Source organism: Antennarius striatus, chromosome 2, assembly GCF_040054535.1.
Source record: "Antennarius striatus isolate MH-2024 chromosome 2, ASM4005453v1, whole genome shotgun sequence".
Lineage (NCBI taxonomy): Eukaryota > Metazoa > Chordata > Actinopteri > Lophiiformes > Antennariidae > Antennarius > Antennarius striatus.
Window position 1 is genome coordinate 22,382,410 of NC_090777.1, and position 115,091 is coordinate 22,497,500.

The 115,091-nt window shown below is 43.1% G+C and overlaps 6 protein-coding genes across 13 annotated transcripts; 5 read left to right on the forward strand and 1 right to left on the reverse strand.

Moving 5' to 3' along the window:
* The first annotated feature begins 6,194 nt into the window (after window positions 1-6,194).
* On the forward strand, window positions 6,195-31,495 carry kcnd1 (potassium voltage-gated channel, Shal-related subfamily, member 1). The gene is made up of 8 exons (XM_068337658.1): window positions 6,195-6,350; window positions 7,390-7,635; window positions 9,372-10,084; window positions 25,137-25,299; window positions 26,040-26,123; window positions 27,650-27,745; window positions 27,989-28,239; window positions 28,500-31,495. Exons 1-8 carry the CDS (start codon window positions 6,195-6,197, stop codon window positions 28,705-28,707), a joined length of 1,917 nt encoding a protein of 638 aa, XP_068193759.1. The 3' UTR covers window positions 28,708-31,495.
* A 1,831-nt stretch (window positions 31,496-33,326) lies between these two features.
* On the forward strand, window positions 33,327-43,742 carry LOC137607410 (suppressor of tumorigenicity 14 protein-like). Its single transcript, XM_068333158.1, has 19 exons — window positions 33,327-33,702; window positions 35,467-35,629; window positions 35,741-35,871; window positions 35,961-36,031; window positions 36,347-36,540; window positions 36,886-36,921; window positions 37,135-37,363; window positions 37,621-37,769; window positions 38,059-38,156; window positions 38,267-38,367; window positions 38,740-38,873; window positions 38,962-39,066; window positions 39,153-39,260; window positions 39,360-39,476; window positions 39,607-39,732; window positions 39,831-40,014; window positions 40,482-40,753; window positions 40,888-41,024; window positions 41,235-43,742. Exons 1-19 carry the CDS (start codon window positions 33,661-33,663, stop codon window positions 41,394-41,396), a joined length of 2,559 nt encoding a protein of 852 aa, XP_068189259.1. The 5' UTR covers window positions 33,327-33,660; the 3' UTR covers window positions 41,397-43,742.
* Window positions 43,743-44,671: 929 nt separating this feature from the next.
* LOC137587719 (tyrosine-protein phosphatase non-receptor type 7-like) lies at window positions 44,672-53,070 on the forward strand. 3 transcript variants are annotated; one of them, XM_068304334.1, is made up of 12 exons: window positions 44,672-44,884; window positions 48,447-48,707; window positions 48,839-48,988; window positions 49,078-49,258; window positions 49,359-49,443; window positions 49,524-49,603; window positions 50,664-50,801; window positions 50,886-51,053; window positions 51,455-51,648; window positions 51,827-51,940; window positions 52,057-52,141; window positions 52,393-53,070. In XM_068304334.1, exons 3-12 carry the CDS (start codon window positions 48,882-48,884, stop codon window positions 52,477-52,479), a joined length of 1,239 nt encoding a protein of 412 aa, XP_068160435.1. In that variant the 5' UTR covers window positions 44,672-44,884; window positions 48,447-48,707; window positions 48,839-48,881; the 3' UTR covers window positions 52,480-53,070. The 3 variants fall into 3 exon arrangements, with proteins under 3 accessions (XP_068160435.1, XP_068160420.1, XP_068160429.1); XM_068304319.1 differs by having other exon boundaries at window positions 44,673-44,884; window positions 48,447-48,988; XM_068304328.1 differs by lacking the exon at window positions 48,447-48,707 and having other exon boundaries at window positions 44,673-44,884.
* A 468-nt stretch (window positions 53,071-53,538) lies between these two features.
* Window positions 53,539-60,533, forward strand: LOC137613170 (ADP-ribosylation factor-like protein 8A). The gene is made up of 7 exons (XM_068342139.1): window positions 53,539-53,907; window positions 54,444-54,524; window positions 55,455-55,528; window positions 56,244-56,337; window positions 56,562-56,629; window positions 56,960-57,030; window positions 57,438-60,533. Exons 1-7 carry the CDS (start codon window positions 53,785-53,787, stop codon window positions 57,488-57,490), a joined length of 564 nt encoding a protein of 187 aa, XP_068198240.1. The 5' UTR covers window positions 53,539-53,784; the 3' UTR covers window positions 57,491-60,533.
* A 4,408-nt stretch (window positions 60,534-64,941) lies between these two features.
* On the reverse strand, window positions 64,942-70,570 carry gpr37l1b (G protein-coupled receptor 37 like 1b). 2 transcript variants are annotated; one of them, XM_068325139.1, is made up of 5 exons: window positions 70,362-70,570; window positions 69,465-70,006; window positions 67,815-68,123; window positions 67,033-67,404; window positions 64,942-66,629 (listed from the first exon to the last, which is right to left on the reverse strand). In XM_068325139.1, exons 2-5 carry the CDS (start codon window positions 69,939-69,941, stop codon window positions 66,456-66,458), a joined length of 1,332 nt encoding a protein of 443 aa, XP_068181240.1. In that variant the 5' UTR covers window positions 69,942-70,006; window positions 70,362-70,570; the 3' UTR covers window positions 64,942-66,455. The 2 variants fall into 2 exon arrangements, with proteins under 2 accessions (XP_068181240.1, XP_068181231.1); XM_068325130.1 differs by having other exon boundaries at window positions 69,465-70,570.
* A 6,437-nt stretch (window positions 70,571-77,007) lies between these two features.
* itpr3 (inositol 1,4,5-trisphosphate receptor, type 3) lies at window positions 77,008-113,621 on the forward strand. Of its 5 annotated transcripts, XM_068324949.1 has the most exons (60): window positions 77,009-77,365; window positions 81,691-81,761; window positions 84,255-84,376; window positions 84,456-84,542; window positions 86,776-86,934; window positions 87,088-87,186; window positions 87,277-87,360; window positions 87,428-87,574; window positions 87,798-87,893; window positions 89,674-89,718; window positions 89,826-89,968; window positions 90,186-90,285; window positions 90,457-90,617; window positions 90,725-90,866; window positions 90,934-91,098; window positions 91,373-91,545; window positions 91,636-91,755; window positions 92,383-92,461; window positions 93,168-93,283; window positions 93,380-93,631; window positions 93,930-94,074; window positions 94,166-94,310; window positions 94,612-94,826; window positions 94,900-95,020; window positions 95,105-95,159; window positions 95,241-95,406; window positions 95,620-95,787; window positions 98,661-98,732; window positions 100,930-101,049; window positions 101,302-101,424; window positions 101,920-102,120; window positions 102,193-102,308; window positions 102,625-102,760; window positions 102,918-103,043; window positions 103,122-103,247; window positions 103,458-103,578; window positions 103,828-104,009; window positions 104,121-104,269; window positions 104,373-104,481; window positions 104,884-104,977; window positions 105,230-105,405; window positions 105,492-105,651; window positions 105,751-105,959; window positions 106,039-106,239; window positions 106,323-106,433; window positions 106,527-106,622; window positions 106,729-106,830; window positions 106,959-107,042; window positions 107,145-107,255; window positions 107,501-107,693; window positions 107,783-107,902; window positions 109,012-109,187; window positions 109,296-109,460; window positions 109,563-109,752; window positions 109,843-109,938; window positions 110,045-110,163; window positions 110,389-110,554; window positions 111,019-111,179; window positions 111,246-111,407; window positions 111,961-113,621. In XM_068324949.1, the coding sequence occupies exons 1-60, from the start codon at window positions 77,274-77,276 to the stop codon at window positions 112,075-112,077; spliced, it is 8,058 nt and encodes a 2,685-aa protein (XP_068181050.1). In that variant the 5' UTR covers window positions 77,009-77,273; the 3' UTR covers window positions 112,078-113,621. The 5 variants fall into 5 exon arrangements, with proteins under 5 accessions (XP_068181034.1, XP_068181016.1, XP_068181025.1 ...); XM_068324933.1 differs by having other exon boundaries at window positions 77,008-77,365; window positions 109,563-109,938; XM_068324940.1 differs by having other exon boundaries at window positions 91,373-91,755.
* The last annotated feature ends 1,470 nt before the right edge of the window (window positions 113,622-115,091 follow it).

Consider the following 115,091-nt stretch of genomic DNA (forward strand, 5'->3'; position numbering starts at 1 on the left):
AATTAGTGATGTGCGTTTGTTGTTAACAGTGGTTAGGGTTCACTCACACACACACACACAGGCACAAACACACACACAGACACACACAAGCACATTTTTGCTCAGAGTTTTATTTTTAAAAATAGCTTAAGTGGATTTGCTTTAAAAAGAAATATTTAAGTAAGTTGAATATTTTTTATTTTATTTATGGAACAAAAATGAGAATTCAACAAAGAAACAAAATCAATGCAAATATCTGTGTTGAAGTATATAAAAAAAATATTGACATGAGAAATTGTCATGATTGTACATGAAAATTTTCAGAAAAAAGTTTAGATTGTTTTTGACACAGTCGGGGAACTTGGGCAAAAGTAAATTTACATAGAAAGTTTAGATGACTGAAATTTAGAAAAGTAATTTAAAATAAATATAAATTGCGCAGCTTCTGTTTTTAGTCATCGTCATGCCAACAATGCCAAACTTGTAAAAAAAATGTTTAAGTTTAAATTTTTAGGATAAAAGTCAGAGGAAATGTGAAATGTTTAAAGAAAATTAAGTTAAAATTTGTGATGTATCGAAAGTACACATTTACATGGTAACAGTAACAGTAGTAGTAATATTAGTAGTATTAGTTTTAGTACTAGTAGTATTAGTAGTAATTTTAAAATGAGAAATCAGAACCACAATTAAAGTATTTTATTTTGTGAGACAATGTTCTGGAATGTATTTAGTTTTGATTGAGTATGTCTGATGTTATTTGTCCTATCACATGTTTTGTTCTGACGAAGAATTTAAACGTTAACCAAATAAATTGTCAACATCCGAATGAAACTCAGTGGTTACACTGGTTTGTGCAACTGATTTATTCAACTGGTTTATTCAATAATTTTTTAGCTGGTTTATTCAGTAGTTTACTGGTTTATTAAATGTTTCACTGGTTTATTCAATAATTTTACTTGTTTATTCACTGGTTTACTAGATTTTTCAATGATATACTGGTTTATTCAACTGGTTTATGCAACTGGGTTATTCAACTGGTTTATCCAATAGTTTCACTGGTTTATTCAAATTCATTCATTCATTCATTCATTCATTCATTCATTCATTCATTCATTCATTCTTTTTCCTTGGCTTTATCCCCCTCAGCGGGTCACGGGGAGCTGGAACCTATCCCAGCTGGAATAGGGCGTGAGGCGGGGGACACTCCGGGCACAACGCCAGTGCACCGCGGTTTATTCAAATTGTCTCTGGTAAATTTTATATTTCACTGGTTTATTCACTGTTTCACTGGTTACGTTAATGGTTTTACTGGTTTAGTTAATGGTTTCACTGGTTTATTCAGTGTTGCACTCGTTTATTCGGTGGATTCACTAGTTTATTCAGTGGTTTCACTGATTATTCAATGAATGATGAGCACTGGGTGAATTGTAGCCTATAAACAAGCTAAACTGGCATTGGCGGCAGCAGCAGTCTGACGCTGGACACCCTAAACTGAACTTCAGATCAGTGACGGCATCAACGACGTCACATTACCAATGTGATCTCTATCAAATATCTTTGACTGCTGCATGGAAGGAATTCCTGTGATTGGATTGGTCAACGACTCAGTCAACCTGGAATGTAAACCTGACATTCATCTATGTTAAAAACAGTTCAATCCCATAATGCACTGGTTGAGTCTAAATGTTGTATGAAAAACAGTGTACTCCACTGTCTATTTCAATCCAGTGAATCTACTCAAGTGTGTGTGTGTGTGTGTGTGTGTGTGTGTGTGTGTGTGTGTGTGTGTGTGTGTGTGTGTGTGTGTGTGCGCACATTTGTGTTTGATGGTTGTCTAATGGTTTCACACAAACACTCAGACTGACCGACCATGTGCTGCTCTTCATCACTCTGTATGTATGTATGTATGTGTGTGTGTGTGTGTGTGTGTGTGTGTGTGTGTGTGTGTGTGTGTGTGTGTGTGTGTGTGTGTGTGTGCGCGCAGCAGTTCCCTCTCCAGCAGAAACACTTTTCTCACTCTGGCTCGCCTGACGGCACTTTTCCTCCATCTTTTTTGCTTTAAAGGAGCAGTTTGACAGGTTTCTGGAAACTGAAGGTGTTTTCACTCCAAAAACGCCCGTGGACTCCCAGAGGTTCTTAATCCTAATCTAGATTTTCCTCAGGTTTCATCAGATATAGCAACAATCTGCAGATGATCTTCTATCCACCCTCATTCACACAGTAAGATTAAAATAATGTTTTTTATCTCTGCAGCATTTCATTCAGGTTTGTGTGTCAGGAAGCTTGCAACAAGAATGCATGATGTAAACAAAATAACAGCTGATGTTGCCATAGTGATAGACCTGTGAGTGAGTGAGGAAATAACAAAACAGAAGAAAAAATTGTGTTTGTGTGCTAGCTAACATTAGCCCAACATGCTACAATGTTTACTGTTGTTTTAAGGACAGTCAACAGTAGCACCTCAGTTAACAATAGCATAAGAAGCCGTTTCCTGTTGCTAGGCATCAGATTTTTTTATGAAACACCAATAGGCTTTATGAACCAACTGGAACCACTGCTGATGCAACAAACCACTGCTTTTGCTCTAGGCGATCAATAACCAGATAGTAACATTTCTCCAATCAGTGATTGATGGAGCAGAAAACATGTGAACTGTTGGACAGAAGCAGGGTTCCATGATCACTGATCAATACCGAGACAGGGGGTTTAAATCTTGTTTAAAGCTTTACAGAGTTTGGTTTTGTTGTAGAGAAAGGTTAGCTGCTAACGCATTAGCATACTGTACCATAAAGTCTAGCATTTAAATATGGCATTGAGCATCTATTCAAAAATGTAACCCCGATCAAACGGCCAAATATCTTCAGGCCTCTAAACCACATCCAGAGCAGCATGATATTAGCAACCAGACAATCAGAAGTGGCACAATCTGCCTATCTAAAAACCACTGGAGCAAAATAACAGGCCAACGCTCAACCTTTTAAACTAGCGACATGTCGTTTCCAGTTTATGATAGCAGGACAGAACACAAAACAGTCTCAGATGCTAGCTTTCTGCTTTGGTTAAGTCTGTTTCATTTGACTTTTATTCTGGTTAATGACTTCCTGCTCGTCCACCAATCACGCTGGAGGTTGTGTCGTGTTCCACATCTACATACGGACTCTTTAGCGCTCCCATCTCTGCACGAAATGACACTCATGTTCACCTCAGCTGGACGGACCGTCGGAGAACAATCATCGTACATTAGAACCGATCTGCTGCCACATTTGTTTGGGGCTTTTAAGCTGAAACTCTGATGGTGAAATCAATAAACAGAGTTTAGTTTACTTTACGTTGGCCCTTCCAGGCTCTGAATACATTTGAAGCTGAGGCTAAGCAGACAGACAGGAAATCCACTGACTCAGGTTCAGCTCTTCCACCATAATAACCATAAAACCACCGACTGTCCCGTTACGGGAAGCTGCAGGCTGGAAGCGGCAGAAGTCCAGATCTAACGTTGGTCTGACGATCAAATAAAGCATCGTATTGATGCTGTAAATACGTCAAATGTTTGGAAACACGTGATGTCAGCAGGGATTTGCAGAGATGAGAAGATCTATCTTTATTTCCAGGAATTAAACCAAGATATCTGCGGGATGTTTGTTCTGAACTTCTCTTCATCTACGTTTTTGTTCTCGTAAACCTGAAAATTGATGGAAACATGTTAGAATTTAATACAAAATAGTTCTGTTAATGTTTGTACTGTAGCTTTAAGTCAGTCAGTCAGTCATCTTCAGATTACCACTGCTGTATCTGCTGCAGTGGGTCATGGGGAGCTGGAGCCTACCTTGGCGGCATGGGGCGTGAGGCGGGGGACACTCTGGGCATGACGCCAGTGCACTGCAGAGCCACACACAAAGACACACAAAGACATACAACCATGCACACACACACACTCATTCCTACGGGCAATTTGGAACGGCCAATCAACCTGAAGCGCATGCTTTTGGAGGTGGGAGGAAGCCAGAGAACCTGGAGAGAGCCCACGCAGACACGGGGAGAGCATGCAAACTCTGCACAAAGCGGGACTCGAACCCGGGTCTGCTGTCTTGTGAGGTGGCAGCGCTAACCACTGTGCCACTGTGCCGCCCCAGCTTTAAGTTTTATTGTGAAATAATATTTGACACTTCTTGCCTTTATCTTTCCATCTTGGTGAGTGTAAATCCATTTCTGCACCAGCTCAACTCTGACCTTAGTTTCAGGTCTTTTCAGTTCTTCTGAACCGTCCTTCATCTTTAGCCTGGTCCATCCAGTTTCATGACCCCCACACACACATACACACATACACACACACCTTGGTGGATTCTTAGCCAAAAGTTTCTTGGTTCTGAATATTTTCGGCCCAGAGCTTCTGAGATGAACTGTTACTAGAAAATACTGCAGTACCAACCCTGGTCACATGGCCTGTTTCTTTGTGTGTGTGTGTGTGTGTGTGTGTGTGTGTGTGTGTGTGTGTGTGTGTGTGTGTGTGTGTGTGTGTGTGTGTGTGTGTGTGTGTGTGTGTGTGTGTGTGTGTGTGTGTGTGTGTGTGTGTGTGTGTGTGTGCTCTTGCATGTGCTTAATGGTAACTGAGGCAGCTGGAAACGCAGCAACCAGTCAGGCAGAAACTTCATTCATAATTCATCGGCGCACAAACGGAGGACGACGCCTGCAGGTCGTCTGCGACACGTTTTCAAACCTGAACTCAATATTTATGGAACCGTTGGTTCTGACGTGGGATGCGTTTGGACGTAGAGTTTCTGTGATTGGACCTGATTGAGACTCTTCTGATTGGTTCGGATCGACAGCATCAGTCATAGTGTGTTTGTTGGGTCAGCGACATCATGAGCTAATTTGTGATGATGTCACTTTTGGGAGGCTGTCCCAATAGTGAGGAGGGGGGGTGGTTATTCGGGGGAGGCGTGGCTACACCTCCATCAGTGAAATGTAGTTTTCCTAGACTGAGTGAATATTCCCACGGCCCTGAATGCCTCACCGGGGTAATGACATCGTCCCGTTGATGAATCCATCCACCGCTGAATGTAGTCCCAGCTGACTGTTTAGAATGGAACATACGCAGGTCTGAGGTCAGAGGTCATGAAGGAAGGTTTTATGCTCTCTTCATCAGCTCCTTTCTGCCTTTTACTTTTGCTCTTCATCCTTTCTCTCTCTTCATCCTCCTCTCCTCATCACGTTACCCATCCTTTGTTCTACTTCCTCTTCTTGTCACTTCCTTTCTTTTATTCCTTCCTGTTTCAAATTTCCCTCATCTCTGCATCCCATCCCTTCTTTATTTCCACAATGCCTCCAGTTTTAATTTTCTACACACCTTTATTCCAGTTTTCATTTCTCCTTTTCATCTTGTTTCCTCTTTCTCCTCCTTGTCATTTTCTTTGCTTCTCCGCTCATGCCTTTCCCTCAGCGGTTCCTCCTCTCTTTCTCTTTCCTCTCATCCTATTTTGTCTCTCATTCTCCGTCTCTCCTTTCTGTTTGTGTGTTTCCTGACAGGACGGCCATAAATGGACATGGAGTGAGGACGGCCCGACGCCTCCTGTTCGCTCCCATTGTGGAGTCACCCTCTCTCCACCGCTGGCAAGAAGGAGACGAGAGAGGGCAAAACAGCAAGCAAAAGCAAAAGAGAGGAAGAGGAAGGCTCTCCATAATCTCCACTTAGAGCAAGGCGGCCGATTCTGTCTATCTTGCAACTTCAGGAACCATCATCACAATTTAATAAGAATGTGAAAGGCTGCGGCGCGGCAACAAATCAGTGTTCAGAAGGAGGAGAGACGGCGGAGAAAGAGGAGGCGCAGAGGGAGCTGGATTTATAAAAAGCCGTGATGTCACGTCAGTATTTGAGACGTGTTTCTAAGACAGCAGAGATGAGAATGATGTCACTGAGATAAAACACCGCAGGAAACAATCCAGATACTTCCTGTTTCAGACGTTTCACTTTACCTTCATTGCTTGGGTGGAGGTTGAAGTTTACTTCTCTGATGCACCAACTTCTCCGCTCCTTCACCGCAAATTTTTCATGGCTTGACGTCTGACTGTCATCTGACCCCTCCCTCACCCCGCCCCCCCATCCACAACATGTCCGCCCACCCAGTCTCCAGCTGCAGTTAAGACACTTCCACTCCTTTAGCTCCATCCACCCTTCAGGACAGAACCCCCCCCACCCCCTCAACGAGGGCTGATGCAAGATGGCGGCTGGCGTGGCAACGTGGCTGCCATTTGCACGGGCAGCGGCGGTGGGATGGCTGCCGCTGGCCAAGAAGACCATGCCCAAACCTCCGGTGGACAACTCATCCAGATCGGATGAGATCCTGTATGTCAACGTCAGCGGGGTCAGGTTTCAGGTGAGTACGCCCCTCAACTCCCCCAATGCTACGATCAGAGGGGTCTGCCCTGATTGGCTGACTTAAAGGGAGGTGTGAAAAAGAAGTCGTCCTTCATCCCTCTTCAATCCTGATAGTCCAGGAAATAACTTAATGCGGAGTTCATGTGCTAAAGATAACAATAGCTGATCCCAGTGACATCATCCTTGTGACATCATTACACCTGTGTGTAATTAGCAGTACTGATACTGTCATGGATGTGTTGGTTTTATGATGTATATCGTCAATGATCGCTGACCCAATAATAAAACCTCTTCATGTTTATTTATTGATGTTGCTGCTAATGCGCTGCAGCGCTGCCTCTAAATACCAGCTCTAATCAGACCATTGATGTGCATTTGGGCTTCAATAATATCAAAATGGCTCCACAACCAAAATAGATTTGTTGGCTTTCAGGAATCGAGGACTTTCTGCTGCGGTGGCAGAACAAGAACAAAGTTCTTGTCAGGACTTTGTTCGGATTTTTAAAAAACCAAAAAGCAGCAGTTTGAAGTTCTATAAATAGACACACACACACACAAAAAATAACGCCTGCTTTTGGTTCGGAAGTAATAATATCTAAGTATAAAACAGATCCTGGATCACTTTTAGCATCAGGGATGGTCCAATTCCGCCATCCCAACTTCTCACCTGGGACTTGACTTTTACTTGTTTAGTTCCACTCCACCGCTAGCTTAATGCTATTGTATGGTTTCAACACCATGCTAGCAGATTTTTGCCCCCTACACAAATCAGTTGCTTTAAATTGCCTGTGAACATATTTATAGGTTAGCTTTAAAGATTGAGTACAATCATGTGCATTCTATCAAGCTGGCAGTGTGCTAACATTGTGTTAGCAGTTGTTCGCTCTGTCTGTACCTGGGGTTAGCTTTGTGTGAGAGCGTCAAATGACCAGGCTTGCCAGGTAGTCTAACCAGCTTCTACTCTCAAAGTCAGCACCGTGGACGCCAACATGAGAACCAGTTCTAAGACATAGAATCTTTTCTACTCCTTTCTCCAGACATGGAAGAACACATTGGATCGTTATCCAGATACGCTGCTGGGCTCCTCAGAGAAAGAGTTCTTCTACAACGAGGACACGCAGGAATACTTCTTTGACCGAGATCCGGAAATGTTCCGACACATTCTGAACTTTTACCGCACTGGGAAGCTGCACTATCCGCGTCACGAGTGCATCCAGGCCTTTGACGAGGAGCTGGCGTTCTATGGTATTGTCCCGGAGATCATTGGCGACTGCTGCATGGAGGTAACCTTGTCCACACTAGGCTACATCTACGTTATGTAGAGGAATGCATGTGTGTTCACTATGTCCTCAAATCTGACGGGTCACGTTTGGCTGGAGCATTTTGTAGTTTTTGGGTGACATGATCTGAGTCTTGGTTCTCCTGCTGCACTCATTAAACCACTTTGGAGAAGAGCAGCATCAGCTAAATGACAACAATGTCAAAGCATCACTGGACCTGAGGGTAATTAGTTACCCTACAGCCACACTTTTAAACTCCATTATAAACCTAGAGTTGATGAAGACGGCGGCAATGAGTCCTGTGGAACACAGGTGCAGGATCTGATTGGCTCTTTGCTAATGATTTACCTCCATAGCTGCTGTAAGTGATTTCTTTAATGAGCCATAAACCATTCCCCTGCTCACTTTCTGAGCAACAAATCACCACGAGAGCTTCTTTATCTGACTATTTGTCATCTTCAAAGGGTTTGTTATCTACCGTCCGGCGACTCGTCGAGGGACGAGTGTTCTTTATTTTCTCACATTTGTTCACATAAGTCAATTCAAAGGTGAAAGATTATGATTTTTTTTTTTACTTGTTCAACACTTCTTGAACACAAAACATGGTCTAAGTCAGCAGTCCCCAACCTTTTTTGCACCACGGACCAGTGTCATCTCAGACAATATTTTCACAGACCAGCCTTCATTTATTCAATAATCATTAATAATGCCAGTTCAGCTGTAGTCTACTAATAAATTATCCCCAGTTGTTTTATGTAAAATGCAGACATCAACAGACAGGAAACAACCTTTTCTTCATAAATTGATAATATCTCTGTAAAAGAAATAATTATAAGAAATAATTATATTAAAAACCCAATTCAAGTGACTGCATTGACTAATGAGGTTTATTTTGAAATATAGCGACTTACAATCAGTGCATTCAACGTAGGAGAAATACTGATCATTTCCGATAGAAAGGTGAACAAGTCAATCAAATAATAACATTACAATAAGGAGAATTAGTGGTTGGGGACCGCTGATCTAGGGGTAACAGGAGACAATGACACCTGAAGTGTGTTCCGGTCTTCTCCGCAGTTTGGTTTTCTTTATGATCACTGCAGAAAATCCAGAAAGACGGGAGGGTGGAAATGGAAGCAGGGTTTTCAATACTTTTTGGGTGATCTCAGGATAATCTGCCTTAACTTTAATCCAGAACATTGATGCAGTTGTGGGCACTTAATTAAGGGGTAGCGGCTGATAACCTGTCATGTGACCGAGACCTGTCCAGTGGGACAGACGCACGCATTTGTCTGTGCGTCATTCCGCACAGACGTCACTTTTCAAAATAAAACATCTGTGGACTAGTAATCAATAAAAATAAAAAAAGTCAAACGTTTTGTTCTGCCCAGTACCTAATGTCCCGCAACCAGGTACCAGGTCGCAATCCGGTGGTTGGCGACCACTTACATAGACGGATGTAACAGAATATTTTTCAAAATAAAACATCTTTCAGACTCCGAAATAAATAAAAAGGAAATAATGTAAATTATTTTTTTCTTTCTGTGCGGCCTGGTACCATATGACCCACTGACCGGTTGGGTACTGGTCTAAGTTTCAACTACTCTGGACTTTGCTGGTTTCCAGACCCTGGACCTTACTGGTGTCCAGACTCTGGACCTTACTGGTGTCTAGACTCTGGACTTTCGCAGTTCTGGACTGAATCGGATTAATTTGCCCCTGTTTCCCTCTTTCTAAAGGAATACCGAGACAGGAAAAAGGAGAACCAAGAGCGCCTGGCAGAAGACACGGAGGCCAATGAGGCAATGGACGCACCCCTCCCCCCACACAGCACCTCCAGGGAACGGCTGTGGAGGGCCTTTGAGAACCCCCACACCTCCACCATGGCGCTGGTCTTCTACTATGTAACCGGTTTCTTCATCGCCGTTTCGGTCATTGCTAACGTGGTAGAGACTGTCCCTTGCCGGCCCCACAAAGGCAGCGTCAAAGACCTCCCTTGTGGGGAGAAATACCACCTGGCCTTCTTCTGCATGGACACGGCCTGCGTGCTCATCTTTACCTTCGAGTACCTGATGCGTCTGTTTGCCGCTCCCAGCCGCTGCAAGTTCATGCGCTCGGTGATGTCAGTCATCGACGTGGTGGCCATCATGCCCTACTACATCGGCCTGGTGATGCCTGAGAATGAGGACGTGAGTGGCGCCTTCGTCACCCTCCGTGTGTTCCGCGTCTTCCGGATCTTCAAATTCTCACGTCACTCGCAGGGTTTGAGGATTTTGGGCTACACGCTAAAAAGTTGCGCTTCTGAGCTCGGCTTCCTGCTCTTTTCCCTCACGATGGCGATCATCATCTTTGCAACTGTCATGTTCTATGCCGAGAAGGGCACCAAGGGCTCCACCTTCACCTCAATCCCGGCTTCCTTCTGGTACACCATCGTGACCATGACTACACTGGGGTAAGTGGAGATCAGGTAACCAGGAGAGTGCGGAGATAAGATCATGACTTTCAAACCTTCTGAAACTTTTCTGCAGTAATTGATTTCCCAACACCCAAACACACACACAGACAGACGCACACACATACGCACACAGAAATAGCGGTGCTGAAGGGGATCCATCCTGTAGATGAATCCCGTCGCCCTGGTGGCACGGACCCTTTGAGCGGCGGGACGTGGACGTCGGCGACAGAGGAGAGCCTTTCAGTCTGTTTCCGGCATGAAGAGAGATGAAGCGTGAAAACCTCAAACTGTCTGTGTGTTTGCCTCCCACTCGTTGCTTCTCGAGGACGGCAGTGTATCTTCACTCTGCCGCCGCCCACACACACTCACGGCTGCCATGAGGATGGTGTGTGTGTGTGTGTGTGTGTGTGTGTGTGTGTGTGTGTGTGTGTGTGTGTGCGCCGTGCAGCTCTGATCCATAATCTGCTGTTCAAAGAGATGGTTGTGAGTAAGGCTTTAGCAACAAGCTCTTGCTAAAGGCGCTCTGATAGACTGCTCCTACCTGTCCGTGAATGGAGGTGAGAGCTGACAGGTGTGAATGAGGCTAACAGTAGCATCAGGTTATTAGCAAGTGCTAACAGTCCAGTAAAGATCAGAGTCTAAATGGTGGTTGATCCCAACCTCGTGGATTTGCAGGCATTTTCTTCTTCTTTCAATTAGCTGCTAAGCACTACATGCTGTTAATGGCTACTAGCTGCTAACTGCTACTAGCAGCGGATGCCCTGCAGAAGGGGCAACATGCCGATGACGGGACTGCTCTGGTTGAGGTCCTGAAACAATTGCCACACCCTCACACAGGTGAGATTTTTGATTGGCTGATGATCAAAGTCTTTACATCCCTGATACTGACTTGAGATGGGAGACTTTTATTCTGAAAAGCTCCCACACTTCCACTGCTGTTGTCTCGGTCTATTGCTAACCAGACAGGACAACCTCTGGATGGATTTTAATTCCCCCTCCTCACCTTGACTCACCTACAGTCCTCTGGGGAGTAAAATTTTTCCTGTCGACCAATCAGGAGCTGGGACAGCTTCTCCCCTGGTGTCACAGGTTTAGACAGCAGAGATAGGAAGAAAATATTGATCTCGTTGATTGGATGTTTGGTGATCAGTTAGATTAGGGACACATCAAGGCGGCTGATCCTGTGATGAATCCAGATCTTCAAGAGATGTTGTGAACAGGAAAGTAAAAAAATGTAGAAAACCCTGAAAGAGGCAAGCAGTAAAAAAAAAAAAAAAAAAAGGCCGCTGCTGTTTACACTACTGCTGCGTTTTTCGGTTTTTACAGTAAGTGATCTTAATCTTTGGAAAGAAAGGAAGGACTTTTGCCCTGCAGCAATGGATGAATTGTAAAATAATGGGTGGTGCAAAGTTTTATTCTTTAAAATCCTATTTTAATAACTTTAAAATTGACTTTCATGACCATCTGATCAGATTCATTACGAGTCGGTTCTTCTCCTCCTCTCCTCTTTTCCTCCTCTCCTCCTCTTCCTGGCGCTGCTCATATGTTGCTCTGTGTTCAGGTAATCATCTTTTCCTCACGTTGCTTTTATTGCTTTGCTCCTGTGTTTCACCACGGAGCAAACAAACAAGGAGTGAAATCATAAACCGATCAGGAGCTTCCAGGAGCAATATCCATGATCCGACACTCTGTCTGCTGCAGATCATTCAGGAAAACTCGTTTCACGTCATCATTTCCACATCTGATTAAAACATGGTCCAGAATAAATGCATATGTAATTATTTAATTATTGCTATGTGTCATCTCTTCAGTCAACACAAACAAGTGTGTTACCATGGAAACAGGGAGAACTCCTGTGGACAGGAATATCCTATATTTAAATATATGTAAATGTAGTTTATCGAGATGTGTAAACATGTCATCAATCAACGACCAATCAGCAGAAGGATTGTCAACAATCACATTGACTTTAGCATGTTAGCTGGGTGATAACACAAAAATAACAGGAAAGCTTTCTGCTATATATCAGATAATGTTGAGTCTTGGTAGACACCCAGTAATATGACTTCATCATTTAGCATGTTTGCATGTAATGCTAGCGTAAGATAACCATTTCTGCATTTGTATTGGGATCCAAATCACAATTCCATCCGCTCCAACTTTGTCTGAGTCCTGCCCACTGACACATGACTGATCACATGACCTCCATCTCTTCTTTAAAATGTGTCTTATTCAAACGTCCTCTTTTCACTTTTAAAACACAGACGTTCAGTGTGTGTGAGATGCTGTGGAGGTCGGAGCTGCAGAGCACTTTACCATCAACATTATTTATAAGAGCGAGAAGGGAAGCAGCCATTTCCTCTCAGGAACAGGATGTATACTAGTCTGAGAGCGAGAGCAGCAAGCCGCCTTATAAAACCGCCTGGATGGAATTATAGACCGTCTCAACGCATGGCTCACACTGTTAATGTTTTAATAGAGAGAGGAAAGGAGGAGAGATGGCGAAAGGGAGGAAGAAAGGAGGAATAAGTGAATAGAAGTCCAATCAAACACAGAGAAAGGAACACAAAGGATTGGATGTTCAAACCTTTCCTGGTTTAACAGAGCTCAAATTGACCAGGAATAGTTCCTTCATTGAAAGAGTTCCCTCATTCCAAACGTTTCTTCATTCAAACAGTTCTTCCATTCAAGAAGTACATTCAAACATTTACTTCATTCGAAGGGCTCCTTCATTCAAACACTTCCTTATTTCAAGGAGTTTCTTCATTCAAAGAGTTCCGTCAAGCCAATAGTTCTTTCATTCAAACAGTTCCTGCAATCCAATATTCCTTCATGCAAAGAGGCATATCTGATACCAATTAGATTTCCTTCCATATCAGATTTTTAGGGCTTACTGTCCACACTGTTTTTAGCAAATGTCTAAATGCGATCTGGCTCTGTTCACACTGGGCCACATTGTTGACCGATCTGACAAGTTGCTGTCACAACAACGTCGGGCCGAAGGCGTCGTTCAGTGCGTGAAATGTGTGAGGTCATAAAATTGCGACAGTGGCAACAACAACGGACATAAAGTTTTGTTACCTTAACATATTGGCGATATCACTGTCTGGTGGAGGTGGAGAAAATCTATGACACATCAGACATTGTCAATTTCTTCTCCATGTTTTACTGCTCAGTAATGCGTAACACTCTTCCTTCTGGCGCCTTGCTCTTGACATATCCAATTGGAGTGTTTGGAGCTGTTCAGACTGAGACGCAACTGTCCATATCAGATACGAAACTACCTTCTGAATGTGGTTTCAATCCATCCCGCAAAAATCGGATTTCATGTGGTATGTGACTGTTCAGATTACAAAAGAAACATCCGATATCAATCTGGATGGGCTAAAAATCAGGTGGATTTTGGCAACTAGTCTGAACATGGCCTTTGACCCCTGCTAGCAGCAGAAGTGAGATCTATATAACAAGACTTTGTATCATGAAGGTCGGTTTCATACCCCGGGGCACGATGGAAAACCAAATACAAGCTTTGTATGTGTGTAGAACGTAACAGGTCAAACGTGTTTAATATAACTTTACACAGGGGAACATGACATTTACTCAGCCTATTGTGTAATGTGGAAATTATCCAAGTATGCAAATGAGCTGCACGCTGTAAGAAATGTTCATAAACAATTTCATGACAGAAAAAAACAGCCCACTTATCTTCATTCGTGTTATAAATAAACACAGACTATTTGTTAATTATTCCGTATAACAAACTGATATTTGAACAATAACAGCTGTAAGTCATTTAGTCATTGTGTATAAAGGTGTCGAGAGCAGCGGCTCTGTTCCTGTTAAGGTCAGCAACCTTCAGCGCTTTGTGCCAACATTCATTTAAACATAAAGAAAAAATACTTGCTTCTTATTCCCAGAGTCCATTCGTTACAGTCTGACTTAAAGTTTACCTGAGGGCTGAATCATCTGTTCAGACGTCAAAACCATTAATGGGCCCAAATGTTTGGAAATGGGCTTACCTGGACCCGGGTTTGGACTATCAGACATTTGAGTAGTTTTATTCTGGAATAAAGGCTCCTTAATTGAGTTTTTACGAGGTTTTTATTTTTTAATTGCCTTTCTGTCATTGGTTTTTTGTCTCAGATCATGACTACACCAAATCTGCTGAATGGATGTTAATGAAATGTAGAAAGGCATCTGATGGCTGATAGTTCAGTCACATAGTGGTTGGGCAGCTGTGATTTGGAGTATGTTGTTAGATTAGACTGGTAACTGAACTTTAGATAAGGAGTTAATAATTGTTTCTTGTTCGATGACGGACCTCCGCTTGGAGACTGTTTTGCATAATGTGTTTATTGCCTTGAGTTTCCTTCACATCTTTTCTTAATGTTGTTCTGTTTCCTCAAAATCTTGGTGCAATAACATTTTAAAGTACAGTGGTACCTCTACGGGCGGCACGGTGGCGCAGTGGGTAGCGCTGCCGCCTCACAACAAGGCGGACCTGGGTTCGAGTCCCGCGTCTGCGTGGGTTCTCTCCGGGTTCTCCGGCTTCCTCCCACCTCCAAAAGCATGCGCCCAAATTGACTGTAGTGTGTGTGTGAATGTTTGTTTCTATGTGGCTCCGCGGTACTCTGGCGTCGTGCCCGGAGTGTCCCCTGTGACCTGCGTTAGCGGATTAAGCGGGTTGGAAGATGACTGACTCATGGGTCTAGGGCCGAATGACGAGGACGCTGCATAGACACATATCTAGCTACAGACAGAGGTCCCTCTTATCCAATGGGATGCCAGGAAGATGCTTGGTAACACCAATGGCAGAGAAGCTATAAGAATGTTGGGTTCAGGAACCTTTGGGAGCTGCGAGTAGCAGCCCATGCTGTATTTTTACCTTTCGTAACTCAAAATTTCTTTCATAACTAGAGGCAATATTTTCCTGTTGAGGCATTTCGTAAGTAGAAAATTTCGTATATAGAGACATTTGTAAGTAGAAGTACCACTGTATTTAAGTATATCGGTCCAGGGTACGTTTCTCTTCAGGGACAATGAAATTTATGTTGCCTTAAGTTTATATTACAAACGTCATGTATTATTACCACTGAAACACATCTGTCTCTGTCCTTTAGCTCTGAATTTAACTGGGACTGTTTTCATGTAGTCACTTCTGGTCTCAGGTTAGGTCAGGTCCTTACCGGTATCCAGCTTTCATGTGAACATCAGTCCTCCACTCAGCAGATCACCGATGTTTTTACATGAGTATCTAGTTAGCTATGGAAGTCAGCTGATCACCAGCAAACGGAGAACAACACTGAATTTTGACCCTCTTTTGCCTCAATATGCTTTCCGTCCTTAGATTCTGTGACGTCAGCATTGAGGTTTTTATGACCTCATTGTAATCTTTGGCGTGTTACTTGGTGGATGTTCCTTAATTTCGGGAGCAGGAAATGGGCGGTGTTTTGTGGATCTGGGCACGGCCCAAACAACAATCTGGATCACAGTATGATCGGTTTCCGACTGGTTATTCACTCAGGGTATTTGGTTAATAGCTTTGCCTATAGTTCTCCTACCAGCATCATGCTGTGCTCCATTACAGATTAAATTAGAAAAGGAAGCTGTTTCTTTACGTTAATCAGGAAGTTCTGACTAGTTGATGAGTCAGAAGTAGGAAACAACAAAAGAATATTACACATACTTTATTTTACTGTAGGACGTAATATCTCATTGTAGATTGTGTTTACTGTCGGGGCTGCATAGACAGGCTAATAAACTCACCCCAGTGCTGCCGAGAGTCCAGAACAATAACAGCCTGAATTTATCACAACATTTACTGCTCACCAATAATCACAGTTTCAGATCCAGGGACATCAGAGGAGGCACATCTCCCGAATAAATTATTCCTAAACTAATTATCTAAGTGAACGAAACAGAAGCTGACTCCACGCTTGAGATAATCCACAGGGAAGCATGTCGCTTTTTCAGTTTTATGTCCCCTGGGTTTCCTGTCGGCGGTCTGAACTGGTGCTGGAGAGCCACGAAAACCACTTGGTTCACATCAGGCTGCCCACAGGAAGCACCCAGCAGGCGATTGGAAGGGGCTACAGCATGTCCAATCACTGAACTACACTGGTGGCACTTGATTTGATAGGCTGGGCAGACTTCTCTCCAGTCAGGCACCTGCCTACAATGATAGCAACCAATAACAGAGCATTCCACCAGTGGATCCAGCACTGCCAGTTGGACATAATTGTTCTTCAACAGGAAGTCTCTGTTTTTTGGCTGGTTATAGATCAAATGAGAAATAGCATTATTTTCTCATAAACTTACGAACAACCAGACTCCTTCTTGCAACCAGTAGAGTCGCCCCCTGCTGGACAATGGGCAGAATGCATCTAAAGCATCTTCAGAACTGGAGACTCCACAATGACTTGGTGTTTCCTGGATAGACACCTGCCAGCCAATCGGAGAGTAGGACTCTCCGTCTGCGATGTGAATCTGTGTGTCCTAGTTTTCCAGATGATCCACTGGGACCACACCTCGCCCTCCTTCTTTTCCTCTACCTCCATCCATTCTCTTCTGTCTCCTCATCCCTCCTTTTCCCTGCCCTCTTTCCATCCATCACCTCCCTTCCTGCTGTTTAGAGTTACAAGTACGAAAGAGTCTTACTTTTCTGCACCATGCTGGTCCCAGTCCACTGTGTCCACTTGTCCCAGTTTATATTTATTACTATTGCCGTTCACTGGTAGCAGAAGTGTGTTGCAATAAAGATAAGGGCAAAATGATATCAAAACTAGAGACTAATGCATAGGAATGTTTATTTTAAATTAATTTGTATTGCAGTGGGTAGCACTGTCGCCTCACAACAAGAGGGTTCTAGGTTCGAGTCCTGTTCTATGTGGAGTTGGTATGTCCTCCCCTGTCTGCCTGGGTTCTCTCCAAGTTTTCCGGTTTCCTCCTTCCTCCAAAAACATGTACTTCAGGTGGATTGGTCTTTTCAAATTGTCTGCAGCTGTGCATGCGTGCATGTTTGTTCATCTTTCGTGTAGTTCTGCGATGCGCTGCCAACGTGTTCTGTTTGTCTCCCTGTCTAATGCCCCATAAGACCAGAGGATACAGTACAGAAAAGAAATGAATAGTATTGGTGGTAGTAGGAGGTTCAGTTTCCTGATGAGGGTCTCAAGTGAAAAATAATTGAGCATGAATGAACCAATCAGATCAGAAGAGTAATCTGATTGGGCCATAGGGTCTGAACATAGAAAGAGGGGCAGGGTCTAACCTAAATAAGAAGATATTTTCCAGTTTATCTGCAGATTTTTTCATTTGTGTAAAGGCTGATGCTAAAGGACTACCGGCTGCGCAATGAGTGAAGGGGTAATAGATTAAAAAATCCTCTCTTTTTTCTGTTCAGTTGACCCCTCTGTCTCCTTTGTCCCCCGTTCCTCCCGTCCACAGCATCCGTCTTCCCCTTTCACTCTCTGGCTGTTAGCTACTAGCTATTTGCTATTAGCTCGGGTTGCTCAGAGTCACTGATGGGTTTCATTTGTTTGTTTGCATAATCCACATTTCTGTTTATTTTTACTTCACACACGTGACTGAAACAATCCTGTGTGTGTGTGTGTGTGTGTGTGTATGTGTGTGTGTGTGTGTGTGTGTGTGTGTGTGTGTGAGTGTGTGCCTTGCATGTGCGTGAGTTGTTTGTTTAAATATCACATGATGTGTGTTAAATGTTTCAGACAATCTCACCAGAGGAGAGAAAGAAGAAGGAGGAGAATATGGAGGGTCAATACGAGGAGACATAAGAAAGATGAGAAGTGAGGATGACAAGAGGAAAAGAGAAAATGGAGTACAGAGACAGAGAAAAGAACATATGGAGTTACAAAAGTGAGGATTGACTGTTGATGATGGGAGGAGAACGAGATGAGTAGGAAAGAGGAGACTAAAGGAAGAAAAGAGGACAGGAAGGAAAGATGAGAGGAGAATCAAAAGGAGTGGAGAGGAAAGGAGTACAGAGGAAGTATGCAGGAAGGTAAAGGAAAGGAGGAGGAAGGTAGAATTTAAGGAGAAGAGGTAGTGGTGAAGGAGGAGAAGGAAAAGTGAAGAAATTAATCTAGACGAGTAAGGAGCAAAGAAAAAAAGGAGGATGCACTCAGACGCTGAGAGGAAATAATTGATGAGAGGAAAAGTTCTCTCCTCGCTCTTTATTTTATCTGTTTATCTGCGCCTCGCTCGCCCAGACAGAGCAGCTGCTGCAATTAGGGTCAGGAGGGGAGAGAGAGAGAGAGAGAGGGAGAGAGAGAGAGAGGGAGAGAGAGAGAGAGAGAGAGGGAGAGAGAGAGAGAGAGAGAGAGAGAGAGAGAGAGAGAGGGAGGGAGAGAGAGAGAGGGAGAGAGAGAGAGAGAGAGAGAGAGAGAGAGAGAGAGAGAGATAACAGGAGAACACATTTTTAGAGCGTTCACACACTCCTATAAAAACACCTGAAAACATGATAACTAATAAAGAAGAGTGTCATCATAGGTCGGCCACGCCCCTCTTTGGGTCAGCATGGCTTCATTGTAAAAAATGAATAATTTAATAATGAAAGTTCACTGGGACAAATGGACATTCTGATATCAAGACTGGTTTTCCTGAAATGTCAAATTTTATAACGGGGAAACCATCGCTGTGGTTTCATCAGCTGATTGGCCGCTGCATGATGGCGTCGTCTTCACCTCCTCAACGCCCCCCCCCCAGAAAAAGTTTCTTTGAACATTAAGTCAAACTTGATTTTACCAGTCAAACCTCCTCTTAAAGGGAAGCTCCGCCCATTTACCCAACAACCTATGCGGTCACGTGACCTCCAGTTGGATTCCCAGGTCACATGTCTCTGCAGCTGTTCTGGCTCAGTCCTAATAGATAGAGACACACGAGTATCATGTTATATGATCCTTTAACTGATGCATCAGCAGCTGAAACATACTTCACACACTCACGCTAAGCCACAGGGACTGTGTGTGTCGGCGGTTAAACATTTATGTGGGCTTTAACTTGTAGCCGGAAATAGAAATAGAATAGAAAGTTCTTTAAATAGTCCTGCATTCAATAGTGGAGTCATTTTTACCAGCAAATATTCTGTCAGGTATCGAGACGGTTTCAATTTTACAAACATAATGACATAAAACCCACACAATATCTATTATTTATTTATTATATTTTACTGTTCAAACTGGTAAATGACGCACTCAGTTCTGATATCATCATACTGTCATCATTCTCTGACTTTAAAACAGCTACATGTAACTTGGCTTCGGACAAGTTATAGCTCAGCGTTAGCACGTTTTTATGGCTAACAGCTAGTTAGCAGAAGTTTAGCTACTCTGTCAGATAATTGGTATTAAAAAGAAAAGTTTGTCTTCATCCTCAGCTTCAATAAACTCCACCAGAAATGCATTATCCAATCACAGGAGTTTTACCTCTCACATGACCAACATGTGACATTGTATTTATTTAAAAATCACTTTCTCCTTCTCTCTGTAGTATCACCATCTACACGTCAGATTTGAAACTTTCACATCACGACCAACATCCCATAATCAGCAGAGTGTGTGTTATTTTGGGATCATTTGCTGGATTTGGTCTAATATTAGCTTGAGCGGCTTCCGGCTCACATGTCGGATTGATTGTCACATTATATTTATATTCCTGTTCTGATACACTTTCATTGACATTTTTTTGTGTTTATGCAGTCTTATTTCTAATCTACCCAAATCTAACGGTCTAAGGTTCCTGTAAGACATCTGAGGGGCGGAGCGTCCTCCACAACTGGACAGTCAAACATTAATAGAAGAAGAAATAGAAGGACTCTATCATTAATGGGGATGATATTGCTGATATTCTCAGACATGCAGGCAGAAGGTGATAGTCCAGGTTCACACAATGAAACAGTCCAGCCTCACATGGTGAAATAATCTAGGTTCATACAGTGCAACAGTCCAGGTTCACACAGTTAAACAGTCCAGGTTCACATGGTGGAATTGTCTATAGGTTCATACAGTGAAACAGCCCAGTTTCATGACTCCTACATCGTTGCATCTGACACATCATTTAAGCAGCAGTAAACCTGCAGCGATGACTTTGGAGCAAGTCTCTTGGCTTCTTTTCTCAGTTGGTGGTTCAGTCACTTCCTGGTGTCTCTAGATAGCAACTATGCAACAACGCTGCCGACCACACCTCATTAATATCAACATTAACACGGACATCTATCTACCCAGGGTCACCGGTCCAGAACTAGCATTGCCCCTGATACCAGTTGAGTCACCGGGACCCGGTTTTAGACCATCTGTTGTTTGTGCTCTCTGCTCCTGTCTGAACAGTGACGTCAGTTTAGTGATGTTTATCCTGGCTGAAGAAGGACCATCAGGAAGCAGACCGCAGGTCCTCAAAGTGTTCCACAACCACACTGTTAGCAGCTTCCTGATTACGATGGCGGGTCTTTGTTCAACGACGCTGTTTGATTCCATATTGGTAGAGAGTGGAATATTTTTAACATCTCCGTTCTGATAATTCCATCATCTCCTTCAGACTGAACGGTTTCATCTGCTGATTGTTTGAACGAAAACAGCTTTAAATAACCATCTTAATGCTGAAAATAGACTGTGACTCACGCTCGTCACACTTCTTTGTTTACGTCTCATTTTGCTCTGTCATGTCGTCACTGCTCGTCCTGTTAAGTTTGTTAAAGACAGCTGACTTTATTCACATGTTTATACTGACCTGTGGTTTCAATAACTTTTTATTAAATTTGAGCGTTAGACTGATAATCAAGTTGATCAGTTCATCTTATCACCAATAAGATTCATGTGGTGACCAATTGTAGTATTGTAGTAAAAACCACAATAATCCAGTGTTTGACCAGGGGTTTCCTCAAGTGAGACGTGCTAATGTTAGCTAGAGTATTTGACCAGGTGTTTCCTCAGGTGCGTTGTGCTAACGTTAGCTTTCTACTCAGGCCTTTCCGTTCAAAGTGAGTTTGGGACCGGACCTTACTGCTCCTCCTGGAGATAGTGATCCTGCGTTCGTGCTGCGACCTCCCATTATAGGAACACAAAGATGAAATAAAGAAAATATTTTTTTAAATAAAGAAATGAGAGGCAGGATTTCAGTCGGACGTCTCCTTCACCAGAGGAAGAGAAAACATGGAACAACCATCCTCCTCCTGCAACTTTCATCATCAGTCCATCAATTAAACATGCCCATAGATCACAGTGGAGGAGGAGAACGGAGAGGACATGAGGAGAGGATTTAGGGAAAGGAGGAGTGGCAGAGAAGGTGATGGAGAGGAGAGAGGAAAGAGAAGGAGAGGCTTTTAGCAGTCGGCTGCAACCCAGAATAGAAGAGAGAAAACAAAGTGAGCTGATGATCAAACTGGTCCGATCGATACTGGTGTCCTTGTGATCCCAGTTCAGAGGCAGAGGAGAGTCACGGAAGGAGAGGACTGACAAGAGAGAGCAAGAGAGAGAGAGAGAGAACAAAGAATGTTTAAAGAGAATGTTAGCATCAGCATGTTAGCATCAATCAGGATGTTAATGTTGAGATTAGTTTAAAACACTGCTACTCTCCTTCTTGGTTTCTCTCCTAGTGCTATGTCTTTCTTTCACCCTTTTTCCCCTTCTCATATCCCTCTATTTCCTTCTATTGTTTTTCTCTTCCTTTCCCTTCTCATCTCATCTCTTTCTTTGTCATCTTCTCCCTCCTCCTCCTTCCTTTCTCTCTTCTTCTTCCTTTGCGATCAGAGGGATCACCCTGAACTTTAATTGTCCTTCCGGCTCTCCCCTCTAAACTAATTACCATTGGTTGTCTGTCCCACTATTAGATTGTGATTGGCTGGCTCCTCTATTACAGGTGGGAGATAAAGATCTTTGTGTGCTTTCGATTGGCTGACTCTACACTAATGGATTCCTATCTGCTCCAATCAGGGAGCAGCAGTCTCTCAGTCTGCGTTGTGTGTTTCTGCTTTCAGGTAAATTTGTACCAGTGTCATCACTTCTTTGTTTTTCCTTCGCTCCATCCGTCCACTCTGTCTCTCCGTCTCCGGCTGCTTCCTCATTGCGTGGCTTTGCTGCACAATGACATAATCCTGACCATCAAATATTTAACATGCTGGGAGAGCGGCTCAGAATAACCGGGCTGACCCGGGCCTCTTGAGAGCCTCCCCCTCTGTAAAACCTTTATTTGTTATGACGGTTGACTCTGGCTGCTGTGCCTTGCTCAGAGGTCCATGGGCTGGCCTGGCGTCGACTGCCTATTGGATGCCGGTGAAACAGTCCTTAGTGAGTCAGCTGTGATGTCACACGTGGGGTTTGCTTTTGGAGCCTGATGGTTTTTGGCTCTGTTTGATAGTAATGTAGACGAGTGATGTCATTTATGAGTGAGAAAAGTTGAATGTATTTACTCGAATAATATCCATGAGTATAATCAATATCTGAATCTAGAAAGGAACTAATTAATAGAGGACGTAATCAATAAGGAATTAAGTTACAGCACAGCATCAAAGTCTACAGAATAACATTATCAAACTACCATCAGTCAGCTAGTTAGCTTCTCTAGCTTCCTGTCACAGTGAACACTTCCTGTCCATCTGGTGATGTCATCAGAGGGTTGTCCTGTTGCTGGTTGCTAATTTTAATGATTATGAATCTGTAAAGAACCAGCAACCTCCTTCCTTACCTCCACCCACACCTCCTCCATCACTTCCACCACCTACCTTCACCCCTCTCCACCACTGCTAACCTCCATCATTCACCTCACCGCCGTTTTTTCTCCTCCTCTCCTCCCCTGTCATTTCTCCTGTCCTGTCATCTCCTTCTCCTCTTCCTCCCTCTCTTCTCTCTTTGACCTCACTCAACCTCCTCTGGCTCAGAGTCAGGATGTCTTGCCCTCCTCTTTCCTATCCTGCTGCGGGGGAGAAGGATGGGGATGGGGGGTGGGGGGTAGATAGACAGAAAAGATGGGAGGACAGATAGAAGAGAGAGAGAAGAAAGAGGGAGGAGATGTATGGAGCAAGGAGGAAGAATGATATAAAATCTCTCCTCTTTCTCTACTAACCAGCTACAAGCCCTCTAATGCTGCCATCCATTATTTAACATTAGCAGCTACATTAGCGCACGCACACACACACACACACACACACACACACACACACACACACACACACACACACACACACACACACACACACACACACACGCACACACACACACACAGGATTTAATCACCTCTCTGCAGTCACAACCTCCGACATTTTAAAGAGGAGTTGAATTCAAGTTACCGCCCTCTGCTGGTCTGGTGTCTGTTACCACAGAAAAATAATAATACACTAAATAACATAATTGCAATATGATCTCGGATGAACTTTAGTCACATGATTACGTCACAACTATTATTATTATTGTTATTATTATTTGCCTATAATAAGTTCATAATTCAGGACTCTGGATTATCAAGGACACAAAAGTGCTGTAACCTCCCCCCTTGGCTTGGGCTTTACTCTTTACATTATATAGGTGGGGGCTGTTCTTTATGCTGAATTGCTGTAGGCCATTCTGGTGCATGATTGGTTGGACTGCTGACCTTCTTTTCTTCTTCCTCTTTTTATTTTTGTGCATGTTAGCTTGTCTTTGGGGGAAAAATCTATACAGAACCATTGAAGATGTTTTCAAACTGCAGTTATTGAATTCATGTGAAGTAGTTCAAAATTACTTTAATCACACACGCGCCTACACACACACACACACACACGCGCGAGCGTGCACACACACACACACACACACACACACACACACACAAAGCTAATTTACAGTCCATTAAAAGTACATTTTGTGTGATGTACGCTGTCGACCCAAGACTGCAGCAGAATTAATGCTGCTCTCTGATAGTAATCACACACACCCACCAGCAGCAGGGAGATGTAGTTCTGGTATTAGATGGTACCAGATGTAGTTTAAGTATCAGGTGTAGTTTAAGTATCAGATGTAGTTTGTTGTTTTTGTGTTTTTTATTATTCAGTGCTGATTTTGTGCCTCTTGTCCATTAAAGTGAGTAAACCTGTTTCTTCCTGTTCCCTGTTCAGATGAAATCTAATGAAAGCATTCATCAAGTGAATATGTCTGGGCTGTTTCTCCTTCCTAAAAACATGGAGCACAGGGTTCATTAACTACAGGCTAATGAAGCTGGTGCTGCAGCTGTACTGCTAACAGTTGGCAGATGCTCCAATCGGCTTTTAGCCTGTCGCGGCTTCATTTACATTCTGAGCTGTGCACCCTGTTAGCATTGTCTGCATCTTGTATTACAGCACCCGGACATGTAGCAGTGAGGAGATGAAGGATTTGTGTTTTTGAGCTAAGAAATGTATTTACACTGACAAAGGAGCCCAGAAGAGTTATTGTACATAAACCACTGCCATGATCAAACCTGTGGTGCTGGATGGGTTACAACAAACAAATCGACTGATCCATGACCTGCTGACGGTAAATGTAAAGAACTAATCACCTCCACATATGGCTTTAAATAACAGGAGACTCCTGATGAGCTCTCAGGGCGATGCTGCACAACTTGGAGATTAGCTTCAAGCTGTATAAAAAAGTAATTTAGCTCTCAGATATGAGCATTAAAGCAGCCACTGGGATCATGACCTCATTCTGAGTTGACCTCAGAAGTGATCTGATGCAGCTGAGAGCCACTGTTAAAACCTGGAAGTGGGATTTAGATGAGACAATTTCCATATCTGACTATAAAGACTTTAATTATCTCCTCTTTGCGCCTTGTTCAACCAGACTCCGCCTACAGCAAACCTTTAATGGAGATCGGATTTTAAACAACTTTACTTCACCTTCATTAAGACGTCAAACTTTAATCGCTTCTTTCTTGGCTGACAGGCAAGAAAATCTTCAGGACTTTTGATTTCTTTCGGTCCCTGGTGCAGCTACTTTGCTGGCAAACACTGAGACACCCTGGACTACATATCCCATCATACCCTGAATGTGTGGTTCATCCAGGTGCTGGTCTGTGTGTTGTCCTTCCGCAGGTATGGTGACATGGTTCCCAGCACCATCGCAGGAAAGATCTTTGGCTCCATCTGCTCCTTGAGCGGCGTGCTGGTGATCGCCCTGCCGGTCCCCGTCATCGTGTCCAACTTCAGCCGGATCTACCACCAGAACCAGAGGGCAGACAAGATGAGGGCGCAGCAGGTCACATGACTTTACCCCAACTCAAGCTTTAAAATATTTCCTGAAAGAAACTGGAGAAAAAACTCTCAGTCGGGATTTCACGATTTTGGCGCCATTACTTAGTTCTAATCAGCAGCTTGTGGCTAACAGTTAATTGTCGCATGTCTACAGCAATTCCCAATACAAATGTGTGTTACCGTGGAAACAGGGAGACCGCCTCCCCACAGAAACCTCCATTTAAATTTACTGTTTACCTCATAGATGTGTAAACATGTCAACAATCACTGTGGCCAATCAGAACCAGGACTACAACATTCATGACATGACATAACTTTAGCGGGTTAGCAGGATAGAAGACAACAGATTAGCATTTGGCTATCAGGCTATATTTAATATCACTTTACAGTTTTCTTTTTGACACAAACTTTACTGTTTCTGTTCCTTTTAAGTATATTTTTAGATGGTGTTTTGCAACTAACATCCAAACTTGTGTTGTTTGGAGTCCAGATGTTCAATAAATTATTATTTACATCTGAAACCAGCAATGACTGATGACTGGAAACCAGTAAATACCAGTAAGAAGCACCTTTAAATCACTAAAGGCAAGAAGAAAACAATTTACTTTACAGACAGTCTGACACTGTGTGTGTGTGCGTGTGTGTGTGTGTGTGTGTGTGTGTGTGTGTGTGTGTGCGTGCGTGCGCGCGCGCGCGCGTGTGTGATATGCTGACGCTGCTTCTTTCTGTGTTTCTCTACAACAGAAAGTGCGTTTGGCTCGGATTCGCATGGCAAAGAAAGGAACAGCCAACGCCTTCCTCCAGTACAAAGAAGACAGGTCACTAGGGGTGAGACACACACACACACACACACACACACACACACACACACACACACACACACACACACACACACACACACACACACACACACGCACACACACACACACACACACACACAGGTTGGTTTACAGTCTTTTCAGTCTTACACACAGTGAGGTAGAAACAGAAACCACCTTTCAGTATAATAATAATAATAATAATAATAAGAAGAAGAACACAACAACGATGACATAATAATAATTCAATCAATCAATCAACCATCTCGTTATAGTTGGTCAGACATTCGGGCACTGATCTGATTTAATCTCAAAGAGAACTCGAGACAGATGAAATTCTGAAAGGATGGAGGGAGAGGAAGAGGAGGAAGAAAAGGAAGATGAGGAGGGCTGATCGTCTGACACTGATGCGGATGATCACATTCTGCAGATCAGTCAGAAAAATGATCATTCTGATTAACAACTGATGGAACGCAGTTGATGCAAGAAAATACTAAAACTGTCCAGGTCCACAAAGTGAAACAGTCCAAGTCCACACAGTGAAATAGTCCAGGTTCACACAGTGAAACAGTCCAGGTTCACACAGTGAAACAGTTTGGAGTAAAGCTTCCTGCTTGCTCCATATAGCAATGCTAACAAGCTGCTGACATCAGTAACACCAACACCAACATGGACACTAGAAGATGTGAGAAGAAGACGGACATCTTAATGTCAGTCCTTCCCCCATAGAGAAGAGACCTAGCATTCTTTCTCTCTCTCTCTCTGTCTCTCTCTCTCCCTCTCTCTCTTTCATTTTCTGCTCCTTTCTCCTCTTTTCTTCTCGTCTTTCAGAACAGAAACAATTGTTTTCCTAAAATCTGAAAATTAGAAACTTGATCCTGCGCTTCCTTTCCTCCCTGTCTTAATCCTGTCGTCTTTTCTGTCTGTCTCATCTTCAGCATTGTCCTCCCTTCAGCTATAATCAGTCTTCAGAGTTCAGCTCTGCAGAGGGATTAAGTCAAGACTCACCCTTATCTCTGTGAAAGTTGATATCTGAAGCTGTTTTAGTGATGAAACCAACAAACGTGTGATCCACAGAGTCGTGAGGAAGATGAAATGAAGTTCATCAGATGTTCAGAGACATCACCACACAGAAGTTTTTTTTCAGGACATTTAAATTCTTTGTTCGTCCTCCTCCATCTCTTCCTCCTTGGTTAAACATGGCTGACTTTCCTCATAATGCAGTCAGAATGAGTTGTGGATGGGGCACAGGAATGGAGCATGGTGGAGGACGGCATCCACTCAGGGCCCACATGCAGCGCCGACAAAAGGCAGATGTTATCAATGGGGAAAACTGGACCATTAAAAACATAGACCTGGATCAGGAAGCTAAACAGTGTATGTGCTAATCAATAGAATTAAAGTGTGTGTGTGTGTGTGTGTGTGTGTGTGCGTGTGTGTGTGTGTGTGTGTGTGTGTGTGTGTGTGTGTGTGTGTGTGTGTGTGTGTGTGTGTGTGTGTGTGTGTGTGTGTGTGTGTGTGTGTGTGTGTTTTTAGGACCATGACAGCGACAGCACAGCTTTGTGTGTGAAGAATAGATCAGCGTTCGAGCATCAACACAACCACCTGCTGCACTGTCTGGAGAAGACAACGGTGAGCGTCCAATCAGATTACAGTTCACCCAAGATTAAGAGTCAGCTGTGATAGTTCCTGTAGATCTGGATCTGGATGATGTCATCCTCCTCAGCAGATATTGTGTTGCAGAATCATTTGTTCAAGCCAAGCCTTAACGTCTCCCTGTGTGTGTGTGTGTGTGTGTGTGTGTGTGTGTGTGTGTGTGTGTGTGCGTGCGTGCGTGCGTGCGTGTGTGTGTGTGTGTGTTTGGTTGCCCCACAGAACCACGAGTTCACCAGCGAGATCACCTACAGCGAGCTGTGCATGACCGAGTCGGTGGGTTTCAGGACCAGTCGCAGCACCTCCCTATCCAGCCAGCAGGGGGCGCAGAACAACTCCACTGGCTGCTGCCCCCGCCGGGCCAGGAGGAGAGCCGCCATGAGGCTGGCCAACTCCACAGTGTCCGTGAGCCGGGGGAGCGTCCAGGAGCTGGATACCCTACACGTCAAAACCACGTCCATACCCCCCCAAACGTAAAGAGAGACGACAGTCTGTCAAAATATACAAAATGTAAACAACAGAGTCAACAAAGAGAAGTTCAGTGGGCCAATCACAGAGCCCTGGTGGACGCCATTTAATATAGAAGTTATAACTCGTTATAAAAAAGTCAGTACAGTTGGATGTTTCAGTTCAGTCCTTAGAAACGTTTCAATATTTCTATCATATGAAAACATGTTTGTTTCTTCTGTTCTTCTCTTATTGGTCATCTTAAAACATTTGTCTCTCCTCGTAGTCGTTCCAGTCTGAACGCTCAGACGCGCGACCTGAAGCTGAACTGCGGGGAACAAGACTTTTCTGCTGCCATCATTAGCATACCCACGCCGCCCGCCAACACGCCCGACGAGAGCCTGCCTCCATCGCCGGCGCCTATACCCGGTATTCTGCGCAACACCCGGGCCACCGCCTACACCCAGGACAACGTCAAGATCTCCTCCTTATAACGTTAGAGCACATATGCGACGTCCTGGATGCCCACCCTGCTGCCACCCCACCAGCCAACCCCAGTGAACTTCCTCTGAACTGACTCTGAAGCCAGAGCACCGCCAATGGAGACGTCAAGGACGAACTTTGAGGACAGCTTTGGCTTCCTCTCACCAATTTTGTGGACAATGTGAAACAAACCAAAACGGAAAGGTGGGACGTAAAAGACAACAGAAATACCCTCCGAAACGAACTGAAGACCACCCCGTCCTGCATTTCAGACCCAACATGCACTTCCCTCCCTGCACAGTTTGACCTTTTAGATCTGGTCGTACCAGCTGGGTGGAAAATGGACACGGTGCTGGACAGGTTCAGAGGAGGAAACCTAGCAGAGTGATTGTATTTCGGCTGCCAACCTTTTGAAGACCTCAAAGAACCGACTGGTTAGAACTTATCGGAACAAATTGTGATGGAGAGGATGGACCTCAGCGGCTGGAGGTTGTTGGATCGTTCCTGATAGTTGATGTCTTCTTTAAGCTATTTCAGGTCACGTTTGAAAGACAGTAAGAGGCTTTTAGCAAAGGATTTGAACAAAAAATGAGAATCTTGGACGTTGGTTCCAGACTTGATCCTGACCCTGAAGCCACAGCCATTCATTCTAGACTGGTTTAATGTGGTTTGATGTGAACTGGTCTGGTCTGGCTGAATTCCGGACCAGGAAGGAAAGCCTTTTACTTTTCAAAATATGCAACATTACAACAAGCAGGACGAATAGCAGCAACAGACGAACAGAATAATACTAACAACAATAATAATGTGTGTGCTATAATAAAACTAAGGTTATTAATGCAGGGAACATTAATGTAAAGCAACTGAGGAATCTATTTGTTATGTGATCTTTTCAGTGAGAGAGGAAACACAACAATTATTCTGCAATAGATTTTAATGGGGAGAGAAACGCGGTGCAAAACACTCATTAGCATTCAAACATGTTTGGCCTGATGGCGCAATTCCGGAAAAATAGAACAAACTTCATCCCCTTCAGGAAGTAAATAGTTTCAACCAAACTCAACTAACACAAGTAAATCACAAAGGACACAAAGGATATGTTTAAATATTATTCCTGCAAATCAGGGAGTTCTATAACACATGAAGAAGAAGAGGACTAGTTTAAAATACACACAAAAAAAGAATAGTTTAAAAAAAACAGCTGAAAAAGAATAGTTTATGAATAAATGAAGAAGAAGGCTAGTTTATAAGCACCTGAAGAAGAACAAGAAGAAAAACAAAATAAGAAGAGGAAGAAGGAAAAGAAGAAAAAAGAAGAACAAGAGGACTTTGAAACACTTGAAGAAGGAGACTAGTTTAAAACTACAGACATGACTCCTTGGAGCTCACAGGATCTGACCCTAATTTCCAGACCGATCCAAAGTGATTTAATAGTTGACATTATCCAGCAACCCCTGTGACCCGCAAAAGTGTTGGAAGCAGTACAAAAAATGAAGGAAGTCTTTGGCTGAACTCCTCCCTCTGTAGCTGCTAAGCTAACAGCTAAAAGGATCAGTGAGAACAACCTCTCCATACCTCAGTGCTGTCCTGCTACCTGGTGCATGCTAATGCTTTTAGGCTAGCAGCTACAGAATAGAGTTTCTGAAACGAGATGCCACCTGTGGGTAGAAAAGGTCCCGCCATCGGCCACATGTGACATCAGCTGTTTTGGTGAAGTGTTTCCTCAACCAATCAGAAACCAGTGTGAATGAGTGACACACAGACTGGAGTGCATACTGTAACATATTTTGTATCATAAACTTTCACCTGCATCATCCAATCAAATCCTGAAACAGAAAAAAAGAGCGATGAGTCGACCGGCGTTGCATGATCCTTGACAGTAGAAGTAGCACTGCTGATCAATTTATCAATCATATCAGAGAAAATAAAAAAACACACACAACACAACAGGGAAAACTCTCATCGTCCTTCTTTTGCATGACGAATCCTGTTTTTTTTTCTCTCCTCTCCTCATTGGTTCATTCTCCTCCTTCTCCTCCGACCCCTAGACTTTTCAAGACAAGTGTTTGCACCACGAGAAGAGTTCGTTAAAATAAGAGTATATAAACATTCAGGCATGTCCCTCGCCAGAATGCTGAGTGAATGAGTGTTTGAGGATGAACCGGCACAAATATGCATGGATACCGTTGTAGGTATTTTATCTGTTTTCTCCTGCGGTTAAGAGACGAGCGACCGTCGCCTTGCTGGACCTGTATTTTATTCTTCATCAAAGATTCATTGGCTGAAATACGTCTCCTGTCTTTGTTGTCTTTTTGGTTTTGACTGTGGTTGAATTCTGAATATTACGTTTGTAATTATAGAATTTATTACATCCTATAACTACACAGACAATTTTTCATTAAATTATGATGCAAATTAATTGAAAACTTCCCCTTTAACCCTTTATTTGCACGCAGTTTAAACATCTTGTTGTATTTCCTCAAACACTGAACTAACTAGTGAAATGACTCAATTGCACCAAGATGACTAGTATTCCCTTTGTTCAGTTTTTAAACAGCATTTTCTGGTTTTGTTCCACGATTTAGACCTGGTTTGTTTCTTTAAATTGAATTATTCATTTAAAATAGGAGTTGTTGTTTTCTATCTTGTGTGTGACATCAGTGTCGCCTGTCTTCAGGGCATCTGTAGATTTTAATGAATGATTTTTCACACCTGTATTTTGTCATAGTTGTCGTCTGGCGAGCTGACGGCCGCAATGTGAAGCCAGGAGGAAACAACATTAAAGCACAGAGGTGTATATTCCATTCCACTAATAAAGACAACAGAAACCAGAACGCTTGTTGTTTTTCTGTTGTCCTTGCTGTTTCCTGTTTGTTCACTGCTGTCAGGTTGTTGGGTCCATCCAGAATATCTGGATTCATCTTACCTTTGCCTTCTCAGGTGAACTGTATAAGGTACAAGCTGGTGGAGCAGCGACCTCTGTTGACCCTAATATGGGTTACAAATCCTCACCTGGACAGAGGGGGCTGAGATAACCCACAGGAGCCTAAACGTCTCACCAGAACTAGGTCTTGACCTTCTAATGGCCACAGTAAAACAGCTTTATAGCTTCCTCATCAATAGAGAAGACGTGGGTTATGAATTGAACATGTGACTCTTATGAAATCATCTATGTCATATGACATCATCCTCTGTTGGTTGGTACTTAAATATTGCATTTACACCTTTTTAAGGTGGAATCTTGACTGTTGCTAAGCTAATGTGAAAGTTAGTTTGCGGCTTTCTTAGCTGAGGTGCTAACAATTTTAGCTAATGATTGAAATCCACTTCTTGAATGTTCTGATGAAATATACTATACCTATACCTTAAAATATACATTGAAGATATAAGAATACCTTATACCTTAAAAATAATTAAACATTAATATTGAATCAAAGTGCACTCATTTAGAAAAAGATTATTTTGCCTACCTGGAAAAAATATTTTTATCATCTAAATTTTTCTTAGATAAAAAAAAAACAGGAAATTTGATTATCAACATTTTTGCCACATTTTTATTCATGCTCTCTAAGAATTAACATTTTTTTAAACCAAAAGAATGACTCATGCTTTTGTTGAAATAAATTGTTGTGATCCGAAATTCCAAATATAAATTTATCATTAAAAAAAAGAAAACCAGGTGATTGATATACAGTATTTGATATATGACTTCAGTTTAACCAGTGAATTCACTGATCATTTTGTGTTGAAGTCTTTTAATTCAGTATTCAAACACAGCAGTAATTGATTCACAACAAATTCATTCATGTGGTTAATCAATAAATGACATAATGATTAAACACGATGTAACTTTATTGAGACAGTTCTGGGGGGCAGGACCATGTCCAAAGTTAAGGCCATCATGAACAACACCAGCCACCCCCTACACACCACCTTCTCCCAGCAGAGAAGCACCTTCAGCGGCAGACTGCTGTCACACAGCGCCTCCACAGAGAGGCTGAGGTCCTCCTTCGTGCCCTGTGCCATCAGGGGGTACAATGACTCTCTCAGGAGGAGCGGGGGGGAGGTGGCGAGGGTCAGCATGCGGTTGAATGGATTTAATTTAATTCTATACAGTTTATATTTTAATTTTATACTGTTTATATTTTAATTTTATACTGTTTATATTTTACTTATTGTTTAGTATATGTCCTGTTAATGCTGCTTGTGTCTGTTAGTGTACTGTACGTCTTTTGTATGTCCTGTGATGTCAGCGTTTCTTTTTCTCCTGGTGTTTATCCAGTATTTATTCGTTATGTAATGCCTGAGCCGTGGATATGTACAATTTCCTCCGGAATTAATAAAGTATCTATCTATCTATCTATCTATCTATCTATCTATCTATCTATCTATCTATCTATCTATCTATCTATCTATCTATCTATCTATCTATCTATCTATCTATCTATCTATCTATCTATCTTTACTATTATTATTATCATTATTATTATTATATATAAAAAATATATATAATAATAATTCCATTCTATTTACGTGTGTTTATCTTGTATTTCTACATCGAAACAGTTCGTTCTTTTTCCCCCATTCTTGTTCTGCAGAAAAATGTAAAAACAGGTACACAGTCGCAGGTTTCCAGGGTCGCAATGACTTATGGGAGATCAGGTGTGACCAATCACCGCTCATTATCGCTGTGATACATTACTTTACGTGGTTCTCACCCATCCGAGCTGCCGTCCACTTTTCCCGTCTGAATCCGTTTGACCCGGTTCCGACCCGGCACCTCGGTGTTTTACGCGCAGAGGTTTTTGTTTCCGTCTGATTGTCACCGTACCTGTCATTGAGTCACCTGTCTGCTCACCTGTCGTCGCCATGTCAGCGCGGCTGTCATGAGAGCGCGAGACTCGGTGGGAGAGGGCTCGAGACAAAGGTTATAAGGAGGAAAAGGTGAAGAAACGCGAGGCGACATGGATTCACTGGACTCCGGACAGAAGTTCAGCCCGAGACACGTGAGATTTTACCTACGATTCAAATCCTCTGTGACGTCACAGTCTGTATATGTCAGTTTCACCTGAGATTGAAAACAGAAACTCTGCTCAGTCCTATTGTTAACAACTGGTTTCCGCTGTACTTTAGTGGGTTCAGTGATTTCTGTGATCGTGGCCAGTTTCACCATTTAAGTGATTTAAGGAGCTGAAAATTTGATTTATCGTCTCATTATTTACAGAAACTGTCAAAAAGGAAAAAATATGCTGTCAATCTTATTAAATATCATAACAACTAGAAGAAGAATCAAAGTGACCCCATATTGATTAAAATTAATCATAATCACAGGCTGGAAACATGAATTAATTTATTAGACGGGATTCTGTGATGACATCACAGCATTGGGAACTCTTCTTAAAGCCGGGGGACCACCTGAAGTCCAGACTGTCACATGTTGTTGGTGGTTCTGCTCAGACACGCCTTCAAATAATAATAATAATTATAATAATTATAATAATATACTGTAATGACAATGTAATATATATATAATAAGTATTGTAAAGACAGAGAATTTAGTGCCGATTCTAAAGTCATCATGTTCCTCACTGGTTCAGGTGATGTCGCTGTCTAATAAGCTACACAGATTCAGATCCTGGTCGGTCCGGTCCACATCTGATGGACAGAGAACCTCGCTGGCGACCCCTGTTTTTACCCTTGTGCTGCTGTGCTTGTTGCTGAGCAACATTTCCTGGAGTATTTTATTAGTAGCTATGGTGAAAGACATGTAAAACAAGGAGTACTAATAGTATTTAGAACTGAAACAAGAATGGAACCACTCTCAGTTCATTGGTCCTGAATTGAGACCCGGTTCTGTTCTGATTACTAACGTTAATTTTTTCTGAGAGTGTTGAAGAAGTTATTGTTTGGATGGTTTGTGCATTTAACTTTGTGAAGTCATTTTTGTTGATGTAATCAGGTGATACTGACTGGCTGATTAAACTTCCAGTCAGCTTGGTTCTCACCTCTGATTGGTCCATTCTGGTTCTGATGATTTCTGCAGTTGAAGGCCTCAAAGGGAAACTAGACCCTCTCCCACTACTAATGGAATTACTACAGCTACTACTACTGTTGGTAACTGTGTGCCTCTTTCAACGTTTATCACTCTGTACTACTTCTACTAGTACTAGTTACTTTAACTAGTACTACTGCAGGCTTTACTGTCTTCCATAGCATTAACTGTGCTTTGGTTAATACTTTGAGTACTGGTAGCATCAGGATGCACAGCTCCAGTAGTTCTGTTTGAAGTTCTCTGCTTAAAGATCAAACACTGGAGCTTAGCTTAGCATTAGCATCCACCAGAGATGTTTCTGCAGCGGCTGCTTTGGCACTGCGAGTTAAACCGCCCTCACACACTAGATACGTGTTTGACACGCAGCAGGACGCGACACGCCGACACGCCGACACGCCCCACGCGAGTATGAGACACATTCCATCCGGTGGCCACACCCTCCTTCAGGTGTGACGGCTGCAGTTCGATGAGACATGACGATGTGTGTCCTCTGCAGCGACATAGATCAATCTGTCAGCTGATCGATCAGCTGATCAGCTGCAGCTAGAGATGAATTCTCCTCATGGTGATTCTGGTGCTCATGCAGGCCTTCAGACTGCCTGTCCTCTGGTTGTTCTGGTGCGGCTTCGTGTTTCACGTCTGGAAGAGACAAATAACAAGATCTCCCCCTCCATCCTACCTCCTCGCCCCCCATCCTCCACTCTGTGCTTGTCTTCAGGACCCGGAATGGGAGTCGGCCCTCCAGTTCCTCCCAGCTACTGATTCCAAGCCACTCGAGAAGAAGCCTGGCTGCAGGCGGAAGTTGTGGACGGGCATCGGTTTGGTGCTCGCCGCTGCCGCCATTTCTCTACTCACTGGCCTGCTGGTGTGGCACTACCACTGTGAGCTTTACCAGCCTTTACCTGTGTGTTGTCAAACATTGAGATTAAAATCTGGAGGAAATATAATACAATTTATGTGTTTTGTTAATGTCATTACGAAATTAACTTCAGTGCGTAGTGATGTCAGAGTGAAGAAGGTTTACATCGGTGCCATGGGGATTCGGGATGAAAACTTCCTGCCGTCCTACGAAGATTCCAACAGTCTGGAGTTTAAACACCTGGCATCTCGGGTCAAAAAGCAGGTGAGATGTCGCACAGCCCCAAAGCACCATGGGAGCTGCGCTCACTCATTGCAGCTAAATGATATCTGTGTGACGCTTCTATTTTTCAGCTCAAACTGATTTATGCCAAAAACTCAGTGCTGGCCAAGTCCTTCCTAGACTCGACAGTCCAGACCTTCAGGTAAGCGGCAACACTCTTCATCATTCTCTTCATCACCACATGAAGACCAGACCAGTTTAAAACAGGTTGGTAACTTCCTTTCATAGGAGGAAGTCTTCACTTCTTACCAATCATGTTAGCTATGAATGTATTAGTATTCGGAGTGACTATGAATGCTTCAATTTTTGTGTGTGTGCAGAACTATGACTATTATATAATAGGACTATTAACGTGAGTTAACAGCTAAGCTATAGCTTCTGCCCCCTACTTCCTGTCTTTTTGGACGTTACAATAAACATCTTAATCCTAGTCATGATCTTGTCTGTGTTTCTGTAGCGAGGGAACTGGTGGGGACGACGGCGTTGTGGCGTATTACCAGTCCGAGTTTGATGTCCACATCTCCCAGCAGGACTCGCTGGACCAAGCCATCGAATCTCTGACGGTGGTGGCAGAAAGTCAGAAGGGTCGCCAAGGACGACTGATGCTAAGACCCACCGATGCTCTGAGCGTCAACAGCGTCACCTCGAGAGGTTTGAACCAAACTCAGCAGCTCGTAACATGGGATAATAACGCTAATTGTTGCTAACTACTCCAACCTGAATTATGGATCGATGAGAATTTGTGAATATGTCAATAATAAATAATAAAGAAGAATCGTTTTTATACTTCCTGTAAAATTAAACAATTACTGTTTCTTGTTGTTGTTTTTTTCATTTTCCATACATAAATTTTCTGCTCTGGTCAGGGGCAGAAAACTAAACCTGCATTCTAAAGTTTTATGAAAGAGGCTTCAGTTATTCAAATGTTTATGATCATTATTAGCTGAGTCATGGCAACGACGGCTGAAATAAAAGTTTTAATTTACCTATTTACAGCTATAGACCCACGGATGACAAGGACTTCTTTATTTGGTGAGACATGTTTATTCTCATTGAAGGAAATAAAATTATTTGTTCTTTAAACCAAGTTTTTTCAAAGTAAAGTTAAAATGAATGTTTTGACTAAGTGAATGTTAGTTTAGAATGATCTTCTCATTACTTACTTTATTGTGCATCCAGTTCTGTTCTTCTAGTTTAAATCCAGGTTAGATTTTTATCACAATCGCATTCTTACTAAAATTCCAGAAAGGCAGTTGTTCAACATCCACGTCCGTGAGCCGGGACGCATTCAGTCTCCAGGTTTTCCAGACTCTTCATACCCGCCAAACGTCTACCTGCAGTGGAGGCTGAGGGCCGACCCGGGCCACCGGGTCCGGCTGGACTTCCATACCCTGATCCTTGAGGATGACTGCCAACAAGACTTCATCAGAATCTATGACTCTCTGGCACCAATGGAGAACCAAGTCCTGACAGAGTGAGACAGCTTTAACCCTAAAAAGGGGACAAATACCCCAAACACACCTCATAGCAGTATAAAAGTTAGTAAACAGTATTTAGAGTTTAAAAGGTTTGAGAGTTTAAATGATCTGGATCCAGAACTTATGGAAATATTTAGAACTGCTTCTATCCCTAACCCGCATCCTCATGAAAACAGGGAGACCCGATCGATGTCTGGCCAAAGGAAATAATTGCGATGTCAGTAACAGCTCCTCGTTTCTGTGTTCTCTGCAGGCAGTGTGGATACCCTCATGACTGTCTGTCCTTCCTGTCGTCTGGAAACGTCATGCTGCTGACGCTGGTCACCAGCGAGGACAAGAACTTCCCTGGTTTTAGAGCCAACTACTCCCAGACGGCTGCGACCCAACAACGAATGTCTGGAGGTCGTCACTCTGTTCCATCAACCAAAATCCTGTTTAGAGCTGAAAACATCAGTTGCATGTTATAAGAGATCAATAATATTAGTCAGGTTCTGTCTATGAGGAGTGTAATTCAGTATGTCAGCGTTTTTTGTTATATATAAAGAACCAATATCAAGTTAAATTTGGAATATTACTGTTTTATCTATTCGGTTTTTAATCACGTAGCAGCACTAGGTTGAAAGTGTTTGACCTCTGACCTCGGGAGTTTCTTAGATGTCTAACATATCCTTGTGAACTGTGTGTCGTTCAGAGTGTGGTGGGACTTTCTCGGGAGAAAAGGGCTCCTTCTCTTCACCTTTCTATCCGTCCAACTATCCTCCAAAAATCACATGTGTCTGGAAAATCCAGGTAAGTTTTCAAGTTGCTGTGTTTGGTTGTTGTCAAAAAAAGTCCATATTTAAAGATAGGTCTGTAATCAAATTTTTAATTTTCTTTTCTGCATTACTTTTGTTTTTCAGGTCCCCGTCGAAAAGTTTGTGAAAGTTCAGTTCAATAAGTTCTTCTTGGGAAACAACAGCAATGAGTGTCCCAACGACTATGTTGAGGTCAACGGTCAAAGGTCAGCCATATTTGTTTTTGCCTTTGTTTTTGCTAACGCCTCTTCCTAATATTCAGTCATCTCCGGCTGACTTCAAACTGAATTGTAGTGATTTATTTAACTCTGACATGATGATCATAGACTCAGACTCAACCAGAAACGTGGGAACACCTGCAGTGACAAAATAGTACTAGTAGTTTCTCAAGTCTGAAGTCTCTAGTCTCATGTCTAGTCTCTTGTCCCATCCAGTAAGTCTCTAGTCAATTAAGAAGTTCCCTATCCCTATCAATGAGTCCAGGCAAGGAGCAAGTTGTGAACATTATTATTATTAGGATAATATTTAGAAGTGAAGCAGGGCAGTTATTTTTAAAGCTCCTCTCCTCTGATTTGTAGACTGTGTGGCAGTAAACCAGACAGCACGGTGGCCACCAGCCAAAGCAACACAATGACCATCAAATTTAACTCGGATTCGTCTTACGTCGACCAGGGTTTCACTGCAGAGTACGAAGCCTTTGTCCCGACAAATCGTAAGAACTGTTATTTTATATTTTGATAATCCTCATTTTCATTATCTAGTGCATTCATAATCTTTTGTGCTCGCCTGTGATTGGTCAGCTTGTCCTGGACGGTTCCAGTGTACCAACAACCTCTGCATCAACAACACTCTGCAGTGCGACGGCTGGGACGACTGCGGAGACGGCAGCGATGAGGAGAAATGCAGTGAGTCAAACCATAAATCACATATAAGTCGGATAAAAAGTGACGTCCAGGGACGCACTGATTTGTTTTTGTGCGTCTCCTCTCAGTTTGCGAGGCGACTCAGATGAAGTGTAAAAACGGCCGATGTAAAGCAAAGTTCTGGGAATGCAACAATGTTGATGACTGTGGCGACAACACGGATGAAGAAGACTGTGGTGGGTTAAACGGATGAAGTTGCTCAAACCCTCAGAAGTAACTGGTGGCTATTTTGACAGTAATATCTGACTGCTAGTGACACTCTTTGTACCCTTCAGTGAAATGTCAACCAGGAGAGTTTTCCTGCAGAAACAAACGCTGCATCCGAGAAAAGCTGGTGTGTGATGGAAAAGACGATTGTTTAGACGGATCGGATGAGTCCAGATGTGAAAAATGTAAGAAATAGTCTCAGGCTAATGCTAACAGTCGTAATACACCTGTAGAGCCAAACCGGTTTTACATAGCAAACACAGTCATCTCAACACATTAGTGTGACATCCTGTGATGGTGTGTCGTGTCCCTCAGCTCTGGTGTTGCAGAAGTGCTCCCAATTCACCTTTCGCTGCAGAGACGGACGCTGCATCAGCAAACTGAACCCGGAATGCGACTACGAGCGGGACTGCGACGACGGCTCGGACGAGGAAGGCTGTGGTACGTTACATCATCAACAGTTCTGTGTGTGTGTGTTTATGTGTGTCTGTTTTATTGGTGGTGTATTTTAAACGCTGTTTGTTCGTGTGTGGTTTCAGAGTGCGGGATAAGGCCGTACCGCAGCTCTCGTATCGTTGGTGGTCAAGTGTCGCGGCAGGGAGAGTTCCCCTGGCAGGTCAGCCTCCAATCATATGGCTCTGGTCACGTGTGTGGAGCATCTGTGTTGAGCAACCGTTGGCTGGTGACCGCCGCCCACTGTGTTCAGGACAATGGACCGAATAAGTAAGAGTTTCATCAGAAGTCGTCAACTACACCAAAGTGTGGCTAGCCAATTTACCGCTAGAGGCCAATGAATGCTAGGATTGTGTTTCAAATCTGTGCGACACGTTCAAATAATATTGGACTGTGGAGGAGAGGCTCACGCTGAATGATTGAGAAGTTGTGGTTCCTGAGGCGCATCAGAGCTCACAGATGCCAAGTCACTCCTGCGAGCTTCACTGCACTGCTCTCTGCAGTAGCAGCTAAAGTTAGCATTCTGCAGGTGGCATCAGCATGTATGAGCCACGTCTGATGACATTAGAAGTATTTACAACAAAAATCATGGAAAAATACATAACCTGTAATGTTTATTATTATCTAGAATCACAGAATTATTATTTACATATAGAATATTATTGTTTCCTTATCTTTCCCATGATGCTTCCTCCATTGAACGTGACCTCTGACCTCTTGGTTGTGTGTTGATGCAGGTACTCCCAGGCGGACCAATGGGAGGCCTTGTTGGGTCTGCATGTGCAGACTCAGACAAATGAGTGGACGGTAAGGAGAAAGGTGAGACGGATCATTGCTCACCGCGATTACGACCGCGTCACCTACAATAACGACATCGCTCTGATGGAGCTGGACGCCAACGTCACCCTCAACCAGAACATCTGGCCCATCTGTCTGCCCTCGGCCACCCACGACTTCCCAGCAGGCCAAGAGGCATGGATCACGGGCTGGGGCGCCACGAGAGAAGGAGGTGAGTTAACGTAGAACAACATGGTCCAGGTTCACACAGTAAAACGGTTCAGATTCAGAAAAATTCAGAAAAATGACGGTTCAGTCATTTTTCTCATCTTTTAACATGTTGTTTGTGTTTGATGGTCATGTCAGGCCAGACCTCCCTCATTCTGCAGAAGGCAGAGGTTCGCATCATCAACAGCACAGTGTGTAGGAACCTGATGAGCGATGAGGTCACCGATCTCATGCTGTGTGCCGGAGTCCTCAAAGGAGGAGTGGACGCCTGTCAGGTGACACCAATCACACTCAATAGAAGACCATGTCTTAACAGTGTAAAAACCAAACAGCCAATCCTTCAACAAATATTTAAATATTAATAGTTTGTTTTCAAGTCCAACTGATCTTCTAGAGACTCAGATTAAATCTTTTAGCCGCAGAAATGTTTTTCATAAGAGGACTGTGAGGTGACGATGGCTGAATTTGCTCTCCACCTCTCTCAGGGTGACTCTGGCGGGCCGTTGTCGGTCACTTCCTCCGGAGGGCGGGTCTTCCTGGCTGGTTTGGTGAGCTGGGGCGACGGCTGCGGTCGCAGGAAGAAACCCGGCATCTATACCCGAATCCCCAAATACCGGCAATGGATAAAGGAGAATTGTGGCATCTAGAAGATGAACTGAAGGTTTTATCTTTAATTTGTTTTTCGACAAAAATCTGATTATCAATATTCACAGCAGACGAGAAAAGCTTTTGCCATCAGTGAATCCATGAAGTGGATCAGATCTCCTCTTATTTTATTCAGCTTGTCATTTCTAGAGCAAAACACTGCATCATCACAAACATCTGTCTTTAGATAATCAACAGTTGGATGAGAAATAGAATCAGCAGACATCCCATCCTTTACTGCTAAAAATACAAAACTGCAGCTTTTTATAATTATGATTTCATATGAAGAAAGAGAAAATGAACGAGTGATGTCAGATGAATGTTTTTTTAAAGACTCTTTTTACAGTCAGCGTCACCACTCATCTGCCAATCAGCTGCTCCTGACCAGCCATTAGTCAATCAGATGACACTTGAGTTTTTTGTTTTCACCTGTGTTCATACAAACAGCTGGATAAGAGAGTTTAGTCCTTTCCTTCAGTGAAACCTTCAAGCTCTTTGGTGTCTGTTGGCAAGATTGTACCTGAATTACCTACATGAAACCTGGTGTTAAGGGTTTGTTTTAGTGGTATAAGAACCCCATAGATTTTGGAGTTTGTTCTGGATAAGTAACAACCTAACCAAAACAGCATGAGCACACGAAACATGAGCGTTAGCTTTACATGGCCTTAGCTTCACATCTTAGTTGACCAAACAGCATGACTTACCATTAAGTAGTGCTCAGATTGTGCAGTGAATGGCCCGCTGTAAGTAGGTTAAGTAAGTTTTATATTAAGCAGCTGCTTTGCACCAAAGACAACATTGTGTTTACATGGGTGTAAACTCACCACTGTCTATAATCTGGATCAAGTTGGAACCAGAAATACTCTCAGGAGTTTGTTTGTTTTTGTTTTGTTTTACCACCTCTTTCAGCCTGTTGTAAATATTAATTAATTAAATAGGGCTGAAACTTGCTTCATGAACAGAAATCACAAATTTTCAGTCAGCAAACTTTTAATCTACTCAGAACTACAGATGGCCCATAATTGTAGTTACATAATACATAGACACATGGATAGTAGCATTCTTCAAAAGTGGTTTAACTGAATGCTAAAATGTTTTTTTTGTTGTTTTTATTTTGTATACTATTGTGATCCCTGAAGGGAAATTAAGAGCACACCTAGTTTCGTGAAACAAACATATGCATATATATATTAGCGTGTTATTTTTAGTTAAAAGAAAATGATCGTTTCACATTTCGCTTTTAGAGCTAACTGTAGCAAGCGTTGGCTATAGTGAACTCCAAAAAAAAATTGCAGTGTAAGAAATTTTACAAAACCTAAAAAGCTGAGGCAGAAAAAAAATTGATTGGGCCAACGTTCACTTGTTAGCAACATGAGCTATAATTCAAAACATTTTAGAGGATGTTATAAATTCCTGCTTTTTGTAAATGTTTGAGCAGCGCTACGCTAATGCAGCTGTCTGTTACATTTCCTGTTTTTGAACTCTTGTTTTCACTTTGAATTCTGATGATTTACTCCTGAATGTTTTCCTGTTTTTGGAATTTCTTCATGTCACTGCTGGGCGTTTGAGGTTTTAGCTCCTCTTATCTGTACTTAATGAGTTATAGTTGTTTAGTTAAGACGTAATTCAAATGAGTTTTGATTGGAGAAAATACTGTATTCAGAATGACCTATTTAAATGTTCTCAATCCAGTGGAAGGAATAAAGACAAAATTCTTGTGGGACTATTTTGTGGGACTAGTTTAGTGTTAATCATTTGAAATTGAATATTTATTTAATGCTTTATGAAAATACTTTAATGAAGGCTTATGACCATGTGTTTTTTTTCTTGCAATGGTGTTGATCGTAGGAATGTTGGCGCTAACTGCCAAATGCCTTACAATGGCTTTCATAATTAAATTCCCACATGGTGTTTTAAGTGTTTTTAAATAGAAGTTGAGAATTTGGAATCAGCTGCTCGTTTTGGGCCACTAGAGGTCCCTGTTATTTCAGTTTCTGTCCTCACTTCTTGTTTTTCTGTGGAGTATTGTGTCTCAGTAGTCATCTACAGTATATTCAATATATCATCTATATCTGTTGGGTCTGCCAGTGCTGTCTATTGCTGTCTATATATTTTAATTGATAGAGCTGTAATAAATTTACAGAATGCTTGGACTTAAGAGCAGAAAAAATCCGGCGACAAACTTTAAAAATGGTACGGAGCCACTTCATGTCATTTCCTTCTTACTTCCTGTTTATCTACAGCGTCATACTCTGTGCGTTCTTTATTTCTTGCCTCACTTCCATTATCAATCACATGACAGAACAATTGCTTCTTGCATCATTATCAGATTAATTAAAATATTTCAACAGGGAGTCTACAGTGAATCGTTTTCTAGCTACAATGCCGAATCACCATAGAAACTAATGAAACCAGTTCACGGGGAGCCACTGAAGTCGCTTCTAATTCATTCAGTCGCTGCCGTTAGTGTTCATGGGGGAAATTACTTTTGCAGACAAGCTTCAGAGATGAGCAAGACTGAAAACATGTACAGCCATATGGCGATGGAAGAGATGAAAACCAACATTAAACATCACAACAGAGAAAAGTCAGAGACTTAAGGGTCCCTCGGTTCACGGAACATGAAGGACAACCAAATTCTGTTTCTAGTCAAAGAGCATAGAGGAGGCTGTCATCTAAACGACAAACATTCTAGAAATGGACTCGAAAAACAGGCTTTAAAGAAATGAACTAGACAAACAGACATTAAGGAAAAGGACTAAAGAATCAGACATTAAAGAGGCAAACTAGAGAAACAGACATTAAAGAAACAGACAAGCAGACGTTAGAGAGACAGACTTGAAAACAGACATTGAGGAAAAAGGACTAGAGAAATGGACAAGAGAAACGCACACTGGAAATATGGACTAGAGAAAAGGACTAGAGAAACAGACATTGGAGAAATGGATCAGAGAAACAGGCATTAGAGAGATGGAGTAGAAATGTACCAGAGAATCAGATACCAGGCCAGAATATAGACAACAACAGCAAACAGGCCAACATCAGGATTTTCAGTAATACACGCTGTCTCATGCAGCCCATAAAAACCCCCCACGGCACGATTATCCTCCCAACTAATTTTATTTCTATGGCGACTGCTAATATCAGTAGCATGTTAGCTTTCCTGACTGCGTCCCAGTAGGACTGTGTGCTGCTGTTCAGCTGACAGCTGGAGAGAAAAAGACACATGAACACACAGATACACGATGGTGGAGCCTGTGGCGTTCGGTCTGAAGGGGACCCATAACCTTGAATGAGGGGAATAGAAAGTGGATGTGTGTGCAGAATGTGTGTGTGGTAATGAGCGAGTGGGTGGGTGCAGAAAAGGAAGTGGCGGAGAACAAGGTAGAAGACAAAACGACAGAAAGCAACAGATGAGAGAAAAGGAAGAAGCAACGAGGACTGAAGAGGAGAAGAGGAAGACTAAGAAAACACGGAAGCAGGAAAAAAGGTGAGGAAGAGGGGGACACGTGAACTTTATAGTTAACTTTAAATGGAGGAGGAGAAAAAGTTGTTTTTGTCTTTGTGGCGTTGATGTTATTGAGATGGGAGAAAGGTTCCGATGCTTCACCACAGTAGGACGACTTTATATGACATCATGACGACTGGTGTTCACACGAGGTACGAGGGAGATGCTTGTTGGTTACTCATACATCAGAATAAAAGTAATAAAGGAACCAGGTGTTTTATCTCACACCCTTCCCCCAATCCCCCAATGTCCACTGTATTGTTAGCCTGTAAAAATAACTGAAGCAGCACCAGGTCAAAACTCTGAACTTTAAATGTTAAAAAGTTTTATTAAAATACTGGAATGCTGAATCGCCCCACTGACCTTATCTGTACTCAGAATGGGCGGTACTCCACTAAAAAGTGGGCGGGACTCAATGATTAAGTAAATATTGTGTCGGATCAGAAATTTCAATGTTCTTTTATTCTTTAGGAAACTTTAAAATATCAATGATTTCTGTCACTGGTAATGGAAATGTAGAAAAATATTCTTGAAAATGTGGATTTCATACAGCTACCCAATCAGATGATTCATCATCGTCGTCATCATTATGTAAATACTGAAGCATTTAATCTTTATCTAAAAAAAAAGTTATTTATTTCTTCTATTTAAACAACAATCAGATTTATAGTCCTAATTCGCGGTGTAATTACCGAAAGTAGAAAAACTCTGTGTAAACCCCGCCTCTTTGAAGCAGACATGGATACCGGTGACGATAAAATAAATAAAAACACATTCTGGTGCTATGTGGATCCGGTTTTAGGAACTTAATCCAGATCTGATAATTAAACCTGCTTGTGTCCATGCTGGGTCACAGTAACAGGCAAGGAGACATGACACCGCCCCCTGCAGGTAGCTGAGGTAATGCAGATTAATGGATTAATGTACTTGTGAAAGTACATTCTAAACCAGGAACAGATCCAGATCCCAACTACAACCAAAGCAGTCAGAGACTACAACATCCCGCGACTTACCCAGATTTATTTTCAGGGTAGGTCAGGGTACCCTGAAAGTAGTACCTGACTAGTGCATAGACTAGTGCATATGGAGAGGGCCAGTGTGAGTAAGACCATAGATCAAAGCTTGGTAGATCAAAGCACAAGCTTTGATCTATGGTCTTACACTGTCCTTCACCCTCGTCTTTCTATCTTATCCGATTCCTGAGTGTACAAAAGTTGAAACTTGACCTTGACCTATAGTTTTCTCAAGGTCAAGGTCCTCATTTCATTTTCATCCCCTTTGCCACCTGAGTAATCTGCTTTGTGTTTCTTCTATCTGTAACGGTTGCGATATTTGGTCGACATACTAACTAATGGACGGACAGACGGATGACACTGACAATCACAACATATCACCGCTTTGAAGTGGGATGGCTCAGAACGGCCCGATAATCAGGATGATTCCAAATGTAGGAGGAGCTTTACAGAGTCAACCAATCAGGTGGTGTTGCTTCATTCAGCAGATCCTAGTAAAACAATGTTGTCTCATTCGGTGCGATGCCTGCGTGGTGATGATGACGTTCATGAAGTTTGCAGGTTTGAATCATAAGTGGTTTAACTTCAGGAGAGACTGACTGGGGCGTGTCTGTTTGCTCATTAAAAGGTGATTTTCTCCTTCGCCTTGCGCTAAACAGCCTCGTCTTTTCCGTGAATGTGTGCATTTCCATCCTGTTTCCACTTAGTTATATGATTTGACATTAATGATTCATGAGCAGCTGTTGTTGGCGTGTTAATAATCAACGCCTGCAGCATCTCTCTACCTCCAGGCCGCTATCTTTCCACCTATCTTTTCATTTGTTCTCTGACTCACCCTCTCCCCTCAGGTCTTTCTCACCTCCAATCCAGTTCACAACGGACAGGAAAAACAGGACGTGTCTGTTCCTGCTTTTCTCCTTCACTATCACTTTCTCTCTCCACGTTGCTTTTCATTCACTCATCATCGATTTCATGAGTGGAGACCAAGACGAGGAGAAACGGCAATCTCCCTTCTTTCACGTCTTGTTTGTAGAGTTAACCAACTCACTGAAGTCGGTTTTGTGCTTGAAAAAGGAGGATTCACACATCATTGGCCTGAATTAAACAAATATAACATCATGGCTGTCAAATAACTGGTAAGCCTAATCCATATATTTTCTGTAAGAGCAGTGGGCATCTAGTAAAACCTCCTGAAACGTCTGTTTGGTCTCCTGTGATCTGCAAACTTCCTTCAAAGTGTTTGATTGATTGTTTCAAATAATCCGGAGCAGCAACGAGAAGTGATGGAGATGTTTAGCATGCTAAGTGTATCGCTATGCTATCAATGCTAATACTGTATTGTAAGTGTTAACAGCATGATGTTCTGCAGGATATGCTGTCAACACTGATATTTTAAGTGTAAACAGCATAAAGGTCTGATAGCTATGTTCTTTGTGTTCGTGTAAATAGTGCTATAAGCATCAGTGGCAGTAGCGCAGCTTCATGTAATGGGTTTTTTTCAGCCAAGTCGTTTAAACAAAACCTGACCAAGCAGCCAAAGCAGCACCAGAACCTGACAGCCTGATCCTGAACCTTTAAGTTAAATAAACAAACCATCAGCAACCTAAGAAGCTACTGGTTGGATTTAAGTTAAACATGTGATCTTTACAGCCAGACAGAAACCTGCTGCTTTCCTCCATCGGCTCTGAGTTACAGATGTTATAGGTTAATATAAACTTGAACGGTGCCAGCACCTGTCTCACACCTGTCTGTGGAGCTCACCTGGCCAATGCCCCGCCCCTCCTTTAGGTTTGTGGTAATTTAAAAAAAAAAAAAAAGGCTTAACCTCATGAAAACACGAGCGGAGGTGGAGGAATGCGTGCTGCTCCTGATGTGAATCTGTTCTAAACGATAACAGAAAAGCCTAAATGTTTGGTGTTCAGGAATAAGAGTCAGAACAGCTTCTGCAAAACAATCGAATCACATTTAAAAATTATAAAAACACACTTTTAATTCCTGGCCTGAAACTGTGTGGGTGTACCGATTTCCTGCTGTGAGGAAACTTCCGATGGAGACACACAGAAAGGCTTCAGATACTAACTGGTGTGGAAACACTGTATCTCGCGCGCGCACACACACACACACACACACACACACACAGATGATGACATCAGTCATTCCCTCATTGTTTCAAACTTTGTTCATGACAACGAAATGATTCAGCTGCAGAAGAATAATCTGAGCGTTAAGGAAGCCCATCAGGGACAAACGAAGGATGAGAACAGAAGGTTGTAATAATTCTACTGGGCAGAGTTTGAGTTGAAAGCTAACTGCAACTGTCACATGTGGATGATGTATTCTCACTGCATGAACCTGGACTGTGTGTGGAACCTTTTAGACGTTTAGAAGAACACAGAACACTCATGAACATCAGATCCTGTTGGCGTGTCAGAGATTTAAATCATTAATGAAGCTAAGCTGCAGTGCATGGTGGGTAAATGTCACACATTGGGGGGATCGCTGCAGGTGATGTCTTCAATATCTTATTTCAGGGCCTGCATCCCCCCAGCTGTTTATCGCTATGATAATTTTTCTGATGGATCTGCTGTATCAATGGATCTATTACACACAAGGATGAGGAGCATCTCCTCCTCTTTCTCCTCCTCCTCCTCTTCCTCAGTTAAGTATGACTGACTTTGCTCACAGACAGTCGGAGGTGTTGATGGTGTTGACAGATGGTCCACCAGGGACCAGATACCTGTCCATCAGGTAGGCCAGTGATGCTTCAGGTCCAAGAGATGAAGGTTTAGAAGGTAACCTGTTTGCATTTAGATTAAATAATAGGAAACATTAACTAGCTAAAATCCCGCCATGGATCGGTTGTAATCAATAAAATGCTGTCGTATTCACCGTCAGGGTTTCTAACGCTATTCCTCTCTTCCAGCCTGCTGTTCTGATGAACAGATCAGCAGTAACAGAAAACCACCATGAGTACGTCGGCAGTCCGGTCCCCCTCCTGTCCTGCTGACGCCCCGACCACGCCCCCGCCCATGACCACGCCTCCACGAAAAGCCTCAGTCCGCCTGCAGGAGAGGTGGGCGTTACCCACTAAACAGAGCTGACCCTACCCTACCTTCCAGAATGACAAGCATCACTTTTCTAACTATGGCCTTTGTTTTGTAGGCGGGGCTCTAATCTGTCTTTGCTATTGGATGTGAGCACTCTGGGAGTGGAGCCAGTGTGTTCCGTCTCCACGCCAAAGGAGGTGTGGCTTCAGCTCCTCCACACCTCATCCCGACCACTCAGACACGCAGCGCTGTGGGAGGCGGCCGTGGACACACCGGCACTGAACGCAGAGTACCAGGTAAGGCGCCACCATCATCATCATCATCAACATCGTCATCATCATGGCAGACGGGGGCGTGTTTGTTTTCAACTTTAGCTCCTCTCTGTCTCCTCCACAGAAGATCCCTCCAAACTTCGTGAGCCCAAGCGAGCTCGATGTTCCCGGTCACATGATTAAAGACAGATATAAAACCATCCTGCCCAGTCAGTAACTCTGCCAGCAATCCATACCAGACCACACTTGACAGCCTTGTTTACACAGTTGTTTATTGTTTACTGTTTAGACCCCGAGAGCCGGGTCATCCTGAAGAGCCCTGAGGAAGAGGAGGGGCCGGACCGCTACATCAACGCCAACTACATCAGGGTTAGAGTCTCATTATGTCACATCGAGCCCTGAACCGTGACCTGTGTCAGGATGTTGCCTCGTATTGAAGGCATGTTTCCAGAAAATCCAGTCAGGATACGAATAAAGTTTATTCAAACAGGACGGCCCCGAATAAACCTGACAGATCCCTGTGGTTCACCAGATATAAAGTGATACCAGAATAAAACTTAGTCTGAATCAACAGCAGGAATGTTTTACCCAAATGACAAGAAATTTAAATTCAGACGGAAGAACAGAGTTTATTAGTTTATTTGTTAGGTTATCAGTTATTGAACAGCTGGTTTACAAAGTAGAACAGACTGACAGCGCTCCCACTCAGCGTGGGCGTTTGCTCTGTGTGTGTGTGTGTGTGTGTGTGTGTGTGTGTGTGTGTGTGTGTGTGTGTGTGTGTGTGTGTGTGTGTGTGTGTGTGTGTGTCAGATATGAGCTGTCTCAGTATGACAGTCTGACAACCAGGAAAACCACAAGTGAGGGAGGAAGTGATACGTCCGTGACTCCCACTCTTCCTCCCCCTTAACACACACACACACACACACACACACACAGACACACTGCTCTGACACTTGGTTTACTTTCAGAAGCTACAAGCGCAAACATGTTTAGTTGTTTTTCACATGACAAATCCAGTGTTAGATCCAGATCCTGAACCGTAAACCAGAATGTTCTGGTCCAGATCGGGTTTGAAGCGTCTGCATCCTCCAAACATCTCAGAGGTAAATGAAGGTTCGCTAAATCTGTGTCGGAAACGTTTAAGGGTTTTAAAAAGTGATGTGGTGAACCAGAACCAGGTCGACCACCGCAGAACGATGTCTGTCAGTTCTGTTTGAGCGAGGAAACCCCACAGACATCGGAAACTTGAAGGACGGAACCTGGCGGCCACGACTTTCCGAACCCTTGATGTTTATGAACTGTCGTCATGTCAATCTTGTAAAAGCTGTAATTTTACAAAACCCTGGTGTCACATGACCACCACCGACCCACCGACTCATTGACACACCCACCCATCACTCACAGCTCTGCCCTCCTCTCTGGGCTTCAGGGCTACAAAGGAGCTCCCCGGGCCTACATCGCCACTCAGGGGCCGATGCTGCACACCGTTGGGGATTTCTGGGACATGGTGTGGCAGGAGAGGAGTAACATCATCGTCATGGTAACCAGACTGAAAGAGAACAACGAGGTGAGAAGATACGACATCCTCTCTAGCGCCCTCCTCTGTTTACCCCAGACACATCCTGGTATCCATGTTGGTGTTTGTTCCCAGAAGTGTGAGCTGTATTGGCCACAGCTGAGGGAAAGGAGGAAGGAGGAAGAGGAGGATAAAGAGCAGGAGGAAGAGGAGGGAGAGACGGGTCGATTTGGCAGATTTCTCCTGAGAGTGAAAGACAGTCGAGAGAAAGACGGGTTCACCGTCACAGATATGGAGATGCAGGTATCATTCTGTGATGACTGTAGAACTACAAACGCTGTCGTTCAGGAAGTCGGCCATTTTGATTGTAGTTTACATTTACTGTGTCGTTTGCTGTTGTTAACCTTGAACAAAGTATACAGGGAACATTAACCTATGACCTTTGTCGAGTCTCAGGAAAGGAAATAATTTGATATGAGGACAAATTTAACTTATTTGCCCAAACTTTGCATGAACAAGGGTGATGGCGCCCCCTGCTAGCAAAGCAAGGAAGGACCAATTGACATGATTTTCATGATCATTTCCTGTAGTGACCATAGAATATGCGGTTGTTCTCTAGCGCTACATGGTGGACACAGGAAGTGAGAGTGTACACCTTTGTGTGACCTGATCAGCTTTTGTCTGTTTTGTTTGTGTGCTGGAAGCTTTGTGCAGAGCGTCGTCCCATCAGACACTACTGGTTCACCTCCTGGCCTGACCATCACATCCCACAATGCACCACTCCTCTCCTGAAACTAGTAGAAGAGGTGGAGACGTATAGAAATTCCCTGCTGCTGAGCAGCTCTCAGCCAATCACAGCCCCCTCCCTGGATCCCGGTCCAATTGTTGTTCATTGCAGGTGGGTTCGTCATCCAACAGTTTCTGGTCCCTTCAGAACCCTTTTTTTTTTTTTTTTTGTGGATTTGCCTGTGGGAGTAGGTTCACCTGAACAGGTGATTCTCTCACCTCAGTAGAATGAAATGCAGAAGAGTTTTTTTGGATGCGGTGCCGTGAAGCCTCTCATCGTGTCTCCTCAGCGCCGGGATTGGGAGGACTGGCTGCTTCATCGTGAGCAGCATCGCCTGCCAGCAGCTCAGAGACTGTGGTCAGGTCGACATTCTGGAGACGGTGTGCCAACTCCGACTGGACAGGTGGGCTCGATTCTTCTTCTGCTCCCTACCTCCTCCTCCTCCTCCACCTCCTCTTCTACCTCTTTACGTCTGTGGAGGAGCATTGCGGTTATTCCCAATATGTCCCATCTGTGCAGGGGTGGGATGATCCAGACCACAGAGCAGTACCAGTTCCTGTACTCCACCCTGGCCCAGTACAGCTCCCAGCTGCAACACCCGCAGGTACAACAAGAATATTGGTAATAAACACCACAATACTAGCTATGAACACCTGAAGACTAGTTATAAAGACCTGAAGACTAGCTATGAACACCTGAAGACTAGTTATATACACCTGATGGATAAAATGAAAAAGTTATGAGGTTTCTGTAACTATGACCCAAAACCAAACCCAACCACAAAACTGGTGGTTCAGATCTGACAACTTACTTTGTTTGCAGTGTTTGTTCAACAAGGTGTTTCCTCTTCCTCAGGTGCAGAACCAGCAGAACCCAGAGGACCAGGCCAGTGAACAGCTACAGAACCTCCAGCTGGAGAACACAGAGAATGTGAAAAACTGATACTATCTAGAATCCAGAACCAGGAGAACCCACCATATTCATGAGGACAGCAAAGCTAAAACCAGCAGGATCCTCAACAAATATTCTAAACTGAACCGAAAGGCTGGAGCTGAAATGGCCACCAGTAGCTGAACCGACACAGAACTCTGAGGTCCGGCAGTGACTGAAGTGTCAAGACCACAGGACGTATTTTAGTCCAGTTTAGAGGTTCTGGAAATCACACCATCGCGCTCATTGTGGACCGAAGAAAGGAAATAATTGATGAATTGCTTTTGAACGGATATGAAGATATTTAATGACATAATTTTTATTTCAACAGTGGTTTAAAATTGCATAGAATTGCACTGTTTTTAAGTTGACTAATGTTTATTCAGAGTGTCTGTGGCTGTTCTAAACTCTCACTTTAGAAAGGAACTTAAGTTACAAAATCACAGACCTTAAAAAGTAACCGGTTACATTTCAAGAGTACAGCCAGTAAAAAGTAAGTGGTCAGATGTCGTGTTTACCGTCACTACCTTCAGTGACCCTTGGACATTAGATAATATAATTTTAACTTTTGACCAGTTGAAATAAACAAAAACAATAAACCTCCCCAGTGTCCATATTTTGTCTTTAGGTAAAAGTTAAACAATTTAAAGAACTTTTGTGTTGAATTTTGTTTTAAGCCTTTTTATACAATCACAAAACCACCCGAACAAATCGTTCCGATTGAAGACCGTGAGTTGAAGAATCATGTGCGTCCAGCAGAGGGCAGTGTTCCAATCACAGAGAACTCCTCTGTTGTAAATTGTTTCGTCTTTGCTCTCCTCTGCTTTCTCTATGGACCACACCCAGTCGGACGGAAACTGCTCACAGATTCAATTATATCAAAACAACATAACTAATAAAAAGAGACCTCGAGATAAAACGCTTAGTTCGACGTTAATTTGTATTCAAAAATAGTATTTATGCGCAGTTGAGTCTCTATTTAATTAACAAAAGCAAATTATCTTCCTGTTGGCCTTTAATTTGAAAGGTCATACCGGATATGGTAGTGTATATTATTTCCGTTCTGACAGCGCCGAACATCGAAGGCGTTGCTAGTTGATAGAAAAACACACAACGGACATTGTAGCCGGAACACACCGAGGATTCTGCCCGTTTTATACAACTTCTGCCGGCGTCGTCCGTTATCCCGTTACTGTCAGTGGTTGTCGCTGAAACTGTCAGTGTATAGCAAACAGACTGTCGGCACCACTACCGTAGCTAGCAAGCATAGCCACCTAGACGTAGCAGCCGCAGCTAGCATTAGCATCAACGAAAAAGATGATAGCGCTGATCAATAAACTGTTGGACTGGTTCAAGGCGCTCTTCTGGAAAGAGGAGATGGAGCTGACCCTGGTGGGGCTGCAGTACTCCGGGAAAACCACCTTCGTCAACGTGATAGCGGTAAGGCTAAGATGCTAACTCCAGCTGTCATGTCATCTGGTTTCATCCATTGTTATCCTGCGTTGATGAGATCAGCTTGGAGATGTGATTAACAATCAGGCCAATAGTTGTCGTCGGACAGGAGGCTGCTGACGCTCCGTAGACACCAGCCCTCTGATCAGAAGCTGGCTCCTCATCACCGGAGGATGTTTTTAGTGTCTGTTAGAATAAAGGGCCTTTTCCTTGGGAAGAACCTCAGCTCCGGTGCCTTCTGCAGGGCCGGAGGTGGAGAATCGATAAACTTTTAGGCTTTTTCCTGTTCTTTGTCTACCTTTTCCTTCTGCAATAAGTCAATGGCTTCATTTTATGTGCTTTAGTCTCATACAGTCACTCTTACTTTAACAGTGTCATCTATCTGCATCTATAAATGTATCGTATAAATACTGAATGTTGTATGGTTTTCTGTGTGTGTGTGTGTGTGTGTGTGTGTGTGTGTGTGTGTGTGTGTGTGTGTGTGTGTGTGTGTGTGTGTGTGTGTGTGTGTGTGTGTGTTCTAGTCTGGACAATTTAGTGAAGACATGATTCCCACTGTTGGATTCAACATGAGGAAGATCACCAAGGGCAACGTCACCATCAAGGTTGGTAATTCTATTCTCTTCATGTAATCCATGAGTGTCTAAACTTTTTGGAGGCTGGGCCAGACTTGATGATGTGACAATATAAAAACGATTAAAGATGCACATACATATTTTGGTATTTATATTTAGATGCAACAATAATGAAGTTACCAAAAGTAAGCATTCAGATGAACGCATCAGGGCACATGGAATACCCTGTAAAATACACCTTTGTGAAAACAGACATGTTGCTCTGATAAAACAACAGATAAACCACTTACACTTATGAGAAGAGTGAACTTGAGCTCTGAATCTCAGTACTGATGACAGTAGATGTACAACATGTCATGTAGGTGGGAGTTACTGTAGCTTTGATCTCAAACCCTTCTTGTTCAAGTTCACAACAGAAAAAGTCTGCTCATACACATATATGAACCCAAACAAGATTAACATTTTCTTAACATGTGTGCGCATCTCTGGAAATTCGCTCGTATCCAGCTGCTGGTAAAAAGACACAAGAGAATCACTTTCTGTCAGTGTGAACCCCCATCAGCTCTATCAGGTGAGATGGGGTCTACCAGGATCCACGGTGAAGGCAGACGAGAATGAGAACAAGTCATTTTCGATAGTGCCAAAATCCCCTAAAGCAGTCATTGAACTCACCAGCTCGGGATGCGATGTCCGCTGCATACTGCTTCATTTACATGCCCGTATAGCCACGTTAATGTCTCAGAGCTGGAAATGTGTGGCTCAGGGCTCCATTAGTGACCAGTGTCTCTGGAAAAGTCGTAGCTTCGGTCCAATGGCCTTGATGTTTGCAACTAGTTGGCTCACTACTGTATCTTTTCCATGAAGGCTGGAAAAGATGCAGTACTGTTATGTCAACCAAAAAAAAAGTCAACCAAAATTTTTTAATGACAAATGTTGAACTCTCTCTCTCTCTGCTTGCAGTTGTGGGACATCGGCGGTCAGCCTCGCTTCAGGAGCATGTGGGAGCGGTACTGCCGAGGTGTCAGTGCCATCGTGTGAGTTCTGGTTCCCTAAACTGTTATAGGGGTGATATTCCAGAGAACTCTCCTGCATGCTGGTTGTGTTATATTGAATCTGGATGATGTGTTCAGATGTGGAGCACAAGAGATTTGTTTTGAGATCAGAAGGAATCATCTAGCTGAATGTCTGATTACATCCCACAAAGCGGTGATGTATTGTAATTGTCAGTGTTCGTATGTCTGCCCGTCTGTCGGTCCACCAAATTTCTCCACAACTGTTGCAGATAGAAAGATGAAACAAAAAGCACATTACTAGGGCAGCTGAGGATGAAAATGAGATGTGGAACTTGACCTTAAGAAAACTAGATCAAGGTCAAATTTCAACTTTTGTAAATTTTTTGCACATATCTCAGGAACCAGATAAGATAGAAAGATGAAACAAAAGGTTATATTCAGGGAGGCAGGGGGATGAAAATTAGATCACAATCTTGACCTTGAAAAATTAGGTCAAGGTCAAATTTTAACTTTTATACCTTTTTAGGTACACATCTCTGAAACCTGATGAGATATAATCACAATACAAAAAGCAACATTTTCAGGAAGCCAGAGGCACAAAAATGTGATGATGACCTTCACCTGTGGAAAACTGGGTCAATGTAGGTCAGGGTAAAATTTTATATTCAGGGGTGTTGCAGTATGCTGCAGTCTCTGACTGCCTTGTTTCTGTTTTTAACCCTTTGTCCTCCTACAGCTACATGGTGGATGCAGCAGATCCCGAGAAGATTGAAGCCTCCAAGAACGAACTCCACAACCTGCTGGACAAACCGCAGCTGCAGGGGATTCCTGTAAGAACCACCTGAATGGACCAGAGAGACGGACGACAGACCAGACAAACAGACGACGGACTGTGACCTGGGACTGATCTGACTCTCAGCATCAAGGCGCTTTGCTTTCCTGTCAGCCACATGTTTAAATCTCTGTTGAGCAGATGCCATCATCGTGTCATTCATTAGCTGATTGGATGAGCTGGTGGGCGGACCAACTGATGGCTTTTTTTGTGTGTGTTCAGGTTTTGGTTCTGGGGAATAAGAGGGACCTGCCAGGAGCTCTGGATGAGAAGGAGCTGATAGAGAGGATGTAAGTCCAAACTGACTGCTGACATCGCCATGACAACATGCATGAGTACAATTTCCTCTGGGATTATTAAAGCTATCTATCTATCTATCTATCTATCTATCTATCTATCTATCTATCTATCTATCTATCTATCTATCTATCTATCTATCTATCTATCTATCTATCTATCTATCTATCTATCTATCTATCTATCTATCTATCTATCTATCTATCTATCTATGACATCATTTTGGACAGATCTTATCTGTGGATGAACTACATCCTGATATAAGAGTCGTATTGCCGTTAGTGGGGATCATCTTCATTTGTTGTTTGATTTGATTTCATCAGGAACCTGTCGGCCATCCAGGACAGAGAGATCTGCTGCTACTCCATCTCCTGCAAGGAGAAAGACAACATTGGTAACACACACACACACACACACACACTGAAGCTGACTGTCCCTGTTTCGTGTGCTAAAAGCAGCTTCATGCTTCCATTTCTTTCGCTGCAGGAAAGGCTTTGTTTACTCATTTTATTATCATTTAATGGGTTAAAGGTCAACTTTGTGCTTGAATAATGTGCAGCTAATAATGTGTGTGTAGCTGTTAAGTGGCTCCAGGCGATGTTTCATATTTATGAGCCAGTTCCAGATGGAAGGCCCCACTGAGCTGGATGATCAGGAACTGATTATTGATAAGGTGTCCCCACAGGATTAACCTGGAACAAGACTTGAGGTCCTCGGGTTTCATTTCCACCAATCACTGGCTCTGGTGAGAAGACACACCCACTGTTATCAACCGGCTCACACCTGTCCTTCTCTCTGCAGACATCACTCTTCAGTGGTTGATCCAACATTCCAGGACCAAGAGGAGTTCCTGAAAGCAAGACATGTGCTCCACAGAAACGGGCCACGGCCACCTGAAAACCTTCCTCCCTATCACCCCTGTGTGCCCCCCCCCTTCCCTTTCTACCCCATCTTTGCATAAATACCCCCCTTTACCCTTACCCACGCAAACACACTGGGATGTACTGATACCTCGTAGAAGTGAAGATCTGTCACTTCCTGTCCCTTCCCCCACTCCCACAAATGACGGCTGTTTAAGTTTACACTGATAGACCTTGTTAGCGGGCTAATGCTAACCAGCAAATCCACGTCCCATTATGTGAGCAGTTTGAACCTCTTAGCCTGTTTCAAACTGTAAGTCAGGAAAAACGTAATAAAAACTTTCCTATCACCATCACACACTAACATATCCGCCGTAATTCTCCATTCAAGCCTCAGTGTTCTGACACGAGGCAGTGCTCCCGTGAATTTAACACTTTTGTGATGTGGTTGAAGGCTTTTCCCTGGTTACATCTGCGGTGGAACATTATTTATTAGCAGATAAAGGTGTTTGCAGGACAGAAACCTTTTGACGTTTCTCCCTGTGAAGGTTTTAAAGGGACGGAACGTTGCCATCATCACAACTAAATCCTCCGTTGTTATTTTGTGTGAAATGAAGCCAGCAGGTTGCTGTTGAGCAAGAAGGTGGTGTCAGTGCATCCGTCCACACAGCAGCCTCCACCATTACTTTATAAACTCTACATCTATATAAAGACACATTTAGCATCATTAGTTGTTAGCTGGAGCCTGTTATGTGGACCCTCTTTTCCTACCTCCATCATTTCCTCTGTTACCCCCGCCCCCCCTTCCCCTCCACCTACCTGTCAGACCTCCATTATTTCATGTTTATATAATCCTCCGTCTATTGTGAACTGCTTGTCCTCCTGATTCCCTCTATCTTACCTCTCCTTTTTTGGATGTTAACTTTTCCTCGTCGCCAAGCCCTGCCCCTCCTCCTTTCTCCAGCCGAGTGAGGGGTTAAAACCTTTTTATTGCACTGTTGATTTTGTTTTGTAAGATATTAATAATGAGAATAATGTTAATAATCCTGTGACATAACCTGGTCTGGCCAGATGTAAGAGCGTGGTACTTAAACTGCAGAAGAAGAAATGTCTGGTCATATCTGTGTAATGAGCTTTTTTATTTCTTGTGTTTTATATTGTTGCTATTTTTTTATTTGACTTCATCAGTCGACTCGTTTCAGTGTTATCTGATTGGACCAGGGGTGTCACATGATCAATGGCTACATTCACATCATGCAGATGTAATGGCTCGATGAAGCTCCCTCATATTAAACCTTTATTTTAAAAATTGATTGAAAAGTTTTCGTCACTTTATTTATTCTTTGACACAGTTGGATTTGTTCTTTTTTGTTTCGGACAAAACTAAATTTATTTGGTTACCAGATCAAAATGCGTTGGTGGTTTCTCACAGATTTATAATAATGTCGTCCCGAGTTTAATCACTTCAACAAGGTGGCGTGGAAATGGAAGGCAGCAAAGACATTTTTGTGACATGAGCAATTTTAGGGTGTCGTTCTGTCATTCAGGGAGGCTGTTTTCACACACATTCATTGGTGGGTTGGTTGTTTGTCTGGTTGGTTGGTTGTTTGTCTGGTTGGTTGGTTGTCCGCCCATTCGTTCCATGAAGGTTCCTCTCAGAACCGACTGGGCTGCAGGCACTGTTTACAAACTGTTGGTCTTGCATTTGCCAATCAAACAACACTTGAGTCTTTCTGGGTTCCTGTTTTACGGGTAGAGAACTTGAGAACTCACTCTGAAGCAAGAACGTTCCCTCAGACTAAGAAGTGAAATGTTTCTAGTTCTTGTGTCATGACAACTGAGGATCTGTTGGCTGAAAATGACTTGAAGGTTTATAGTTTTATGACGTCACCAACCGTCAACACTCATTTTGGAGCTTTATGCAGAAACAGAGTAGACAGATGATTGTTTTTCGTTCTTGGAGGATGTTTCCTTTCAGAGACACCCCAGAACCGTTCTGGCCAAAAAACACTTTGTTGGTCTTAAACCAGTGCTAGTTCTCCTTGATTCCGTCTGACTGGTCTTTGGCCCAACAAATGAAGGCAGATTTTTTTTTCCACATTAACCATCCAGGGCCATGGATCTAGAGCAGCTGTGTTCAAGAACCAGTAGAACCAGTACCTCTCGGATCCAATATTGACAAGCACAACTTTGACCATTTGGATGAATGTGTCTTAATCCAGCTGCTCCAGTTCCAGACTCTTGAGTCCTGATGTCTCTTTTAGACAACGTTTGATTTTCTAAAAATTGTCCAGTGAAAACCCTGTGAAGGTGTGGATTTGAGGAAGATTGGTGTTGTACTGGGCTTTTTAATGAATTTAAGGGAATATTTATCTGCTGAAGATGATGAAGTGGAAGGATTTGTCGATCAGACTTGACCACGACAGAGAGCTTGAGTCCAGCGGCAGGTTCCTGTTGGATGGTGACAGATTTGAAGTCTTAATTTGATCCACATTCTGCTAAGATGCTTCACCAGAGTGTGACACATACCTTTGTAAAATCTCAGGATGTAAAGTATCAGATTTCATACATTGATGCGAAGCTAGCCACGGGATCTGCTTTCTTTCTCCACGCCAGCGGCGGAAACCCAGAGGTTGATTAAGTGATTCTGAGGGACCCTTCCCAGCCCTGTTTGTCTGGTTTTTAGCAGATGACTGAAGGTTTTGTGGGAGATCAGGATGAAGGGTGCGATTTTCTTAATTCAATTTCCAGACACATCTGTGAAGGTTTGATTGTAGTGCACTTGCTCTCGTACTTTCTGCATAAAACCTCTACCAAAAAGAAATGGTGATGTGTGAAAACAACCTCCTAGACCTCACAGTCTTCATCGGCCGTGAAACTGAAACAAGTAAGAATCAAATGTGACATGATAATTTTGCAGAAGAGCTGAAACGATTCTTAAGCTGTTTGTACATTTAGTTTGATTCCGTTCATATATGATGTGTTTTAATAGAAACATGCTTGTGTATGATACTAATTAAAACTTGAAGGAACACGAGTCTCCTTTCTCTTCAGTCATTCACAGCAATCAGTGGGAATGCTTGTTGTAAAATTCTGCATGAATGTTTCAGAATTTCAGTGAAGAAAATGGATGGATGGATGGATGGATGGATGGATGGATGGATGGATGGAAATGAGCTCTAAAGGAAAATGTTTAGTTTAAGGAAGACCAGAGGAGTTAGTTTCTGACGTCAGGTTTTTGATTGCAGGGTCACTGATGGGCAGCAGGGGGCAGCACTCACGTGTCAAACCTCTTCCTCTAATCAGTTTGTTCATCTGGCAGCTGATCCAGATTCTACGAAATTAGTATATTAAAAGTCAGAAAATATTCATAATTTTTTAAAATAAATTCCATGGATTAAATTTCAGAAAATTTTGAATTTTTTATTAATTATTTGTTATCTTCCTGTGGTTTTTAAATCTTTAGGCATTTTAATCTAGTTTTCAAGTGTTATATAAACTGGCCTTCGGATATTTTGAACTAGTCTTCAAAAGGTTTGAACTAGTCTTCAGATATTTTGAACTAGTCTTAGGGTGTTTTGAACTAGTCTTCAAATGTTTTGAACTAATCTTGGGGTGTTTTGAACTAGTCTTCAGATGTTTTAAACTAGTCTGCAGTTGTTTAAAACTAGTCTTCAGATGTTTTAAACTAGTCTTCAGGTATTTTAAACTAGTCTTCAGGTGTTTTAAACTAGTCTGCAGTTGTTTAAAACTAATTTTCAGGTGTTTTAAACTAGTCTCTTGGGTGAACTGTTTCTTTAAATACACGTTAAGTTATTTAAATATGTCAATGAGCCTTTTTACTGTGTTATCGATGACAATGTGAGTTTTGTACTCGTGGTGTTACATCAGTCCCGGTCTCAGCTCTTGCGTTTCTGATTGACGGGTCAAAGGTCAAGCAGCTTGCCATTCTCAGACTCTCCAGAACCGACGGACAAAAAGAAGTGAAGGTGAAAAAAAGATGCTGGCTCTTTGGTCATTTCACTGTGACGTGATCGCACTGACAAAACTTTATCCTCTTCTCTCCGTCCATCCATCGTCTCTTCAGGCCCCCCTTCCCTCCATCTCTTGTGTGTGTGTGTGTGTGTGTGTGTGTGTGTGTGCGCGCGTGTGTGCGAGCGTGTGTGTGTATGTGTGTAGCTACTTTTATAGCTGTCAACAAAGCCTCAGTGTTTCCTGTCTGGTGGACAAGGTGGTCCCACCACTTTGTTCCGATGAGAGTCAACCTAGCTCTCCATCGGGACCCCATGCTCGTCGTCATAGCAATGGTATCCCCCCACCCTCCCCCGCTTCTTCATCGGTTTTCCCACAGAACAAAACCAACACTGTGATTGTGTGTGCGTGTGTGTGTGTGTGTGTGTGTGTGTGTGTGTGTGTGTGTGTGTGTGTGTGTGTGTGTGTGTGTGTGTGTGTGTGTGTGAGAGAGAGAGAGAGAGACATTCAGGCCAGATTAGTTTGTTCATTGAGTTCAGAGGAACACAAGCACACTTCTGGGTGGGTTGTGTTTCATGTCGCTGGGATAAATGAAGTTGGATGTTTAACGGTGTGTTCAGTGAATCAGTCAGGTGAATATCGTTGTCCCGGTTCGGTTTGTTTGTCACTTTAAATAAATATCGTTGCTTCCATACGTGACTTCAAAAATAAGAAAAAGTGAGTCTCGTTTTTAAAAGTGACATCAAAAGCAGTTGTTCCCTCATGGCACTCTGATTGGTTCAGTTATCGTTCCTCCCCTTCTGTAGAAACCTTACAAAGGGTCAGCAGATCATGTGACGGTGCTGGGTCAATGGTGATGGTGGTTTTTGGAAGTCACAGATGAACAAACACGCAACACCCTACTGGTGTCCCTGGAGTCACTTGTCCTGTTCCTCTAACTTTATTGTAAGTGTTTATGATGAGCCATGGGACCAGGGATGACGTGAACTCTGAACTCTGAACGTGAACTCTGCGTGTGACCTCTTCAGCTTGTTTTCGGTGAGGAGGAAGATAATGTTCCAGCTCCATATTGCCACTGATATGAAACATACAGTATCTGCCTGTACAGGTAAAAGGAACCAGTACTCTTTGAGACAACCCGCGAATATAAGCTAAAGTTAGCAGCCATTAGCAACAAAGTTGCGATCTGAGTGTTACATTAAAAAATCAAGTTAGGGACATATATTTTTATTAGGTCTTATTGTCTTGTCATGAATCCAGACCCCCCTAACCCACCCTTAAAAGAAAGAAGTGGGTATGGGATGTACACACCCACCTGACAGATGGATGAGGGACTCGAACCGGTGACCTTCCTGTTACCTAATGCTGGGTCCATCCAGTCTGATGGAGGTCTCGTCTGGACAGCGCGCCTTCATTAGTGAACAGAGGCGGTCTGTTCTCGAGGAGCTCTCATCACTACTAATGAGAACAACCTCCTCTGTTCACTAAGTCTGAAAATAGATTTTAAAGACTTCGTAGTGAATCCTACAAAAAAATAGACATGAAATTTCAGGAAGCAAATGTTTAATCTGTTCATCATATGTGGGTGAAAATCATGTGGGTTAAAGTAAGTTTAACCAATCACAGGCCATTCCCTTAAAGACCAGATGCGTCTGCTAATTAATGATGTAATGCTATTTAACCAGCATCACTGCATCGCTGGTCTATATACTGTATATATATATCCCTCATTTATATATCTGAATAAGCTCACTTGAAAGTCTAACGCTGTCACGCCATCACCAACTCCACCAACTACCTGTCAATCAAGCGCCCAACCAATCACGGCGCATCTGCCAGAAGGAATCACATGAACAATATGGCGTAAGGCATCTGCTATGTTAGGAGAAGAAACAAGCTATAAAAATAAGATATAGAAATAAGCTGTACATGGACTTCCAGTTAACGTAATTTTAGAGTGTCATAACTGTTCCAACAATTTTTTAGCAAAGAGTCCAAACAGCAGGAATAAGACAGAAAACGGCAACGAATTCTGAGTGAAACCCCGACTGAAAGAGAGGAAAGGATTGCGTCACAAAATGAGAAGTACCACTAAGCCAGAGCCAATTAATGTGGGCTTCGCTTTGCACGTTTATTAAGTTTCCTTCCAGCCTTGCTCATGTATGCAATCAACAACCAATCTATGGCCAAAACAACAAGGAAAAATCATCAGACCTTCCAGTTGTGTTTCTACTGCAGACTCTGTTTAGTTTATTGATGCTCCTCAGATGAAGAAGAGCTGAATCCCTACTGTGATCTCTCTCAGACTCAACAGGGTCAGGATGGCGTCGGCATCGTAAAGGATGTCCTGCTGCTTTAGGTTCCTGGTGTCCAACGCTCGCAACAGGATGTTTCCAACTCTGGAAAGTTACATTATCAAAAACTTCAACTTTTATTGTTCTGATAAAATGTGGAAATCACTGTTCAGGTAGTATTTCCTCAGCCCCCATTAATGATTTTCTTCAACTTTGATCTGATCTTTAAGATGTCTCCTAACTGCCCTTTAAATGTGTAAATCCCCTTTATGGGTTGCCTCGGGGTAACCAGGCACCGGTGGGGGGAGGAGAGAGGCTGGGCTGTTTGTTGATTAGAAAAGACTTTGGGTTTCTAAATTAACAGAACAGTGTGTGTTTGTTCTCGGATGTGAATTTGGGCTCGTATCCCATGGCGACAGGACAGTAGTGAGGTCATTGATATGCAGCACAGCAGCTCTCCTCCTCACTCCTCTAAGCAGAAGGACAAATTCCTTCACACCATTTCAAACTGCAGGAAAGTTTTTCATTAGTTTCTCTGAACCGTTTCTTGTTTCTGTGTTTTGTTCCTCCTGATGAAAGGGTTGATGTCAGTGCTGTTGTCTCCTAAACTTGTGGTACAAAGATCATAGTTTCTGTTCATATCATTAATCATTAATCTTAATGATAGAAGTAAAAAATGTTACAGAAATTAACACAATTTGGACGTCCATGAAAACAGGTTAACTGTAACTACTCTATATTAATTTGGAAATAGCTGAATGTGGAATTCTGTGTGACCACAATGTGAAAACATGAAGAACCCCAGCCTGTTCTTTTCCCTAGTTTGGCACATTATAAACTATCAGCAACCAGAAGAATCAAGGGATTGGAGACTCAGCAACTCATTCCTTCCTGTTTTGGTTGCTTTTTCTCCATGGCAGTAAGATAAGAGGATCTAGTCAGGTCTAGATGGTTTGCTTAGTATTTTATCTCACTGAGGTTACTAAATGAGTCTATTGTTAGGTATACCAGGGTATCATCTGCATAGAGGAGACGTGAATGAGTGACTGGTTTTTATACCCCGCTGATTGTTATCCAAGTCTTTTCAGGTTGTCATGACTGAGAAGTTAGTTAAAAAAAAAACCCACCTGACACAACCCTATAACAAAAAAACACTAAAAACAATCCAGGTGCCAATGTTAATGTTTGTGTCCCTTTATTAAACAGTAATAAAATATTAGTTTGACATTTGAAGCCAATTTTTACGCATATTCACATACGATCAAACAATAAACTAACAGGATATTTACCATCAGAAAACACGATTGCTACCACGTACAGGTCAAACATGGAAGGTCATCGTGACAGGATCATTTTGGGGTGTGACTCCGGCATCTGGTTGTCATGGCTGAATTGCTACAGAGATGTTTTCGAGGGCTAACATCTTTTTGTTTTTACCTAACTAGCATCTTAGCATTAGGCGTTTAGAAAAGGCTAACACGTTAGCATGAGGTCTTTTTACAATACTATTTTGTTAGCATTAGCTCTTTTTTAACAACTTAGCATTTTAACATCAGTTTAAGTCAGTCTGGTCCTTTTCAGTGTTTAACAGGCTTAAATTAGTGCGATTTCAGTGATTTCCTGATGAAACCTTTCAGGATATAAAATCAAAACCTCCTCTAGTGACTGAATCATCTGGTCTCCATGATTCAAAGTGGCATCTCGTAACAGTCCTTTGTGGAGCTCTTGGGTTAGGGTTAGGGTTACGGTTAGGGTGAACCGGACCCTATGGATGGCCAGATTATTTTTCCCCAGTTAACACCATTTACAATAATGCTGATATTATTTGAAAATTTTAAACAGCTTTAAAATCCTTTTTACCTGATTAAATTGAAGGCAGAATCACTAAAAACAGCTGCCTTCAGATTCAACAGGTGATAAGGAACATTTCTGTTCTGATTGGTTACTAACTAATTTGGAGGTTGCACTGCTGTCAGGGGTTAACCTCAAATTGTTACTTGAGGAAAATCTGCATCACCAAAGTGTCCATGAATAATCGCAACTAGCACTTCGTTATTAATAATCTAATGATATTGTTAGCTGTCCTGGTAGCATTTAAAACAATGCCAGCATTTACACAGGACGGACATCAGGTGGTTGTTTCTGTCATGAGAAAGCAAACATTCTGACAAATAACATCATTTTTACAGTGACGAGGATTGCTGCAATGATGTCATTGATATCTTCCTCATAAAACATGGATTATTTCATCAGTTGTTAATCAGAATGATCGTTTTTTGTGACTGGCTGCATGAATAGACCTAGTACAAATAGGAATGAGGAGCTTAATGCTGTCAAACATACATCAAAACTTTCCTTTTGACCCATAAAACATTTTCATATTTTACACCATAACTTTCCCACACGCAAATCAGCCAAAGACGTTACATCATCCCTCAATACAGCAGCAAGATGGAGGGTAAGGTCTAATCAGAGTCCTGCTTTCATAATGACGGACACAAGAACAGCAGCTTTTCTAATCTCTACAGATTAAACACCACCTCCTGCAGGAGGAGGAGTCTGGAGAAGTGATGGTGTCCATGCAGAAATATCATACAACAGTACTCTGGAGGAAAATTAAAAGACTGGCGTCAAGAAAGAGGGGTTGGAAAAAGAAAACTCATTAGGCAGGGGTTCTAGAGGGAGAGATGGCTCTAGCTGGTGACAGATAGGATGGCCGACGTGTCTTTCGCCTTGTCGAAGAAGATGGACGTCTCATTGTCAGCTTTCAGTTTGATCTGGGTGGAGCCTGGCGAGCCTTGCGCTGTGTTTGGCTGACACTCCTGACAGCAGCAGCAGCAGCAATCCATGAAGGCCTGACCGAGAGCCTGAAAAATGACGACATGATTTAGCCCAGTGCCCTCGATGTGACATAGAAATTTGTTCAGTAACCAGGACTCTGTATTTTTCCTGATCTTTATGAAACTAGAAATGCTTGACATTTTCTTTACGCAAAGAAATATAAATATGTCCGTTTTAAGTAGAGACATCTGTGCAGCCACTAGAGGGCAGTGACAACTCAAAGTTTTCAACACTTTTGAAATTGGTTGCGTTAGACGGAAACAGGTCAATTAAACACAACCAGGTGAGCAGTACTTTTAGACTGAATGTTGTTATCACGTAAACATGTTATGTTTGAGTTATGACTGGGCTGCCCCCTTCTGTTTCTGTTCAGATAAACGTTCAGGAAACACACAGTTATGGATAAATAGGTGGAGCTTTCTGGCGTACTTTACACAGACAGAGCAGGAGAACTGGGGTCGCTGATGACTTGAGGAACAGCAGGAAGTGGTGTAACAGAGTGAGCATCGCAGCTGTGTCCTCCGACAGGGTGATGTGTGTGTAGGTGAGCGTGATGTTGCAAATGTGTTCGGGCAGAGCACACACGCCGTAAACCACAGCTAAAGCTAGCAGCGTGCAGTTCAGCTGCCGCTCCACCGCCTGGTGCTGCTCACGCTTCTGATTGGAGGAGCGGTCGTCGTGATTACGCTGCTTCTGGGTAGAGTTGGAGTCACTGTTGACGTTGCGGGTGGCCATTTGGCAAAGGATGGTGAAAAGGATTGGGAGGCAGAAGTAGCAGCCGAAACACCACCACATACGACCCTAAAGCAGAGCACAAGGGGAATTGTTGGTTTGTTGGTTGATTGCTCAGCTGGTTGGTTGGTTGGTTGGTTGGTTAATTGGTCAATACGCTGATTGCTAAGCTGGTTGGTTGGTTAGCTGGTTGGTTGGTTGGTTGGTTGGTTGGTTGGTTTGTTGGTTGGTTGGTTGGTTGGTTGGTTGGTTGGTTGGTTGGTTGGTCAATCGGTCAGCCGGATGATTAATCAGTTGATCGGATGATTGGTTGACTGCTCAGCTAGTTGGTCTGTTGGTCGGTTGGTTGGTCAATCGGTTGGACATTGATTGTTTGGTGGACTGGTCAGCTGGTTGGTTGATTGGTTGGTTGGTCAATCAGTCAGTCGGTTGATTAGTTTTGTATCCTGAGTGGCGTCTCGTGTCCTGAGTGTTCTCACCTGGTGATACCTGAGCAGCAGAGAGTGGAGGGAGTCGGGCAGATAGAGGGACAAGGGGGAAGACGGGGTGATGGTGCAGGAGTCCACCAGCCGGCCGCTGGACGGCGATGGCGTCCGGCTCAACTGCCACAGGAAGATTTCAGGGCTGGACAGCAGCAGAGCGGCGAGCCACACCAGCAGCAGCTTCATCAGCACCGAGCGGCAGCGCTCCACCCGCCGGGCCTTCGGTCGGGACGAGGAGGTGGCGGCATGAAAACGGTCGATGCCCAGAGCGCAGAGGGTGAAGGAGGTGATACCTAGAGAGACGGCCTATGGGGAGCAGGAAGTGACGCAAACTGAACCAGTTTTTGGACATGTTCCATAATTCTGGCTTCAGGGTTTCTAATTCAGTCAACAAATCGGTTTCCTTCCTCTGATGAAGCAGCAGTATTAATGACGAAGACATAAAATATCCATCTATTCAACATTCAGTCTAAAATCCCCAATTTCGTGCAGTATTAATTTGTCAGATGAGTTTTAATCAGTTCCTGAATCACATTACCTCAGTAGCTTCATCATAAATGGTCACATGATTCTGTTTTTAGTCCAGCCTGAATGATGCAGAATGCAGCTATCCAGAAAGCGTCTGGTCAGATGATGTAATAAGTAGAAATAGATTTAACCCTCATTTGCTTTTTTTGTTTTTTTTCTTTTGAACAAATCATTTTTGGCAGCATAGTGGTGCACCGAATGTGCTCTCACCCGTAGCTAGCTGGGATAGGCTCCCGCTATCCCATGAGTTATGATAAACAGCTTAAGACAAGAATCATCATCATCAAGATGGTTTTCAGTCATTCGTTCGTTCGTTCGTTCGTTCGTTCGTTCGTTTGTTCGTTCGTTCGTTCGTTCGTTCGTTCGTTCGTTCGTTCATTCGTTCGTTCGTTCATTCGTTCGTTCGTTTGTTCTTCGTTTGTCCTTAATGAATGTTGGCTGATCCAACCCTCTGCTATGTGGGAGGAGTTTTCAGTGTTGTCTTCCTGACATGCAGGCAAAGTTCACTTTGTTTTGCCCTCACTCCTTTCATACCTGCTTCAATTTCTGCCACAGGATGAACAAGAACGACCCCCCCCATCCAATCACAGATTCCTGCAGAAATAAAGCGGCAGCAGTCCAACAGGGGGCCCCAGTGGACCAGGGTTATGTGAAAACCACCAATGGTAATAAATTGAGTTCCAACAACCAACAAGAAATACAGTGATCCCTCATTCCTTGCAGTTAATGCGTTCCAGGAACCATACGCAATTAACAAATTCCACGATAGAGCAATAAACTATTTTTCTTATTATTTACGGTAATTTAAACATTTATGACCCTCCCCATACTGATATTAAACCACCTTCTATCTGTATTACCTTTTTCACTCTTATCAACTGTTTAAAGCACTTTTATGTCTCACGTAAGTCCGAGACTCACAGAACAGGGCGCACTTCCGGATGCCGTCAGCCAATAGAATGCGCGTATGGCATCTCGTGACTGCCTACTGATCGCCCAACGTAATCGAGATCTGTTGCTACCACCACAGCAAAACATCATTCATCAGCAAAAAGTCTAAAACCCAGGTCATGAAACGACAATGAAGATTCACCTTATTTCCCCATAATCCCCACCCACCTCCATATAAGGCACCATGCAGCATGTGATGTCACCCAGGATCCTCCTATGGGAAAGCTGGTTTAGAGCAACTACAGGAAGGCAGAGCACCAGGATAAGGAAGTCCCAGAATGCCATGCTGGCCAGCAAGTAGTTCCAAGCGGACCTCATATAGTAGTTGTTCCAGACAACGCACATGACCGCCATGTTTCCCACCACGCCTACGGCCAGTAACAGACCCGCCAGGAAGAGAATGATGTAGGCCACGTAGAAGTTCTCTGCCATCGTGTAGAAGGGGTTGAAGCTTCCTGTGGCGTCAGGGTTGGTGCTGGAGGTGTTACCGGCACTCACCCCTGCTACAGTTGTCCTGTCGAACTCGGTGAGCTGTGGCGCCGTCATCGAGTCATTCTCAAAGGATTGACTAAAGGTGGATTGTTGCTCCTCATCGTTGGTGCTGCGGGCAATTCGGCCATGCTGGTCGATGTCTAGATCCACCATCTCAGAGGGAGGAAGGTTTTTGGTGGGGCTGTCAAGTTGCTTGGAGGTCCAGAGGGATTCCAGTTCTATGGGGGTAGAGGGTCGCCGTTGATCAACACTCTTTGTATCAGTGAACAGCAGCGACAGGAACAAACACAGAGCAACAAGCAGACCCATGATTCAAGAAGAAAACCAGAATTGGGCAGGATCAGTTTTAACGATGTGAAGGCAGAATAATTGAGCAGTGCTCCAGGGAACCTCCAAATACTCGTCCAAAAGTTCAACTAAAAGTCAAATTTATTCAGGAAATTCCACAATTCCAGATTCTGACAGTTAGCAGCTGAGAATCCAAGTTTGAAAATGTTCCTTAATGATGGAGAAACTCCTGCCGATGACCAGGATGGGAAGTCAGATTGTATTCCAGAGATATGACGGACTCACCTCTTCTGTCCTCTCTCCTCTTTTCTCCCCTTTTTTAAAATAAGTTTAAATTCCTGTTTTTCCCATCCATCAATGAGTCCAACCAGCTGTCCAACTGTAGGAGCTCCAGCAGGAGAAGGGGAGCCAGCTGAGGGTCGTATAGGTTCTGAGGCTTCTGTCTCTGGGCTTCAGATGGAAGGGACTGGGAGGACTGGGAACAGGCAGTATGGCTGGATGGAGCTTTTGTCTGGACACACATTCACAGCGACAGGTCCACAAACAGAGTTGGCACGCACACAGATGCACACATTTGTCTGCATGCATACTTGGTTTTGCTCTTTTTGTCTAGAACTGAATGCCACTTAGTCATCTCTGCTGCCCTCTGGTGGCCGAGCGACAGCAGCCAGGGCCAGTTTGTTCCACACATCTGTCTGGTAAACAAGTGAAGCTAACTCTCAACCCCGTTGCGGTATCATAAATGACAACATCTGGTATCATCAGCCTTTCCAGTGGTACCTTCTTCTTGCACGACAATTTCCCTCACAGTTGTGTTCTACCAAAACAGAATTAATTTGTCTCTCCTGTCTTTGCCTTCATATTCTTCGTTCCAACGCCTGACATTTAAATGCAAGGCCCATTTATCCTTTCCAATAATCCTTTCTTGATCTATCAGCCTCCATCACAGAGCTGCTTGACCTTCTCACAACACTCTGCACAGCCACAGCCAATATTCATGCCTTCACGGTACTGCTTCTAGCTACCTGAAGGAGCTTATCACACTTCAACTCCGCTCCAGACAGTCACATTTCTTGCAGATCCAGAGGATCAAGCTTCACGCCATGGGAGACCATGAGAGTCTTCTGCCATACCTTCTGCCCTGTCTTTGGAATGCTCTTCCTGCTCACCTGAGAGCTCCACGGACAGTAGATGCTTTTAAAAAAAGCTTAAAAATCCATTTTAATGTTGCAGTTCTATATAAGGTAGTCACTCTCTGATGGAAAGATGTGGACACACACGCACGCACACACGCACGCACGCACACACACATGCCTTATATGGCAGAGAAAATGTGTGGAAACTTAGTTTGAAACCACGGAGCCTGACATTCCTCCTTTCTCTTAAGTCCAGTATAAATCCAGAGGAACTCAGTGTCCTGTGATAGTTTCATCATTCTTATCCCTCCCTTACCGACGTCTCTAGTTGGCTGGTTTCTGGGATGAACTTCGTCAGGTCTGCAGCCTATGAATCATTGATCATCGTCTGACACTGAGTTCTGAAGATTTCGTCCCAGTTAACCGACCAGACTGGATCTGAAACCTGTAGAGAACTTTGTGTTTTTTGAGTATGGATAGAATATGTGACCCCATTTTCTTTTTTTAGCCTGTCCTTCATCTTTCTACAGCTGTCATTTCCTAAATATGTTCAGACTTTGAGCATCCAGCCATGTCAGAGCAGCTGAAGAGTCAGAGCAAAGTACAGAGACTTTGGTTTTGGTTCGATTTGAACTCAATTTTGTGCTCAGCTCCAGTCACTGTCAGCCAAATTGTCTCCTGTACTTCACCCTGCATGGACAAGCCATGCCTTACTGGAACTTTTACCCATTCATTCAGCAGGTCCTGAGATCTGGACAAATCCACAGGCTTCCATCAATATCCTGCAGCATGCTGTCCATATGATAGAGTTGGATTCCTTATATTGAACCTGAATGTCCTCTAGTTCATTTTGAAGAAGGATCCAATGAATTTATGGTTAGCGTGTGAAAGTCGTTGTGTTATATTAACAGAAGATAACAATAAAAATTAGACGGACCAGTATCAGAACTTGCTCTACATCAGAGGTCCCCAATCCCTGGACCGCAGACCGGTACCAGTCCGTGGGTCATTTGGTACCGGGCCGCACAGAAAGAAAAAATAATTTACATTACTTCCGTTTCATTTATTTCAGAGTCTGAAAGCTGTTTTATTTTGAAAAATTAGCCAATTCTCTGTTACAACCATCTATGTCAGTGGTCCCCAACCACAGGGTCGCGACCCGGTACCGAGTCGCGGGACATTAGGTACTGGGAGGCCCAGAAAGTTTGACTTTATTTTTTTTCATAGTTTACCATTCTAAAGATGTTTTATTTTGAAAAGTGACGTCCGTGCGGAATGACCCACAGATGAATGCGTGCGTCTGTCCCGCTTGACAGGTCTCGGTCACGAAACAGGTTACCAGCCGTTACCCCTAAATTAAACGCCCGACACTGTGCCAGTGTTCTGGATTAAAGTTAAGGCAGATTATCCTGAGATCGCCCAAAAAGTATTGAAAACCCTGCTTCCATTTCCAACCTCCTGTCTTTGTGGAGCAGGATTTTCTGCAATGATCATAAAGAAAACCAAACTGCGGAGCAGATTGGACGTCCAGAACACACTCCAGGTGTCATTGTCTCCGGTTACCCCTAGATCAGCGGTCCCCAACCACTAATTGTCTTTATTGTAATTATTATTATTTAATTGAGTTGTTTCCCATTTTATTGGAAATGATGAGTATTTCTCCTACGTGGAATGCACTGATTGTAAGTCGCTATATTTCAAAATAAACCTCATCAGTGAAGTCACTAGAATCGAGTTTTTTATATAATTATTTCTTACAATTATTTTGTTTGTAGAGATATTATCAATTTATGAAGAAAAGGTTGTTTATTATTTGTTAATGTCTGCATTTTACATAAAACCACTGCCAATGATTTATTATTAGAGTACAGCTGTCCTGGCATCATTAACGATTATCGAGCAAATGAAGGCCGGTCCGTGAAAATATTGTCTTAGATGAAACTGGTCCGTTGCGCAAAAACGGTTGGGAACCGCTGCTCTACATCACATCTTTCAAGATAGGCCAACGTTTTGGTTTTTGTTTTGACACTGTTCAACTTGTCTTGTCACTTTGTGGAAAATTGATTTTTTAGATTTAATTCCTTTCCTGTGTTGATTTCCAAGGGCTGCATTTTGGTTCTGCATTCATGCAGGACTCAGTCCATTCTCCCTGGAATTTCATGTCTTACAATGAATGTTCTTAGATGTTTCTCAACAGCAGCACATTCATTTCATGCCTAGAGTCTATTGAAACTGCACATTGTCAATATTTTTGAAGGAAAACTTCAAAAATCCAAATATTTGCTTCTGTAAATGTCTTATAAAGGTTGCGTTCTGGTAAATGATAACCTGGTAGCCTGACAGCTAAGGCACCGCTTGGCCCACATGGAACATCCTTCAGGTATTTTGGCTCAGATACAAACAAAACTAATTAATTTTTATGGGATGGGCTGCGTTGGGTGACTCAAGGGGTGTTGTTTTTATCAAAAGAGGAGGGAGTCCTGCATAACAACTGAGGGACCGGACCAGATGAGATCCCTTCCACATCAGTTTGTGTTTGAAGAGCTGGGCGGTCCTCTCATCAAAGACTGTCAGAAAGTCAGTCTACAAAGTCAGCGAACACAAAAGTGATTAAAAAAATTAAAACAATGAACCGGAAAGGACTGTGTGACTGACTGCCCACTGCTTGGACCAGCAGAATGAGGAGAAATGTACTGAACCCAAAGTGGAGACTTTTACACAAACCTCCCCTCAAGAGAAAAACAATTGAGAGGAGAATTTTAAAAAGCCATTGATTTAAATTATTTTTGTCTTTAACCCTGTTATGTTGAACAAGTGTCCCCTCTGTCTCCTTAGTGAGTCTGTTTTTTACGTTTCTGGTGAGTAAAGAGACTTGCTGTGCTCTTCACTCTTTTAACAAATGCTTTTATTTTGTTCACTGAAAATTTTACTCTCAAAAATGTAATTATGGTGCTGGGTACAAAAGGGTAAAGCAGAAAAAATGGCAGCTTTTAAATTGAGTTCCTGGTGAAGCAAAACTTGCAAGTTTTGTTAACAGAATGAGTAAAAATTGAAAATAATACAGTTCAAGATGCAGCTAAAGGTTTTTTGTTGCAACATCTGATGTTGTCTGAAAGTAGTTTGTTTTTTTATGAAATATCAAAAGATTTAGACAATTTTAGAAAAATATGGTGCCACAAAATTATTATCTTCACTTTAATTGAAGTGAAACTTTTATGATTGTAGGATGCATCTTTAAAATCGTATTTATGATTTTGTACATATTTATGATTTGTATTTATGGATATAGAAATTGTTGCTGCAGATCTATATAAGGTGGTCACGCACGACACACATACACACACACACACGCACGCACGCACGCGCGCACACACACACACACACACACACACACACACACACACACACCACCATTTAAGGCAGTGAAAATCTGTGGAAACCTAGTATGAAACAACGGAGCGTGAAATTCTTCCTTTCTCTGAAGTCCAGGATAAATCCAGAGGAACTTGACTGAACTGAGAGTCGTATTTGGTTGGAGGTGAATCTCCTGCTGTTCAGAGATGACTTCTGAAACATGCTCAGGAATGAAGTGGCGGATTTCATTGTAACCTCATGTTCACAGGCGGCAGCAGAAGTCACACCCATGGGCTCAATCAATAACATGAGATAATCCTTTATTTGTCCCACTGTGGGAAAATATAGTTACCCAAATTGAAACCAGGAAGTTGAAAGGGATAAGTCCTGCCCTTAGGTATTTCTGCCTCAGAGAGACACTCCAATGGTCTACTGTCCTACTTAATTCATTCATTCATCTTCAGTACCTACTTCTACCGTTGTCGCGAGTCACTGGGTTGCTGGAGAACATGCAACCCAGTGCATGTTCTCCTCAGACACAAGGAGAACATGCAAACTCATATTAAAGAACATGAAAGTATCTTCTCGTCCTGCACATGTCAGAATTAGAACATACAGGCAGTCTTTGATCTACCTGTGTAGTTTACACCCGTCCCACTTGTTCTTACTTACAGTACTCCCTTATCACCATCTGAAAGTTAGAAAACAGCACAGAAGAAGAAAGAGAAGTGAAAGGCACTGGAGGTTCCGTCGCTCCCTACAGTGGTAACTCATCAGGCTTCATGTCACAGTTCTGCTGTAGACTGATCATCTGATGTTGTATTTCTAGACAGGTTCCATTATAGATGGACAGAACCTTCGCTTTTTCTCATTGTAGATTTTGTCATGCTGTGAATTCAGTATATTTTTCACATCACTGTGGCTGCAAACGTTTATCTGTCCCCATAGCCTGATAGTCATCCTTTATTTCCCTCTTGTTTCCCCATATGCTGCCTTCCTGAGGTACAGACTGGTCCATGTCTGTCTGAGTCCCCTTTTGTGATCCTGTTGTACTTGAACTAACAGCAGAAAAAAACCCCCACAGCACTACTGTTAAACCGCTGTTTATAGACACACTCTACAGAGAAAAGTTTTTTGATCTTTGCATTCATTGTGAACTGAAGATTATTCCCCACCACCATCCACTGCCTTTGATCACTGTGGAATGATCAACAGTGGTATTTGGAATTGAGATTCACCTGGATGAGCATCTGACGCTCCATGTGACCATCAAAGACCATCATGCTGTCAATATCCATCAATCCATTTTTGTGTGGATGAGACAATCTACCGCCTCTTACACATCCCGGATGAGACGCCACATCATTCCACATCATGGTCAAGTATTACATTTACATGAATTCTCTCACAGGTTGTGTGTTAGCTGTCCTGACATGAGTATGATGGTCAACGTTTATAAATGAAAACACTTTGTGCATACAACTAACAAGCAGTTTAATGTTCATGAACATGCACTGACCTTAAAGTCATGGCTTCCTGAACCCAAGGAGTCTTAACTCACAGCTAGAAGCTTCTGGGTTCGAATCCACCTGGGGCTTTTCTGTGTGGCGTTTGTGTGTTCTCCCTGTGTATGCATGGGTTATCTACGGGCTTCCTACCACCACTAAAAAAACTGTAAAACTGTCAATAGGTGTGACAGATAGACAACCTGTCCATGGTGTGGCCCTGCCATGCATGGCATCTCATCAGGGGTGTACCCCGCCTCTCGTCCCAAGCCAGCTTGGTTAGGCTCCAGCAACATGGACTGAGCCCGTCTTCTGTTTTATGTTTTATTTGCTCTTTGCAGACGGCCCCTGCCTGCAGGCCTGATACTCAGGGACCACGTTGCGTTCAAGGAACTACTTAATTCATCCATGTGGGAGGAGCTGGTCTGGATGGAAATTAGATTGTAGCTCCTTATTTACCTTCCTGCTGTATGAACGAGACATGGCGCATACGTTTGGAGTTATTGATTTGTGATGTTTGAACAACCTACAGCTTTACGAGATTTACAGTGACAACAGCCTCAAAACTCTTTCAACCATTCTTAAAATCATGTTCACATGTAAATCTAAACTGTACATGCGGACATTTACCTGGATCCCTCACCTGAGGTCACGTGTCCATCTTTAGATGGGCGTGTTTTAATATATTTGTCACTTAACTTATTAAAAATCACAAACTTTCGCTGTTTTTTCTGCATTAATCAAGGAATAAAGTTTTTTTTTTTTGGTTTTAACATTTATTATTTGGTTGTTAACAGGGCGCGTGCACGTTCGGGACCCCGCGCGCCAGCTTTATCAAAACTACAACTGACTTCCTGGTTCTAATGACGGCGCGAGCCCTCCCTCCCTCCCTCCCTCCCTCCCTCACCCCGCACACACACACACACACAGCTGAGGGAGGGGGAGGAGGGGGGTGGCAGGAGCGTCTCCTACACCTCTGCTATAACACTCAGAGGGACCGAACCGCCTCCGTCCCGGTCGGGAACTCCGTCGCTTCCGTTCCGACTCATGTTTTTTTTTTTTTTAGCGAACCGGTGAAGCGGTTTTTCCAGTTTGCTGAACCCGGCAGTGTCGGTGTGAAGGCGCTCACAGTGTCTCCAGCTGTTTCTGCAGGCGGGTGAAAAGTCAGTGGACCCGACGGAGGACCCGGGACCGGCAGCAGGATGTCCGACTCTGCTTCCAGCTTCCTCCACATCGGGGATATCGTGTCTCTGTACGCGGAGGGCTCCGTGAACGGCTTCATCAGCACCCTGGGGTGAGTTCACCGGAACACCTGAGAGCGGAACGCGTTTCCTCCGGTGCCGGAGCGACTCTAAACTCTCCGGGTGCGTTAGGAAAGTGTTGACAGGGACTTGAGTACTTTTAGTTACTCCAGTAACTAAAAGTACTTATTGATTACAAACACACAACATGTGTTCAATGCAGAGGATGACTATCCATCGAACCTTACCTGTGTACAGGTAAAAGAAGCAGAACTCCCCCTCTCCCTACCCGCCAACAACCCCAGTCTCCAGTACCATTACCCAGTTGTTAATACTTGATCGGTCTTTGGCTCTTCGTAAATCAAACGTACCCCTTAAATCACTTCGTCCTGTCCGTGTCGGTGACGTCATCACAGGGTCGGCCTGACATGTTGTTACCTTATGTGGTCTGGACACCGAACCAGAACCCCGTGCGATTACAGTCAACTCATTAAACACGTACATCTTTTTTGTTGTTGTATTTTATAAATATTTTCCAGCGTTCAAACATTTAGAACAATTTGAGTCACATGACATGAAGCTCATCTAATTACTGACCTTCATAAACTACCTGTACATCTAATGACTTAGAGCAGGGGTGTCAAACTCCCATTTTCACCCGAGGGCCACATCAGCATGACGCCCTCAAAGGGTCGGTTGTAAAAGTATAAAATGAACTCAATCTAATGTAAGTTACAAACATTACAGTTGCACAGAAAAACATATGTTTGCTTGTCATTAATTCCATTAATTTGTCAGGTTATGAAATCCAACACAAGTTAGGACATTAACTTTGTTGAATACGCTTTAGTCAAAGTTAAAATGGGCTTAATCGCTGCATTGTGGGAAATTTAGTTTTTGGTTAAAGCACACTTTTACCTATTTATTTTTAGACACTAACTTTTTATGCTCTCACGGGCCACATTTGGCCCCTGGGCCTTGAGTTTCACACATGTGACTTAGAGGAAGAAAATTATGTTGTAAAATACTGTGAAGTAAAAAACGGAATAAAGTTGAATAAAATGTCTTCAGATATGGAAAAAGTTCAGAAAAATTACGACATATTCCAAACTTATTGATTAATCTGCTCACAATTAAACTCATTATTCTGTTTTTTTCTTCTTGGTTTTCTGGAAGTAAAGTCATTTAACAATGCAAATAAAAAACAAAAAAACAAACTTTCCTGTCAGAGGAGCTCTGAAGAAAAACTCATAATTCCGGAAGTTTTGTTTGCATATTGATGAATTAGGTTTAGAATGAGGCAGATCCTAATAATGATTGTGGTGACATAGCTTGTAGCTAACGCTAGTGGAGAGCATTGGTCCCTCCATGAAAACCTTTCTTCAAAACCTTGTGACATCTTTACTTAATTAATTTTTAAAGTAAGAGCAGAGAAAACTGAAACAACATATGAATAATTTAAAAGCAAATTGTGAAAAACAAAAAAACCTGTAAAAGATATTACAGTTAATAGGATTCCAAAACAATCCATTATTATTAGCATTAGCCTAAACACACAGCCAGTGTCTGACTGCATCTGATCTTCCTTAGCAACATGTTAATTAGTAGCTAAAACAGTGTGCTTGAGATGTTGGGATGAATCCAACAGTGCATGAAGTGTTTACTGTGTACAGTGGCTGTGACTACAACAACATAGCAGACAGGTGGTGGCGCTGTTTCTTCTTCTGTCCTGGCTAAAGCAGACTAGATGCTGCAATGACGTGTTGCTGACCTCTGATAGTTCTTATTTGCTAGAATACCTTCTCCCCCCACCCCCCACCCATCACAGAAAACAACATGTTGTATGGCAGGAAACAGGAAGTGGCACTGAGTGTGTCCTAGTGAGATTTGACTGTACCCGCTGGTGTGAGTGTTTCCTGTCTGTGGTCTTACGCCCACGCTCAACTGTTTGCCTCCAGCTTGACCTTTTCAGCCTCTGTTCAGCTTCATCCAACTTTCAATTTCAGCAGCAGTAAAACAATGAGCCGCCATTGTTAGCAACACTAGCATCATATTCTAACAGCTTAACAGGGACTTAACTGGATGGGATATAAGTAGATGAAATCATTTTACTGTTTAGATGTGTGAAATATCTCAATAACTGTTGGATGACATGAGAGAAAGTGGGGGGATGTGATTGGATGAACCAGCTGTTTTTCTTATATTCAAATTCAGCGCCAACAAAACAAACAGGACTCGTGTTTCTCTTTCCTTCTTTTTCGGCGTGAAACAAATTCACAGAGCTTCATTTAGTTGAACTTCAACAACTCATCCAAAACATTCGATCAGAACTTGGACCTGGACCAGCTCCCCACGTCATAACAGAATGTTGGGGGAACTTTTCTAGGTCACAGAACATTTTTGGTGGTTCACAATAAAATAGAAGGTGGAGTTCTGGTTGTTTTGTGGTCAGCTAATCAACTAATAATTAGTTAGTTGCTTAAGGGTCTGTTGTTGGGTTGGGTTAATGCTAATATTTATCGACAAATGTGTGGGACATGAGGTTGTTGTCTCACTAGTTAACAAGTAAAAGTCAGAACAGTTCAGGTGTGAACCTGGTAACTTGGTGTAGTGTCTAGTTCAGAACAGGTAACCTTTCTTTTGTTCATGTCTGAAAACAAACGGTTGATCAGACAGTGAGTCACAGACGAGACACGAAGGAAACACTTCCTCTTAGTCAAATAGCAGAATCCGTATTCAAATGTGTTGATCCTGAGGAACAGGAGAGGCGGAGCCAGGTGACACTAATTAGACACATGTGACAACAGGTCTATTTTTTATTCGTTGGTCAATCTGTCAAAAAATATTTACAGAAATATCTTATTTACAATTCAAATCTTTATAATTCAGAGTATTTAAGATTAACGTGTGTACAGAGGAACAATAACGAATGTGTGTGTGTGTGTGTGTGTGTGTGTGTGTGCGCGCGCGCGCACCTTTCGGTCCTGTGAATAGAGTAATCAGCACACACAGGTGTCCCGGCAGGCCGACACACAGGGACACACCTGGCTGGCAGATAAAAGAGCTGCTTGGTTGTTTTAGGGACTCTGTGGGTGGTCAGAAAGTCAGCTGTCCCAAAAAAGACCAGAATTTTTGGGGGAAATTTTTCCGTGTCAGAACTGATGGTCTAAGGACAGATTGTTTCACCCCCTTGAGAAGTGTACTTTGTGATTTTGGACTATGTAAATAAAAATTGATTGATTGATTGATTGGTGAAGAAGAAAGAATTACAATAAATAAAACAAAAATTTTGGATGAAGAAATGAAAGAAGGGAGGAACAAAGTGAAGGAAGGAAAGTTGAGTCAGGACAGAACAAAAGAATGTGAAAATGATGATAAATGAAAGCAATGAAAGAATTTGGGGCGGCAGTGGCTCAGTGGTAGAGCGGTCCAATGTTTCAAGATCGATGGTTCAATTCCTGCTTCAGCCCAAAAAACACCCAGAGTGTGAGCTGACAGTGGGAGGTGTCAGCTTACCTCCGGAGCACTGCTGAGGCACCCTTGAACAAGGTGCAGTCCTCCTCACAAGCTGTTATTTTGGGCGCTCCACAAAGGGGCTGCCCACCACTCTACCTCCCTTTGCACGGCCTTGTGTGTGTTTGTGTGTTCAGGGCCTGTACACACTAATATATATAGTACACATGCATATATATGCATGTGTACTAACTAGACTCTGCCACTAATTTCCCTGCCACTAATTCAGTACTGTATATGTAAAGAAGAAGTCTTATTCTTGTTATACTTCGGTTAGTTAGTTGGTTAGTTTGTTGATTGGTCAGCTGGTCTGTGAAAGTCTGGTGTGGTTCCGGATCGGGTGAGGTGAAGCTTCCTGGATCTGGATCTTTACTTAAACCAAATCTACACAGGATTCTGTCCTGATCCAGGTTTAGCTCTTCCTGATAAACAGGACCTCTATGGCAACAGAGCGTCTGCCGTCTGAAGGATTATCTGTCCATTCATACACACATTAACTTCATTAGAGGAAGGCCAGATGTGTGTGTGTGTGTGTGTGTGTGTGTGTGTGTGTGTGTGTGTGTGTGAGACCATCTCCACTCAGCGCTCCTGAGGCTTAACCATTAGTCTCTCTCCTCTTGATGTTCTTTTGTTCCTCCTCCTCCTGTGAATGGCGAGGGGACCAGGATGCCCTGGGTTTTGCCTCTCAGGCATTTGAAGGCTGTAGCCTGATGTCATCGGGATCAAGAGGAATCTCTCAGACATGTCGAGTCACGCCAGGACAAATCCAGACCTGAGGGCTTTCTCTGCTTGATACCATGATGGTTGTAGGTAACTGTTTCAAATGCTGAAATATTTCTTCTTCTTTGTTTGTTTTTTTTGTTAGGTTGGTAGATGACCGGTGTGTGGTGGAGCCCTCTGCTGGAGATCTGGAGACTCCTCCAAAGAAGTTCAGAGGTAGGACATGAAACACGAACGAGTTCAAACTTCTGACCTGGAGATGGAGGGTGAACACGACAGGACCTCCACCCAGACACTATCTCCTCACCACCAGGATGATGGAGGGGCAGAGGGGCAGAGGGGTTAGTTGGTTAGTTATGGGTGGGGACAAGATACACAGGATTTTTATGCTTCTCTGAGGCCCTCCTAGGTTTTCTTTGCACTTTCTAACATCCATGAGCGCCAGATGAAAAAGGTTCAGTCCTGAGATGACTCGTGTTTGTCTTTCAAACACATGCAGAAACAGTTTTTTTCATATCCAGGATCTGCAGGAGGAGAGTCAATATTTATCTACCTTTCGCTTCCCTTTTGCTTGAATCTCTCCCTCTCTCTTTCTGAAAGACCACTGCTGAATCATCCTGCTGCTCCGCCATTCATTTTAACGGCCAGAGCGACACCTGAAAATCTGTTGGGTTGTTGGTGGAGCGCCACCAGAATGTCAACAGTACCCGATGCTAATGAAAAGCCACGTATACTATAGCCGCACTATGCTTTGATTTCATGCCAAGTTTTTGTTACCTTAGCATATTGGCAATATCACTGTCTGGTAGAGGTGGACAAAAACAATAACACACCATATATTGTCAACTTCTTCCATTTTTTACCACTCTGTAATGCGTGATGCTCTTCTTTCTAGCGCCTTGCTCTCGTGATATGATGTCATGGACCACCATATCCGATCGGAGTGTTTGGACATGGACCACCATATCCGATTAGAAACTACCTCCCGAATGCAGTTTCAATCCGTCCCTCAAAAATCGGATATCATGTGGTTTGTGACTGTTAAGACTACAAATGAGAAGTCCGATATCAGTCTGGATGAGCTAAATATTGGATATAGGCGACCAGTCTGAAGGCCTAAGAGTTGGGGTGTGTTGTGAGGACTATACTAATTTTAGGACGTCTGTTTTCGCATTTGCTCCACATCATTGCTGTATTGTCACTTTCAACACATATCATCCAACCAACATTTGGTCTATATTGAGTCGGGACAGATCTATAGACTGGTTTTGTTAAAATGCAAGTCAATTTTTAGCAAATAAAACATTGCCAGCCTGAGAAAGCGTAGCTGCCTGTTTGTACTTCTGCTCGAGTGCTGAAACTAAATAATTGAAGCATGAACGGTTAGTAAAATAAAAAACAAACATATTAGATAAACATATTCATCCTAGCATTATCATTTTAGGAATATCTGTTAGATGATATTTAGGAATTTGCCAAAGCTAATTTCAAACATTCCTGAGTTAAACGTGTCTTTGAAAACTAGCTTGTTTATGTTGATTTTGTATTTGTCGATAAAGAAGCAAGCAGGAGTAAAAAGACTGGAACTTTATTAAATTATTATTAGGGATGTCAGTTTAACGTGTTAATTAGATTAATTACGCTGCAAATTAATGCGCTATGAATATTAACACAATTAATCATGAGTGGCAAGTCAATGCGCAAGCATTTTAAGTTTTGCCCATTGAGGGACCCGTAGGCTGCAGAGGTACGTCACTTCATACCTGTGCCACTCGTCAAAAGCAGAGTGACTGACAACAGAGATGGACGCGACACAGGAGAGCAAGGCAAGCCTGCTCGGACCTTTGGACGGAAAGTGTATTTATAAAAAGAACAAAGACGGGACTATCAACAAAAACGCAGTGACTTGTACCTTTTGTAAAAGAGAATTTTCATATCACTGAAGCAACTCCAGCATGGCATCTTGCTATTGATGTGGCCTTATTTAGAGGCATGTTATACTATTCATTTTGAATTGCTGTATTGAGTCAGCTTTAGTATTCATTTTGATTGAGAGTCTGCTTATGTGCCTATTTGAGACTCAGCCTTATTTTATTTCTGAATTTTATTTGTTTTAACTGTATTTGTATTGCATTTTTGAGAAATGCACCTGGCCTAATTGGTTTGCTGATGTGCTTGGCCTTTTTTCTCTTGAATTTCATTTATAAAGCACACTTAACCAATAAAAATGTGGATTTCAAATCTTCTCTTCTTGGTGTATACTATTGCTTAGTCATGCACTACAATTTTTTGTAATGTCATAGAATTCAAATTCTTTATTTGGGGGCCTTTAGCAGGTATGAGATTAAAAAGTGATTAATTAGATCAATTAATTAAAAATCCTGTAATTAATTAGATACATTTTTTTATCGCCTGACACCACTAATTATTATCTTAGCTTTTGACAAGTATTGCTGAAGCATAGCTTAATGTCAGATGCTTCATCAGTTTGAAGGAAGCTTCCAATTAACTTCAGGTGTTCTGGTCTGCTGACCAATCATCAGCCCAGAACTAATCGCTGCATCCGCCCTGAGATGTGGCGACATCACAACATGATCTCAAAGTCATCCTCCTGAGATTATCAAGAATGACATTGGTGATGTTTCTCAGGCTTAGGGAAACTTTGACCTCATTGATGTATTTTTTGGATTCTTTTCTGTCCCGGTTCAGATTGCCTGTTTAAGGTTTGTCCCATGAGTCGGTACTCAGCTCAGAAACAGTTCTGGAAAGCCAAACAAGCCAAGCATGAGAAGGACAAGATCGGGGATGTGGTTCTGCTGCAGAAACTCCAGGTGAGACACAATCCTGCGCTCTAAAACATGAAATGAAAATTACAGTTCAGCCCTAACCAAAATGATCTCTGCCTCGCAGCACGCCTCCAATCTGGAGCAGAAGCAGAACGAGACAGAAAACAAGAAGGTCCATGGAGACGTCGTCAAATACGGAACTGTCTTACAGGTGACTGATTTGTTCAGGTGGAGCCATAAATACAGTTCCTGTAAGGTTAAACATGTAGTCAGCATTTAATGCTGTCATGTCATAAAGCGTTACAACTCATAATGAACTGCCAACTATATTCTATGTAGGCTCTTATGGACACATGAACTGGAGTTTGATTGATGTCCCTTACAATACATTATTATATTGAACTCATAATCAACCAATCAGAGTTCATCTCCATTTAAAGCTAGGTATGTCTCACTTGGAAATGCACTGCAGCTTAAGTACATTACTGATTTAGATCTCTGACATGTTGACAGGATCTGATGTTCATGAAAGTTCTGTGATCTTCTACACGTCCAGAACTCGTGCTGGATACTGTAAAGAGTGTATGGAACAAGCAGCCTGGGGTGTGTTTGAACATGTGAAAGGCGCAGCCCTGTTATCATCTGTTTAATGGAGCACTATAGACCCAGGCTGGTCTGACCACGCCTTCAGCACACACCTTTCACCTGCTGGAATTTTTATCGGAACAATCTGACAGTAGCCACACCTTCACTGTGGACGTGTGTGTGTGTGTGTGTGTGTGTGTGTGTGTGTGTGTGTGTGTGTGTGTGTGTGTGTGTGTGTGTGTGTGGGTGGGTGTGCGTGTTTGTGTGTGTGTGCGCATGCTTGTGTGTGTGTGGGCATGAGATGACAGATCTCCAGGTATAAATGCAATATTGACTAACAGATGAGTGAGCAAATACATGTCAGACTGGTACAGTATATGTGTCAGACAAATCTCAAAAGGACGCCTGTTGTCACGGTGACAAAAGGAGGGGGTGTGTGCGTGTGAATCACCAGGGTGTCTTAGTAATAATACAGACTTAAAGAGTTGTGTGAGTGTTTTAATTCCATGCTGCAAACCATGTTCAGTGATACCTCTACTTACAAAATTTTCTACTTATGAAATTTATCAGCAGGAAAATATTAAGTTTTTTTCTTCCGACATTAATTAAGTCGAAAGACATTTCGACTTACGTAATGTAGTTCCTGAACGTAACATTCTCATAGCTGCTCTGCCATTGGCTATTACCTATTGCATATCTTCCTGGCATCCCATTGGCTAAGAGGGATGCCACTCCACCTCTGTGTGGAGCTAGATTGGTGGATAGACGTAGTGGTTATGTTCGGCATTCAGCACTCGACCCGTGAGGTGTTCTGATAGTTTTGTGAAAATATAATAACTTTTTGAGTATGTATTCGCTATGGACCCCAAGAAAGTGACGGAGAAAAGAGGAAAAGAAAAGACGAAGAAAAGAGTTTTTTTGTCCATACAAAAAAAGCAAGAGATAATAGAAGAACGTGAAAAAGGGATGCGTTTGGTTGATCTCACCAAAGAATATGGCCGTAATGCATCTACAATCGCCACGTTATTAAAACAAAAGGAAGTTTAAGGAGTTTAAGGCATTGCGTGGGTGGTTGGAGAGGTTCAAAAAGAGGACTGGAGTTCACTCTGTTGTTCGGTATGGTGAGGCAAGAGCGCATGAACCAAAGAGGGCAAAAAACAATGAGGACAGCAGTTAAAAGGTAAATGACCAACATTTTTATTCTTTATTCTTTTTTTTTAACATTATGCACAACTCTCATTTATTGTGTAATAATGTAACTGTAACATGTATTTGTTACATGTTTTGATGCATTTTTATGCTTTATAAAACATTTATGTCTGAATTTTGGGGGGCTTGGAACGGATTAGGGCATTTGCATGGAAAACACGTCTCTACTTACGGAATTTTCTACTTACGTAACTTCTTCCGGAACCAATTAATTTCGTAAGTAGAGGTACCACTGTAATTACTTTTCTTTGAGAGCAAGGATCATTTTGATTTGTAATCCATTACATTCATCGTTTAAAGTTACTTTTCAGATCAGGATTTTACAAACGAACAAAACATGATTAGAACCTGGATTTAAAATATAATGAGTTATTTTGCATATGTAGCATTTCCTGTATGGTCGCTCTAAACTGCAGCTATATGATGATACTTGTGGGGTTTCCTGGCTTGTGTTGTCTTGACTTTCAGGTCAGAATGCTGATTGTAAGTGATGATAACGATGATGTCATGAATGAACAAGGGGGATGATCACAGGCAGAAAAACCTGTTCCCATTTTAGCACAAGTTAAAACTTGTTAGCGGATTAATTCATCACCACTTTTAATGCGACAGGAAACATAAATATAAATGGCCATGCTGTCTTTGTCCAGTTGCTCCACATGAAGAGCAATAAATACCTGACAGTGAACAAGCGTCTGCCGGCACTTCTGGAGAAGAATGCCATGCGGGTCACTCTGGATGGGACGGGGAACGAAGGCTCCTGGCTCTTCATCCAGCCGTTCTGGAAGCTGCGGGCCAATGGCGACAATGTAAGCACAGGCCAGGTTCATGGTCCCCAGAGGTTGAGCCCCAATGTCAGAACATTTTCATATTTCCGATGGCGTCTGAGAATAAGATCAGTAATCATGATGGATCGTAGAACTACTACTCCTCTAGCAGTGCTTGTATGCTGCGTGTTGCAGGTGGTGGTGGGAGATAAAGTGATCCTGAACCCTGTCAACGCGGGTCAGCCCCTCCATGCCTCGAACTACGAACTGACGGACCATCCTGGCTGCAAAGAGGTGAGACTCTCACTCAGATCCAGACTGGTCTTGATGAATGTTAGTCCTGAGGTCCAATCGTCCAATGAACCGCTGCCCCTCCATCTGCAGGTGAACTCGGTGAACTGCAACACCAGCTGGAAGATCAACCTGTTCATGATGTTCAGTGACCACAGAGAAGAAGTCCTCAAAGGGGTGAGTGATGGATGGATGGAAGGAAGGACGGATGGATGGGTGGATGCTCATCATCTTTCTCTCTCAGGGTGACGTGGTGCGGTTGTTTCATGCTGAGCAGGAAAAGTTTCTGACCTGCGATGAGTACAAGAGTAAGCTTCATGTTTTCCTCCGAACGACACTGAGACAGTCGGCCACGTCAGCGACCAGCTCCAATGCCCTGTGGGAGATCGAGGTAGACACAGACACACGCACACACACACACACACACACACACACACACACACACACACACACACACACACACACACACACACACACACACACACACACACACACACACACACACACACACACACACACACACACACACACACACACACACACACACACACACACACACACACACACACATACACACAGGTTGATGTGGTAGTAAACTCTGATTGTTCTGCCAGGTTGTTCATCACGACCCGTGTCGTGGAGGGGCGGGACACTGGAACAGCCTTTACCGCTTCAAACACCTGGCCACTGGCAACTACCTGGCTGCTGAGGTCAGTAATCATGGTAACACCAGGTGGAACAACAGTAAACCAATGAGCTCAAGCCTCCACCAAAGGAGCTCAAGCCTCCACCAAGGATGAAACCTCCTCCATGTTCTCCATCCAGCAGGAGCTAAAGAGGAGATGTGGATCAGGAAAGAACCCGTTCAGTTATGGATCCAGATTAAAATGTTTTGTGACAGAAATCCCTGAACTAGTTATAGTACCTAGTAGATGGGTTGGTCTGCAGATCACAATGTCATTTGCAAACATCATAGTCCATGGAGACTCCTGTCTAACCTCGTCTGTCAGCCTGTCTATCACCATAGCGAACAAGAAGGGGCTCAGAGCTGATCCCTGATGCAGTCCCACCTCCACCTTGAACTCCTCTGTCACACCTACAGCACACCTCACCACTGTCTTACAATCCTCATACATGTCCTGCACTGCTCTAACATACTTCTCTGCCACTCCAGACTTCCTCATGCAATACCACAGTTCCTCTCTGGGCACCCTGTCATCAGCTTTCTCCAGATCTACAAAAACACAATGCAGCTCCCTCTGGCCTTCTCTGTACTTTTCTATCAACATCCTTAAAGCAAATTCTGCATCTGTAGTACTCTGTTTTTGGCATGAAACCATACTGCTGCTCACAAATGTTCACTTCTGCCCTTAGTCTAGCTTCCACTACTCTCTCCCATAACTTAATTGTATGGCTCATCAGCTTTATTCCTCTGAAGTTGCCACAACTCTGCACATGTCCCTTGTTCTTAAAAATGGGCACCAGCACACTTCTCCTCCATTCCTCAGGCATCTTCTCACTATCTAAGCTCCTGTTGAACAACCCAGTCAGAAACTCTACTGCCACCTCTCCTATACACTTCCAAACCTCTACAGGTATATCATCAGGACCGACTGCCTTTCCACTCTTCATCCTCTTCAATGCCCTCCTCACTTCATCCTGACTAATCTTTGCTACTTCCTGGTCCGCAACAGCCACCTCTTCTAGTCTTTGTTCTCTCTCATTTTCCATGTTCATCAACTCTTCAAGGTACACTTTCCATCTTCCCATCACACCACTGGTACCTGTCAATAGACTTCCTTCCCTATCCTTAATCACCCTAAACTGATGCACGTCCTTCCCATCTCTGTTTCACTGTCTTGCCAACCTGTATAGATCAGTCTCTCCCTCCTTACTGTCCAACCTAGCATACAAGTCATCATAAGCCCCTTGTTTGGCCTTTGCTACCTCTACCTTCACAGTACGCTGCATCTCCCTGTAGTCCAGTCTACTCTCCTCAGTCTTCTCAGTGTCCCACTTCTTCTTAGCTAACCTCTTTCTCTGTATACACTCCTGTACCTCCTCATTCCACCACCAAGTCTCCTTATCTACTTTCCTTCCAGATGACACACCAAGTACTCTCCTACCTGTCTCCCTGATCACATTAGCTGTAGTTGTCCAGTCATCTGGAAGCACCTCCTGACCACCCAGAGTGTGTCTTAACTCCTTCCTAAAAGTCATCCAACACTCTTCCCTTTTCAGCTTCCACCATTTTGTCCTCCACTCTGTCTTCGTCCTTTTCATCTTCCTCACCATATTTCTTTCACAAATAATGAAAGAAATATGCTTAATAAACCTAAAATAAGACTAAATGAACAAATGGCTTCACCTAAAAATTTGAGATAAAGAGGTTCAGTTGAGTTTTCAGGCATGGAGCCGAGTATCAGATGTGTAAAAGTGCTTTTTGCGAAATTTGTTTATTTGCAGTGGATGATTTTTGTTCATTTTCAGGAGAATCCGGGTTATAAAGGAGACATTTCAGAAGCATCGTCCTCTGTGAGTCACCTTTTAACTCCCTCCTCAACAACTTTGGAGGATTCCATCGCAGTACGTAGCGTTTGACGTAATGTTTATTCAACCGTCTCTCTCTGACATCACTGCAGCTGGATGGTAGCCGTAGCAACAAGCGTTGTCATGGTGATAGGATCAAGTACAAGCTGGTGGCAGTGGCTCATGGGAATGACATTGCCTCATTGTTTGAGCTTGACCCGACAACGTTGCAGAAGACTGACTCATTTGTACCGCGGTAGGATTACATGCAGATTATTTTAATTCCTGATTCAAAATAAATGGAGATTCATTGCAGTAGGCGTGGTGTTATGGGAGCCCTTAAAGGCCAGATATTGCATATCTCTATCTCTACTATACACAAAGGACTGTAGAGAACTCTGATAGACTCCAACCCTATAAGCAGCAGGTTGATTTAAATGGAACAGAACTGACATAGACAGTTTGCCTTCCAGAAATTCCTATGTACGCCTGAGACATCTGTGCACCAACACCTGGATCCAGAGCACCAATGTCCCCATTGACGTAGACGAGGAAAGGCCCATCAGACTCATGGTCAGTCTCACAGCAGCTGATCTACAATCAGCAAAACACAGTATATGCTAGAAGTTTCCAATTGGAAGCACTGACATAATTGAATTAGTGATATTACAATCTTTAATTGTCCATTAATAGTTGTTTTTGAGCTGGAGTTATTGAATGATGTTCACGTTCCTCCTGCTGCAGTTGGGAACATGTTCCACGAAAGAAGATAAGGAAGCGTTCGCAATCGTTTCTGTTCCTGTGATGGAGATCAGAGATCTTGACTTTGCCAATGATGCCAGTGCCATGCTGAGCACCGTGGTGGACCAGTTCAGCCAGGGCTTCATCAGCCCGAACGACCGGCGGTACGACACTGTGTGTTTGTGTATGTGTGGATTCCAATTGCAGACCTGAAGAAAAATGTGAGCAACATGGATTAAGGAGTTAACGTCTGTTTTATTTTATTGGTCAGGTTTGCCATCAAGCTGCTGGAGGATGTGGTTTTCTTTGTGGCTGATGTCATCAACAGCGGCCAGCCAGTCCTGGATGTGGTCATGAGCAAAGCCAATCGAGAGCGACAGAAACTGATGAGAGAGCAGAACATCCTCAAACAGGTACAATCCAAATCTGTACAAATATAACGATAGAAGTTCTGTTCACTGATGTCTGCTGTGTGTTTAGATCTTTGGCATCCTGAAGGCTCCATTCAAGGACAGGGGTGGAGGGGAGGGTCCTCTGCTCCATCTGGAGGAGCTGGCGGACCAGAAGAATGCTCCCTACCAGTACATGTTCAGACTCTGCTACAGAGTGCTGCGACACTCCCAGGAGGACTACCGCAAAAACCAGGTGAGCATGAGGATGTCCGCTGGTAACTTTAGTGGACCCTAAAGAAATTATCCGAAATTACCCTGGACTTATGCTTGACTTTCTTTGATTAGTTACTGTCCAGGTCCACACAGTCAAAAAGAAAAACTTTTTATATACTCAAATGAGTTTTTAAAACTTTTATGGTGATGATAACATAATCTACTTATTTATAGATCCAGGCAAGGCTAAAGAATTGTTGCTTGTATTGCCCATAATACATAATTATTTCTCAATGTGATCTTCCTGCCTCCAGGAGCATATAGCAAAGCAGTTCGGCGTGATGCAGAGTCAAATCGGTTATGACATTCTGGCGGAGGACACCATCACTGCCCTGCTGCACAACAACCGCAAACTGCTGGAGAAACACATCACCAAGACTGAGGTGGAGACTTTCGTCAGCTTGGTTCGCAAGAATCGAGAGCCCAGGTACGTACTGGTAGAGGGAGGGGCAGGAACAAAGGGGGTCAGTATGTTTGTTTTGTGTTATTTTGTGTTTGTGTTTGTGTGGTTCTACAGGTTTCTGGACTACCTCTCAGACCTGTGTGTGTCCAACAATGTTGCCATACCCGTCACACAGGAGCTCATCTGTAAATGTGTGCTAGATGCCAAAAACCAGGACATCCTCATCAAGACAGAGTGAGGAGGGGAGGGGGCAGACAGGAATGACCTCTGACCTTAAGCTCAAGGATATTTTATGTTTTGTATGTTGTCTGTGTGGGTTTTTCTCTGGGTTCTGAGGTTTCCTCGCACCTCCAAAAACAAGCAGCTTAGGTGAATTGTTCCAAATTGTCTGTAGGTGTGAGTGTGTGCGTTCGTGGTTGTTTGTCTTTCGTGTGGTTCTACAGTGCACTAAAATGTATCCGGAACATTTCCCCGCTCCATGCCTGTAAGTCTGCTGGGATAGGCTCCAGCAACCCACGTGACCCACATAAGTGGAAAAAAGGAAAATGAATAAATTAATTAAGTGTTGCTAAAACCCTTTAGAAACAATAAAAACATGCCTTTAATTTCAGTATCAGATATTCCAGGAACAGCCTGTGGGTCCGGAACACTACACACAGGAGCAGATTATTGACATTTTTTAAGTCAATATTACAAAATAAGTCAATATATAAGTATAAAAATTATGAAAACTCAAACTTCAAAGTGAACTCTTTATGTGCCTGAATGATGTTTTACTTCAGAAGCTGGGTTTCTTAGTATTACAAAGAGTGTCTTATTGTCAAAATTGTGCTTTTAATGTTTCTTCTTCACTCCATTCAGGCGCCGCGTCCCTAAAGAGACTCCCGGTAGTGGCCAAGGAGAATACATGGCATTGGATGACTATGGAGAAGAGGATGAGGTTGGCATCAGCATCTGAAAATAGAACAAATAGCTTTGTTATTTGTTGTTTGTTTTTTAAATGACCAACAAGCTCCGGAATCACAAAATCAGGCAGAAGAACGGGAACAGATTGGGAATAAAATGGGAATAAGATGGGAACAGATATCAGGCCTGAACAAAATGGTTTGAAGAAAATGTCAGACTACGCAGTTGGTCAGGTTTCTACTAAATCTGACCAGTGCTGACAGTTGAGGTGACGTCCAAAAAAAGTACGAGGCCACGGATACCACGGGGGATCGGCTGATTGGGTCAGATGACATTCATCCTACTTCAAATGGAGCAGCTCTAATGTCTGGACATTTACTTTGGAACCAACGCTGAGATAAGACCAGGAGGCAGAGTTTCAGTTCAGAGCTTATTTCAGAGTACCTTATCTTATTTCCATTCGTTAATTTTTTGTCTGTGTAGCTTTATGTTTGTGTGCTGTGTCCATATTGACTGGAAGGGATGATACGGGAGCAGCCCTGAGTCAGGGACGTTCATGAGACAAGTTGTATTCTGGGGGAACTGCAGTTGGGTGTTTTGTTTTCTTGCCTGTGTTAGATTTGTGTGTTTGTTGTCTGGTAGCACAACCAGTAATATGTGTTTTCAGTCTTTGAAACCTGAAGATGTGGATCATCCTCTTTTCTAATTGGGTTGAATGCACTGTTTATTTATTGTTGCAGGTGTGGCTTGTGTGGATGGACAAGACCTTTGAGAAGCAGGAGAAGAGCATCAGACAGCTGGCTCAGGAGGCAAGACAAGGGAACGCACATGATGAAAACGTCCTCACCTACTACCGGTACGCAAACACAGAGGGGAGATACACAGCAAGTTTAAAAGTTAACCTAGAATGATAGTAGGTTACAACAACGCCACTACTTGTGCGTGCTCCCAGGTACCAGCTGAAGCTGTTTGCCAGAATGTGCCTGGACCGTCAGTATCTGGCCATAGACGAAATCTCCAAGCAGTTAGACGTGGAGCTCATCTTCTTATGCATGATGGATGAGACGCTGCCTTTTGATATCCGGGCCTCCTTCTGTCGGCTCATGCTTCATACCCATGTTGACCGAGACCCACAGGAGTTGGTCACACCTGTGAAGTTTGCCCGCCTTTGGACTGAGATCCCCACCTCCATTACCATCAAGGAGTTAGTACAGTTTTTATTCGGCATCACCATGTCTTTGTTGGGATTTTTTTTTCCAGAGCTAGAAATGAGTCCTTGTTCTTAGGTATAGTTTTTTTTGTCTGTGCATAATTACTCATTAGGGGAATTGACTTGTGTTCATTGACTGGCGGTATATGTACTCCCAAAGATCACTCAGAAGTTCGGGGATGTTGTCTACTTATTATTGTCTTCTGTTCTCAATCATACTGCTAGCATTTAACAGGTAAATGTAACTTCACTTCATCTTTAATGCATGTTTTCCTCTGTGATATATCATTAGTTATGACTCCAACATGGACGACAGCCGGGACAACAAAAAGAACCGTTTCTCCAACACAATGGCTTTCATGGAGGAGTATCTCAACAATGTTCTGAATGACGACTTGCCGTTTCACAACGAGGAGAAAAACAAACTCACATACGAGGTTCGTTCCTTCTGCTTCCTTCCTCCATCAGGTGGAGCTAACTCTGTTTTCCAATGGCTCCTTTCTCTGTTCTTTGCTTCTCATTCTCCAGGTGGTGAGTTTGGCCCGACATCTGATCTACTTTGGGTTCTACAGTTTCTTTGAACTACTCAGACTCACCAGAACCCTGCTGGGTATTATTGACTGTAGACCCAATCTTGCGTACACTGGGGTCTTATTCAATGATGATGGATCAGGTACTTTTTTTCTTGCTAATGTTGGGCTGAATCGAAATCTAGTCTCATTTTTGTATGACTTTAATTACCTTTTTAAATGTTTGCCACTCATACATCACTTTTTTAGGCTCTTTGTTGCATTTGTTATGATATGCTGGTATTTAAATGTCATCTTCCTGTTCCTTTCCTTCAGTGATGTGCCACGATAAAGTCATACTAAAAGACAAAGGATAGAGAAGACCATTGGATGATGTTGCATCTGTTAGTTTTTTCTATATAGTTTATTCTAGTCTGTTTTTGCTATTTTCTTGCTATTCTGCAGGGAAGAACGTGAAGCGGTCCATACAAGGGATGGGTCAGATGATGTCCACTATGGTTCTCAGCAGGAAGCCATCCTTATTTGGAGGATTAGTCGCCAGAGGGACGGGCCTGGGGACAGCACTTGTGCTTGACAGCCATAGAGGCATTAAAGATAGTATTGAAAAGATGGATCTGACAGTGATGGACACCAAACTGAAGATACTGGAGATTTTACAAGTAAGTAATGCAGATACACTCTTTAAATCCTCTGTATGATATTTTAACTTCATTATTCTCTACTGGTCATCAGTTCATCCTGAATGTTCGTCTGGACTACCGCCTCTCATTCCTGCTGTCCGTATTTAAGAAGGAGTTTGTAGAAGTTTATCCCATGGCTGATGCTGATGCCACCACAAATATGGAGCATGCAGGTTGGTTAACACACATGCTGGTTGGTTGGTTGGTTGGTTCAGGTCTTTTGTCGTTTATTAACCTGTATGTTTGTCCTTCCTCAGCCACCCTCAACCTGCAGCACATTGGAGAGCAGGCAGAAGCGATGTTTGGAGTGGGGTGTGTATGTCTGGGTTTGTACATGATAAAACTGAATGTTCATATTAATTTATAAACATGTGCATCGCTGTGTGTGAACAGAAAAGGGAACAGCATCCTAGAGGTTGACGATGAAGGAGGTCGTATGTTCCTGCGGGTGCTGATCCACCTCATCATGCACGACTACCCTCCTCTGGTTTCTGGAGCTCTGCAGCTGCTCTTTAGACACTTCAGCCAGAGACAGGAAATGCTGCACACCTTCAAACAGGTGCACCCACAAAAAATGCACCTCACTAAGTACATGATGGCATGTGCTTGTCTCACAAAAAAGCATTAGCTTCAAATAAAGGATGTTGGACAATAATGACCTTGTGACTTCATTCGGTTCATCTAACAGACAGACCCTGGACACCGCCTGGTGCTCATCATCTCACATCTCATTGTTAGCTGCTGTTAGCAGTGTTTCTCTGTGTGACTGCAGGTCCAGTTGCTGATCTCAGCTCAGGATGTAGAGAACTACAAGCTGATCAAAGCGGATCTGGATCGTCTACGAACTTTGGTGGAGAAATCTGAATTGTGGGTGGACAAGAAGTGCTCAAGTGGAGGGGATGGCAAAAAGGACAAGAAAGAAAAGAAGGAGAAAGCAGAGGTGACAACAAGAACATGATTTTTTAATGTTTTGTCAGTCAGTTGAAAAATGTTGAGTAACCAGTTCAGTTACATAGAGTTTGCAATTGTAGAATGTAAAGTAAAATTATCAAACAGAGTTCCTTTAAGTCTATACTGTATGTGTTGTATATTTCTGCCACTTCTACTGTAGTCAAAGTTAGGATGATTTCCTCATTTTGTTTTTACATCCTTATGAAGGATTCCACATTTTAGGATTGTGTGCAATAGAATAATTCATTGAAAACCTGCCTGGACACGGAAATATTTTTTCTCTCATTATTAACTCATTTACTTCCAAATAGTGAAAAGTAGAGACAGAAAAAGAATTTCAAAAAGGTAAAGATGATTGTAAGGAAGGAAGAAAAAGAGAAGAGTCATCAGCATACAGTGTTAGTTTCATACATGTGTGAGGTCAGTTCATGATTGTTGTGTAGTAATAATTTTCCAGTATTTTTCAGAACTAATGGGTGTGGTCTTGTCTGTCTGGCTGAGTAATGTCCACTAACAAACTAACTCTTAGCCACCGCTTCAAACATCAAGCGCCATTATTTTGTTTAGCATTTCCTGTGAGGCATTCAGGGAGCCCCGCACCCCCACCAAGTTGATGTGACTCTTCCTACCTGACCTCTGATTGGCTCAGCCTGAAGATGGTATTTTTCATGTAGCTTCTCAATAAACAGGACTTCTTCTCCATGAGAAACACCTTAGCCAATAGGAGTAAGACTGGTCCCGTCACTGTAGACTTCTGGATTAGCCTCTTTAGTTCTAGTCACCTGTTCCCCAGGGCTCCCTTTATCACCATATGTGCCTGAAATCCATTCAAACCTTCTTGAGTTAAACTGTTTACAAGCACAGACAATCAAACAAACAAACAAACAAGCTAGCAAACAAACAGGGCTTATCACATGAACTCCTCCGGCTTTCATAAGTAGGTTAGTTAGTCATACAACCACTGAATTGGTTTCTAAGATCATTAAAAGTCATTTGACCCATCAGGATCAACTGAGAACTAAGTTCGCCTGTATTTTGTTAACCCTAACCCCCCAACAAGTGTTTGGAGTTTAAGGTGGGATGGTAGGCTAGTAGCATAACAGCTAGCACAGGCATTATTGTTTCCAGCTTGCTCCTCTTCCCTGTTGTGTTCTGAATCAAAGAGAAGCGTTTGTGCGAACCGACACAAAATGCTTCCGAAGCAACAATCAATCTTTTTATTCCTCTGATTAGCTGCTTCGTCTCAAAGGCCTTCTGCTGCTGAGAATCAGCCTTCCTCTGGGCGTCTCTGAATGAATACCAGAGTTTGGGCCATTTTTCAGAGTCAGATGGTTTCTTCTTGGCTCGTCCATCAAACCTTAATAGGATGTGAGCGGGTAGATTTCCTGTAATCCTTCTAACAAACAGACCAACAAACAGACATGGGTGAAAAGGTGATCTCCAGGGTGGAGGTCATTTTAATACTAACAACAGATGATTTGTAAATCCTTGTATTCTGGTTTGAACTTACTATACTGAACTTTGGTTGGGGGCTTGCTGGTGTTTGAGGTGGAACTCCATGGTCCTGGGTCAAGACTATCTTTATCTCTTTATCTCTCTATCTGTCTGGTTTTTGTTTCTTGCTACTGTGAAAATGTCTATATAACAACATGTCACCATTATGAATAAAACACTCTATTGAGCCGACACAATCGTGAAAAAGCAGTCAGCCAGCCGAGTTCAGTTTTCTGTAGTCAGATTAGTTCGCTGGTGGAAGGAATGTTGGGAGAGCCCCTTCATATTTCTTAGCTTAGTTTACATGACATGTTTTTTTTTATATGGACTTCTTTGAAATACATTAATCTAAAATTTAGCCTAAAATTTAACGATACAAGTATGTTTATGATCGTAAAGGCTTGTTTACAACACTTTGCAAATTTTCACCTACCATTACCGCAAAAAGATTGCCACATTGCCACAGGATCATTTGGGTTTATTCGCGACACACATGACATAAGTAAAGAAAACCTGTTTCTGGATGACAGGTGTACGTCTAGCGGTGCGGTCTGGCCAACAGCCTGCTGACTGGCTGTCACCAGTCTGACTGATCTGGTCCCAGTAGATGTACTAAATTGTGTTGTATGGCTCCTGGCTTCTTTGATGCTGCAGTGAGCTCCTACTCCATTTCTGCATCAACTGATGTACGACATCTAGAGAATTACACACTGATAGACTTTCATGAGAAAGTCGAACGGGCTATGAACAAGGACTTTGCATCACCCAGTCAAATTTGCTGCTCCTGGAATCTAGTTCCTTTTCTTTGGCGTTTTTAAAATCCTTCATTCATTCATTCTCATGTACCGCTGCTGTATCTACAGTAGTGGGTTACGGGGAGCTGGAGCCTATCCCAGTTGGCATAGGGCGTGAGGCGGGGGACACTCCGGGCATGACACCAGTACACCGCGGAGCCACATACAAAGACTTACAAACACGCACGCACACACACGCCCACTCCTACAGGCAATTTGGGACCAGCCAATTAACCTGAAGCGCATGCTTTTGGAAGTGGGAGGAAGCCGGAGAACCCGGAGAGAACCCACGCAGACATGGGGAGAGCATGTAAACTCTACACAGAGCGGGACTTGAACCCGTACCCGCCGTGTTGTGAGGCGACGGCGCTAACCGCTGCGCCACCGTGCCGCCCGTTTTTAAAATCATTCCACATTTTATTTCACATTGCTTCACATTTCACATTGCACACTATACCTTAATGCAATAGTTCAGTTTGTGGTTCCAGAGTGTACCATATCCAGAGAACACTCCATATGCTGTCTTACCCTCTGCATCCTGTGCAAATGCTGTTTTACCCTCCACGTCCTGTAGGGGGCAACAGAGGATACAACACCCAAGAAGGAGAAGGAGAATGCCAACGAGAACTACCAGAAAGTCAAAGAGGTGAGAGGTTCTACTTTGTTTTGGGATGCTGGGGGTATCAATCTCTGCTGTGGTCTATTTTCCACAATTTGCCTGTCAATCAATCAGTGTGGGTGGGGCTGTGATGTCTTCTTTTTGATAGGCGGTGCTCTTGCTTTCGGTTCTTCCCAATGGTGGGTTTTCATTGCTCTTCCACAAATCCAAATAAAGGCCAAAAGTAAAGGAGAGATTATTCTGAAATCCCTCCACGGGCAGGAAAAGAGTTGTTGGTGTGTTTAATCATTTTTTTCTGGCTACTAATTCATAAAATCATGACCTACACTCCTCGTTTGAGTCATGACGTTAAATCAGCCGCCTTTTCTTTCATCTAATGGAATTTATTGCTGAGCCCTAAAAAAGATAAACAATCTGGATCACAGGTTGGATTCACATCCTATTGCGATGTGTGCTCTTATGGTGATGTCCTGTTGCTGTTTTTTTAATTTCACATTTCCTAAAACAGAATTCAATGACATTTCTCCAAAGCTTTTTTTTTTTTTCACTGTTTGCTTATTTTTAGATTTTTCATCACTGAATTTTGTGAATTGTATGTCACTTTACTAACATTCTGGGGGTTTTTTTCATTATTAGAGATATCGGTGTTCTCAGACAGAAATCCCATTTGTACAGTCATAGACTTTATCCATGAAGTGAGAAGATTACATCTAGGATTTGTCCCACAATAGAAAATAATATTTTAAAGACAATTTGGATCCAGATGATGATCAGGATTACTGTCATAATCCAGTGGATCCTTCTGGGACTCGCAAAATAATCCCAACTGACCACACACAACACTGCTCCTACTGCCAAAATGTATTTATTCTGAAATACAGCTTTTAGGCAGAGAGGCTCAGAAGTTACAAACAAATACTGCTAGAGAAGAATAGGTGGAAAAGTGTCTGGAGGCTCTCCAAACCACAGAATTCTTGTTTTCATGTTCGATCATCGATCATAAAGCTCTTCTTCCTATGGACCCCAACACACAACAGAGATAATGATGAGAGTCAGGGAATGTTCTTGTTTCGGGTCAGTTTTGTATAAGGACACTTTTCAGTTTGAAGGTTTTGTGGCTGAGGTGCCTCCAGGTTAGTCGGTTGAATGTCGCTTCACTGAGGCTAGTCGTTTAGTTTTCGATTCATCTTTGTGCAGTTTCTCTTTGGCCTTTTTAAAAATAGACTATTTTCCATGTCTTTTGTTCTAGTATTATTTTCTGCTTCCATAATTTTAGAAAATTAATTTAATACTAATACAAATACTAATACTAATACAAAATACTAAACCTTAACTGTTAGATAATTTAAAAGCATTCCTTAGCTTTGGTGGAATGATCCCAGGTAGAGGTGAGTGGAGCTGCAGACTTTTCCACACCATCTTTTGGGCTATATATATACACCCACAATCGATTTGAAATTAAATGAACAAGATTTGTTGTAGGTGCAGACTTTTACCTTTGAAGGTATTTTCATTCAAATCATATGAAAGGTGTAGGAATGATTAGAGTTTCTATATGTGCCTCCCGCTTTATAATGGACCAAAAGTCATGGGACAGTTGACATATATGTATATGTACAATATGTAAAGGTTCAGGGTGTGTGTGGGGTTTATCTATCTATTTGTCTATGTATAAACACAGACACACACGTGTGTGTGTGTGTATGTATATATATATATATATACACAGTATATATACACACACAGTATATGTATGTATATATGGATGAAATGCCCTTGTCGGTGTGGTAAGTCATTACTGATACCTGTTCGCACATGATGGATGGATGATGGATAGATAGATACATACATACTTTCTTTATTGATCCCAGACTGGGAAATTTATGTGTTTGTGTACGTTTGTGTACGGCGTGATCAACACGAACAAGCAAGTTAAGAAGGAGGATAAAACTAAGACTACAAATGAAATTTGAGGAATGAGTGTAAATAAAAATAATATACTTACATTAAATAAGGAAGAAATTTACCAGCATTTAATTATTTACCAGCATTCAAACAGGTTGGACTCAGTTTCCAAGCACATTAGAACTTCTTCAAACCAGAAATTATTTCTGGTTTGAAGAAGTTTCTTCCAGTTTTTGCGTCATTTATCACAAATTTACGTTTTGAAGATTTTCCATGTGTGTGTTCTTTTTCGTTTGCTCGCCCTCTTTCTCTTCTCCAGATCCTGGAAAGGTTGAATAAGATGTGCAGCACTGGAGTATGGAAGAAGCAGCAGAGGTTGCTGAAGAACATGGGAGCTCATAAAGTCATGCTGGATCTGCTGCAGGTGTCCTACGACCAGGTGAGACTGCTTCCCGCCAAAGTAAAAGCATTTCAGCTCATCCAATGGGCTGAACCAGTCTAGAGAACCTCGCTGGAGCTTTTATTAGCAGAGAATTATCGTCTATATAAAATGTGTGAGTTTGTGCATTCACAAACGTGAGTGCTCACAATTGATTTGGTCATTATAAAGAAACAAAAGTGGTGTAGATCTTTACGACGACAGTGATGAGAACAGACTCCTTCATCCTATCCTCTTCCTCTCTGTTTGCAGAGCGATGTGAAGATGCAGGAGATCATCAGATTCACTCACCTCTTCCTGCAGAAGTTCTGTATGGGGAACCAAGAGAACCAGGCTCTGCTGCACAAGAACCTCAATCTCTTCCTCAACCCCGGGGTATCAAAACATTTTTGTCGTCCATTTACTTTATTCGAGGCAGCAGAATAAATGACATACATCTGTTCGATGTACAGCAGTACCTGAGATACAAGCTGCTTTGACATACGAGTTATTTGAGATACGAGCCGTTGTGCTGTCTGTACTTTATCATTGCTTACGTAACTTCTATATAATTAATTATGCACAGATATATATTAGTTGATAAAAAATGTTTGTTTTTTTCATAATTTAGGCGGGTTTAGAGCATTCTTTTATAATGTTTGCACAGATTAAAATGATTTTAGTTATTTTAAATGGGAAAATGTTGACTTATGAACTCAGTCACGGAATGAATTAAACTCATATCACGAGGTACTGCTGTAGTTTAAATTTAAAGAAACATTAGTTTGAATTGAAGTTATTTTTCATATTACGATTTTCCTACTAAATAGTCCAAATTAACCAGAATAGAACCTGATGGTTCCACTTGGACCTTTGGTCCACTGTCTGTAGCTGCTGGAGGCGGAGACAATTCAGTACATCTTCAGCAACAATTACCAGCTGTGTAGCGAGATCTCCGAGAGCGTCCTGCAGCACTTCATCCACTGTCTGGCCACGCACGGCCGCCACGTCCAGTACCTCAACTTCCTCCACACCATCATCAAAGCCGAGGGCAAATACGTCAAGAAGTGTCAGGACATGATCATGACAGAGGTGAGGTCGCCGCCACGTGTTTGTACTGGTAGTGTGTGGATGCGATGATGAAATCATGCTGTCTTCGTCCAGCTGACCAATGCAGGTGAGGACGTGGTGGTCTTCTACAACGACAAGACCTCCTTCAACGTCATGCTGGAGCTGATGGCAGAGAGCAGGGAGGGGGTCAAAGAGGGCAGCCCGCTCAGGTAACCATAGCAACATGAAGGGTGGGATTCATTTCAGAGGAGTCTCAAACTGTCAAACTTTAATTACACGTCATCTTTCGCATAGTCATGAAAGGTAATAATTTAGAAACTAAAATGACAAATAAAGACGGGTTCAAATTAGGAGAATTACAGATGAGTCAAGGAAACGATAAGATAATGAGATATCATAAATATATGATAAAAAGACCCTTTTCCACTCCTGCGATGATGTCACCACCTCTAGAGGCTACTCTGGGCTGTACATTAACACGTATTTGAATGCCTTGAACAGGAACTCTTTTTGTCACCTGTGCAGGTATCACATCTCCCTGGTGGAGCTGTTAGCCGCCTGCGCTGAGGGGAAGAACGTTTACACGGAGATCAAATGCACCTCGCTGCTGCCCCTAGAGGACATCATTCGAGTGGTGACACACGAGGACTGCATCACCGAGGTAATTATTATTATTATTATCATTATTATTATTAACACAGATTCCTACGGCCTGAATCATGTGCATTCGGTGCAAACAGCGTTTCATTCAGTTGGTGCTGACTGACGCATGAGTCACCGACCTGCTGTGACTCATCGCTTTAATGCACTGCCTGCAGGTGAAGGTGGCCTACGTGAACTTTGTGAATCACTGTTACGTGGACACGGAGGTGGAGATGAAGGAAATCTACACGTCCAACCACATCTGGAAGCTTTTTGAAGACTTTACCGTGGACATGGCGAGGGTAACAGCGCCACCCTAGTGGCTACCACCGGTGCCAACACTCTCAGATGTGCTTCATGAGAATTTCTTGCCTCTACAGGTTTGTAACAAACGAGACAAACGACTGTCTGACCCCATCCTAGAGAAATACATCATCAACGTGGTGTTTGACACCATCAACGCCTTCTTCAGCTCCCCTTTCTCTGAGAACAGCACGTCTCTGCAGGTCAGTGTGGAAGCAGCCAATGAGGGGATGTGAGGTGTGGTGATGTCATTAACAAACACGAACGCATAACGCAGGTGTCGTGTTGGGGGAAGGTCCCAGCACAATGTTGCTGCGACGCCCACATTTCTTTGTTGATATTCCCAGGGGGCACCGTAGAACCCAAACAATAAATCATATCCATTTTTTCTTTATTTACTGTCTGTGTTTCAGACTCATCACACTATCGTGACTCAGCTCCTCCAGTCGTCGGTCCGGCTGCTGGATTGTCCCTGGCTGCAGCAGCAACACCGAGGACAGGTGGAGACCTGCATCAAGACGCTGGCCATGACAGGTAGCACTTCCTGTCTTCTAGTAAAACCTGTAACAGCGTTTCAGTAAAGGCCAGACTCTGAAGACCATGGTCTCAGACATCTTATTTTCATGTGGCTTCCATGTAAAAATACATCCTTTGTGTATCGATCGTAATGATCTTGTTGTAGCTGCTGTTTTCTGGGGTGAAATAAAACGTCTGGAAATGTCTTGGTGACTTGATGGAGCAGCTCCAGCTCATTAAACCAGATCTTTCTTCTTCCTTCTTCAGCTAAGAGTCGCTCCATTGCAATTCCTCTGGACCTGGAGGCTCAGATCAGCTCCATGTTATCCACCTCTGCTCTCAACTCTCTGTCTCGCTCCAACCCACACTACAAGTCGTCCTCCCGCTCCTCCAGAGCCATTGCTCCCAGCAACCCTTGGGACTACAAGAACATCATTGAGAAACTCCAGGTGCACTAAGAGATCTGAAGCACCCTGCGAAGATCACACAGACAGAATGACATTAATAGACACATAATCATTATCGGAGTCCTGGTAGGTTGATTCTGTTCTGATCCTCAGGACATCATCAACACTCTGGAGGAGCGTCTGAAGCCGCTGGTAAACGCCGAGCTCTCGGTTCTGGTGGACGTCCTCCACCAGCCAGAGCTCCTGTTCCTGGAGGGAACCGACGTCCGGCAGCGCTGCGAGTCCGGAGGCTTCATCTCCAAGTAGGTTTAGGTTCAGTCCAAACATAAAGACCTGAAGAGGAATGACGGGCCTCATATGTGTGTTTGTGTGTGTGTGCGTGTGTGTGTGTCTGTGTGTGTTTAGGCTGATCCAGCACACCAAAGCCCTGATGTTGACAGAGGAGAAGCTTTGCATCAAAGTTTTGAGGATTCTGCAGGAGATGCTGATCAGGACACTGGACTTTGACGACAAGGTTCGTGAACACGGAACACATGTTCAGTTAGTCATGTTACGGTAACGTTAGTGTTAGTGTGATCGGCTACTCCTGAAGCTCACAGATGAGAGTCGAAACACAAACCCAGCCGAGAAGCTTCTTCATTAGCTGTATTTATGTCATCACTTCATCATTAAAGAGGTTTATTTATCCGGCCGTTAGCTAAGATGTCATGACTGTGATGTAATTACATGTATCACAAATAGATCACGTGATGACATCGCTCTTATTCTACTGACATTCCATATGTGTGATTATAACATGAAAAAGGAACAGAACTATCTTGCCAAATAGCGTGACCACCTGGGACTGTCAAAGGTCAGGTAAGATGGTTATAGTAGGTGTGATAGAAAGGCGTCACGTGATCCACTTCTTTTTCAGGGGATCTCACTGCGGAAGGTTCTGCTGCAAAATTATCTGTTTCCAAATAAGAAGAACAACCCGAAAAACGACCTGGCAGAACTTGGAGTTCCAGGTAACCTTCCATCACCTCATAAACTTAGAGGGGGGCCAGCGATGAACACACCATTAGATGATCCACTGACCATCAGGTGGTCACTGGAAAGAATTTATGTTATGGTCCATTAGGTGGCAGTAATGCAGCTTTTAGATGGTTTATCACCCATTCAAATTAAAGAAACGCACGACCGTTGGTTTCTGGAGGTCGACACCTCACTGATGTCTCCTGACTGTTAGATTCTATACTAGTAAAGTTTTTGTGGCTCAGGTGGGGAGCAGGAGCGGGACTGGGTGGCGGTGGCGGTGGTTCAATGTCGTCTGGACAAAGAAGGCGGGAGTAAGTTATTCACCGATCTGGTGATGAGCACCAAGAACGACAAGATCTTTGAGGAGAGCATCCAGCTTGCCATCTGTCTGCTGGAGGGAGGGAACACTGAGATACAGGTGGGAACATGGATGGCAAGATGGTTGATTGCAATCCTGGTTGAAGTTCTGCTTCTGTCATCCTGTAATCTTCTGTTATGCTTCAGAACTCCTTCTACAAACTGATGATGGGTGACAATAAGTCAGAGAAGTTCTTCAAGGTTCTTCATGACCGAATGAAGGAGGCGCAGACCGACATCAAGGCTACGGTGTCGGTGAACGTTGGCGAGATGACGCACAAAGCCAACGAGAAGGAGCTGGAGGGTGGTGCGTCGCAGCTGTTATGACATCATCACAGCGACATCCCATCAGAGGTTCTGATGGTCAAAGTCTCTGAGTGACATCCTGATGTTTGTTTTTGTGAAGGCGGCTCTACGTTGGTACTCGCCGGCGGCGTCGGTCACCCCCTGCTTGTCCAGGGCCCATCCATCGCCCCCCCAACAGAAGCATCCAACATGTCGGCTCAGCCAGCGGAGGAGCAGAGGGAGATGGAGATGGGGCCGGCCGTTACCATCATGAAGCCCATCTTGAGGTTCCTTCAGCTGCTCTGTGAGAACCACAACCATGACCTGCAGGTCAGTCGCTACTAAGCAATGTTACAATGGTAACCAGACAACAGTTATTCCTGACCGTGTTGGCTTTTATTGTTTTCAGAACTTCCTGCGTTGCCAGAACAACAAGACCAACTACAACCTGGTGTGTGAGACTCTTCAGTTCCTGGATATCATGTGTGGAAGCACCACCGGAGGTCTGGGCCTGCTGGGGCTCTACATCAACGAATCAAATGTCCACCTAATCATTCAGACCCTAGAGACCCTCACTGAGTACTGCCAGGGCCCCTGTCAAGAGAACCAGGTGGGGCGATGGGGCAGGACGTTACTCCACCGAGTGGTAGAGCAGGGAGAACCTCAGCTTCAGCTGCTGTGTCTGTGTTTCAGACCTGCATAGTGACACACGAGTCCAACGGCATCGACATCATCACCGCCCTGATCCTGAACGACATCAGTCCTCTGTGTCGCTACCGGATGGAGATGGTGCTGCAGCTCAAGGTAGGGTGGTGCACTGTAAGATCTTTGAGGAGAGCCTGCCTACCACCTACGTACTTACACTCCCGTTGATTGATCATTCTGTCTTGTTGCCAGGACAACGCCTCCAAGCTACTGTTGGCTCTGATGGAAAGTCGACACGACAGCGAAAATGCAGAGAGGATCCTGTTCAACCTGCGACCACGAGAGCTGGTTAGAACCGGTTCTTTACCATAGATATAAGATCTAAAGGAGTCTTTTATAAGTGTGTGTGTGTGTGTGTGTGTGTGTGTGTGCGCGCGTGTGTGTGCATGTACAGGTGGAGGTTATAAAGAAGGCCTACCAGCAGGACACTGAGTGTGAAGGCTTGGAAGTTTCTCCTCGTGACGTGGGACACAACATCTACATCCTGGCTCAGCAGGTGACCAAACACCAGCTCCTGATTGGCTGCCAGGATCTGTCTGGGCTCCTCTATTGCCTGAAAGAGGTCTCACTCTCATCGACGTTTGTAGTTCTACTTTATCTAACTTTTCGTTTGTTTATTTTCAGCTTGCAAGACACAACAAGAACCTGCAGAACATGCTGAAACCTCAGAAGAAAAGTACAGACGAGGAGGAGGGTATTTCCTCCATGGTGATCTATCTATCCATCATCAGTCTATCACAGTAATAGTAGTACTACCACAGGGCAGCAGGCCTGCAGAACTTACCTGATGGTGTTTTTTTTAATCTGCAGCTGAACCTGAACAACCGTCCTCTGTCCCAAATGTTGAAATCAAAAGCTCCATCTGATGTAGTGGAACAGGACCCACTTGAGTACTACGAACAGCTGACCTCACAGATAGAGGTACTGCTACCTTACTACATACAATGCTATACCATTAATGTACGTGTTGAATACTACAGGCAGTACACTAACCAGGATGACAAAATGGACAGATACCAAAACAAGGAAATGGTAAAATAAACCCAGACTTACTGGGTACTATTGCTGGGTACTATTACTGAGTACTATTACCAGGTACTGTTACGGGGTACTATTACTGCAGGTGTCCTTGACCACTGCTTCTTTCTTCTTCTGTGGTGGTGCAGATCGTTCGTGAGGACCGCAGCATGGAGCAGATTGTGTTTCCTGTCCATCCCATCTGTGAGTTCCTGACTGACGAATCAAAGATCAGAGTGTTCAACACCACGGAGCAGGATGAGCAGGGGTCAAAGGTCACTCACTTCTTTGAACAAACCTCCTTCCTTCATGGAGAGATGGAGTGGCAGAAGAAGCTGAGAAGTGAGTTCTGAGTAACTGATTACCTCTGAGTGTCTTGATGCCATCACTCCAGCACTTGTAATGGAGTATTTGTACTCGTATCCATACAGGCATGCCGGTGCTTTACTGGTTCTCCAGGAGGATGTCGCTGTGGGGAACCCTCTCCTTCAACCTCGCTGTCTTCATCAACCTCATCATCGCCTTCTTCTACCCATATAACTCTGGACAAGGTACTTAAGTACTAGTAGAACTACTACCATCCATCCGAATATCCATCCAACCATCCATCCATCCACCCATCCATCCATCCACCCATCCATCCAACCAACCATCCATCCATCCATCTGTCCATCTTCATTTTCAGTAAATGTTTGATGATAAGAGGTCAGAGGGTCATCAGTCAGACCTCTGCAGAGTAAAAGTACTGCTGAGGCTAGAGGCTGTAGTAAAACTACTTCTAATAATACAAGTACAAGTAGTCTACAGCATACAAACACAATTGGTTCTGAGATGTTGTTCGTAAGTTTAGTGGTGTTTAAGTCGTTATTTAATTAATTTCAATCTATAATCGCCATTTGAGGTCATTTAAATATCATTAGTACTCTAAATACAGAAGTACTATTCCCTAAGCAGAAACAATTACTGGACAACACAACACCTAATGAAATAAAGTACAGGTACATGCTGTTTTGAGTTAAGTTGGTCTCGATTACATTTTCAAAAAAAATACACGGAAAATAACAATCAACTTTATGTCATTTCACCCAATTTAATGTATGTCCACTACAAATACTGGACTCTAAAAATCTCTAGAAAACCATTCAAAACACATTATTTCATGTTACTGTGCAATTAATATGAACAAAACATAATCATGTTAAAATAGTTCCAGTATCTACTGTTAAGCATCATTTGTGATTCACGCGATTGCTGAATTCAGATTACTTTACGGTAAGATTTTGTCTTGTGCTTTTTGCCACTACCACTGGCACTATCCTTTATCGTCCATGATAAACGGTAAAGTATCCAAGTGGGTATGAAGCCTGACGCATTGAGATGCTCACAGAGACATTAAAGAACGAGATGGGGAGTTGATAGTTGGAGATGGTCGAACTCAGCGCTGCTGCTCAGAGGGGGTTGTGGCAGAAAGGGGAACTGCAGTGGTCTAGCACGGCAGCGCGCGTTTGTACGTATCTATGAAAGTTCTAGAGCCGAATGTTTGTATCTTGAGGACTGCCTGTACTACAGTAATACTTCAGTGATGTTTACTAGCAGTTTTTTTTTCCTCCTCCCTTCCTGCCATTCCTGGTTCTCCTCACACTCTGTCTCCTCCTTCCAGAGGGAGCGATCGATGACTCCCTGCTGCTGATGCTGTTCTGGGTTCTGACCGGGCTGTCCGTGTTGGGCCTGTTCTCCCAGCGCTACGGCCTCCAGCCTCTGACGTTGGCGCTGATCCTCAGATCCATCTACCATCTGGGCATCGGCAACACACTCACACTGCTGGGATCGCTCAACGTACGTACGACGTGTGTGTGTGTGTGTGTGTGCGTGTGTGTGTGTGTGTGTGTGTGTGTGTGTTTGTGGTCACCAGTGTCAGCTGTTACCTGCCGTGTCTTCCTGCAGCTGATCAATAAGGTGGTATTCGTGGTGAGCTTCGTGGGGAATAACGGGACATTCATCATGGGATACAAGGCCATGGTGATGGACATGGAGTTCTTGTACCACCTGGCCTACGTCCTGACCTCCACCCTGGGACTATTTGTCCACGAGCTCTTCTACAGCATTCTGGTAACCCTGACCACCCCCCCCCCCCCCAGCTCAGACGGGCCGGCCACAGGCCCAGCCTCTTCCTCACCTTTCTTTTTCTCCTCCTTCTCGCTCTGCCTGCAGCTCTTTGACCTGATCTACCGTGAGGAGACTCTGTTCAATGTCATCAAGAGCGTCACTCGCAACGGTCGCTCCATCCTGCTGACGGCGCTACTCGCCCTCATCCTCGTCTACCTCTTCTCCATCGTCGGCTTCCTCTGCCTGAAGGAGGATTTCATCATGGAGGTGGACATGCTGCCACAGATCGCTGCAGGTAACGCCACATCTGAAGCCCAGCTGGAGGTGATCATCAGGTTTGATCAGGAACAAGATAATCACATTGTCCGACCTGTGTTGAGTTTAGGTCCTCAGCAGAACGAAGCAGCTCAGGATTTCCTCAACTCCTGTTCTGCAGACGGAGTCAGCTGCACCGCCGAGACCACCGCCATCGCTGAAGAGGGTAAGGGTCAGTGTAGCGAGTGCTAGCCTCCCCACACACTGTATGATCTGTACAACAGCACTGACCCGTGTGTGTTTGTGTGTGTGCGTGTGTGTGTGTGTTTCAGAGGAGTTGAACTCTGAGCGGGCGTGTGACACTCTGTTGATGTGTATCGTTACTGTGTTGAATCATGGACTCAGAAACGGTGGCGGAGTCGGCGACGTTCTCCGCAAACCATCCAAGAATGTAAGCACAGCATTTTATATCCACCCCATAATACACAAGACTATTACCATGTTAGAATGGTGCTAGCACAAGACAGGAGCGGTAGAGACGTGACACTGTCCCCTACAGGTAACTGAGATGATACAGAATCACAGTCAGTCAGTGTGTGTGTGTGTGTGTGTGTGTGTGTGTGTGTGTGTGTGTGTGTGTGTGTGTGTGTGTGTGTGTGTGTGTGTGTGTGTGTAGGAGCCGCTCTTTCCAGCCCGTGTGATCTACGACCTGTTGTTCTACTTCATCGTCATCATCATCGTCCTCAACCTGATCTTTGGCGTCATCATCGACACGTTTGCCGACCTGAGGAGCGAGAAGCAGAAGAAAGAGGAGATCCTGAAGACCACGTGTTTCATCTGTGGTAATTTATTCATCAAGCAGCTTTATTCAGCCCAGTCGGAGTCACGTGGTAGTTTATGTCAGCCATCAGTATTTTCGTCTAGTTTCAGTAAAAACATTTTGGTTTCATTTTTATTCTATTATTAACTTTTCAGACGATCTAGTTTCAATTTGTTTTCTCTGGTTTCACATCAGATCTGATCGTCCGATAAAAACAGTTTCAACGCAGCTCTGCAGAAAGTGTCTGATCTGATGTCAGTTTAACGAACACATCCAGACACAGAACATGTTCTGATTGGCTGATTTATCTAAACCACACCTACCCAACCAGTAAGCCAGGCAGCTGACCCGTTGAACGTTTGCCAGTCGGTTGAGATAGTTTCGGTGGGGAACTCTTATCATAGTTACATGGACAGAACCGAGCCTCTGATTGGTTGATGTCTCATGTCAGTCGTACTTAGAACTTCTTTGAACGTGTTGTTGCAGGTCTGGAGAGAGACAAGTTTGACAACAAAACTGTGTCGTTTGAGGAGCACATCAAGCTGGAGCACAACATCTGGAACTACCTGTACTTCATCGTTCTGGTGCGCGAGAAGAATAAGACGGATTACACAGGGCCTGAGAGCTACGTTGCTCACATGATCAAGGTACAAACCTGCACAGGCCGATGGATGGGGTCCACCGGCACACCGCTAAACCCTCTCCCGTTTCAGAACAACAACCTGGACTGGTTCCCGCGGATGCAGGCGATGTCTCTGGTGGTAACCGATGGCGATGGGGAGCAGAATGAAATGAGGATGCTGCAGGACAAACTGGCATCGACGATGAAGGTGGTGACGACACTGACCTGTCAACTGACAGAGCTGAAGGAGCAGGTATTGACACACACACACACACACACATCACATCACATCACATCACATCACATTACGCGTGGATGTCATCACACCTAAACCAACCATCCAATGTAAATCTGACCCTCATCACGTGACTCCATAAAAACCTGTCCTCGGAGTTTGATCAGGAAGCTTCATGACTCCAGATCCACAATATGACCTGGATCCAGATCAGACTCTGATGTGTGCTAGATCTGATGATGATGATGTCATCATGTCCGTCCTGTCCAATCATTGTAGACGCCATCCATGAAGTCAAAAGATAACTGCTGACCTCCTTGGAGGTGAAGGTCATAGGACTTAAACTAGTGAAAAAATATGACGGAAGCCACAGCTCGGGTGTATATAGCACAGTTCTGAGGTTATTTCGAAATAAAAGCACTGGACCATTAGTGGGCTTTTAATCTGAAACAGATACAGGAAGTTAGCTGTTATTGCCTTTTACCGTGGCTGTCTGTGAAACATTCAAGAAAAAAACAGTTTTACATCATGAACGAGAAAGCGTCATTTTGACCTTCCCGTGTTTCCATAGATGACTGAGCAGAGGAAGCGGAGGCAGAGGATGGGATTCGTTGAAGTCCAGGCGGGGGCTAGTGCTTCGATACCCCCCACTGCAGCTGGAGGAAACCACCAGATCTACAAAACGTAAATGTGGACGACTGACGATCAAACTGTTCGCTACAGTCGTACTGTTGGACTCCTGAAGAAAACACTAGAACTCACGAGAAACGTTCTCTAGAAGCACAAAAGGTTTTATTCTTTACTGTCCAACCGCTCCACACATCACTACTGTAAGCAAATGTTCTGTGTTCTGAAGTTTATCTTGTGTTTGACTAGAATGTGTTGAAAATGACAAATATGCAATACAGCAGGCAAAATGTTACTTTTGCTAAAATGAGCTCTGTATGCTAGCTGAGGTGTTTAACAGAAACCACCTATGGCTGGGCATCGTCCGTCACAGTTGGGTGACGTTCACCAACCACTAAGACTTCCAACCTGACATATACAGTATGTGATGTCATCTGCAACCGAAAGGTCAGAAAACAGCTTCTACTGGTCGATGGAACAAACTCAAGTATCAGCTGACGTTCAGTTATCACGCCGTCACTCCCAGTTAATGAAGTCCTGGTTATGTCATGTAGCCTTTGCAGAATATTAATGGTAGCAACTTTATGTAGTTTATGAGATTGTTTACTCAGAATTAACGTCCAGAACGTCCACAATGTTGCTGCGCTAACGTTTGCTGAGCTTGTTTCAAGATTGGTTTAGTTAGGAGGTTATTCCACAGATGTCTCTCCTCTGCAGACCAAACAGAAAAACTCTGAATGTAACAGTAAAACATGAAATTAACTAGGGAGCCACTGCAAAATTATTACAAGAAAATTATGAAAAATTATGGCAAAACTAATAAAAATATGTAATAAATCACTTAAAAACAAAGAACAATCCCTTAAATTGTGGGTATAACAACTAAAGACATTAAACCAATAAAATCATTGAATAATCAAATAAAATAGCTCCATAAACCAGTGTTGACATTGAAAAAAAAATACAGATTAACAGTAAAGTAAAAATATTTAGTAAAGTAACAAAAACATTAAGAAATTTAATAAAACCCTGAACTCTAATCCAAGCGTCTGGTGCTGCTGACTTTGAGCCAGATGGCCAGACGGGGAAACATTTTTAACCTTCCTGTGAACTTCCTGGTTCATGTCATCGTCACTAACCTTCATTTGTCGACCACTGAAGGACTTCTTTCTTTGGAAGTTACCATAGAAACAAGCTAAGCTAACATTAGACAGACGTTCAGAAGTTACCAGTGGTCCAGGGCAGAACGTTACCCGTGTCTGTGAACACTTCAAAGAAATATCAGTCATTGATCAGGCGATAATTTATTGCTTGAGTCTGTCCAATCAGAGTGTTCCCCACGCCCTGAATATTTAGTCCTATTTTTATTATTGTTATTAATTTTATTATTGTGTGGATGTAAAAAATAAGGTGATCCCAGCTGTTTGTTTCTTACAGTATATCTGGGGGAAAACAATTTTCATGTGATTTTTTTTTTTTTTCTGTTTATGATTTAATGGTGGATTATTTAAGAAGAGAGTTGTTTGTTTTATTATTCACACTGGATTACAACTGTTGTTTGCAAGAGTTGTGTTTAGATAAAGAAAATATTGTCAATAAATAAATAACAAAAATATTTCCTGTCTTAGAATATATTAGTCTTAAGAGTTTAAGTATTTTTATTTTTTATTATTATTATTATTATTAATTGTTATTATTATTATTATCAGTTTTTATTTAATTCGTAATTGCGCGCAGGTGAACCCTGTTTGACACGGACTCTACCTGAAACGCCAGAAACGTCTCCCTGAACTGGGATCCTCAAAGACTTACACAAACAGAAAACACGTTTCACACGGCGTGCGCCAGTCTGGTCCTTTTTAATTACGGCTTTTGCAAGAAGCACCCAATCACCAACACGAATAGTGCTATCAGTGCACCAATCACCTCTCGGGTCTCGGCACACACCTATTTACTGTACATGTAACAAAATCAAGACGAGTTCGCGCTGACGGTGCGCATTGGGTAGTGCTGTCGCAGCACAGGTCAAAGGTTTCGGGTTCAACTCCTTTCTGTGCGGAGATTATTCTCCCCGCGTCCACGTGGGTTCTCTCTCTTTCCCTAACCCCCAAAACACGCAGTTTAGATAAATCGTCCGTAGGTGTGTGTTTGACTTAAGTGTGTCACAGAGATGAGCTGGCGTTTTATCCAGGGTGTACCCCACCTTTCGCCCGCAGCTGTGTCAGGAGGGGTCTGAGGAAGGCCTCCCAGAGGCGGTTGAACACGAAAGTGTGTGAAGATGGATCGACCAGGTGGAGGAATAAACATCGGCGTCATCTACAAGGGTTTTGTTGTAATGTTGACGGGCTATTACCGTTTTAGTCCACAAGGTGGAGTTTGTTTTTAGAGCCCCTGGTGCGTCTGCATTTCCTCAGTTGACAGATGCGTAGAAAGAGGAAAACCGAGTGTCTATTTAGACAAGAACAAAGTGCTGTACCTGATTTCTGTAAGGGACTTGTTTTATTTATTTATTTTAATACATTTCTCCACTTAAAACTATCTTTTGTGGTCCTGGTTTTTCTCCAAGTTACCACAGGCTTCCCAAATGCTGATGCCAGATAAACCAGGACGCGCAAGACGCTGGAACGTGGCGGGAGTTTTGCGCCATCGGAGTAAGGTTTTGCCTGAGGAAAGTGTCAGGTGTGACGAAAACAGATATTTCTGCGGTGTTAAATAAACTTGTCAGAAACCCTTAAACAGGTCCGCTTTACTGTCTTTCTCGATTGCTTAGAACTCTACACACAAATCCAAACACACACACACACACACACACACACAATGGTCAAAACCTCTCACTTCTCCTGCAAAATGAAGCTTTACTTTCAAAACAATGTTATCTCTTCTCAAAATGGTGTTTTGTCATCAAATGACAAACACAAACCATCAAATGAGAAGAAATTTATAAGAACCATTTGAACACTGATGTGCTCAATATAAAACACTGCTGTAAAAAGACTTGGGTCTTTTTTGTTCAGTGTTACACTTACTACAGACAGTACAGAAAAAAGTGTCAAATATTTTAGAATATTGTTTTTA

What these genes read in the sequence shown, in the direction of transcription:
- kcnd1 (XM_068337658.1), top strand. Translation starts at nt 6,195, where the DNA reads ATGGCGGCTGGCGTGGCAACGTGGCTGCCATTTGCACGGGCAGCGGCG. An exon ending in GTGACCATGACTACACTGGG is followed by an intron (nt 10,085 to 25,136) that starts GTAAGTGGAGAT and finishes GTCCTTCCGCAG; the next exon opens with GTATGGTGACATGGTTCCCA. An exon ending in ACGTCCATACCCCCCCAAAC is followed by an intron (nt 28,240 to 28,499) that starts GTAAAGAGAGAC and finishes CTCTCCTCGTAG; the next exon opens with TCGTTCCAGTCTGAACGCTC.
- LOC137607410 (XM_068333158.1), top strand. Translation starts at nt 33,661, where the DNA reads ATGGATTCACTGGACTCCGGACAGAAGTTCAGCCCGAGACAC. An exon ending in GCTGGTGTGGCACTACCACT is followed by an intron (nt 35,630 to 35,740) that starts GTGAGCTTTACC and finishes AATTAACTTCAG; the next exon opens with TGCGTAGTGATGTCAGAGTG. An exon ending in GACAAGGACTTCTTTATTTG is followed by an intron (nt 36,922 to 37,134) that starts GTGAGACATGTT and finishes CTAAAATTCCAG; the next exon opens with AAAGGCAGTTGTTCAACATC.
- LOC137587719 (XM_068304334.1), top strand. Translation starts at nt 48,882, where the DNA reads ATGAGTACGTCGGCAGTCCGGTCCCCCTCCTGTCCTGCTGACGCCCCG. An exon ending in CACTGAACGCAGAGTACCAG is followed by an intron (nt 49,259 to 49,358) that starts GTAAGGCGCCAC and finishes TCTCCTCCACAG; the next exon opens with AAGATCCCTCCAAACTTCGT. An exon ending in TGCCAACTCCGACTGGACAG is followed by an intron (nt 51,941 to 52,056) that starts GTGGGCTCGATT and finishes CCATCTGTGCAG; the next exon opens with GGGTGGGATGATCCAGACCA.
- LOC137613170 (XM_068342139.1), top strand. Translation starts at nt 53,785, where the DNA reads ATGATAGCGCTGATCAATAAACTGTTGGACTGGTTCAAGGCGCTCTTC. An exon ending in AGGGCAACGTCACCATCAAG is followed by an intron (nt 54,525 to 55,454) that starts GTTGGTAATTCT and finishes CTCTGCTTGCAG; the next exon opens with TTGTGGGACATCGGCGGTCA. An exon ending in CAAGGAGAAAGACAACATTG is followed by an intron (nt 57,031 to 57,437) that starts GTAACACACACA and finishes TTCTCTCTGCAG; the next exon opens with ACATCACTCTTCAGTGGTTG.
- gpr37l1b (XM_068325130.1), bottom strand. Translation starts at nt 70,097, where the DNA reads ATGGGTCTGCTTGTTGCTCTGTGTTTGTTCCTGTCGCTGCTGTTCACT. An exon ending in GCATGGTGCCTTATATGGAG is followed by an intron (nt 68,124 to 69,464) that starts GTGGGTGGGGAT and finishes TGCTCCCCATAG; the next exon opens with GCCGTCTCTCTAGGTATCAC. An exon ending in TCCTGCTCTGTCTGTGTAAA is followed by an intron (nt 66,630 to 67,032) that starts GTACGCCAGAAA and finishes GTCATTTTTCAG; the next exon opens with GCTCTCGGTCAGGCCTTCAT.
- itpr3 (XM_068324915.1), top strand. Translation starts at nt 77,274, where the DNA reads ATGTCCGACTCTGCTTCCAGCTTCCTCCACATCGGGGATATCGTGTCT. An exon ending in AATACGGAACTGTCTTACAG is followed by an intron (nt 84,543 to 86,775) that starts GTGACTGATTTG and finishes GTCTTTGTCCAG; the next exon opens with TTGCTCCACATGAAGAGCAA. An exon ending in AGGACATGATCATGACAGAG is followed by an intron (nt 102,121 to 102,192) that starts GTGAGGTCGCCG and finishes GTCTTCGTCCAG; the next exon opens with CTGACCAATGCAGGTGAGGA.